The sequence below is a fragment of the Tiliqua scincoides genome, chromosome 4 (assembly GCF_035046505.1).
Source record: "Tiliqua scincoides isolate rTilSci1 chromosome 4, rTilSci1.hap2, whole genome shotgun sequence".
Taxonomy (NCBI): domain Eukaryota; kingdom Metazoa; phylum Chordata; class Lepidosauria; order Squamata; family Scincidae; genus Tiliqua; species Tiliqua scincoides.
This window is the reverse complement of record NC_089824.1, coordinates 108201843-108303592: the sequence shown is the minus strand read 5'-3', so window position 1 is coordinate 108303592 and position 101750 is coordinate 108201843. Positions and strand designations below refer to the sequence as shown.

The window sequence follows — 101750 nt, the reverse complement described above, 5'->3', positions numbered from 1 at the left end:
TGCCTCTGGAGATATACTGGGCCATTGACATGCTTTACATAATGTGTAGTTTGGTCTTAAAGAATTATGTACTGCACAGCCAGTCATTTTGCAAGCAAATGGGTGAGGTTCATTTTGATTGTGTGTGATTATTACAGGAGCATCAGGTGTCCCTATTTTCACCTATGAAAGACTGGAAGGTATGTAAGATATACAAAGATTTTTGTAAAAGAGATGAGCATTTGTTAAAACACAGAACTTATGATCAATTCTAGGCAGGTCTCCCTGGGTATCACAATAGATGCATCATCACTCATTTCATGGGCAAGCTGATGATGTCATAAAGTTAACAGGTAAAAACTCAGATGATACAGAGCTGTCCCAGCAGCAACTGGTTCTCCTTTAATCTTGAAGTTTGGAAGAAAGCAAACATTCTCCCACCCTGGGTAAAGAAGGAAAATACTCAAGATGAGGTATTTTGTCTTGACTGCTTTTCATATTTCTACACCTTTGTGGTTGGCTCTTTTAATTGGACTCAGATGGCCAGAAAAGAGTCTTGGTTGCCCACCAGAGTGCACCTGTGAAAATTGGGAAGTGAACTGCACGGGAAAGAACTTACGAAGCATTCCGACCACAATTCCGCTGCCTACCAAGAAGTTGAATCTGGCTGACAACAATCTCACCTGCTTACCACAGTTAGAAATTAGCTATCTAAATGAACTGATCTACCTGGACTGCAGCCATAACCAGCTAAATATGAACTACCCATTTTCATTTCCTGATATGACCCAATTGACATACCTGGATCTCAGTTACAACAATATCTCCTACATAACCGCCTACACATTCAGACAATTGAACAAGTTGCTCTTCCTCAATCTCTCAGGCAACCGATCCTTGAAAGAGATAAAGGACAAAAGCTTTGGAGGTAATACCATGCTGAGATATCTGGATCTGAGTAACTGTGGCTTGACTTACCTCAGTGGTGACTTGGTCAAACACCTGCACAACCTTCATCAAGTTGGAGTAAATGGTAACCCCTGGCATTGTGACTGTGACTTCTTGGAATTTTGTGCCTGGATGAAGGAGTCTCCTGTTCAGTTTACACGTGAGTCCTTTCTGTGTGATAAATTATGCTTCTTCATAATTCTGTGGAATGGTTTACTCTGTTTGTAGACACTGGATTGCTTTCTCGAGTCACTTCTACAACCCTGGACACAGACAACTTGAATGAATATTTACAGGCTTCATAACACATTCATCAAAGACAAGATCTAGAACAGGGGTGTTCACACTTTTTTGGCTCGAGAGCTACTTTTAAACCCAGCAAGGCCCGGAGACCAGAGTTTTTTACAATGTTCACACCATCATAACATATAACATTTATGTGTACAATGTATGTTGGTGTACCTTGCATAACCACATGAGCCAATATTGCACAACACAACATAATTAACTATAAACATTTTTTGTAATTACTTGAGTTTACTTTGATGACTTGCACTGAAGTGAATCAGCCAAGGACGCATAGTCCGGACAGTAGCTGCTGACAGCCAGCCTCAAGCACACTTCCAAATGTTCATCAGTCATGGTGGATGGTGGAATAAAGTATTATTATTATTATTATTATTATTATTATTATTATTATTATTATTATTATTAAATATGTGGAGCCCTTCCTGCCTCAGGTGCTCTTATATCCCTGAGGGCCCTATTGCCTTCAAGTGGCTGCAGCTGTACAGCACACTCTGCTGGATGCCCAGGCCTTACCCTTAAAGGGGCCACTGCTGACACCACATCTACCTCCTCACCAGATCTTCCATGATTCCAATACAAGTGTGTGGGGGGGGGGGGGGGAACAGATCTCTATACAGACCAGTGCAAAAACAGGGGAAAGGTGTGGGGGAGGGAAGATTGCTATATAGACATCACAGCAAGACCAGTGCAAAACCCCTTGCACACAGAACCAACAGATGGAAGTGGGGGGGGGGGGCAGATCTCCATACATACCAGTGCAAAAGCAGGGGAAAGGTGTGGGGGAGGGAAGATCTCTGTATAGACATCACAGCAAGACCAGTGCAAAACCCCTTGCACACAGAACCAACAGATAGAAGTGGGGGGGGGAGGGCAGATCTCCATACATACCAGTGAAAAGCAGGGGAAAGGTGTGGGGGAGGGAAGATCTCTGTATAGACATCACAGCAAGACCAGTGCAAAACCCCTTGCACACAGAACCAACAGATGGAAGTGGGGGGGGGGGGAAGATCTGCATACATACCAGTGCAAAAACAGGGGAAAGGTAAGTCAGCCCCAGTAGAGTCAATGGGGCTCACTCCCAGGGATGCGTGGATGGGAGAAAAGCCTGCCAGCGCCTCCTCTCCCAGGGAGGAGCCTGCCAGGTGCTCACTCCCTAGGCTCCCTGGACTTGCTCCCTAGGCTCGCTCCCTGGGCTCACAAGCCTGCCAGGGGCTCACTCCTAGGGATGCGTGGACGGGAGAGAAGCCTGCGATCGACTCATTTCACCTCGCGATCGACTGGTAGCTCGCGATCGACATAATGAGCACCCCTGATCTAGAATCTAGCTGGCAGTTCTTGACCCCTGTTACAGATCGAGGTTCAAATTACACACATACGAAAGACTTCAACTGTATGTAGTGAGACATGGCTAATGGAGACATCCTGTTTCTGCAACAAGAGAGGAAGCTTCTTACAGTAATATTACAATACAGTAATATTACTATTACAGTAGTAATATTTATGGGAAGTGTTCTTATTTTATATATCAAAAATGCACACATACAAGTAGGGACCTGCAACATATTATTGCAGCATCTAACTATGGTAGCCTCTTCAAATATTTGCTTGCTTTTATGTATTGGATATATGGTGTCTGCTCTACATTCCTGTATATGTTTTTCTGTTCATTTTATCCTCCAATCTTTTTTCCTCTCTTTGATTCATTTGTGCCTTTTCTCTCTGTCTTTCCATTATTCTTCCCTGCCATCTTCTTTCCAGTTTTCCTTTGCCTCTTGTATCTTTCTGTCTTTTTTTGTTCTCAGTATTTTCCCTATCATTTAACTCTTTGTCTCTTTTTACCCTTCTCCTTTCCCTGTGCCTATCCAATATTTTCAGAGTAAACATGCCCTGCATCAAAGTAATATGCTTTTGGGGCATAATAGGAGCCTATTCTCAATTCCCCACTTTTCTTCCAGCTGCTTTCCATGTTTTTCTGAGCCAACTGGACTCCATATGGTTTATTTCTGGATAAAGCTCTTTTGGGTGCAGGGCCCTGTTTCCCATATACAGGCCCAACTTTTTTTTATACGGATTTTTATACACAGCTTTGTCTCAACACAAATGGCCTCTGCAAATGAGAAGGAATGTGCTGATCCCTGGAGAAGGGGAAAAATGCATCCCTTTAGTTTAAAAATCTGCTTTTCTTACTGTTGTAGAGAGTCATGCAAGTGATCATTCCTTTCTTCAGCTGAGCTAGGCAAAGGCAGGGGATCCTTTGCATTTCTAATTGCTACAACAGTAAGAAAAACTGCTTTTAAACCACAGTTGTAAAGGAACACCTTTGTGTTTTTTTTAAACTGCTTTTATTTAATACATTTTATGGTATCAGCAGGGAGTCCAAGAATCAAACCTCTGTGGATGTCAAGGCAAGACCTTATTCCATTAGGAGGAATAGAGGGGCAAGAAACCTGGAAGTAAGTCTTTAAATCTATGTTTCCACTGTTTTTTAATCCACAGATTTTTTCTTTAAATCAACTAGGGGTTCCAGAATGGAACCCCAGTGGATAATGAGGGACGACCTGTATTGTCCATAATTTCCTGACACTGAGTTCTGCAAGACTCTTTCCAGTTTCTGGAATAATCATGCCCCAATTGTAGTAAAGCAGCAGTCACTCACTGTGTTTCAAACCTTTTTGATTCTACTCTGGTTTCTTTCTTTATCTTTCCCTTTCCCTCCTCCCCACCATTCCTTCTCCTCTCTAGACTTCAAATAAATAATGCTGTTTTCTATTAATCCTTCTCCTGCTTGGCCCTGCCTAACTCTTGACAAGAAATGACTGTGGTAAGTTGTGTTTAACCTCTCTAGGAATTGCTATCTCATTAACATCTTCCTTCTATAGGCGTTTGATTCCATTGATAGAGATCTTCTTTGGTCTAAATTAGCCAGCATGGGGATTGATAAAAGACTATTGATGTTAATTAAGATCTTATACTCCAACACATCATGTAAAGTCAGATATACCTGGAGTGGTAGCCTCACACACCCCATTGCTATAAACAAAGGGGTTAAGCAGGGATGCATTCTGGCTCCCATGCTATTTAACCTGTTCCTGAATGATTTAGCCCCAGCCTTGAAGACAGTGGATGGTCACTGCCCGATACTTGGGTCCTGTCTAGTGCCGCTATTACTGTATGCAGATGATGCAGCTCTTATTTCTCGAACAAGAATTGGCTTAAAACATCTACTTAATAAATCTATAGAGTATTTTACATCCAACAAGTTACAGATTAACTACTCTAAATCTAAAATCATGGTGTTTGCCAGCAATTGGAAACCATTTAAATGGTCATTTATGGGCAACAAAATGGAACAGATAAAGACATTCCGATATTTAGGCATTAATTTCCACTACAAGCATTCATGGGTTTCTCATCGGAATGCAGTCCTAAACATATCAAAAATCTCATCCCATCATTTTTTTTATTGCCCACTGCATGACACCCTTCGTAAGCACTATCTGGCTCCACTGCTGAACAAAATGCAGGGTTGGGAGGATTCATTTAAATTACAAACTCTTCTTTCTATAGAGGAAACTGACTCTCTGGACAAGGTTGCCAACTTTGTTTCTGGGATTCTGGCAGGACGGAATTCTGGGTCTTCTGCTATATTATGGTAAATGGGGGGAGGGGGTATTGGATGTTTATGATTGTTTTATTTTATTGGGGGGTTTGTGTGTGTGTGTGTGTGTGTGTGTGTGTGTGTGTGTGTTCTGGATGTTTGTTTGTTGTTCTGTATTTCCTTTATCTATGCCAATAAAGGTCTTATGTATGCATAGGCAGAATGAAGAGTGGTTGTTCTTCATTCCATTTATGGAGTTCTTGCCCCCTTAAAGTTTTGTTTTGTTTTTAAGGAAAGTTTAGAAATGTTCAGGTAGTTCCTTGCTATATCTGGGTGGCCCCATGTTTGCACCTCTCTCTCCTCTTCATGCACTCCAGTGGAGATAGGATGCTGAACCTAAGCATTACCTTATTCTAATACTATATCCACACACTACATTTTTTTATTCACCTTTTTAATGTAAACATCTAATAGCCTAGTTTGTGAATAAGACAAGTGTGTTTAGAAACATATGATTTGTACAAGTACGCTAATCAGAGAGCCCAGATTGGCTTGCAAAGCTCCTAACAAGTGTAAACCAGTCACAACCTCAGGTTTGCTGTCAAAAAATATGTGATGGCCCTCAGATAGGTTAACAAAAGGAGAACGCAATCGAGGAGGACTCGATTGGCCAGCATAAGTTCCTTGTGCTAGTCCAGGAGTGTCACAAAAGTGCTGGAAAGCACATTTACATCTCCTTGTAAGCCGAAGAGCCTGGCACAAGGACATGCACCAGCTCCCCGCACCAGATCTGGACTGGTGAATGGTAAGTTTCTGCCAGCTAGGGCAGCCATCACATGGGTGGTACAGAGGGTGGTAGGAGGGTGGATTGGGGCATTTTTTGGGGTGGGGGGTGGACTGGTGGGTGGACTGGGCCCAGGAGGGAGTGGGACTGGTCTGGACAATCTAGACCATATCCTGATCCCTCTCCCAGCCATCCTGGCATAACACTGGGCTGCTTCGATCGGAATCAGTCATTTCACTGACAGACCAAGTACTAGTTATAGGTACAGGAGTTCAAGAAACTAGGCTCAGTTGTGATGTGGTTACTGATCAGAGCAGCTTCAAATGAGATTCTTTTCTACACAAAGTTCCCTGAGGGAGGTATCAAACTTGGCAAAGCACCACATGTATGTTTCACTGCGTGCATATCCATGGCACACATGGCTGAAAAGTCCCAAGCAGTTACGATTTTCAGCATATATACATGCAGCAAACTAGGCAGAAGCCTGTAATCTGCACCCTTGGACAAAACTCAAGGGCAGATTATTTCTTTGCAGGCAGAAGGTGCCACGACCGGTCAGATGCCTATCTCATGGCCAGGACTTGGATGCAGTTGCAGCCACATCAACCTAACATATAGAAATCACCTATATGTCAGCAATCCTGTTGCTGTGATGACAGAGCTACACTGCCCCTCCTCCCTCACAAAGACCCGGAGGTCTTGGAAGTCTCACATGGCTGTGTTGCTTGCAGCACAATGATGGCAGCAGAGAGGAAGCTGGCAAAGTGGAAACAGCTCTTAGCCTTTGCTTCATTGCTAGGAATCAGGACAGAGTAGGACGAGACAACAACTTTCAGGCTTTGACCACCTTCCCTTTGCTTTGGAAGCACTAGTCAAAAAGCACCATAACTCCCCCTTTCCCCACTAGCAAGGACAAGATGGCATCTCCAGCTGAATGCAACTTAGGCTCAATCCACAGCCCAATCCTGTGGGCTGTTGTGCCAGCAGTGTGTGTGCACTATTGGCTCTGGGTGTTGTAAATGTACTGTAAAACTTTCTGGGGAGGCATTCTGGGGGAGAGGAGGGACAGAGGAAAGGGGAACAGGGGTCTTACCTGGGAGAGAGATGGGACCTGCACAGGGGCCTTTGCCAGATCCTACGCCCTGCATTGGGCTGCAAAGCACAACACGGTTTTTTGAGTCAGCGCCAGCAAAACTGCTGGCACAGATTCAAGTAGCCCCATTGCTGGGGCCAGGACTTTACATGGGGTAAGGGGACAAAAGTCCCCTTCCCTTGAGGAGACCTCCGGCAGCCTCCCTGGCCTTGTTGGATACAGCGGTAGCCATTTTGGCACCGCTGTACCCAGGGCTGCAAGGGAGGATAGGATTGGGCTGCCCGGAAGTAGATATGGGAAAGATTTTTCCACCTCCCTGACTGTTGGAGAACAAGGTGGATCAACTAGTTGATTGTGTATGGCAACTTCATATAAATCATGCACATGGTTTACAAGTTTTTCTTATATGGTGCTGGGACTAAGGTTATAAATAAATACATTCATAATAAAGCAACTATTATTCAGGATTTGATCTTTGAGGAGGGCACTGATTTGGTTTATGTTGTGGGAAGCCCAGTCCTAAAGGGAGTGCCACCACTGGATGAAGCAACACCAAAGTGGCTATCGCTGCATCCTGCGGCTCCCCTGCAACAACCAAAGGTCTCCTGGAGGAAAACCCCAAGCCCTGCAATGGGGCTTCTCACCAGCATAGAGTTGAAAGACTGTGTCAGGCCCTCCAACCTGACATGGAGTTCAGGATCCAGTGGAACAGAGCTCTGCCAATCCCACCCTCTCCTGCCCCAGTTCCTCCCTCCACCCTGTCTTTCCCCCTGCCCCATTCCACCCACTTTCCACCTCCCCCCACCCCAATACTACTTACCACCAGCCGGCGCTGCTGGAGCTGGCATTAAAGAGCTCAGGATTGGGCTCTAAGATTCTTGGAGAAAGGATGTGTTTTCTCCTCATTGTGTTTAGCAGCACCAATTTAAAGTCATTTGGGGGGCTTGGGAGGACACTGTGATTTATAAGGATTTCACTTCTGAAAGCTTTCCAGGTTTCCCATCTGCTAAAGTCTCAGCGTTGAGTGTAACTGGTGTTGGGCAATTTTGACAGACTAAAGGTTCTGTTTGTGTATTAACTGTCTTACTGCCTAAGAGTGGTGAACCTCCCCTGCCCCATGCCCTGGGGCAAAGGTTCGTGATTGGCGTCCCCTACAGGATGCTATCAACCCCCCCCCCCCGCCCTGGAGCATTTACCTGGAGCACATGGAGACTTGCGCAACTCCAGGACACGTCGAGGAAGTCTCCTGTTAACAGTATAAATACTGTTAATAATAAACTGCTTCCGGCAAACTGGGAGCCACACTGGGAGCCTCAGAGAGGCTTCCACATGGTCCTAGAGGCACATGCTGCTCCACACCTAGGGCATTTGCCCCTTTGATTTAATGGTAGGTCTGCCACTGCTGCCTAACAATCTCCCTACCCTGAGCTAACAGAGTTAATCTTTGACTCAGGGTTGGCCCAAAGCCACCTGGAGCCTGAGGCAGCATGCCAAATGCTGTCTGCCTCAGCTGGTGACGTGCCAGCTTCTGCTCCCCCAATGCACTAGCCCACTGCTCTCCCCTCCTCCACACTTGTGCTCTGTCTCCCCTTTCCTTTTCCAATCCAAGGAATGGAAAGAGAAAGAGGAGGAGGATCAGTGGAGACAAGCAGGCAGACAGAAGTGGGCACCCCTCATCAATCTGCTGTCTATGGCAACCAATTCAGTTGGCCTCATAGATGGGCCGGCCCCAGGATTTGTTCACATAAACAAAAAATGCTTCAAGTACCCAGCAATTAGAGGGCACAAGAGGAGATGAATCAGATCAATGTAGGACAGGGAATCCTCTGTGAGTCCTTTGCACCTCCCCAGAGTTCTTTCATCCATTTGTTTCTTGCCTTCCATCTGTCAACAAGCAATTTGATTACAGGCTTACCAGTCACTGTGTAAAATGCTGAAAGTGAATGCCCTCATCTTGTGTTTTTTCCCCAACAGATGCCAGTGACGTTATCTGCCACAAACCAGAGAGCTTGTATGGACTCACACTCTTTGAAGCAGAAAACACACTTCATTTTGAGTGCCTTACGCACTTAGAAAAAAACGATTTCATCTTCATGACGCTGATTGCCTTCTGTATCTTTTTTGGTGGAACTTTGGTAGCCGGGCTGGTTGGTATAAGCACAGTGATATATTACCACCCTGTAGTGAAGATGCATGATGATTCAGAGGATGAGGAGCAGAAAATGATTTAGAGCTGCTGCATTGAAGCTGTTGGACGTTTCAGATCTAATGTGGAAAGGACCATCATTGTGGCCCTTTTGTTTTATTACAAAATCCTTCAGGAGTAGTTTTGCCTCCTTTCATGGAAGATCTTTTCCTTCATTAACAGAGCACATAAAGATATTGCCTTGGACACTGGATGGGGAGACGGGTTGGTGGGGAGCCCTGGTGAGCTAGTGTGGTATCTGACTGGTCCTTTTGGGTTCCACCTGCCGAGCACATGGTGAGGGCCTTTGCAAGGGACTTGGGAAGGATGCAGTCCTTGAAATTTGGTTAAGAGGAAGTGAGGCGAGAAAAGCTTCCAAAACAAGAAGGTAATGCCAAAAAAGGTAAGGCAAGGGGCAGTACAAGGGGAACAAATCCCACTCTGTTATTGGGAAAAAGTTGGGTCCTGCCTCTAAGATCTGGGCCATGCCAGGGTTGGATTAGACTGCAGTTACCTCCTACAGCTGAAGAGAAAGCTTACTGGCACTGAAAGTCAAAGTCGCTGTCCTCAAACAGCAAAGCTTGCTTCACTGTGGTTGTTGCCATTATCAAGGAGGTTGTTACCACCTCAAGGTAGAAGAAGAAGCAGAACAGCCCTGGGGAAGCAGCTCCTGTTAGGTCCTCCTTCTCTACCTGGGGACGAAAAAAACAGGGTCATCCCTCCAATCCTTTTGGTGTCCACAGCTGGTTCCATGTTACTGTGGTTGCTGGAATCTTAATATATATCAGGGGTCTCCAAAATTTTCAGCACAAGGGCCGCATCATGCATCTGACAAAGTGTTGAGGGCTGGAAAATAAATAATAAATACATAGAGGACCGATGTGCTGAGAGTTTGATTGAATACAATATGTGGGTAGGAGTGGAGGGAGCAGAGGGCAAAATTCATTTGCACAGAACAAGGGGTGAATGGATTTTGAAAAAGCATCAAGCAACCTACAATGCAGATCTCAAACTTTTTTTGGTCTCAGTTTCTGCTCCTTTTTAAGGAACCTTATGTTTATATTTATATTTCAGGTCTCTCAGCATCAGTATATATCTCATTCAGCCACTAGATGTGCTGAATGTCATAGAATGTAATGGAATAATTTGTTCCCATTACATTGCATTACATTTGGCACCTCTAGTGGCAGAAGTGCATCTTTTGAGTTATTTTTAGCCCTGAGAAGCTGGGGAACATCGGGGGCCAGATAAAATCCTCCTGAGGGCCAGATTTGGCCCCTGGGCCAGAGTTTGGAGTCCCCTGATATATAATATCTCCACAAACAGGTTGCTTATTATATTAATGTTGCTATATTTTCCCCACTAGATTGGTTTGGGGTGTGTGTGTGTGAGAGAGAGCAATACAAATCCTCTGAAGATCAAATTATTTTTAATCAAATTCAGAGGATCTACTCAAGGCTCTCTTCTCCTTGGTTGTTATATGGATAAAGTAAAGAACATGTTTCTTGAAAGTTTTTTCCCCAGTATTTGAAAGTCTGGACAGTCTACATTGTTAGGAATGTCTTGTGAATTCTGTTTTGCCACACTATGAGAAATTCATGTGAACATGAACAGAGATGTTGAATTTGAAATGTAGAAGGAGAAATTTGAATACCTTCACTGCCCTGAAAAGGCACACATTCTTCTGCTCCGCAGTAAATTGGGGGGGGGGGGGAATCCATCCAATTCTGCAAGTTTCTGACATGGTGGGGAAAAAAACAGGTATGGTGGGTGCCCCTCCCCCAGAACAGTTTTACAACTGTTTTCAAAGTTGGCATGCATTTGGGGGTGGGTGGGAAGGGAAGAAACATATAAACAAATACATGTAAATGTTCTGTTGTAAAAGGCTGAGGGTGAGAGCTGCTCCAGTATTTGAGCAGCAGCTCAAATGTATATGCATAGCAGCACATTCTTATGCATGTCTACTTAGAAATAAGTTCCAGTGTGTTTAATGGAGCTTACTCCCAGGAAAGTATAAGATTGCAGCCTAAGCCCAATCCTATGCCCCACCATCTTCCACAGGTAGAGCTTGCACTGTATGCAGTGTTGGGGGGGGGGCAACCAGATGGCCTGGGACAGGTAAGTAAACATTTTACTTAGTTACCTCTCAGTAGACTGTATGGTCTCCAGTGGATCTAGCTTGACCTGTACCAGCTATTTTGCTAGTGTAAAGTTGAGGCAGGGGGTCTATCGGGTTGAAAAAAAACAGGGATAGAATCCTGGTGCTTGCTGCTGCCATCAGAATCCACCTCCTCTAGTCCCTGAACCTCTGACTTCCCCACACCACACCTTCCCTGAACTGCCCACAACCTACCTCCACTATCACTTTACCTGTTTCAATGTGGGCTGGGTCAGTGTATGTCAGGCACATAGAACCTCCAACTGTTTCCACCAGTGGCTCAAACATGCACAATAATGGCACAATATTTGTGCTGCCATTAAGAGGACTTATAGCAGAGGATTGGGAGGTCTGCTGCTCTCAGTCTTCTATTGGATTGTGCTATAGGACATTCTGGGAAACTGAGTAAGCACATACAGTACTCTCTCTGGGTGAAAACATTGTGAACATTTTCTTCAACAGTCAGGACAAGAGAGCATGAAGAACAGGACAAGAGTACATGAAGAACTGAACATAACTACTGACAGTAAAGAAATTACCCTCTCAAAACCCCCTCTAGTGCTGAGATATGCAGTTTTTTGGCCATGTGGCCTCCTCCATGTGACGAAGTCAACAGCATGGCAAGATCTACAGTAGGATATCCCAATCAGTCATTTGTATTCCTGGGAAGAAAGAAGGGAAGCAGGAAAAAGGGTGAAGCCAAGGTTATAGCATTGTTGACTGTAAGAGTCACATGGAGCCCATGTTCCTAAAATAATTGCACGCCCTCACTTCCCCTGCCATCCCATTATGTACAGTTCTTCACCCTGCTGGTTTAGGGAAATTTTTCAGTCCTGCTACCTGAGATCATTTTAAGTAGAAATCTTGGGATCTGAACCTTGTATATGCATAACAGGTGCTCTGTCAATGAGCCATTGTGCCTCCCTTACGTCTCCTCTTCTCTTGGTCTACTACATACAAGAGACATTAACTTTGCTCACCTATCCTGGCTTCCAACTGTTAACAATAACATCATACAGAGCAGTGAGAAACTGTATTGGAATCTCTGGCCAGATCTGGCCAGGAGGTAGATGTGGTGTCAGCAGTGGCCCCTTTAAGGATAAGGCCTGGGCATCCAGCAGAGTGTGCTGCACAGCTGCAGCCACTTGAAGGCAATAGGGCCCTCAGGGATATAAGGAGCACCTGAGGAAGGGGGTGTGGGTTGTAGAAGGAGTGCAGGGTGGAGAGGAGACTGACTTACTTGGCTTATTGACTTTGTAATCTGACCTCGGACTGTGACTTGGCTTATTGACTTTGCCCTGGATACTCTGACTGACTTCTTGACTACTGGAACAGACTGCTGGAGACACTGGAGTTTGGTGGGTGGCTGCTGTGCCCAAGACCTGCTGAGGACCAAGGGTCTGCTGTAGTGGTGGGAGGCTGCTGGCAGGAGAGAGGACCTCCGCAGGTTGAACAGGTGAGCTACCCTGGAGGTGGGGTCTAGCAGGACTGCAGGGCAGAACCAGGGTCATTTGTTGGGGGGAAAGAAGGGGAGCTAATTTGCTTAAAGTGCGCATAATTCTCCAGGTAGAGCTTGGATTGGGATTTGTCAGAACAGAAACACATTGCATCTCTCCTATGATTGATGAGGTAATGCATGTTTGATACCAAAGTGTGGTATAAAGAACATAAGAACAGCCCCACTGGATCAGGCCATAGGCCCATCTAGTTCAGCTTCCTGTATCTCACAGCGGCCCACCAAATGCCCAAGGGAGCACACCAGGTGACAAGAGACCTCATCCTGGTGCCCTCCCTTGCATCTGACATAACCCATTTCTAAAATCAGGAGGTTGCGCATACACATCATGGCTTGTACCCCGTAATGGATTTTTCCTCCAGAAACTTGTCTAATCCCCTTTTAAAGGCGTTTAGGCCAGATGCCAACACCACATCCTGCGGCAAGGAGTTCCACAGACCAACCACACACTGAGTAAAGAAATATTTTCTTTTGTCTGTTCTAACTCTCCCAACACTCAATTTTAGTGGATGTCCCCTGGTTCTGGTGTTATGTGAGAGTGTAAAGAGCATCTCCCTGCCCACTCTGTCCATCCCCTGCATAATTTTGTATGTCTCAATCATGCCCCCCCTCAGGCATCTCTTTTCTAGGCTGAAGAGGCCCAAACGCCATAGCCTTTCCTCATAAGGAAGGTGCCCTAGCCCAGTAAACATCTTAGTCGCTCTCTTTTGCACCTTTTCCATTTCCACTATGTCCTTTTTGAGATGCGGCGACCAGAACTGGACACAATACTCCAGGTGTGGCCTTACCATCGATTTGTACAACGGCATTATAATATTAGCCATTTTGTTCTCAATACCCTTCCTAATGATCCCAAGCATAGAATTGGCCTTCTTCACTGCCGCCACACATTGGGTCGACACTTTCATCGACCTGTCCACCACCACCCCAAGATCTCTCTCCTGATCTGTCACAGACAGCTCAGAACCCATCAGCCTATATGTGAAGTTTTGATTTTTTGCCCCATGTGCATGACCTTACACTTACTGACATTGAAGCGCATCTGCCATTTTGCTGCCCGTTCTGCCAGTCTGGAGAGATCCTTCTGGAGCTCCTCACAATCACTTCTGGTCTTCACTCAACTTCCCCTGGCCACAGGGGCTCAACTTGAGTAAAGGCTCAACTACCCCTGGCCACAGCTTTGCCTACAATCCTCCTGACTTCCTTCTGGACTGTTTCTATGCATCCTGACCACCATCAAAGTCCCATCACACTTCAAATTGTGTAGACCATTCAGACTTCAATGGATGATGATGATCATGATGATAGACTAACACTTGGAGACACGAGATATACTAATATCAGACCTTGGTATAGCTGTGCCCAGCAAACATTTTCCAATTGCTCCATAAAGCACAACTTCGACAGCTGATACACTCTCATTACACAAAATCTCTTGCAAAACAAAAACATATTGCTCCTAGGAGCCAGAGATGAAAATTCAATCTCTGACAGATAGGCTCCTCTAGGTGGCAAAGACACGAGAATCCTCAGAGATGTATTTTGAAGAAGCACCCAGTGTTAGCAAAATCTCAAAGTTATGTAGTATCTCCCAAAGTTGCCAGAAAAAACTTTTAGGTTCTGGGCCCACCAAGTGACTACCTTTAGACAGAAAGAATTTGAAAATCACTCTTGTACATTTACATACATTACAGTCCTATGTGCGTTTACTCAAAAATAATTCCCATTATGTAAAATGGTGCTTACTTGCAAGTAAGTGTGCATAAAATTGAAGTGAAAGAGAAAGACTAGTGGCAACTAAATGGGGCTTCCATAAGATGTAGTCTCTTAAATACAATACACTGGCCCTGTTCAATCTCATGTCCATCCAGTCTCCATTTATAAACACCCACATCCCCTGGGGCACTTCTAACAAATAACAGATGGAGAAGGGGGAAGTCTGAGGGCCCAATCCTATCCAACTTTCCAGCACTGATGTGACTGTGCCAGTGAGGTATCTGCTGTGGTGGAGGTATATTCTGTGGTGGGGAGGCAGTCGCAGAGGCCTCCTCAAGGTAAGGGAACAAATGTTCCCTTACCTCAGGGCTGCACTGCAGCTACATCTGCACTGGAAAGTTGGATAAGACTGGGCCCTAAATTAAGTTCCTTCACAAAATTTGTCCAGGTATCCTGGAATCATGCACCAATCACTTAGTACACACACAAACACACACACACCTTGAACTGGCATACAATGTCCAAACCTTGTCTATTCATGATCTTACCTGGGGATGTCACACAAGTGTCAACTAGCAGTGAACCTGACATAGAGATGCTCCCAGTGGCAAGAGACTATTCGGACCTTTCAAGAAGATGAGCTCTCTGTCCCAGGTGCTGAAGCCGGCAATTTGCCAGAGGTCCTGATGAGCAAAGAGCCTTCCAGGAAACAGACAACTCCCCTTGTGAAGAAATGGCCTTTCTCCCAGAATGGCACAGAGGCCACCAGGCTGCAAAGAGAGATATGTGCTGCTGCTCAAGGTACTGCATCCTGCCCCCGACAAACAGGTCCCAGAGCATGTGGATGGTGCTTCTTGTTGCAATCAGCTGGATAGCCAAAGGTGTGAGCTGCCCCAAGGAATGCAATTGCCAGTACCTGGCTGTGAACTGCACAGGCAAGCAGCTGGAAGAGTTCCCAGCCACGATCCCACTGGACACCAGGCAGCTGATTCTGGCTCAGAACAAACTCAGCTATTTGCCGTCAGTGGAGCTGAACTTCCTCAGTGACTTGATCTATTTAGATTGCAGCGGCAACAGTCTAGGTGAGGACCTGGATTTCACTTTTGTCAGCATCACTGAGCTGGTCTACCTGGACCTCAGTTTCAACAACCTCACGCAGGTGACATTCAGCACATTCTCACAGCTCAGTAGTCTGGTGGTGCTCAAGCTGTCCGACAACCCCAGCCTGGTGGAGATAGAGAAAGACTCCTTCGCTAACAACACATGGCTGAGGCACCTGGACGTGAGCCGTTGCAGCCTGACGTTCATCGACACCAGCACCGTCAGGGAACTGCCCAACTTGAGGAGCCTGGGCTTGAGTGGGAATCCCTGGTTCTGCAACTGCTCCTTCATGGAATTGAGCAGCTGGATGAAAGAGAGCGGGCTCACAGTCACTGGTGAGTAAGACAGGCTCAGGAAACATGGGGGCATTTCCCTGGGCATTTTAGTGCTGGACCTATGTGATCCACTGAGATGTAGGGCTCACACTTGCTGGACAGGGTTATTTCTCCAGGGCGACTTGAATGAGACAGTGGGACTAGTCTGGGGAGACTAATTTGAACTTGTTCGGCCCTCTTGGTAAAGAGTACTTCAAATAAAACTATCCATACTCCTATATTTAGAGCAAGGAAATGTAGAATAGCCACCATTTTTCTTCTGTGCGGTGGGGGGGAGGAGAAGCAGTTACCTTATTCCTAAGTCAAGTGGAAGTGTGAAGAGCACCAGAGTGAGTTGAAGTGAGTGAGAAACTAGTAACTGGGGAGTAGTGGGGATAATAAGTTAATAAGTGGAGGGTTAATAAATGGGGAGTATATTTTGAAAAAGTTGGGCAAACAACTCAAATGTTTCTTTTTGGTTCCCATTTGTCTGGCTTAGGGTGCAATCCTAACCAACTTTCCAGCACGGAGGTAAGGGCAATGCAACTTCAAGGTAAGGGAACAAACATTCCCTTACCTTGAGGAGGCCTCCGTGACTGCTCCCCAACTGCAGGATGCAACACATGCCCCACTGGCACAGCTATGCCAGTGCTGGAAAGTGGGTTAGGATTGCGCCCTTAATTCTTCTCAAATGCAGTTCACAAACTATGCAGATGTGAACAGTGTTGTCATGACGATCGTGGCAAACCCCCATGTGATTTCTAAAACACTGCAACTTTTCCAAATCCAAGCTCTTCCACCAATGCTATTGCACCCCTTCTGAATCATCCCACCCACCCCCGTACACAGGCAGAGCCATGCTGCAGGATGGTTTTCGAGGCCAGCTTCATGACTATTGAAACAAGGAAGGGTGAAAAGGTTGACAGAGAGGGTAGGAAGCTTTTGTGCTGGCCAAAGCAGCTCCATTTCTGAGCTTTGCTACCTCTCAGCAACACAGTCTGTGTGAAACAGACACATCATTTTGCATCTCTCCTATGCCTTGTGTGAGAGCAGAGGTTAAACTTTAATGCTGGATGTAAGGCTATCTGACGGCTCCTCTTTCTTTCTGGAAGTGAAATAAGACACGCCCTGTTCTATGTCAGCTGGTGGCACAAGATAGTACTACTGATAACTCAGGGGCTCCATTTGACTGCAGCTGCCTATCATGTGAGAGCAGGCTCAGGCAACCTGGTTTTTTTTCCTTGGTGGCTGATGGCTGCACTTTGCAAGAGGTAAAATTCAATGTAACTAGGCTCCCAATCTGAGTGCTGACCAAAGGCTCCTAACAGTTTGAAACTCATCAAAAGTTTTCCTCCCAAAAGTCAAAGTCGGTTTGACACAATGTGGGTGCTTCCAAACGCAATCCGATGCATATCAGAAGGAAGCCCTACTAAGTTTAATGGGACTTAATCCCAGGTAAGTGTATACTGCATAGCAGTGGTTCTCAGCACCGGTTCTTAGCACCAGGACCCACTTTTTAGAAGGAGAATCTGCCAAGACCCACCAGAAGTGATGTCATGACCGGAAGTGACATCTTCAAGCAGGAACATTTTAAACAATCCTAGGCTGCAATCCTACCCACACTTACCTAGGAATAAATCCCATTTACTGTCATTGTTAAAAGCATATATATAATGGCCTGTTAAAAGTACAGATCTGTAACATTTCCCCAAATGCAGTCACATACCATGGTAGTATCAAGTCTGATATATTAAAAATAAAATATTGAAATCAATGGGACCCACCTGAAATTTACATGACCCACCTAGTTTGAGAAACACTGCTCTATAGGGTTGCAGCCAGGCAGCCCAGTCCTATGCTTCCTGGCACCACAGGCTACAGCTGTGGCCACTACTCTATCCTGTGGGTCCAGGGAAGCCCAACATGGGCATAGGATCTCCTTTGCTGATCCCACCCTCCTCCCAGGCCAGTCCCTCCTCCCATTCCTCCCCCCTCTCCCTCCCCATGCCCCTGCATCACCCAGCACTCACCTTTTTGCTGGTGGCAGTCAGGGCTTCTTCAGCAGGGTGATGGGGCAGCACAGTAGGCCTCCCTGCCAGTGCCACTTACTCTGAGGGTGCCACAAATGTGCTTTATGGTATGTTTGCAACATCCAGCACCACTACTCTAGAAAAAAGCCACATTGCTAATTGTCACTTGTCTCATTGCAAATGGCGGGGACATCTGAAACAGGTTCTCAAGTGATTAGGTGGTCAGGTTTCCAAGGGAGCAAGTTGTCCTTCAGATAATCGCAAACGTATTTTCTTCACTACAGCTTCTCACAGAGCAGCCATTGAGAACCCATTCCGGAGGTAGCTAGCACTGGTGGGATGGGAGCATGCACTGTTGCAAATGTGTCATAAGGCATGTTGTGGTAGTGTGGAGGATTCCAATGCCAGTTGGAGCATGTAGGCGCTCTGTGATCTGGTGGAAGAGAGGGGGAAGGGTCAAAAAGAGGTGGGGAGGAGATGTAACAGAGTGGGTGAGGGTACAGAGGTGTGGGCAGAAATGGCAGCAGTGGCGACTGCCATATCCTACCCACCTTCCTGGGTCTGATTTCCCAACATGGGGCTGCTCAATCATTGCACAGATGATTTTGCTTGTGCAAGCCAGGGTAACCCTATAGTGGCTGCTGAGGCTTCCTCCAGGCAAAGGAGATGAATGTTCCCTCGGGGAGACCTCCAGCAGCCTCTATTGCTGTACTGAATGCAGTGGAGGCTGCACGGGCACCGGTTAGGGTTGGGCTGCCCATCTCTTTAGGAATGCAAACATAAATCTCAAACAGACCAATCAAAAAAACCCAAAAGGGTATCGTGTTGTAGGGTGGGTTTAAAGGTGTGTCTTTGACCTGGAAAGGATGGAGTCACAGGCTCAGACTGTTCCTTAACTTGAAACGAATATTTCAAGCCAAGCCAACCCTTGTCATCCCTGTGTTTTCTCTACAGACCCCGACAATGTCACCTGCTACAGTCCAGCTTTTATGCATGGCTTAAGAATGCTGGAAGAGGCACAGGAACAGCTCAATTATAAGTGCTATATCCATTTCAATGACCACGACTATCTCTTCCTGGGACTCATTGGCTTCTGTATATTCTCAGCTGGCACTGTGCTGGCCTGGCTCTTAGGGGTGGGTGCAGCAATATATGCGTTCTTTACAGGGACAGGAGAGGAGGAGGAGGAGGAGGAGGAAGAGGAAGATGATGAAGAAACAGCCCACTAGAATTCACCTCTGAAATCTGACTTGTTGACAAATTGACAGCCTGATCCTATGGTCGGTCAGTGCTGGTGCTGTGGCCACAGGCTGGTGCTGGGTGTTGTAAAAGCATTTTTCAACACCCCGTGAGTGTTGGCGGGAAGGCCTGCACCATCCTGTGGGTGCTGCATCCTGCCCACAGACTACCAGGGCAGGTAAGTGTTGCACTGGACAGCAGAGGGGTGGGGGATGGTGGTGGCATTCTGGAGGTGGGAAGGGGGTGTTTTGGGGTGCAGGAGGGTGGGGAGGGGGCAGTTCAGGCCTGGGAGGGGACAGGGATGGTGGAGCAGGCCTCCACCTCATCTTAATTCCCATCCCGGGCCTGAATGCCCTACATGGGGTTACTTGGTTCTGAGCCAGCTAAATAGCTGGTGCAGATCCGAGTAGCCCTATTGTGCAGCCTAGGACACTGCACAGGATAAGGGAACAACTATTCCCTTACCCCAGGGAAACCTCCTGCCTGCTCAGCTCCAACGCTAGATACAGTGTTAGCCTGGTGGCCCCACTATGCCAGAGTTGGATAGGATTAGGTTGCCGGGCTGCAATTGTATGCTCACTTCCTACTCAATGAGCCCCATTGGTCACAGAACCACTGAAGTGGGGCTTATTTCTGAGCTATTGTAAGGCTATGATCTTATGCACATTTATTTGGGAATCAGTCCTACTGAAGTCAGTGGGATGATCTTCTAAATAAATGTCCATGGTTTCTTGTAATATCTTGCAAATTAGGGTGGGAGTGTGTAGCAATGAAACCAAACTTCCAGTGTTGGAAATCAACAAACTACCAATGAGACTGTTTGTCAGAAAATATGATAGACAGCAGTGCTTAAAGGTGGGATGAGTAACCTGAGTGCAACTTCTAACCAAGTAGCCTTACTTGCTTTGGATACATATCACATTTTGAAGGCAAAAGAACATCCAAATAACCTTCAGCACAAATCTTCATACACATTCTCTGTCTTCACAGGGAGAAGGGGAGCAAAAACCTGCTAGGTCAGGGCTGTAAAATTCATTTTATATAGAGGGCCAAATAGCATTCATGGCACCTGCTGGGGGTCAGAAGTGATGTCATTAAGCAGGAAGTGACGTCATTAAACTGATGAATCAGCACCTTGTTCTCACTTAGGAGCTCATTAGCTGCCAATTTCAGAAGAGAAAATATGTGAAGGTTGCAAATAGTTTCAAGACATGGGAGAGCCCAATTCCCAAGGAAGCTTCCCTTTAAGCAGTGCTGCTTCTGTCAAGGTGTCACTTCAAAGGTCAACAGCTGAGAGTAGTTGATTGGAAGAGCCCAATTATCATGGGGGGATAAGAAGCTTCCAGGGACTGTAACCCTGTGACTGTTCAGTCAGTCGGTCAGTCAATGATTGTCTCAGTTGACAACTGAAGGATGTAGGAATGCATGAAGTTAAGGAACGCATGGCAGTTAAGGTGTGATGAATGCAATGCACTCATCAGCATGGGGGAGGGGTGTTGCTATTAGCTGGCATGCTCCTGCTCCCCATCTCCCCGCATGCAGTAAATGTGGAGAGAGAACTTCTGAAGTGGGCCATAATCAACCATAACTGAACATAATACAAGAAAACTTAGGCCAACTAAAAGGTAAAAATAAACGTTCCCTCAGCCTCTAGACTTGCACATCATGCACCGCATTCCGCTGAATCCCCAGCACCGGCTCAGCTGAGTTTCAGGCACTATTGTCAGTTTGTAGAAAACATTCTTAGGATGAAGGAAGCAGAGGTCGTTAATACGATCGGGCTAGAATAGCCAAGTTTCTGAAAGAACACTTTTTATTTGTTCATTCTTTATTAAACCTCAGAAACCTTTCCACCCCAAAGCGAAATACACGAAGGCTGCAAAAGCAATAAAAAAATAAGTGAAATGATCCAAATGAAAAACACACACAATAAAAAACAAAGTATGAAATCAAGTTAGGCAGCAGCATGTTCCTTGCTTGGGAACTAGTATAAAGCAGTGCTGCAAAGCCTTGTACCAACCCTGGGCCTGGTTGCTGAGGAAAAGGATCTAGTAGATCTAGTTGCCACAGAAGTGTGTGCAACAGAGGCCTCATCACTGCTCTTTTGTTTCTTTGGGTTGGGGGAGAAAGACAGTAGGGGAAAAATGCAGGAGAAGGACAAGCTGGGGAGTGATTACATTCCTCACATAGAAGAGGGACCTGCAGCATGTCTAGCTTTACTCACACTTGCAAGACAAAGAGAACCTGCCAGAGTTCCCTCTTCTGTACCACAAGGATGAAAGAAAGAGAGTGAAAAAAGCATGTTAAAGGAGGCTTTGGGCATGGAAGTGCTATAGTCTATTGGTCTATGAGAAATGGGACTGGCTGTGACCCATTGCTCAGCTGGCATGGTATACATGAAGCTGCAAATACCGAGCTCTGTCTGTCACAGTTGGCTACTGTGCCTTCTCACTGGGATATGTTCATATTGTTCTTATTACACCAGGAGCACATTGCAGAGGCCATTACAACTCCAACTGCTGAACCTGGCATGAATAAAGGGGCTCACAAAATTATATTTGAAACTCTGCATGAGCAGGCAGTGGATTGCCCTCCTAGTATCTTAGGGGAGCCACTGGATTATTTTAAGGTGCAATGCTATACCGGGTACTTGACTGAAAAGCAGTTTCAGAAAAACTGAAAAGCTGTTTTCCTTTTATACTTTAAAAATGTTCAGAATTGCTCTTCATTTGTAATAAGAGTATTATCAGCAATAGACAGTGCTATTGTCACTACTTCAAAACCAATATATATGCTTATGAGAACATGAGATATAAAATGCACAGAAGAAATAAGATAATTTTTAGCAGGAATACTGTCAGTTGCCAGGGAGTTGCTTTACTTTAAATATACCCAGGGTTGTTATGTGAAAATCCCCTTTTGCCTTTTAGTTGTAACTTTCTCTCTATATCTGATTATGTTACTATGGACTAAAATAGCATGCAGGCTAAACTTCTCCCAGCACACAGGCCACAATCAGGTCAAGTCACAAGCTCATGGTTACACAACCACCACCTCCCCATGGTCACACATTATGGGAGGAAGTCTGGCATCTTAAATCATTGTTTAAGTGTCACCTACATTACTGTATTCATTGTATTGTTTTAACCCAATCACTGTTTAAGAACTGTATGCAAAAATCATTGTGTAAGTGTCTCTTACATTACTGTATTCATTGTATTGTTTTAACCCAATCACTGTTTAAGTACTGCATGCAAACTGGAACTGCCTTCTTGTGTTGCTGAAGCCAGCCATAGACCCCACTGAATTTGGCTGATAACTGACATCCTGATCCTTTCAATGTTTTATACACTCCAAGCACCCTGCTGTGTGGTAGTAATCAAGCTACCATCCAGCTCAGCACTGTCTCCAAACCCTTTTTAAGTGAGGGCTTCCTCTCATGTGCTTTCTCGAGCTCTCTCTCCAAGGACCAACACATCTGTGCTGTGTCAGAGGGTCCTCTTCACAGGACTTTCCCCCACCCCTTCAACTGCTCTACAGGACGTATCTTGCGCCTGGAACTCTTTCCCTTCTTCTCTCCCCCTTTCTCTTCCCTTCTCTCCCCATCTTTAGTTAGCAGCTGAGGTTGGCAGATCAGGGACCCCTAAAATCCTTCCCTACAACCTCTCCTTTTTCTATTTCCTCGGATGCACCAAATACTCTTCACACACAACCACCATGAAAGCTAGATACATTGGATTCAAGTATTAGAACCAAGAGACATACACTTATCATTTCCCCATGTGCATTATGTTTACCTTTGTGCTTTTGTAATAAAACTATAATCTTTTATTAAAAGTCATCTTTCTCTCAGTCTCTTCTTTCAGCAAAAGGGAATTTCTCTGCATTACGCTGTCTTGTTATCCAGCCTACGATCCTAAGGTTCAAATAAGGGCAGTGTAATAATTCCCCTAAACAAAACAGCCCTTTTGGTAACAGGGTTGCCATCTTTTTCCTGGCCCTGCTCCTCTGTCTTTAACAATAGTCAGGTGCATAAAGTTTGTATGAAGATGGAACTTATGAAAGTTTTCCTGGTAGAGATAAGCCTTCCTGCCAGGCTGTTTTTTTTTTTTCTCTTTTTAAAAGGTGGCAACTTTAAATATATTCCATGTCTAAATATGACAACTTCTGGTGGAAAAGGCATCTGATGAAAAAGTCATGGAAAAGAGCATGAACAGAAACTCCGTAGTCTACTGAAGTTATCAACATAACTCACAATGCTGTTCTTCTTCTTCTTCTGCATGACAGCTCTTCAGATACTTGAAGAAGGCTATCATATCTCCCTTTATGTTCGTCTTTCTCCAGGTTAAATACAGCAAGCTCTAACAGTTCCTGACAGGACATGGTTTCCAGTCTTCTTACCATCTTTGTTACCCTTCTTTGAACATTCTCCAGTCTATCAATATCTTTCTTAAAATATGGTGCCCAAAATGGGACACAATATTCCAAACAAGGGGTGACTAATGCAATATAGACTGGCACTATTATTTCTTGTGATCTGGATGTTATGCCTTTCCTAATGCCACATGGCAATGCATTCATTTGTTTGTAGCTGCACCATAATGCTGGCTCATCTTCAGGACGTGGTCCACTGAGACACCTAGATCATGTTTACGCATGCTGCTGCCAAGTCAGGTTTGCCCCATCTTGTATTTGGACTTTATAGTGGTCTCCATTCAACTTCTTGTTGGTATGGTCCCACTGGTCAAGGCTGTCATTTTGAATCCTGATTCACCCTTCTAGGGCAGGGGTCTCCAAACTCTGGTCCGGGGGCCAGATGCGGCCCGCAGCCAGCCTCTTTCCAGCCCATGGCAAACCTTTTGTTCCCTGAAAGCCTCTGGCCCACTCAACTGAACATGACCAGAACCATGCTCTGATTGTGTCTGGAGGGTGTTCTGAGGGCCAGAGAGGTTGAATGAATGAACCCATTCATTCATTTATTCATCATCTAAGTTCCATCTCTAATTTTATATTTAAATTTTTTTTCCAGCCCTTCACACCGTGCCAGATATTTGATGCAGCCCTTTAGCCAAAAAGTTTGGAGACCCCTGTTCTAGGGTTTTAGCTATCGCCTCTAACTTTGAGCCATCTGCAAATTTGATAAGCATCCCCTCTACTCCATCATCCAGATCATTTTTTTAAAAAATACCAAACAGCATAGCACCCAAGACAGAGCCCTGTGGTACTCCACTTGATACCTCCCTCCAGGTTGATGAAGATCTATTTAATAGTTCTGGAAATGGTTGATCAACCAACTTTGAATATACCTAACAGTTGTATCTACCTAACAGTAGCACTACTTACAGCACAATCCTAACTTGTGCTGAAACAGGCAGGCCAGCGGTATGTGACTGCATTAGGGGAATGTTACAGATCTGTACTTTTAACAGGCTACTATGTATATGCTTTTAACAATGATAGTAAATGGGACTTACTCCTGGATAAGTGTGGGTTGGATTGCAGCCTAGGATTGTTAAAAATGTTCCTGCTTGAAGATGTCACTTCCAGTCATGACATCACTTCCAGTGGGTCCTGACAGATTCTCCTTCTAAAAAGTGGGTTCCAGTGCTAAATGTGTGAGAACTGCAGTAGATAGTTAACCCAGAAATTTCCTGTGAACTTGGTGACAACACTTACAGCACAACTCATACATATCTACCCAGAAGTTCCTCTGAATTCAGTGGGACTTACTCCCATGAAACTGTGTACAGGATGGTAGCCTTACAGTACAATCCTATGCACATCCACCAGAAGAAATCCTCATTATAATCAATGGGGCTTAGTCTCAGGTAAGTGTGCATAGGATTGCAGCCTTAGAATTCATAAGAACTGTAGAGTTCATAAGAAGAGGTCATATCCATGTACAGTGCAGGGCCAGGCTGTTCCAATGTCCTTGGCTTGGCAAGGCTAGCACGTGCAGTCCTCTACCCTGCAGTCAGTCAGTGCAAGGAGAGCTACACATATCTAAGAAGCAGGAGATAGTAAAACAGGAGGAAAAATATTCAGGACAAGCAAAGAAAGGACTAGCATCCTGAAAGTGAGCAAAGGCTATGAAAACAATTTTCATGCATAAAAGTGCAATCCTGTGCATTACTCAGAAATAAGTCCCAATGTATCCAATGGGGCTCACTCACAGGGAAGTCAAGTGTGTAAAGGATTGCAGCACAAGAAAAGCCAGTACAGAAGGCTATTAAGGATCCAGGCACAGCAATGTGGGGAGGGAAGGGGGATGTGGCAACACTAGCATTCCAGATTACTTAGGGCCAAATCCTATCCAATTTTCCACCACTGGTGCAGCCATGCTAATGAGGCATGTGCTGTGTCCTGCAGTCACAGAGGCCTCATCCAGGCAAGGGAACATTTGTTCCCTTTCCCCTGGGCTGCATTTCCAGCACTGGAAAGTTGGATAGGATTGTGTCCTACTCAGAAATAAGTCCCATGATAGTCAATGGGGCTTACTCCCAGGAAAGTGTGGATAGGATTTCAGCCTTAGAAGCCAATCCATATCTACTCAGCAGATATCCATATCATAGCCAATCCATATCTACTCAGCAGTAAGTCCCATTATAATCAATGGGGCTTACTCCCAGGAAAGTGTAGGATTGCAGCCTTAGAAGCCAAGCCTATGCATGTCTCCTCAGAAGTCAATCCCATTATAGTCAATGGGGCTTACTCCCAGGAAAGTGTAGGATTGCAGCCTTAGAGACCAGCCTATGCATGTCTCCTCAGAAGTCAATCCCATTATAGTCAATGGGACTTACTCCCAGGAAAGTGTAGGATTGCAGCCTTAGAGACCAAGCCTATGCATGTCTCCTCAGAAGTCAGTCCCTTTATAGTCAATAGGGCTTACTCCCAGGAAAGTGTAGGATTGCAGCCTTAGAGACCAAGCCTATGCATGTCTCCTCAGAAGTCAGTCCCATTATAGTCAATGGGGCTTACTCCCAGGAAGGTGTAGACAGGATTGCAGCCTCACTCAGTACTGGTGGTTTTGCAAAGGGGGGTGATTCACTCAGGTCGCCTTTATCCTTCTTTGCTAGGGCGACAGTCAATCAGAGTCCAAAGTGCGCCTGGAGGGCACCCAAAGGACGCTCCGCGACCTGCCGCGCTGCGTCTTTCCGCCTGGGGCGGGGCTGCTGCGGGCCCGCCCCGAGTGAAACAGCCCGGCCAGTCAGGCAGCGCGTGGCTGGCCCGTACTGGGGTGGGAAGAGGGCGGTGCTGCTGCGAGTGTCGTAGCTGCGGTCTTGGCTGCGATCTAGCTCCGCGGGAAGCAGCGGTGAGTGTGGGCGCCTGCGAGGTGGAGGGAAGGAGCCTGCCTGCTGGTCAGCAGCGTCGGTGGGGCTTTGGGCAGCGGCTCAGCGGAGCGAGCTCCGTGCTGGTCCTCCCGCAGCGCCTCTTCCCGAGGGGGATCGGGGCTGGTGCCCCACCCAGGACCAGGGCTGCGCTTGGGCTGCCCGGCTGAGGTTTAAAGTCTGAAGTCCAGCCGGAGCCCTGGAAGCGATCTGTGCCAGCCTTGCGGATGGGGCTCGCAGAAGGGGCTGAGGCTACGCTTTCTTGGGAGTAAGCCCCATTGAACATAATGGGACTGACTTCTGAGTAGGCATGCATAGGATTTGATTCTGGAGCTCTGTGCCCCACCCCCGGGCAGTTTAAAAGTGACTCTAGTGCTGGATGAAGAAAGGGTCCCTGAGCATGTCTGAGTTTTTTGTTTGCTTGTCAGTAAGCAATACAAACTAGCCCTTTCTCATGCAGTCTAGGTATGGAGGAAAAAAAGGACAAGGAAGGCTTGGTTTCCTGCAGGCTTGTGCTTCTAGGGCCTTATTTGTTAAGAAATTGAGTGCTAGGTCTGTCTCCTTGTGAGGTGTATGCTGCCTGGACACTTTGCACTTGGACATTTTGTCTGCCCCCTTTGGTGATGATGGCAGCTGTGCACATTAATGGGTGGTTTGCCCCACAGTAAGGGCTTTCCCCTGCACCCTCCTTTCCCCAACTGTGGCTCTTTCAAAGGATCAAGCAGCTGTACAGTCGCACTTTGTCCTCCCTATCTTCACTTCCAGTGTAGTAAGGAAAGGTGTGTTGGTGCCATGTGACTTCCATGGCAGTGGAACCAAGAACCACCTGCTATTTTGTGAAGTATCGCTAGTGCAGGGTCCTTCATGCTGTGACTACAGTCACATTTGGCCCACCAATGCATTCTGATCAGTTGAGATGCATTATAATTATATGCCCCATCACACACTTTTTCTTCTACTGGATGGAGCAACTGCTGGGTTGAGTTGCTTTGCCCCCAGCAGTGAGGTTGAGCAAGCAGTCCTGCAACTGCAAATATTTATCTTGCATTGTGAAAATTCTTACAGAATGTAATAAACATTTTGTACATAATTGACCCATTCCTGTGTGCAGTAAGAGCAAGACTGAGTGTTGTGATCCTGGCTGCAGAAGGTTTGGGGGGACCCCTACACTAGTGAAACTGGTGCAGTTGGCCAGAAACAGAATGCATTTATAATCTAGGGCAGGGGTCTCCAAACCCCAGCACGGGGGCCAGATGCGGCCCGCAGCAAGCTTCTTTCCAGCCCGCGGCCAACCTGTTGTCCCCTGAAAGCCTCTGGCCCTCTCAACTGAATATGACCAGAACTGTGCTCTGATTGTGTCTATAGGGTGTTCTGAGGGCCAGGGAGGTTAAATGAATGAGCCCTTTCATTAATTTATTCACTCATCCAAGTTCCATCTCTAATTTATTTATTTAAATTATATATTTAAATTTTTTTTCGGCCCACAACACCACGCCAGATATTTGATGCGGCCCTCTGGCCAAAAAGTTTGGAAACCCCTGATCTAGGGGGTGTTTAATGTGGGCCACTAGTGGTATTTTTACCTGTTTACATAATAAGGTTGAATGTTCAGAATTGCACCTTGGAAATCATGTACACCAAAATAGATTAAACACAATCATCTGTACAAGTGAAATCTTTTTGTTTTGTTTTCACTTGTGTGAATCATTCAGGTGCAGCCTGCAAGATGTTCACATGAGTGAATGGCTACTGTCTGGTGGAAACTTCAGGTGAAAAAAAGCTTCTAAAATTTGCCCAAGTAGCAGATTTTGTCATAGCCAGCAGATGTGATATCCCATCTTGTGTGTAGAGTTTGCCTTGCTCTGGTTATGAACATTGTCTTTGATGAAGCTAAGGCTTGTGTTTACAGACCATTTTGGTATACACAATTGCTCAGGTGCAATTCTGAACATTCAGCCATAAATACAATGTAAAGAGGTGAAACTTGTCTTTGCATTCGTTCACAGAATTGTCAAAAATTGCTTTCATTGTTGAAGAGTGTTGTTTTAACTGGGTTTGCAGAAAGTACATATGACTTTCTAATTGCTGAGCCAACTTGCTCCAACAAAAAGTTGGATCCCTTTCCTCCAGATTGGCAGAGTTAGCAGGAAAGCCCCAAAAACAACTTTACAGACTTCTGAGCAACCTCTCAATCCAGTATTCTGCTCAGTGCATAAGCCTCTGCTACATGAACCGAAGTAAAGCAGTGTTGAAAAGGATCTGAAGAGGAAGCCCAAGCCTGTACTGAGTACTTTTGGGAGGTTTCTGTGAATTATTTGCTGTTTTGGAATTAAGGAGTTAAGATATTGTATTTGGTACTCGTTTGTATTGTTATAGTCCTCTCCTTGTTTGTAGGCTCCATACTGACTTGCATCTGCCTTTGGTAGTACTCACACTTTTGAGGGCATTCTCAGACTGATGCATCCCTTTTATTCTCTCCACAGTGTCAAGATGGTGGTCCTCTCCAAGGAATATGGCTATGTGATTCTTACAGGTGCTGCCAGTTTTATCTTGGTAACACACCTTGCAATAAATGTGGGAAAGGCCCGCAAGAAGTTTAAGGTGGAGGTGAGTATGGAAGTATGAAGGACCTGAGAGTTCCCCTATGTAGGGCATGTTTGGACAATACTACTTTTATTGCCTGGGGCCAGTCCAGGTGAATGATGTACACTGATAATTGTGACCACCACCACCACCACCCCCCACACACACACACAATTAAAGAGTGATGCTCCAGACTTTCCCAGAAGGGAGCAGCTGAGACATTTGTTTTCATGGTGCAAACTCATCTTTTATCTCATGGGGCTGGACCAGTTGAAGAAGTATTATCTAAAGAGCCCTAGTCGCATTTTTTTAGAGGTAAAAGCTGTAGCTTTTCCCAAACTGGAAAGAAAGAGGGGCAATATCATAGCCTTCAAACATGCTTTCTAAGTACAAATCTGAGATGAATGCAATTGCGATATTGGATTCTGTAATGTCACTAGAACTGTATCTCCTTGGGGGCTTCTTGTGTCATTCTGTTTCTGCCTAGAATTAAAGAGGTCCAATATTCCACAGCACTTCTTCCTGTATCAGATTTCTGGAAAGAGAGCAAAGTCTCAGCTTATGTTACACACAATCTGATGACTCCAACAAGGTTCACAATCATAAAATTGTTTATCTTTTTCCAGAAAGCCATATATCTAACCCACTTCACTAGCCAAGTAGGCTTTCTGGTTCTTCATCTGAGACTCTAGTTAATACCTAAGCTTGACAGCCCAAATTATACCCCATCCCTCCCATTGTTAACATGAGGTACAGTGCACCAGGATGTTGTCCTATATCTTTTCCTGATTGTTCCAGTTGGTCAAATCTTTTGCCCACTGTGCATAATTAAATCTGCTACCTGAGATAGCTGTGTTCCTTGCCTCGTAGCAGGAAATGTCTTTTGGGAGCATGGATAACATATCTCTTGGCATGTATCTCAGCTCCTGCTGTGGCTCTCAGAATTATATAAATCCCAGCTCAGTTCCCTATTTGCAGTACAGATCAAGGCTCTTGTATTGATGGCCTGCTCCCTTGAGAGCATAATGGCTGGCAGTTGCTGATAAGGCAGCCTGGCTTGTCTTTGCTAGTTGGTCCTGTCTTGAAGATCCTTCAGATGAGCATTTGGAGAGATAAATGAAATGATGGAGCAACTTCTTGGTGGTTTAGTCCTTTTTCACCCTCTTGACAAGTATTGGTAGACAAAAGGAACTAGATTTAAATAGGCTGCAACTGAAGCATTTATCTGAACTGGGCAGTGGAGCAGGTGACCAGTGCCTTGGAGATCCAGGCTGATGGAGGGGCTGGCCCATAACTTCTTTGCTTCCCATGTGCTGAGAACTGTAATGCTCTCTGTCCTACTCCCAACTGCTCACAGTTGGGCCTAGTTAATATGTTGCCTTAGCAGCATAGTTGCCATCACTGAAACATGGGACTGGTTTCAATGTTGCCCTCTTATGAATGCTTCCAATGGCAGGTCAGGAAGTCTTCCTGCCTTATGTTTGCAATGTGGAGACTTCAAAATGAGCGACTTCATTATTGTTATTAAACCATTTATGTCTACCTGTCACCTTCTTAAAGAAAGGCAGCTAACAAAGTTTTTTTTGTCTGCCAGCTACCACCATGTTGCTATGCCAACAGATGAACAAATAGTTAGTTTTCTAGAAAGAGAGATGTCAGAGCTGGAGCTCATCTCTGAGGCTTGGAGACTTAGTGAAGACTTTCCGTCTTCTCAGGGGCACTTTAGCAGCATTTGTGTCATGCATTCCAGGGTTGAATTCTGGTGTTGAAACCAGATAACAGGGCTATGCCCTGATGATCCTTGGCACACATTACGTTTTGAGCAGCAGGAGGAGAATTGTTGCCTGCTTCTTTGTTACTAAAGCATCCTTTTGAAATGTAGCTGGTATCTGGATTGCTGTAGGTCATCCCTGCCCATTGTGGTTGTGAGGAAAACCACAACCTCTGCCCCCCATGAAACCGGCCAAAACCTAGGTTCCTCTTGCTGTCTGTTCAGCCCACACCTCTTCAGTATAGCATGACTCTCTTATGCACTCAGGTGCTTGCAGAGCAAATGTTAACTGGTGCTGCTTTTTGTCAGTGTCCTAGCAGTGACAGCTAAATGGCACTGCCATTCAGAGGTATACTTCTGAATACCAGTTGCTGGGATAAGCAACAGGAGAAGGCTGTTAGCTTCAGGCTTTGCTTATGGGCTGCCCAGAAGCATTAGTTTGATTGCTGTTGGAAACAGGATCCTGGACTCAATGGACTTTTGCTGTGTTTTCCAGCCATGGCTCTTACTGTGGCCTTATAGATTGTTTAGGTTGAGCTGAAGATGGCTGATCAGTAAGGATGATTAGATGACCTTTTGCATCTTCCAACTTGGTAGTTCTTTATTAAATGTGGGAGAGTTGTGAGACTGAATGTGAGGAATTTGGGTAAGTCAAATCTTGTCAAATTATCCACTGCTCTTGGTCTTCTATAAACATAGTAAAAGCAAATGTGCAGGCTTTCCTGGGGCAGGTTTGCATCTGCCCTTGCCAATTTTTTAGTCCTAAGATGCTAACAGATGTTGAGTCTGCCAGTCTCTGGGAACAGGCAAGCCCTGGAGTAAAACTAGGAGGAGTGGGTGAACAGGCTTCCAGGGATCTTTGACATTGAGGAGTATTGTGTAAATCACAGGAGCTTTTCCCAAGCAAATGCTTTTCTTGACAATCGTTGGAGGCCTCTGGCACTGCAGTTGGGCTGAGGGCCAAAGGGTGTTTCTACTTCACTCTCAGCCTGATGAATCAGAAGTCTGACTAAAGGTCTTAACTAGGAATAGCTTGCAATGGATTTGCAAAACACTACTTTTTCTCTGGGCATGGTTTTTACTGGCTCTGAAAGGGATGAAGTTCCTTTCAACTAGCACAGGGGTGTCCACACTTTTTGGCAGGAGGGCCACATCGTCTCTGACACTGTGTCAGGGGCCAAGGAAAAAAAATTTACATTTCAAATTTGAGCAAATTTACATAAATGAATATATTAGAGATGGAACTTATATATATGAATGAAGGTCTTGCAATAGCTCAAGGCCTATAAAAGTCCTTGCACAAAGCAAGGCTGGCCTTTTCTTCACTGCTACTGTTGCATCACAGACATGAAAAAGCAAGCAATGGAGGAAGCCCGCATCCCACAGCTCACATGAGAGGATGAACTGTTGCCCTCATGTTGAGAGCAGCTGCATCAGGCTTGTGTGGGCTCCAGAGGGCCAGAGGCTCATTGGAGACTTGGAGCTACCTGCGAGCCAGATTGGGAGCCCCCAGGGGCCACAAATGGCTCCCGGGCCAGGGTTTGAGTACCCCTGAACTAGAAGTCCATTTCCTTTTCATTTCTCCTGTTGGTGCTTTTTAGCTTTTGTATTATGGACTGTGTGTTTTCATGTTAAGAGCCTATTGTGGTTTCTGCATACGCTCACAGCTGGAAATTGTTTTCTGGGCAGCTACAAAGTGGGAGAATGCAACTGTGGCATGAATGTCCTTTACTGAAGGAGCAAAAGCCTTGTGTGCTTTGGCTTGCTTGAGCTTTTGAGCAGCTAAACTCTTCCATGAATTGTGCATACGGCTCTCCGCTTTTGTTAGGACCTTACCATAGGGAAGGACAGCCTTGGTGGTTGTACTGCCATTGCCAAATTGCATGGAACAGAAGGTAATGGAAGCATGGCCAGAAAGAGAATAAATCCTCTGGAGAGGTCAATGAGTGAGTTGCTTGAGCCTGACCTGAGCAGTGGGTGCAGGAGTAGTATGAGCAGTAGTAGCAACAGGTTGGGACTTGGGAGTGGTGTGCTGACCAAAGGAGGGGAGGGATCTTGGTTTGCTGCACACACCTTGCTGCCTAGGTGCCACGTTAGTCAAGTTAATGTGTGACATTGTTGTAGTTTGCCCTTGGGCGTTGTAGTCTCCTTGATGGCAGGAGACTGGACATTGTAACTATGCTTCGGTGTGTGTGGGTGACATGAGTGCACACTTTTCTCCAGTTGATCACTGCCTCCATGTCTTCCCCTTTTATTGTATCCCTTGTGTTGGTTTTTTTTACTGTGAGCATGTCTCTTTCTGTATAAAATGCCAAGCATAAAGATGGTGGCCTCATAACACATAACTTCCCTTCCAATCCTGTGATTTGAAGCTGCATTGATGTTTGCTACAGCAGGATTTCAACTGATTCACAGCCACTTCTGAAGTCTGTTTGCCAAACTCCCAAGAGGCAAAACTATTTCATATGTGCCTTATGTAAGATAGTGACTCTTTGTCTGCATACCCAGTGTGTAAAATGCAGCTCATGATGTGGCCTATAAACACAAAGCAGTCTAGCTTAAATACCCTAATTTCTGAGGCAGTTAGACTTTTTATTGAACAACTGAGTTTAACATTCTGTGTGATTGAAGAAATTGCTGGCTAGCTTGGATGATATTTCCCTCCCTGCAAATTGGCCACATGCAATAACAGAGATGTGCATTCATGCTGCATATACATCCTGACCATTACATTTCCTGCCTTGTTACTTTCTTTAATCATGTGTGGGGTAAATAATCCACTGTCCATCTGTGTGTGCTATTGAATCTATTTTAACAGTAGGTTTAGCAGTGCATGTAAAAGGGTGGTTCAAGTGAACCATTCCGCACCTCACACAATTAAGGAAACTGACCCCACCAGAAGGAGCAAAGAGACAAGGAGGTGCACACAACATGAACACATGCATCTGTTGTTGCAATGAGCCAGTTCTGAGGGGAGAGGGTTATTGTGGGAAAATCTTCTACAGTAGGATTTTCAAATGTTGTTTTTAACGCATAAGCTTAAAATTGTAGAGTGAGTATGATGTAAACCTGAAAACAAAGCACATTAAGGCGTCAATGCTGGCCGTAGCTCTCAGCAATGTGTTTACATAGGGGATATTTGCCACATATTCTCCTTCAGTTTTTCTACACTCCCTACCTGGTGAGATATTGACATCTCCTAACTATGACTTTCATCTCCTCCTTCTCTTCCCTGACAGTACCCAAACATGTATAGTACGGACCCTGAAAATGGGCACATTTTCAACTGCATCCAGCGAGCACACCAAAACACGTAAGTAGTCCCTGTTGCCTCATTCTTGGTTTCTTAATCATTTGGATCAAAACTCTAATCATGCATGCTGCTTTGTACATCAGAGAGGAGTTGAGAAAGATTGAGCTGTAGGCTGACGGTAGTAATTACTTTTTGCCCCTGGGCTCAAATAGGGCACATTCAGTAACTATTAATGTTATGAACCGTGCAGTGTGCCTGTAACAACATAAGCATGCATGAAGAAATGAACATTGTAAATGGCTGTGCCTAAACATTTGAGTAGGGCTGGACCTACTCAGTTAGGCCATCAGTCCATGGTGTCCCACTAGGGAGAGTGGTTGGGCCACTCTTTTAATGGAGTCTTGGTGACCTATGGCTGTTACTGACACCTGCTTTGGAGTGTCTCATGGCTCTGTTGGACAGTATGGCCAGTAAGTTGCCTGAGAAATGCTTGCCACTAGCTAGCTGTAATATGAGGTATTGCTGGAGTTGCATTATAGAGTGGGGCTTGTGCAAACATGAGGAATGACCACCAAATTGTGGGAAATTCTTAGCTCTAGGAAAAGAGAAGATGGCACTTTCTGCCAAGAGGACTTGAAAGGAACCGTAGTGTAGCATCTACTCAAGTCTGGGCCTTTGTGTTCTGCACATCTGCTGCTTGCTCCTGCCTCCCATTCTTGTCATTCCTGTTCCCATTCTTTTTTCTCCTGTTAGTCTTTAATACTCTGTCCCAAACTCCCTCTCTTATAGAGGGAAATGTTATAAGGACTGTGTGCAAAATGAATGCATTGCAGAGAAAACCATGGCACAGAGTTGCAACTCCTTTCTCTTACCTGGAGGCTTGTATTTGTTTCCACAACACTGTGCAACAGATAAGCCTGCTTCTGTCAGGGCAGGATGGAATTCTTACAGGCCTGCTATGCTAAAGTTATTGAGGGACAACTTGAAACTCTCCTTTTTATTATTGGCTATTTTGTGATAGTTTAATGATCCTCATGTCTCAGCAGGATGAGTTGATGTGAATGCAGGAGCTCTAGATTTACAAGAGTCAAGTCTCTCTTAAACTCATACTTGTGTTTATATTTATAGGCTGGAAATATACCCGGCTTTCCTGTTCTTTCTTGCTGTAAGTGGAGTCTACCATCCAGTAAGTATCAAACTCCAGACTGGTTTTGATAGCATTGTTCTTGGTATGAGCCAGTGCCTTCTGCTTGGCCCAGTACTGCTTGCTCTGAGCAAAGCCAGGTTGTTGGTTACAGAGCCTGAGGGCCCAATCCTATCCAACTTTCCAACTCTCACGTGGCCACAGTGCAGCCCTGAGGTCAGGAAGCAAATGTAATTACCTTGAGGAGGCCTCCGTCATTGCCCTATCATCACAGCATGCAGTGCATGCTCCATTGGCACAGCTGCATCAGTGCTGGAAAGTTGGATAGGATTGGGCCCTGAGTGAGTTTGTTTCCCTGCTCCTCCCTTTTTACTGTGAGTTAAGTTTGCATGCCCTTTCCCATCATTTCAGTGTGTATTTTATTTTTAGTACATTAGACTTGATTCTACCATGATACGTGACTGCATTTGGGGAAAAGTTACAGATCTGTACTTCTAACAGGCTACTATGTATATGTTTTTAGCAATGATAGTCAGTGGGGCTTACTCCTGGGTAAGTGTGCAATAGGATTGCAGCCTTGGAATGTCTGAGGAATTTTTTTTTAAAACAGATCAGCAACTTTTTGGGAGGGTTAGGAGGGATGGTTCTTTTAAATAAATTTTTAGACTTATTGTAAAATTTTAATTTACTTACTTAATTTGATTTTGTCATTTGGGGGGGGGGGTGTTAAAAATTTTCATGCTTCATGTTGTCACCTCCAGGTTAATTATTTCACTTCTGGTGTGTTGCCTCAGATTGTCATTCTGAAAAGTGGGTTCCAGTGCTAAAAAGTTTAGAACCAATAATGTAGGGAAAATATGTAGGCAGAAGTAGGTGAAAACTCTGCAGCCACAGCAGGGTGATTAGGACTTCTTGTAGTAGAAGGGAGGGCTTCTGTCCCTGCTTGCTTGTTTTGCCCTCCCCTGGAACTACTGTTTTACGGTATGTATCAGGTGGGCAAAGTTCAGTGAGCTGAACTTTGTTCTTTGTTGCCAGAACTTTGTTCTTTGTTGTTCTTTTGGAGTCTTCTAATGGAATTGGAGGTTTGAAGGGGCAAATTTCTACCACACAGCCCCAGGGTGGTGTTATTAACTTATCCTCAATACATTGGATTTGTAGTAACACTGGCATTACACTCCTAAAGCAGCATGAATCTGGAGTCAGGGATGGTTGCAGCATGGAGGAGTAGCAATCAGGACTTCTGCATAGGAAGTGAGTGGTTCCTAACCTTTTGGTTTGCAGTTTTGTGATGTCGAACGATTTACATTTAACTTTAAAAAAGAGCTCAGATACAAAATGTAGGCACCTGCAATAGTAATTGGACATGCTGCTTGATATGAAGACTCTGATCACTAGGCTGCAAGTAATCTCTCTGAACAAGTCTTGGGTTGACACCTAGACAACTGGACTGTTATGGTTCTTTTCTTCTCTGCCCATCTCTGCACAAGTCATTTTCAGAGAGTGCTCACTGCTCCTGTTTCCATTCTAGCTTGTTGCTACAGGACTTGGTGTATCATGGATCATTGGAAGGCTCCTCTATGCCTATGGCTATTACACAGGAAGTGAGTATTTGTCTGACAGCTGCATATTCATTCATTCGTTCCCTTAGATCAAACCTGGGTCTTTCTCTGAACTCTGCTTCCTAGTCCTTCTCCCTCCCATGCAGTATGCATTGAGATGTACAGCAGGCAATTGGAATTGAGGGGAATGACCTTTGTATTAAAAAGGACTCAGTTTCATGTTCCTTGTCCTTAATCAGAGTAGAAAGTTATTTCCAAATCTTAAAAAAAGACAAAAGAGATCTGAGTGGGGCTTTATATCAGTGGTGTCCAAACTTTTCGGCACAAGGGCTACATCACATATCTTGACACAGTGTTGGGGACAGAAAATAATTAATAAATGCATGGAGGACCAATGTGCTGAGAGTTTGATTGAATACAATAAGTGGGTGGGGGTGGAAGGAAGAGGGGAGCAGAGGGCAATATTCATTTACACAGGAAAAGGGAATGAATTTTTGAAAAAGCATCAAGCAACCTATGACACAAATCTCAAACTTAAGTTTAACTAACATTATATTTATATTTACATTTCAAGTCTCTCAGCATTGGTATATATCTTGTTCAGCCACTAGAGGTGCTTAATGTAATGTAATGGAATAATTTCTTTCCATTGCATTGCATTGCATTACATTCCTCACTTCTGGTGGCTGAATGCGGTATATACCCGGAAGTGTGTCTTGAGTTATTTTTAGCCTTGAGATGCAGGCAAACCTTGGGGGCTGGATAAAATCCTCCCGAGGGTTGGATTTGGCCCTTGGGCCACAGTTTGGACCTTTGCTTTATATAATTTGTTCTTAAAAGCACATCCTTTACCTCTGCTGGTCATTTGCCAGTAGCTGGGGACACACCTTGTTTATGTTCTTTGTGGAATGGGAAAGAGTGCTCCTGGGATTGGTGGCTGGTGTAGCAGCTGAATGGTAATGGTTATTCTTGGACTTTGCTAGCAGAACACCTTGGGATGAGGTTTTGTAGCCTAGCTGCTCCAAGCATAGGTTTGCAAAAAACTACTTTCTCCTGAAGCCTGACCACTTGTTTTGTGCCTGAGAAAGGGGGCTGAGAAGCTATTTTGTAAAATATGTAAGAATTGCAAACAAGGGTTTGAGATCGCTATGTGGGGAGAAAAACACCACTGAGAAGCCTGACCCAGGTAGATTGCAGAAATGACTGGGGTCTTGTTGCAGTGAGGGCAGCACTTCTATGGAACTAACTACTATTCAACATGTTTCAAACCTCCTGGAAATTCTTGTTGGGCAGTTAAAAACAGATGTTCCTTGCAACAAGCCATGTTGGAGTGTCAGCTGCTCAGCCTGCTACCTGCACCTGTGACAAGCCTATGTGAACCTTCTACCTTTTCCTTGCAGATCCCAAGAAACGATCCCGAGGGGCAATTGGTTCATTTGCGCTCCTTGGTTTGGCAGGGACCACCCTGTACTCTGCTTTCCAACACCTTGGCTGGGTCGGTGAGCACTAGGCAACCTGTCTGTGGCACTCTATGAAGTCTCTAGGGATTTAAATCTTCCAGTAATGAAAGCAATTTCCAATTTAATTACCTTTTTAAAAAAATAAAAATAAAAATGAATTACTGTCATTTTTTCCTCTGTCATTCTTGATGAATCTGTTTAAAAGCTTTCTTGTTTCTGACAGTAGGCATTTTTTGTGTTGACAGTTCTAGCTCAGTTTCTTATCCCAGGTACTGCCTATCAAGTTTTGTGGCACTCCAGGGTGTATTTTTACCCTAATAAATGCATTAATGTGGCACGTCAATATCTATTTTCAGTTACATTTCTCAGGGCCTGAAGGACGAACATTGGGCTGTCTCTAAGGTATTTAATCTGAGTCTGGGGCCCTTCCTACAGTCCCAGGGAAATTTATTATTATTATTATTATTATTATTATTATTATTATTATTATTATTATTATTATTATTATTATTATTATTATTATTATTAACAGTATTTATATACTGCTTTTCAACTAAAAGTTCACAAAGCAGTTTACAGAGAAAAATCAAATAACTAATGGCTCCCTGTCCCAAAAGGGCTCACAATCTAAAAGATGCAAAAGAACGCCAGCAGACAGCCCCTAGAACAGACAGTGCTGGGGTGAGGTGGGCCAGTTACTCTCCCCCTGCTAAAAAAAGGAGCACCCACTTGAAAAAGTGCCTCAGCCATACATGGGGGTTCTTAGCCATACATGGGGGGAAACTGTAATTTATAACCACTTGCAACAATCACTGCAGGGGTTACATGCAAGTTAGGCTTTTTATTTCAGCTGAATTGTATTTGCTATGTAAGTATTGTTCCAAGTGGAAAGCAACACATGGGGGAGGGGGGGTCAAAGCCAGCTGAGACCGTCAGAACAATTTGTGTATAACCCTCATGCTGTAATAGGCTTCTGTACTAGGCTTCTGTAATAGGCTTCTGTAATAGGCTTCTGAGGAAGCAAGGTAGGTTTCCAATCAGAATCTGGCAGAATCTGTTCTTAAAGCAGCAGTCATTGCAAGCCCACAACTGTATTTTTTTAGGACAGCCAGGGATTCTGGGGGTGTATTTAGAGGAGGGAGCTCAAGTTGAGCAAATGGGATGTGATGAATATTGCCTGTTTCTGCAGGTGCATTCTTATATCTGCTTATTTAATGGACAAAATAATCGCATGCAATGTTGTTAAAATGAGTCATACATACATTTTTTTCCCCAACTGTAATTGTGAGTGTTGGATTCTGTGCTGCAGACAGCGTAACTATCCAGCACTGGCTGAAGTCCAGTGGTGTGGTGGTGGAGCTTGTTGCAACAGTCCCATAGCCATGCCCCTACTATTATAGAATAATAATTTTATGTGTTTGAACTTAAAATGTGTAGATCTTGATTTTGCATCATGTGAAAATTCTGTTTCTTGCCATTCTTTAGAAATAGGGTTGCCAACCTGGAGTCTCTAGGGATTGGCATCAATCTCCCAGGAGATTACTGAAAGCAATTCTGGAAACTTTAACCGGGCCTCTGGGAACATCCAGCATTACATCAAGGAAAACAGGATCCCCAGGGGTCAGAGTTGGTTATGCTCTTTGGAAAAAGAGACACTTTGCATTTTCATTGCCTCTGCTGCTTAGCTTTAGAGAACACTGTGCAATCCAGTTTGCCCAAACATCTGGCCATGCTTACATTGCTTGACTCCTGGTGTGTGCCTTATCAGTGTACAGTGTGACTGGCCTACATCTCACTGACTTAGAGCAGCACTGCAGGAAGCAATGGATTCATTATGCGAGTGTGTTTCTCCTTGAACTACAGGAACACATGCTGATGATGAAGCTTTTTGCCAACACTCATCATTCACACAAACATATATGTCTTCATATTTGTGCACCCACAGTGACTCAAAATTGGGGAAATTAGCAATACGTACAGAGCAAGGTGTCAAATTGAGCAGTGTCTGTCAGTTTGGGGATGGTTGACTAGCATAAGCAGTGCGAACAACCTGGAAGTGCCTCAAATTAGGCTACAAGTAACCATGAGACTTGAGCTTTTCAAGGAAGAGTTTATTAAGAAATATGAAGAAGAAGGCATGATTACTTTCAGTTCCAGTAAGCCATCCCTTAAAGTTAAATTCTTGGAAAGTGTAACGTTAAGCGAAATGACTTACAACAAAACCAGTTTTACCATCCTTTAATAATTGATGTACGTAAACAAGAGTTGCTTTCTACAGTGTTTCTGGTCACAACAACATCACGAAGCCTCCAAAGAAAGACCCAAAACACTTCTAACATTAAACATTGAAATAGGTGGGAGTTTTCTGGGCCAGAGAAAACCCACGCAGACATGGCCGTAGCTGGGAATAGATTTTTTTTTCTCATCTACTTTATAATGAAATGATGAAAAGTGAGGACTTGGGGTGTTTAGCTTAGGAGACCAGTTAGACCAGTTAGTAAATGGTTGCAGTGATGAGACATAATTGTAAATAGCAGCATCTTGGACAAGCAGCAGATAAAGGAAGAAAGAAAGGAGCAAGAGACTGTTGCACTGAGTTTCCCAGCCAGCCAGCCAGCCAGGGGAAAGATGAAGCAGAAGCAGCAAGAGGGAGGAGGGTCATGTGCAGCAGCTGGGAGGCTTACCAGGACAACCTGATCCTTGCAGCTCTACTCAGAAGTAGGTCCTCTGTAGCTGCTCATTCAGTGAGGTTCCCCCTCCCCTGCTCCTCCTCCTGCCCTCCCTCAGCCAATGGAAATATGAGAATGTCCATTGTTTGTCCAATGATCATCTGTTCCTTCCTATCAGAGATGGGAAAAGAGAGTCCAGTCCCACAATCCCTTTCCTGCCTCCCGGCTGGCACTCCCTCCTACTTGCCATCAGAATCCTTGCCCCATGAGGTTTTCCACGCTGCGAAAACAGTAAGCAGGCACCCCCAGACACAGGCAGACTAGAGTCTGCACATGTGGGGATGAGTGCTGCATCAGAGGGGCCCTGAGTCTTTTTCAGAGTCTTGCACGTGTGCGACTCATGCTGAGTCACCCAAAATCACATTTTTTAGTGACTCAAGTTCCCAACATTGGGTAACTCCTTTAAGGGCGACTACAAATCAAGAGATTTCCAGACTGTATGCCAGCCTTGTAAAGCAGATAGTGTGTAGGCTTTCAATGAAGAAGGAAGTACCCCAAAATGGAGGGAACCTATAGGAAGAGCCCATCAAAATGCACAGCAGCATGGACACATCCTCTTTGCAGGAAAGATAGGCTTCTATTGGGGGGGGGGGGACATCTCCAAACACACAGCTTGGACACCTCCAAAGGATTGAGAAGTGATTAAAACAATCAGCACCATAGGCACTTCCACAAGAAAAGTGACAAAATTCTGCTTGTGGGGTGTTACAGGATTTTGCACAAAAGAAACAAAGGGCACAATCCTATCCAATTTTCTGCTGCTGATGAGCTGCATCCTTCAGTTGGGGGATCAGTCAGGGAGGCCTCCTTAAGGGAAGGGAAAGTTTGTTCCTTTGCATTGGGGCTGTATTGACTCTGGAAAGTTAGATAGGATTGGCCTAAAAGCATTTTTGAGTGGACAAAGCAGTTTGAAGCTTTTCTTTAGGTATGCAGCATTGTTTCCTGGACTTGACTGGGCTTGAGTGTGTCCTTCCAGGAGCGCACAAAAGGCTTGATTGTACCCCAATCAGAGAAATTTGTGAAGGTATAGCAAGGTGTCTGCTGCACCGAAGCTCAGATTGTTGATGGGAGAAGCATCCTGGCTGTCCAGGTGACCTGGTCACTGGGTAACTTGAAATCCCAATTTCGTATGCAGCAAGACTTGTTTCTGCAGCAAAATTTGCAAGACCTTTGATGAAGCACAGACGCCCTGCAGTGCAACCACCTTCCTTCCCTTCAATGGCCCTTGATTAGCATGACCTCCTAAGAGATCAGCATGATATCCCTCTCGTCAGAGCAAAGTCTTGCCTTGCTCCTGGTATTGTCAGTCAGAAATCAAAATGGAGTTAGGATAGACAGCATACTTGTTGAGAAAAAGGCTTATCACAGGCTGCCAGATCCATCAGTGCTGCATATTCAAAGTCAGTTGTGATTAAGCACCATTGAAATCAATGAGACCAATTAGTCATGAGTCATTACTCACTTACTCTGGATACAACCTAGTAACTACTCTTTCTTCATCACTCAGAAATCATACTCTCCTAAACTTCTTTTTGCTTTTTGAAAAAGTTATAGTTCAATGATTGCTTTCATTTTAAACTGGTGATGGCATGCGACTCTCAATAAGCATTTTCTTTAAAAAAAAAAAAGCATGTATGAAAAACACAAGTGCTAATCTTTTGCTTTAAAATAGAGCCCCATTGTGTCCAGTATAGGCCAACTCCCAGCTCTGCAACTAACTTAACATGAGCAATATACTGTCTTCCAGGGGCCCAAGCAAAATTAAAGGTTTTACCCTTAACGTATTAGTATGTGGATCCACTGTTGACATAGAAGGGGTCACCTGGATGTGAGCCACTGCAGTCTAAACTGAAAGCATTGAGGGAAAACTAGCTCCAGCACATGCATGGAGTGTAAACCACAAAATTACAGGAAATAAAGAAAAATTTCTTGCAATTTGTTTGGAGTGAAATCTGTTTTGTCACACTCTAGCTAGAATATCTTCTAGAATTCTTATAAGTAATGAGGATTATGCAGGCTGAAAGTGACTTTTTTAAAAAAAATGTCATGGTTAATTATCTACAGTTACACTATGAAATTCTAATCTACCTCTGATATTTATATATTTACCAAAATTGGAATCCCATTTTGAAAGGTTTTCTAAACACTTGATTGCTGTGGCAACTGAGGAGGGTCCACACAGCATATATGTTAAATAAGTTACTCTTGCAGAGGGGGTGTGTGTGAAATACCCTAACAGAGATATTGGGTCTGACTAATTGGTGAAAGGGTATGCTGGAGCCCTCCTTTAAGTAGCACCTTTAAGGGCATTTGTTTTTTCCAGAATCAGCATGTTGTCCTCCCACAGCAAGAAGAGGGGAGAACTAGGCCTGAGTTTCCTGTTGGGAGCTGGTTGCATCTCTCATCCTATATAATAAACCTCACATGGGGGGGGGGGGTCTAGCTATAGGTTCTCCTCTCCTTTCCTCCAGCTCTATATTTACACAGGGTGACCAGGTACAATGTAGCACAGTGTGCCTATACCTTTAACCATTGTATAAAAAAGGGAATTTTGGCAGGTTCAGTTTTTCAAACCCTTCCAGGATGAGCTGCACCTGCCAAAATTCCCTTTTCTATACACTAGTTAAAGACAAAGAGCACTCTGTCCCTCTTTGTATCAGATCACCCTGTAAGAAAGCAGTGTGTGTTCATGTTCCCACATCCATGACACCCACATACATACACTCTTGCTGCCCTCCTTAAGAGTTCTCTCTTGCTCAGAAGATTCCTTTATTGCTGCAGCCAAGCTTTGGCCAAGAATTTCAACTCAACTGTTCTGCTTGCCCAACCAAAGGCACCAGCACCAGTGTTTACCTTCAAACAAGCATACAATATTTCAAACAACCTTCTATTTTGAAATGGCTAGCAGTGGGCTGGACAGTGGGGACAGGGCAGATGCCTTCTCCCTCCCCGTTATCAATTGATAGAGGCGGGTGAAAACTGTTTTGCTTCTTCTGGGGTCCATGATGGCCACCCTAATGGATTCTTGTTCCCACCATATTAACTTTTTATACCATTCCTGTTAAAGATCAGATCAGTGCCTTGATCTGATTAGAGAATAATACTGAAATGGGTCTGCACTAGCACCCCAGTTTGGGGAGCCCCATCATGTGCAATTCTACTTTACAACAGTCCTCTGCAAAACTGGCTATCAAAACAGGGACTTGCTGCCTTGACCTCTTTTAACCCATTTCCATCCAGCCCACAGGTGTACACATATGATCCCTGTTGCGTATATGCAACGTTGGGCAGAAATGGCATTTATTAAGCTGAGCCATTCATTGCTCTTTTTTGGCGGCAGGCAGCCCAATCCTCTGCATGTCTACTCACAAGTAAGTCCCGTGTCAATGGGGCTTACTCCCAGGAAAGTATGGATAGGATTGGGCTGTGTATCAGGCAGGCTTCTCATCTATCTAGGGTTGCCACGCTGGGGCTGGTCCCAATCCTCTCCACACTTTCCTGGGAGGAAGCCCCATTGACTCTAATGGGACTTGCTTCTGAGTAGACAGGCACAGGATGGGGCTCTGAGACTGCAGTCCTGGTCACACTTTCCTGAGAGGAAGCCCCACTGACTCTAATGGGACTTGCTTCTGGGCAGACATGCAGAGGATGGGGCTGTCAGAGCAGAATGCTATGCTTGTCTACTCAGAAGTAGGTCCCATTGTGTTCAATGGAGCTTTCTCAAAGGAAAGCGTGCATAGGACTGCAGCCTGAGCCCAACCCTATGCGTGTCTCCTCAGCAGTCAGTCCCATTAGAGTTAACGGGCTTCCTCCCAGGAAAGTGTGGACAGGACTGGGCTGTGAGACTGCGATGCTGAGCGCGGTTGCTGGAAGGGAAGCCTGCGCAGCCCAGGAGCAGGTCTCACCGGGGCTGCGCACTGCTTCGTGTCTGCGGCTGAGAACGTCACGTGTGAAGGGAAGAGGGAGAGCACGTGAGCGAGTTCCACTTTGCAGCACCTTCCGATCCGTGGCTCGATTCGGCGCGCCCTGCGGAGCCGGCAGAGCGTTCCATTGCAGCCACTGCGCGCGCGCGCGCTCCTGGGGGGGGGGTGAGGGCGCAGGCAGAAGAGCAGCCTCAGGACGGCTACTACGCGTGCGCGCCACGCTTCCACTTCCTGACATGCGCAGTAACTCCGCGCCGCTATTCGACTGAGAGGCGCGAGGGAGAGAGTGGCCGTGGCCATCGGAGATGGACCGTCGGCAGTCGGCGGCGCGTCTTCCGGGGGCTGTCGAGGCGCTGCGTCTGAGCCTGCCTCCGCCTGGGTCTCTTGTCTCTCCGGAAACCTTCCGCCTCGCCAAATTCGACCGGCCTGAAGTGGTGGGTGGGAGGGGAAAGGGAGGGCTGTCGCGGATGAAACCCACTTTGTACATGCTCAGGAGCGCCCTAGTCTTTACTACACTTTGTACATGCTCAGGGGCACTCTCGTCCTTACTACAGTGTACATGCTCAGGACCACTCTCATCCTTGTTGCGCTTTGTACATGCTTAGGAGTGCCCTACACTTTGCACATGCTCAGAAGCGCCCTAGACCTTACTACCCTTTGTACATGCTCAGGAGCGCCTACACTTTGTACATGTTCTGGGGCACGCTCGTCCTTACTACACTTTGCACATGCTCAGGAGCGCCCTACACTTTGTACATGCTCCGGAGCACCCTCATCCTTGTTACACTTTGTACATGCTCAGGAGCGCCCTCATCCTTACTACAGCTTTGCATTGAGAGTGGGCTGCAAACTTGAACCTGGCTTTTACTTGCACCCCAGGTGTGTGGGGGGCAGGGCTGTAGCTAAGGGGGGCCCCCGGGAGGTTTTTGCCCCCCCTGAGCCAGCAGTTTGCCCCCCCTAGAATTTTTTCCAAACCTGTCCTCTTTTTGTCTAGTCTGGCATCAGTTGGGGATGATGGAGAGCAGGGCTGATCTAGAGTAGCTACAAGGAAGGTAGGGAGAGGTTTCTACTTGTATTGGCAGGGGGTGGGGAGGGTACTATTTCTTCTAGTGTGGAACATGCTAGTTACTACAAAGCATTGCTGTGGCGGGGCAGGGAGAAACGTTTCTGTTTGGAGATATTATGGTGGGATTTTTGCCTTTCATATATGTTTTTAAAATTAATGGCTGCTGCTTGGGGACTGGGGAGACCCTTTTTCTGGTGGAGAAAGCATGGAAAGCATTTGCGCTAAAGAGAACCAAGAACTTAAGTGTGGAAAAGGTTCTAAGCAGGGGTGGATCCAGGGGAGGCCATGGGTGCATACTCCCACCCCAACTGTCTTGCCAGCATGGAAGGGCACCCACTGGGATGGAGAGCAAAATCGGGTGTCAGGGAAACATCCACTGGGCAGGTGCCAAGGAGTTTGGTTGGAATGGGAGCCCAGGTCTTCCCACCCAGCAAATAGCCACAGAGCTTATAAACTAAATCTGGAGCCCAGGTCTACCCAAGCAGGTAGACCTGGGCTCCAAGTCCAGCAAATAGCCACAGAGGCCTGAGGGAGGACATGATTGAGACATATAAAATTATGCAGGGCATGGATGGAGTGGATAGAGAGAGATACTCTTTTCCCTGTCACATAACACCAGAACCAGGGGACATCCACTAAAATTGAGTGTTGAGAGAGTTAGGACAGATAAAATATTTATTTACTCAGTGTGTAATTAGTCTGTGGAACTTTGTGCCATAGGAAGTGATGATGGCATCTTACCTAGATGCCTTTAAGAGGGAATTGGATGAATTTCTGGAGGAAAAGTCCATCATGGGTTACGAGTCATGATAGGCAAGTGCAAGCTCCTGATTTTTGAAGTAGGCTACCTCGGAATGCCAGATGCAGGGGGGGGGGGCACCAGGATGAAGGTTTTGTTTTGCTGTCCTTTGTGCTCCCTGAAGCATTTTATGGGCCACTGTGAGATACAGGAAACTGGACTAGATGGGCCTTTGGCCTGATCCACCATGGCTCTTCATATGTTCTTATGTAGGCTATAAGCTCAATTGGGAGCCCATGTCTACCCATGCAGGTAGACCTGGACTCCAAGTCCAAGTGGGAGTCAGTTCTACCTGCCCAGCAAATAGCCACAGAGGTTATAAGCTCAATCAGGAACCCAGGTAGCCCCAGCAGGTAGACCTGGGCTTCAAGTCCAGGTGGAAGCCCAGGTCAACCCACCCAGCAAATGTCCACAGAGGCGATAAGCACAATTGGGACCACAAGTCTACACAGCAGGTACACCTGGGTTCAGAGTTCAGGTGGGAGCCCAGGTATACCCAGGGCTGGTAGACCAGGACTCCCAAGTCCAGGCAGGAGCCCAGATCTACCTGCCGGTTGATCTGGGCTCTGAAGATAATGCTCATGGTCTCCCCCCTACACAGACACTGGATCCACCCCTGATTCTAAGGAGATTCAACTCTCAGAAAAATAGAAGAATTCAGCTCTACTAGGTAGATTCAATAATTAAAATCTTCTGTACTTTGGTTTTTAAAAGTAATGAATATTGTGAAAAAACTAGTGTTCCAGTGGCATTACTTTATTTGACTTGCATATCTTTCCTCTTGCTTTTATGTAAAGTAAATAAATTTTATTTTAGTATGTATCAATGCTATAGCAATGTGTCATCGGCTAATGAAAGGCTTTCAATACAAGCAAACATTACTTGCTTTGCAGTGATATGTTTTACTTTTGCAGGGATGCAAGCCTATGTATTATGCTGGTATGTAAAATGAAAGGATATGTTGCATGTTATTTCTATGTGGACAAATACATTTTATATGGCATATAGAGATACATTTATTCTATGCAAATTATTGTTACATTGCTAATGAATATGATCATCATTCATTGATATCATTCATAATATCATTCATTAATGAATGCATGTTTCAATAAACCCCAAAAATATTTTCTCTTCATGAAATTTGGGGGAGTTACGGGTCTTTGATGTTTCTCCGTACTTATCCCTTCATTTTGCACACCAGTATAGATACCCAACATGATTGCCCCTGCCCCCCTGAAAAAATGGTCGCCCCCCTCTAGAATCCTGGCTACGGGCCTGGTGTGGGGGCGGGGAGAAATATCCTCATTTTGCCCAAGGAATAACCCCAGCAACAAACCCTAGTGCAGTTGTTTTCAGCCACTGTGCTCTGGCACACTGGTGTCCACAGGTGGTCTGTGGGTGTGCCAGAGTTTGGCGCCAGAGTTTGGCGAGGGTCACTTGTTAGTAGGGCCACTATGGGATGCGAGCCCCTGCAGTCAGTGTGGCGTTCCTTGTCAGTTGTCAAAAAGCTGATGATGTGTCTTGGCAATTTTAGTGCCTTGTCAGTGAGCCATGAGATGAAAAAGGTTGAAATTCACTGCCCTAGTGTCTAAAAATGAGAGCTGCTGTGGCCTGTATTGCACGGAAGTTACTCCCACTGACTCCTTGTTGCTTGAACTCCACCCATACTATAGATGTATATGTACTTATGCATGTGCCATAGTATACACATACTATAGATGGCTGGAGTTCACTGCAAAGATAAATACAGTGGTGCCTCGCACAACGAATGCCCTGCGCAGCGAAAAACTCGCATAATGAAAGAGTTTTTCGATTGAGTTTGGTAACTCGCATAACGAAAATTTCTGGCTGTGCTTTGCATAACGAAAAATTTTTAGGTCCGTGCTTTGCGTAACGAAAACTTTTTAGGTCCGTGCTTCGCATAACGAATTTTTTTAAAAATTAAAAATTTCGTGTATGCTTCAAATTTTAGAAATCCTCTGTACAGTATGTATGCCTTTAAAGAGCACGTAATAAACACTTTGTAAACCAAATTTGACTTCGTTTTGACCTTTTTTGCCCATAGGAACGCATTAATTAGATTTCAATGCATTCCTATGGGAAAACGTGATTCGCGCAAGAAAAAATTTTGCATAACGAAAGGATTCTCGGAACTGATTAATTTCGTTATGTGAGGCACCACTGTACATGCATTCTGCAACGTCAGTGTGTAACTTCTAATTAGGTGTTAAAATTTAAAATCCGAGCTTTCTACAGAGAAACTACGTGGTATTGAGCCAAGCATTGTGGGGGGGGGGGTGTTGGTGTGTGTTGCTAACTGGTCGTTTTGAATAAGCTGTATGCAAATGGTCAGTGAGAGAAGTGAATATAGCAGAAGTCCAGTTTTTTAAAAAAATGAATATTTGGGGTGATGGCTCAAATTTTTAGTGGGGCCTATAAAATGAGGCAACATGGGCTCTTAGAAGGTATGCCATGCTTGTGCAATAGCACCATTTCTGCTGCTTCATTGCCTTTCCTGTGATGCATAACACTAGTTTTCAGTGAAAATCTCTTTTTAAATTTAAAAGAATTCTTTGAAGTATATGCTAATTTCCATCCAAGTCAGCATTCCATAAAATAAGGGAAGGGGCAATGAGTGGTGTAACTGCTGACCTGGGCTTGCCATAAGAAACTGCCCTGCTGGATATTCATCTAGTTCAGCATTCTAACTGTGACCAGCCAGCAGCTGCAGCAACTGTTACCCTGCACATGCCCGATCTCATCTGATCTTGGAAGCTAAGCAGGGTCAGGCCTGGTTAGGACTTGGATGGGAGACTGCCTGGGAATACTGGGTGCTGTAGGCTTACACCATAGTCTTTCGAGACTGAAGGTTGCCAACCAACCAGCAGCTGCCCCCACCATCTCCTATTTATAAGAATTCTGCCTCCTATAATGGAGGTTCTGTTTAAGCTACTGTGAATAATAGTGGTTAATAGTCTTCTCCTCTGTGTATCTCTATAATCCCTTTTGAAAGCCATTGACTGGCACCACATCTTGTGCCATAGAACTGTATGAATTATGTGTGAAGAAGAATTTTAATTTTGTCTTTTCTGAACCTGCCAGCAGTCACCTGCATTGGGTGAGCTGCATATTTGAAAACCACAGGTTTGTTTACACCTCTTTCTTCTTACTACTTCATGTCCTGGTGTAGGGTCAAAGAGGGCAGGTGTGACAGTTGTGTATTTCTTTTTTTATTGGTGCCTCAGTTGTTCAAATGATATGAATTGCACTTAAGGCATTTCTGTCCAACGTTGCATATACGCAACTGGGACCAAATGTGTACACCTGTGGACTGGGCAAAAATGGGTTAATAGGGGAGATTTTTTTGTATTGTTGACTCATGAGATAAAAAAAAAAGTGGCCATACTGTTCTGAATGCTGCTGTCTTTCTCATACATAGAGTATAACATTCTGGAAACTGCTGTACTCTCTGCTGAAACAAATCCAAGACGGAGAATGGATAGCGCCTGCTGACACAGGTAGTAAATTACTATGTGGACTTCAGCTGTAATCCTGTGTAGAGTTGGACACACCTAAACTCTTTCATCCAAAAGCTTAGATGTGCCTAGAGCTGTAGAGAATTGGCTGTGAGTAGTATTTGTGCTGGTAGTATTGTTTCTTTCTATAAACAGAAAGCATGAAAATGAAGCCTTGGATGAATGCCAAGAATGGCAATGACTCCGTTTATGATCCTCCAAACTGTGGTGTACAAAACTAGAAAATGTTGCTGGCTCCCTCACCCATACATACAGTTTTCCTTTTGGCGTGGAGTTCTGCACTGTACTCCTGTATGGTGCTAACCTTTAGTCTGCAGTGACATCAAAACTGGCAGAACATAGTTAGCTGTCCAAAATAGAATCATAAACCATGGTTTGAAGCAAAGAGCAGTTACTAAGCCAGAAACTGAAAGGGAACCTGTAGCTTGTTCCCAGTCCTCACACAGTACTGTGGTTTGGTTCAATTCAGACATTCCTCCAAAGTGTACATAGACACTGGAAATATTGGGCTAACATCTACATACAGTATAGCTGCTAATGGACGAAAACTAGCAAAACTTCTAAACAAATATGTTGACTAATATAAGATTGCATGGTCATGCTTACAAAAGGTTGCTATACTTTGTAGTAACAAAAATATTGGATCATACATAATACCAGATATAGTCACTGATACAGAAGTACTCAAGCATCTTGGCAGAATCACCCTGGCCTTATCCATTCTGTGCCTACTGACTAGCTGCAGGCTGATTGGCTCCTGGGAATATTAAGCAAGCCTCTTGGGAAATCTAAGTAGGTTTTGCATCAGATATGCAAGTTCTTCAGGAGGTAGGGCTGCTAGTTGAAACCTCCAAGCCAGCCGTATTTGCCAACTCTCAATTCCTGCTTGACCCACCTGGTTGCTTACTCCTGGATTATTTCCATCAGGCCAATGGAAGTTCTGAAGTTCTATTCCTGGCTTGGATGTCTGCTAATAATAATGATAATAAGAATATTTATATACAGCTTTTCATGAACACCACCACCAGAAATTTCAGTAAGCTGTTTATGTAGCAAAATGAGCTTCCAAGAAAGTTGGTGTTCGCAAAGGGCTTGCAATCTTAAAAAAAAAAGTCACAAGGGAGACACCAGTAAACAGCCATTGAAAAAGATATCATGCTGAGTTGAATACAGGCAGTTGCTCCCCCTTGCTAAATAGAAGATAATCTTAAAAGATGGCTGTTTATCCGGTTAGCAGTTTCCTGAAATATGCAAAAACTGTTGCAATTGCTTTGGAACTCTGGAGATTTTTGCTTTGGATGCCTAAAAATTCTCCCCCCGCATCACTCGTCTTTCAGAAACTGATCAGCCTTCCAGTAAACTATAGAGCTTTAGCACTTTGATTGCAGTATTTTAGCTGGCATCCAAATCAGCCTGAGATAGGAAATCAGAAGGAAAGTTACCTTCCTCTTCTCCATCTGCACTTTTCTGTAACCTACTCATGGTGTGAATTTGTTATATAGGTTCATTTTTTGAAGAATCAGGTCACTTGGAAACTGTGTAAAGTGACAACTTCTACCTTATTTGATTCTTAGGCACCCAAGTCAGATTTGTCAAAAGTATAGTCTTGAGCCATGGCTACAGAAGACTGGAATTTTTTCAACTTCCTTCTGATGGTACAGAGGGGAGCAGGGAGCTGCTGTTGGTATTTTCCTGGCTTCTGTGCAGAATTGGCCTGGTGGAAAAGCTGCTCACACTGAATAGAGTGAAACCTTGGGATGAAACAATCATATGCATGGTGAGTACATTTTTGGTGTTTCTTTTAACTAGCATTGGGTGGACTTGCTACTGTTTTTCTTTCTGCTAAGGGTGACACTGCTTGGAATGTTTAAATCATGCTGTGAGTTTGAGGACCTTTTATCAAATATTTTTGGGCCATTGTTGTAGGGATAGAGAGCTGACCAGTATGTGTTTGTGCTGTACCCTTTTTCTGTACTTTTTAATTAACAATGATGATTTGGATTAGAATAGATTTGCCAATTAATATATAAGAACATAACTTTTATGTTCTATATCAGAAGACTAACAGCTATTAGGATACTAACAGGATAGAGTGAGACTTGTGCTAATTACAAAATCCCAGGCTGGCTCACTGTAGTTAAGTGACAAAGACTATTATTTTCTAACAAAAGCCTGTTAATTACAAAATGGAAGGACAAGGATGGCAGCAATTAAGGGGTGCACGTACATGGCACGGACTTCTAGGGGTGCAGTGTGGTGTTGGCTAACTAAAAGGCAGTTTGACAGGGCTGGGTTGATGGAGAGCTCCTGTATATTCTACCCATCTTTTGCACCTGGACAACTCCACGCTAGCATTTTTAGCTTTGAGGTGGAGAATTTTCTTCCTTCTTCTTATTTCTGTTCACTGATACACCTGCAATGGTCAAGCTTGCTTTTCTTTACCTAGTTCGGTTCCCCCATGTAGTGACAGTGATCTACAGCTCCTGGGAAGGATGAGAAATCCTTTGCTTTCTACCCTTGGAGATGCCTTTGTAAGGAGGAGACAATTCTTTTGTCTCCTTTATTCCCACTCCAAAGTCAGTTCTAAGATCGGTGGCCAAACAGGCCTGGTGCTGCTTCCGCTAATCCCTTGTGGTATGCAAAGCATACTGCCAATTTTTCACCCTGCCGTCTCAGATCATGGGCAGGGGGGTGATTTCCCCTCTCTCGACTTTTCTGCCCCAACTGTTACCAAACGAGCTTGGTTTAGTTGCTTAGGGGAATTAGTATACCTGCTCTATTGGAACTCTGGAACCTTAAACTGGATGTGAACTAGCATTCTGCAGAAATTCCTTTTAAAGAAGAGACTGAGAGAAATATTCTAATAAATGATTACAGCTTCATTAAAAGGGACACAACATAGATATCTAAAAGAAATCAGTAAAGGACTGTTGTAGTGCCCTAACCAGAGTGTCCTATAGTGGTGAGTGCAGTGTTGTGCGAGTGTATTTGGTGCATCCGAAGAAATCAGAAAGAGAATGGTAGGGAGGGATTTCAGCGATCCCTGCTCTGCCAACCCTAGCTGCTAGCAAAAGATGGGGAGAGAAGGGAACAAGGGGAGTGAGGGAAGAGAAAGAGTGCAAAGCACAAGACATAGCTACCTGTCTGGACGTCTAGTCTGTGAGCAGCAGTTTCTGTGAGCAGTGTGTGTGGGCACCCCGGAGAGCGACCCTGTGTTATGGCACTCAGAAGAGTGAACATTTGCTAGTCAAACCTCCTTAGTATTTAAGGATATTGAAAAGTTGCTTATGTGTAAGCAGAATGTTTAGGGGATAAATGTGTAACTTTGGGTGTTTGCTTTTAATGTATCAACAGGTAACTGGGGTATGAATGAAGGGAATTCCTTTTAATCAACCAGGATGCAGGTAAACAGGGCTAGCAGGGTCAGCTAAAATGCAGATTAGTTTTTTGGTGCCAGAGGATGTCTGGCAACTTTAAGTAAGGTTTACCTAAATTAATGCAAAATACAGGTATAATCCAATGTTTTGGTACAAAATACAGAAGTTACTGAAATTGCATTCAGGAAAGCAAACACAAACTGTAGATACAATGGAAGACTGTCTGACAGGATTACTGAGTTTCATTCAGCTAGAGGTACTATGTAGGATTATCAGTCTCCTTCCAGGATGTGTGATTGTGAGGGGAGAAGAGGGAATACAAACAAACAACCAAGAGTCTGAGCTTGACCAAAGTGGGAATGAGGCCTGTAGGCCAGTGTTTTCTGGGATAATAGTTCATTTTGCCTGCTAGCATCCATATATGAAGGCCTATTCTTGATATCAAAGTAGCCTAACCAGAAATACAATAAATGGGGGGGATTTTGCTGTAACACAACTCAAATTTCCCCTTCTTGCTATATCCTGGGATTTCCTTCCTCCTGTAGCATGCAGAGCACTCTAGCCTTCAGTCTTGCTCCCAGATTGATCTCCACATCCTTGTATCTCCTGGCCCCCTTGAGTTGCTGCTGGGTCTCTCTTCTTTCTGCTCTCTCCTGTTTTTGAAAAGAAAGTGCATCTGCTGTAGCCCAGTACAACACTACTTTCCCTGTGTTCTCCCTGTCCCTATGCCTTATCAAAGGCAGGAGGTGGCAATACTACTGCAGGTAAGGACCCTCCTGTCTCTCCTATAAGGGCATTCTTGGCAGGTCTGTTAACTATTGTTTCACTTGTCTGATCAATAACCAAGACTGCAGTCATTGTTTTGCAGTCTTTGTCACTTGCACAGACACCCAAAAGTTTAGATTTACATTCGATGCTCGTTTGGAACCCAGTTGCTTAGCTTAGAGAAAATGTGTCTTGTATGTTTTCAGTGGAGCCAACAGGGATGTTCAGCTTGTGACAGGCTAAAATAAACAGAAGGTTACTGTTGCTAAGAAACAGCAAATGAACACGAGAAGCTGTGATATAATTAAGGAGAACTAATGTTGGCTCTAGTAGCAGTGTCCAGACCTTGTTATTCCTTTTATTTTCAGGCAGCATAAAATTTGTTCTTAAATAGTCCTAATGTTGAAAACCTACATGTCCAGGAGACTGCCTTAAGCATTAAGAGTCAGGACAGAAGTGAAGGTTGTTTGTGTACCCGATTTAAAAAATCAAATGATCTTGTATACTTTCCAACTCCATTAAAACTAATGGGAGTTTCTTTGTCAGCGTGGGTTGCATCATATATTCGTGGTTAGAACAGCAACATACATTTTTAGATTCAATTATTTCTGTTCTATAAATGTCACTTTAGCTTCTGTTTGGCTGATCTGTTGCTTCAAGGGCTAATATTTGAAGGAGAAAAATATTGTTTTATCATATTTTTATTACAAAGAGTTGTGACATCAAGAATTGTGGCTAATTGACTAAAACTTTTCAGCTAAAATCCATCAATCAGGATTTGCACAGCTGAGTGATTTCCTAAGACAATCCAGAAGTCTAGGACAGTGTTTCTCTAAGTGTACTCGCAGGAGCCATGGGGCTGCATGAAACCCTTAAGGAGCTCCATGAGCACACAATCAGTGGCCACCATCTGCTCAGTACTGTATCACTCTGCACATGTGCTGATGCTCTTGGGCTCTCCAAAGCTCCCCGAGATTCCATTTAGGATTGTAAAGGGCTCCAGAGATTGTAATGTTTAAGAACTGCTGGTCTAAGGCATCATTAAAATAATGAATCTTGTAAAATTAAACTTGACCTGTGGAATTAGGCATGCTAAAAATTGAGCTTGTTCAACAGAAATGCCTTGTTTAAAACGGAATAGTCTCTTAGTAGCCTCTGAATGGTCTAATCACTGTATCTTTTGATTATGTCTTCAGGGAGAGTTTATGATCATTGGACATTGCACCTTGTCCCATAAGTCCTTCTCTTGTGTTACTTCATTTGTCAGCAGGTAGAAAGTTCAACAGCTAAGGAACCTCTTCTCAGAGAACTTATTCCTTTGGGTATTGGCTTTATAGCTGGGCAAAGGCACCTTGGGATTCCTTTTTCATGCAGAGAATCAAACTGAAGAAGGCACACTTGGCCAGTTCATAAGCATAAATATTTGATACCTTTAAATTAGAAGATTTTAAAAAATTGCCTTACGTGCATGTGATTCTGTCACAAGAGTAGTTCTATTGAGACTCCCTGCTGCATTGCAAAGCATATAGGCAACATTTTCTGCTACATTAAATCAGAGTTTGCAAGTGTTTGACATCAAAGAGAATGAGGCAGCTCCTTCCTTAGTTTTCACTGGTTCATGGCATCCCCATGGGCTTAAGATAGTTTTTAAAAGATTTGGTTTCTGTACTTGTGTCAGCTGTCTTTGTGTCAGAAAAATCTTTGTTCTGTTACTTATTCTGAAGATGCATTTCTCAAAAATAAAAAATTGAAAGATGATGTTGTCTCCTAATCTTAGTGTGATGCCCCTCTGAAAAGCCTGATGGATAGGAGAAATCTGGTTCCAACAACACACAGGAAAGGCCAGAGAGATGTCCGATACTTGCAGTGGTTGAATGGCCGCCTGCAGTTCCGGTGGAGGAGTTGCCACACTGAACAGCAAGAGCATTGCAAGCTTCTCCATAAAGTAATTATTCTCAGAATGGCATACTTCTAAATTTGATTATTTTCTCCAGACTGGTTTCTAGAAATGTAAATGAAAACTGTTGTTTTTTTTAGTTCTGATGTGATCTGGATTACACATTTTGCCTTACAGAGAGAATGAGAGAGGTTACTTTCTCTCAGGAGAATAGATGATAGAATTATACATTTGGAAGGGATCTTCAAGGCCATCAAGTCCAGCCCCCTGCTTAACGTATCTGCACACTGGATGTTTTGTCCAGTGTGCAGATACTTATTAGAATCTTCAAGATGTTTTTTCATTTCTTATCTTGAAGGCTACAAAGATCAAAATATAAATAAAAAGCTAAAACTCGTTCTTTTTCTGATATAGACATTTGTAACACCCTTTCCCCTCTGATCTTAAAATATCCTCCTCTTTGTAATTCATTATTCAAAGGCACCTGACTGATTATAGATAAGACCTTTTGTACTTTAAATGAAACTTCAAAATCTGTAGGTTTAAACTGCCTTTGCTTGATTTTAGTATTTACTTGCTTCCTAAGCAGTAAATATTGGAACCACTGAGATGGTTCATCATTCAGTTTCTGCCTCAGCTCCTTCCAAATGATGGATTTGTCTTGTTCAACCACATGTAAAAATCTTACAACCTAATTCCTACTCCATACTGAATTTCTGTTGACAATAAAAAAGGTCTCACCATCCCTGCACTGTTGAGGGCTTCCTTGCTGCACTACCCTATGACCATAGTTTCCCCAATAGAAAGTTGACTCTGAGACAGACTCTCACAGGTTCAATCTCTGTGAAACACCCTAGTAAGGGATGCTTTTGTTTCTGGTAACCTCTGCCTATGTCATGTGGGTGTGAGTGTGCAGGGTTCTTTCTGTAAAAACGGATTTTTACATTCCTCTTGGTGATGGAATAATTATGTGGATTCTTTGCCTTCTGTGAAGCCTTTCTTTGTTGTGCATCAGAATCGGAAGCTAGGCAGGACTATCATCTGTTGGTGCCATTGCATCCCAAAGAGGAGAAACATTGACTGGATGCCATTTGGCTCTCTGGGCTTATATTAAGTGGTCCCAGGAGTTCAAGGGCTCTGACACCTGTTTGTCTCCTATTAGCCTGGGGCACCAGGGTTTCAAGTCTCATTGTCCACCTTATCAAATGTGTTGTGGAGGACATTTCCCTGGCATCCAAGTCTAAAGGGAAAACTGTCCTAGAAGGCATCAGTGCACAAGTCCGCACCTCTAAGCCTCAGCACTTCTGTAACACTCTACCTTTAACATGTCACTGGAGGTTGCATTTGGCAGGCTGTCAAATGAGCCTCAGCCTGTACTTGTAAGGCACTGTTGGACTAATTCCTTTGCAATTGCAGAGACCTCCTTCAGCAGGCCCTAGAAGGGAAGCAATTGTGGTTTTTCTTGCCCACAGCATTTGGCCATCCCTTTGCTCACTGCTCTTCTACAGGCTGAACACGAATGAAAAGCTGGCCTTACTGTGAAGCTTTTTTTTCTGTTCAGCATGTTAAAGAGCAAGCGGACCCCCCACCTAGCTGTAGACTGTAGGGGAGAGGTGCTATTCCTTGTGTGTGTCAGGTGGGTGGCATGAAGTTCTCATGTGTTATCCAACTGGCATCAAGTCTTGAAACTGGGAAAGGTCTCTTTTCTGGATGAGTCAGCAAGCTTTCTTCTTTTTGCTGGCCATGCCTTCTGACCAAATTAGAGTTAACAGTTTGCTGCTGCTTCTCTTGATTGCCAAACAGAAATTACCTTTTCTGGAAGACCAACTTTCCATTCTTTTACAAAAGGCTAAATTCTGAAACTGATTTTTGTTTGAGTGAACATATAAACATTGTATCTCATCTTAGATTCAGAAGCTTCATTTCTGTTTAAGGTAGCCAAACAGAATGAGGCATTGGTTTGGGCTGGATTTGAGGCTATTTTTTAAAATTCTCTTTTCTTTGTACTGCAATGGACTTTATTAGCAGAACATTCTGAGAACAGTGCTGGACACTTCTGAGTTTCATTCTTGTGTGTTTATTTTTACTAGCTTTCTATAAAGAAAAAAAAGTATTTGTCCTTCTGTTGTCCAAAACTAACTTTCCTTTGGAAATTGCCAAGCCTACCAGAAATAGACAAACCTCAAGTATCTACATAACAACAGTGATGAGCTTCTGTGTATCCTTATTTCTCATACTTTTTATTTCAGGTACATGCTTGCACAATTGGCTCTCAAACTAACCCTACTATTGGCCATTTCTCAGTCATAGAAGCAGATGTCGTGAGACAACCTGATAACTACAAAGAGGTAACCCTCTTTTTGTGATATGATGCTATGTTAGAAATTTAAAAGGGGAATTCCATTGACCTATACACCTCAATTTAGCTACTAGAGTTCCCTGAAATATGCAGACTTTTAATTTGACTACCTTTTACCCATAGGTCCCAAAACAACTCACAGAAAGATAAAAGCAATATAAAAACAATGAAACCATAATCAACCTAATCAGGCTGTAAAATCAAAGGGTTGGCTGTAATTTCACTCAGTCCTCACCAAAAGCCAGGTGGAAGAATGTTTTTTAAAAAGATAAAGTTCAGAGATTTAGTGGCATCACAATCTCCCAGGAGGGAGTTCTGAAACCAGGGGGCCACCACAGAGAAGTTCTGCATACTCATAATCATGCCTAATCGATGAAGCCCATGAAGCAGAACCACTCCAGAATTTATTAATGAATGTTAATGGTAGATTTGTATGGCAGAAGGCTGACCTTAGGATACTATGGTCCCAAAACTGCATAGGAATTTAAATGACCTACATCTTGACCTACACCTTGAATTCAACCTAGAAGTAGATGAAGTCTATCCATAAGTAGATGAAGTCTATCCAGTTTGCACAGGATTGATGCGCTCCAACTACAAAGTCCCTATAGTAATCTGGCTGCTCTATTTGCAATTTCTGAATGCTTTTTAAAGGGTAGCTGCACACTGAATGCATTCCATGAATCATAATCCACCTGAAATGAGGGACCTCTTAGCTTTGTGGTTTCAACAGTTTTCAGGAAAGAGAATCCCAAGAAGACAGATGACCCAGAGAAATAGTTCCTAGTGGTTAGTGCATGCACACCCATTTTTGCTTCTCACTTCTCCTTTGTTGAACTAGCAGCTGACTAGGGGAAAAATCTTGTTAAATTGTATCCACTGACACCATCCCAGGTTACAGAAACCAGGCAGAAGAGAGCTGTCTGGGGTGAAAAAAGTCCTCCCACGAGAGACTGAACACTTGGGGTTCTTATTAATCAATAGCCCACATGAAAATTTGTTGAATTATCTTAAAATAACGGGACAAATCACTATTATGGTTCTGGCTAGACAGTTCCAAGCTTAATCTATTTACATTTCACAAGGAAGACCTAGTCCTTTCAATCACAGTTTGGCAAGTGGTGCTTCTCTCTAAGTTCCCAACAAATGGGCAGTCAGGCGACTGGTTAGAGAATAATCCTTCCTGTGGGTTTGGAAATTTATAACTTGGCTATATCAAGTTATATGATCAGGTTACCTGATCTGGAGGAGTGGACACTACCTAGTCACTCTATCCCACCCATTGGAATAAGAGAGGCAGGTTTGCTACCCAATTGCTAAATGTATATCAATCTCAGCAGGATGCTAGCCATCTCAGGGCCCAATCCTATCCAATTTTCCAGGGCCAGTGCCGTCATGCCAATGGGGCATGTGCTGCATCTTGCAGTTGGGGAGCAGTCACAGAGGCCTCCTCAAGGTATGGGGACATGCTCCTTTACTTTGGGGCTGCACCAGTGCTGGAAAATTGGATAGGATTTGAGCCTCAGATGGGAAAGAAAGCACATTGCTGTCTCCAAATGCCATTTGTCATACAAAAGATAAAGTCAACCCCAAAAGTATGCCCCAGCACTCCAAGGCTGCCAAATGGCACAGAAGCCTCTGGGGAGCTAAAGGTAGCAAAAAACACAGGCAAGTATAGGCAAAAGGGAGAGAAAATTCATCACAACAGAGTTTGAGCCTATTGCTTGAATGTGCTTTCCCTTGAAGAGGCCTCTAGGTGCAAGCTGATGTCATCAGCTTATCCATCACCTGAGAACTTTACATTGGTTTACACCAGGGGTGCCCAAACTTTTTGGCAGGAGGTTCACATCATCTCTCTGATTCTGTGTAGGGGGCCAGGAAAAAAAAAAAAGAATTAATTTACATTTCAAATTTGAATAAATTTACATAAATGAATATATTAGAGATGAAACTTATATGAATGAATGAAGGCCTTGCAATAGGTCAAGGCCTATAAAAGGCTTTGCACAAAGCAAGGCCAACTTTTCCTTCACTGCCGCTGCTGCTTCACAGACGTGAAACAGTGAAGCTGTGGAGGGAGCCTTCATCCCACAGCTCATGCAAGAGGTTGAACGGTCACTCTTACTCTGAGAGCAGTTATGTTGGGCCAGCGTGGGCTCCAGCAAGGCTCCGGAGGGTCAGAAGCTCATTGGAGACTGGGAGCTCCCCGTGGGCCAGATTGGGAGTCCCTGAGGGCCGCAAGTGGCCCCCGGGCTGGGGTTTGGGCATCTCTGGTCTACACAATGCAAAGTGGACCTTCCCCGCCACCCTCAAGGTATCATTTAGTGTGAAGGGCCTGATATGTGTTATACTGGCTATAAGTATCCATGGGTTCTGGTGCTTTGCAGTAATTGTATACACACTCACTCAAGTACTGGTCAAAGTCCAAAGTCTGAAATCTTGAGATACTGGAAATGGAGCTTTGAGCTTCTGTTTTCATATGTATGTAACTTTGGTTTTTTTCTTTCCATCAAATTCTTACAGGCTGCTTGTTTTCCGTTGAGAACTGTAGCTCTCTTGGTTCTCACTGGTGGTCATCCGTGCTTGCTGGCTTTATCTTTCCTTTATCTTTGTTTCCTTACCTGCCATCTCCACATCTTATTTTAGTTGTGTACCTTCTTTGTTTATTACTTTAGTCTACCCTGGCCTTGGTGTTGAGGATTTGTTAACATTTGGGGCTTCAGAGCTTATTTATAGCCTTTGGCCATGCACCAAACAAGCAATTCACATTAAGCAAAAGCTCCAGCAAATGCCGTCTATTCCATGAGGATATCCCCATGTTAATTTGCCAAGAGAGAAGCATGAGTTGTTTTAGACAGTGGGAACAAAAGAACATGTAAAACTCATCCAAGTCAAAAATTCCCCTGTGTGTGTGTGTGTGTGTGTGAGTGGCAAAGTTAGCATGTACAGAGCTAAAGAGCTTTGGTTTTAAGAGCAGAAAAATGTATTTTGCTCTAAATGCAATGCAACACTTCTCTTAAGGTTGCTTTGATTAATATTTTTAAAATTTATTTATTTTAAAGAATTATATGCCACTTTTCTGGTGCTCAAAGCAGTGGGACAGTGGGTGAATTTTTAGAAACCAGCATATCAGTATGTATATAAATAAATATGCCTACTGGGGGGTGAAATTATACATTCCTTTGTGTGGTAGGTATTCCTAAAGGATTGGGTGTTGAAATTTGCCAGCAGAAAGGTGTTAGCCTGGTTTCAGTGAAGTCAGGAATACCTTTTCACTGCAGAATTCCTGTGAGAGAACTTGCTTTGAGGTGAGCAAGATTGTTCTGACAGACAAGGTATGATTGGCAGATAGTGAGATTGCTGTATTTGATCTGAAGTGGAAAAGTCACGCCATTTCTTTTCTTTAAAAGTCCAGTACCCGCTTAACATTAAGGCAGTCAGCTCTTAAGGCTCCCCTTTAACTTAATATGTGGATTAGCTAGTCAGCATTAATTTAAAATAGTTGTCCCATTGATACTTGAGTCATGGTGTCAGCCCACATGGGGTTTCTCATTTTTAGAAAGATACGGAGTGGGGTATGTGGACACCCGGTGCCTCTTGAACCAAGGTAGGCAGCCTGCTAATCTCGGAAAGCAAAGCCTGATGCATTTTGAGCTGATTGTCTTCATCAGCCAATTATTTCACAGACCTGCTGAGTTCTTGACAGCATTACCATCAGACTTAATTAATAAGTGTCATCAACACAGTGAACCCTAAGCATCCTCTCTCTTCTCCTTGCCAGCTAAATTCATATTGATAGAGAGACTAAAGTTGCTACAGGGTAGAATGATGATTAGGAGTTGAAATGAAGAGATTCAGCATGTTCTCTGCTGAGCGTTCTGCATATTTCATTTGAAGATTGGTGGTGGCTAAGGAGACTTTCTTCTCCGTCAGTCTATCTGCTGTGCTTCCAAGGCCAGATCGCATACTAGCAAAATTTACTTCCAGCCCCCAGAGGACTCAGAATTTTTGCTTGGCAGGTGTCTGTCAAGAGCAGAAAAGGCTTGCAATAGCCATGGACAGCCGGAAGAGTAATCCTTGAACACAAGAGTATATCAGCAGGCCCAGGGTTTCAGTACTGAACTTCCTTGTGACATCCTCAAGCCATCAGTTATATAGCCCTGGAGCAAGAAATTAAGAACGCAGCAGCTGGTGGGATCCATAAGGCACCCCTTTGGATTTACATTTTCCCCATTTCTGGTCACTGTAAGCTCTTCTACTCAGGGAATAGTCTGGAAATATTGTAATGGATGGCCTGCAGTTGTGCAGGACGAAGAAAAAAAACCACCATAATTTACAAAACAAACAGCTTTATTGAACTTCTTAGATGATGCCTGTGTATGTACTGTATGTACAAGAAAAATGACTCCAAAAAAGAGTGTTAGCAGCCAAACCACACTACTTTACTATTTGGTGAGCAAACAAAACCTACTACATTGTTGACTAGGGAGCTCCTGCTTGCTCTGATCTTACGTTTACTCTTCCCTCAGTCTTAAGACTCAAGCCCTTTTATATAGGGCTTAGGTTCTTCCTCTGCCCAACTGCTGCTTCATGAATAGTAGGGCTGCACGTACTTTCTGAATCCCATATAACTGGGACTCAGCAGCCAGCCTGCCTTTAACAATCTCCAGCTAAGTATTAAGGCTTGCTTTGTTCAGCCACAAACATCTTAAACACTTTGAGGTGCCCTCAGTTTTGTGACCTGATTGTCCCATCTCTTTGGGAGTCTAGGGTACTCCTAAATATTCAGATGATCATCTTCTAAATTGTCTTCTGCACCCCAAGTCTCAGATATTCTGCCTGATTTCCTGGAGCTTGAAAGGATCAAACAACTAGGTCTTGTGTAACAACTGAGTAGTGTGAACCTCATGCTTGATGGTATCTACTAGCAAGGTATATAACAACACCTGAAATAACTTTCTTTTTTGTTAAAAGTGAGCAAATATTCTAGTGAGGGTCCTGGATATGGGTCCTTTTCCTTGAAGGAAGATCTAAACACACTGTGAGTTGTTGACACCCTCTCCCCACATAGTTTTTTGTCCACTCAGTGTTAAATTAGTTCTTCAGTGAAGTAACTTTCAGCATTCTACCATAATTGACCTTTGCAGACCCACCAATATAATGTGTGTATATAATGAATTGCATTCATAGATGCATAATTTCAGTAAGGTCATTTGCAACAGTTCATTAGAATTTACATAACTTAACTGAACAGTTTTTAGGAAATGGTGGCTGTTTGCCCTTTTTTATTTCGTTGGGGAGAGGCTGTTGCTCAGTGGAAAAACGTGGAAAAGGTCCAAAATTCAGTCCTTGGCATCTCCAGGTAGGATAGAGAAAAATTTCTGTTTGAAACATTGGAGAACAGCTGCTAATGTCTGTGTTGACAATACGTGACATAAGGGAGCTTCCTGTGTTCCTGTGAGGAGGATGGATTGCGCATGTGTAGGTGCATGAAGGGGAGGAGTGGCAGCACAGAGCATTTATTCTCCAAGAAAGCCAGTCAAGCAAAAATTGTGCTCTCTTTAGAGCAGTGGAAATCTGCATTGCCCACTCAAGTCTGCTGCCAGGGAGCTTCCTTCCTAACAGGCAATGTGTGTCCATGGCAAATATGTTCAGGGGAACAGGAAAGAAAGCGAATCTGATTGGAGTAGCATGGCAGAAATATGGGCAAATCAAGGGAATTACATTTGCTGTTCCATTCTTGCTGCTGTAACCACTCGCCCAGAGCAAGTCAAGATTTCCTGCGAGCAGCAGGTTTGCCAGGTCACTCTTTGATACATTGTTGTATGCTGCCACTCTTATCGACAAGGGGCTTCTCTTGCTATGGAAGCTTTCCCAGGCGACTTCCCTGCCATGGAAATAGTGTCCTAACTGCCTCCTGGAGTGCAAGTCTCAATTTGTCTTGTTCGCCTCCCTTCAAGATGCTTAATGGCAAGCTCCTGCCGTCTCTCCCATTGTATGTCTGCTCTTCAGTGCCATTGCCTATCCCTAGTTCACTTCAGCACTCTTATTTGCTTCCGACTTGCTAGTAGTGCCCCTTGCAGAAATGCAGTGCAAAAAAAAAAAAAATTGTGTAGCAGGGCAGTCCACAACTTAGCAATATATCCAGTGCATGACCAGTGTGCAGTGACCTCAGAAGGAATGAACTATCAACAATCTGGGTTACTGATAAACAAATGGCAGCTTTGCGATGCAGTCAGCTGTAAAGCACATCACCCATAGGTAGCTTTGCACACATAGTCCCATTTTGGTAGTGAGATTCAGCCTTTCATGGTAGCTCTACCGTGATATTTAAGATCCAAGGTAAAATATTTAGAGAACTAGTTGTGAAATGCTTCCAATCTCTCTTGTGCGCTGTCTTGGAAGGATGCTTTTCGTTGTGGCAACTTTGATCTTAAAAGTATTTCTTTAGGTTTTTTATAAAGAAGCTAGACAGCTTCTGCTTGCAATTAGTGCCCCAATGGGAAGTCTTGGCAGTGTTCTAATAATGTTCAAGCTGGCCATTCTACTTTGCAATGTTATTACCTTGAGCTAAAAATTTCCCTCGGCTCTCATCTGTCACCTAGATGGGCCCACAGTGGAAATTTTCCATACCAGAAAGAGAATTAATAGAGCTGCAGTTCCATAGTTGCTGTCATCATCTTTAAGTAAGGCTTCAGAGAAGAGTGATTGCTTGGCACGTTTTATTGGCCAAGCATGTAGAGTTCTTGGTCCTTGAAAAATGATTCCAAGGTTCATTTTGGGCTTCATAAATTGCTGGAGTGTGTAGCAATTGTATTGTTCCTTGTTCATTATGGTATGTGAAATCCCCTCTCATGTGGAAGTTGCCTTTAAAATAGACTTCCCACCCCCCCAGTCACCACCCTTTCCATACATCTCTACTCTGATAAGCTCTGCCTTTCTAGATGTTGTAGTGCCTTAGGAGTACATCCTGTCATTTAATTTAATGCTACTATATTTGTAAGACATGCAGACTGACGCAAGATGATTTAACTGACCTTAAAGACTGTGTCAAATGATATGCCGTGATTCAAATGGCAAAATATTATTCTTTTTGCTTTTCGCATAAAATACTCAAGCACTTTTGCACTGGCTTCCTGAAGCATTCTGGGTCATATGTGTGGGTTGGTTTTAACTAGGAATGATTAGAACAGATTGCTTCCACTCTAGAAATGTTTTGATGGATGTGGAAGGTTCCCCCCCTCCCCCTCCCCCAAATAACCCCAAAGTTGTTCTGATAATTCCAGATTAGATTCTGGAATTCAGCCTTGGGTTCAGTACATCACCAAGCAAAGAGCATCATTAACTTATTAATGGATCTGCTAGATGTGGTTTGAGGATATCCCCTGGCTGCACAATGCCTTGTCAAGTGTGTGCCGAGGCCTCTGGAGCATGTAATTATCAGCCACACAATCCTACACTCTGTGTACCGGTGACTGGACTTGCTGTTGCAAGGCTACAGTAGCCCTTTCCAGGCTGTGTTTCTGCAAAGGCCCAATGCTATCATTACATCAGTGTAAAGAAGTAGTGCATCCTGGGTACCTCTAAAGTGATACCAGAACTCTGCAAAACATACAAAGTCCTGCTCTGGTCCTGAAACAATTCTTAAGCAATGGGAGCCCCAGAATTGGATCTAGGTTTGGATTAGAGCTGAATTGGGCAGCAGTCTCTACTTTTAACTGATCTACGCTGCCCCTACTTTCAAAGTCTCTGCCTTCTCTTTGTCTTGGTGGAATCTATATGGACAACCAAAAGTAGGCCATCTTAGAAGGCCTTGTGTCCAGCAGTGGTGAAAATGTAAGATCAGCACATTCAAAGGATTAGACTAAATAACATGGGTTAGTTAGTTGATGCATCAGGCATGGATTTAAAATGTGGATTGTTGATGGGAACATCCTCATAATGTTGTTGTTGCAAAGAGTATTGATTTCTAGTTTGAATTGCAACACTTGGGAGTGCTGCTTAAACACATGCTATTGCCAGACAGGAGTGACAACTTGAGCAAATTAAATAGGAAGGTCTTCCTACCGAAAGTAAAATAAAATAAACCCTCCTGGTTTTATACATCTGTATGTGACCCAACTCTGGGGCAGGTAAAATTATATTTTTTAAAAAGAAGCAGCAGCATAAAAGTAAACTCTAAAAACCAAACGAGCACCAAGTAATCTAAAATCCCAATTACTCCTATTTCTTGAGATTTGTTTCAAACGCTGGGACAAGTTTTGACTCTTGCTGCAGGATTCATTTCTTAATAGATTCAGCACCATCTCCTAATTAAGGTATTAGAGCTAAAAATATTCAGATTCTGAATAATCTGGGAGGTATCTAACAAAACCAGATGAGGGCTGACGTTTGTCAGGGGGGAAATGCAGAGGGAGAAAAGATCTGTCTAACTTGTCTGAGGGACTTATTGAGAAGCCAACCTCAACATTTTTCCTTGGTGAGATGTGTTACTATGGATGCTCTGATAACACATGCCTGCACTTATACATGTGCACTCAAAGCATACATGCTTTTAGGGATGGTTTACTGCTGGTCATAGTCCACATGCCTTTGGACTGGTATTGAAAACAGAGGGAAAGGATAGTGACTCCAAATCCAAACAATTTTTGAAAATAACTTTTTTATAAGGAATTGAATATACACATGAAAATTTCATAGGAATGTAAAACTGCTAATGATGATAGAAGGCTAGGCAGGTTGACCACACTTACAGTCCAATCCCGGAGGAGCCATATACCGCCAGAATAAGCATTCTAGCAGCATGTGGTATTTTCTGGCAGTTGCAATATATGACACGCTGGAGTGCATGGACTTGCCACCAAGGCCAGCTCTGCACACTGGCGACCTCCAGATACCTGCCAGTCCTGGTAAATAAGCCTAGGGATGGGAGGACAGAACGGGGCCGCAACAGGTTCCACCTTGTGTTTGGGTGATGTGTTGTTGTCTGCCCCCTGTGCCTCTGTAGTGGTGCTTTGGTTGTCCTCTTCCAATTAGACGTATTGCTCTTATTATGATTTTACTTACCATTTTATATACTGTGTGTTTTAGTCTGGAATTGTAAGCCAGCTTGGGCATTTGATCCAGCATAGGAAAGGCAGGATGTAAATCTTTTAAAATAAATAAACAGAAAGTGATACATTGGGCTATGATGGGCTGTATTTGCATGCCTGGTGCTTTCTGTTGATCTTTCATATAGTATTTTGGAATGCTCAAGCACTTGACATACATTATTACAGTGATCTTTATAACATCTTTTGGGGGGGTAGATTAGTATTGCCATTTTACTGTTGGAAGTGAGACGAGGATTGAGACTGAAAGATACTGGCTCACACCTAGTGCATTTGTCTGAGGTGAGAATGTATGCTTGTAGCCACTTTACAGAAATGGTCTGCAGCTTGTTAGGAGCGGGAACCTACCTAAAACCCCATCCTTCAACTTTGGGCCCACCTTCAAGAGCCTGTGCACCCATTTGTGAAATTTGCCTGTAAAGGGGTGTGGAGCCCGTGAATGAAACCTAGGACTATATAGGTCCTTAGCAGTGATAGGGCAGAGCACACTAAAGAACGTTTCAAGTCTACTCTGTAGACTCTACGCCTGTGAAGGAGAATGCTTAAAGTCCACAACTGTAAATGACAAATAATCAGAACATATGTATAAAACACAATTTATATCTAATTTGCATTTTGATACAGACCTGCTTGACAGACACAGCTCTAAGGCTTTGTAGATTACCTTGCAGATAATTGTAAATACCAAAAGTGCATGGTTTGCTAGAAGACTTGGAACAGGCTCCTGGTATTAATCCCATTTTGACAGGAGATGGTTTCTCAGGCTATCTCTTCTTCACTATAATCACAATAAACTATATATAATCCAAATCTCATTTACATTTCCTCAGGTATGTATCAATACCTATCAATTGTCTGTGTGAATAAGCATTGGTTGTGAGCTACTCTCAGTGCATAAATGTGCTTTAGAATTTTGTTCTGTATTAAATTCAGATTTGATATAGGATGTGCCTTATACATAATGTTATGTCATTTATAGTTACGTGCTTTTGAGCATGCTTTTAAATTTGGATTCAGAACTGGTGCAGTTATGAGACACTAAAGTTATTTCAGGTGTTTCCCGGTCTTGATCCGCATAGCAATGCATTCATATACAATACCACATTTTTCCTTCATTTTTCTGCCTGTGGATGTCCAATCACTGTGTCATTCGGCCGCTGATTTCATTCCAGACCAAATGGAAGGAGAGAGAGGACAGAGGGATGCAAGTTAATGCTATGTAAGCATTTTATTTGTTTCTTCTCTGGACTCTCTCTAATTGGATTATGTCCAGATTTGCCATGCTATTAATAAATATATCATAGTGACTGAGTAGGGATTCTCACTGCCAGCTCCATTTATTAGCATTTATACTAGAACAGAAAGAGTCAATTTAAGAGAAGAGTGAAGTTGTTTACAAATTACATGGCCTTGCATGTAAAGAGCATGGCAGTTGCTTACATGGCACTCCCTTTGCCTAACTTTGCTTCTTTTTTCTCCCTTCCCTTTTCAAAATTGAGAAAAAGGAGGCAAGGTTAGGCAGAGCTGGTTAGACAAGGAAAAGCAGGTGGATGAACAGACTACTGCGGAATTCATTGAGAATGGCTTTGGCCAGTTACTTTGACCAAGCCCTCCAATGTCTTCAGGGTTTATCTAGTTTAGGATTCCTAATCCTGGCTGTTGTGCAACCTGCAGGAATGAGCCTCAAAACAACAATGGTGACAGCAGCCCTACTGTGAGCCACCTGATGTTGGGTTGCACCTGATGTTCTGGGTCTTGACACACCTGTTGAAGACCTACCCATGGGAGTGTGGAAGCTCTCCATGACGGTGGGCACCTTAGCTTACAATGTTCACGTCCACATGAGTGAATTTGTAAGCAACTTCACTCTAAATGAACTGTTTCTGTTCCAGCATAATTGCTAATAAATGGAGCTGGAAGTGGGAATCCCTGCTTAGCCACTATGGTATATTTATTAATAGCATGACAAATCTGGACATAATCCAGTTAGAGAGACAGTTCAGAGAAGAAGGAAAAAAGAAAGAAAGGAGTCATTCCCATCAGGAGATTTTTCAGAAGGTGGTGCTCGCTTCTCAAGAACTCACATCTGTTGGATTTCAGAAAGTGTTTACAAGACCGAGATTTCGGACAAGGCCCATTTATGGATGCAAAAATGCTCTTATGCTTCCTGTTGACTGTTACTTTGGTTTCCACTGTCAAAAAATTGATGACATGGTTCATTATATTGCATTTCATATGATATCTTTGGAGGTAGATTTCTGAAATAAATTTTGCATGGTTGGATCTGAATGTGTGATACTGAAAATCCTCTCATTATTACAGGCAACACAGTTTGCTTTGGTGGCTTATGCAATACGAAATAAATATGTACATGTAATGGTTAACTCTCTTGTTATGGGACACATTCAATTTAACCTAACTGCTAATTCAGACTTGTGCTAGGAAGTATATTCATGAACATCGTGTACATTAGCCTTCTCTTTTTGATTTATTATTATTAAGAATATTTATATACAGTTTTTCAATAAAAGGTCATTCACAAAGCCATTTACATGACAAAATAAATCAATACATGCTTTATGCTCTGTCATGTTTATATATACCTGTGATGCTGTCTGTTCCTCATAATCGTTTTGGTCATAAATAAAATTGACTGTCATTACAGTCCATTAGGTTTTCACACCAGCTGATTAAGCCATAGAGATCTCATAGAGGACGTAAACCTGTATCTGTTCTGTATCATTTCAGATTGCAATTGGGAGCTTACATGAGGGAATGCTCCACTATACAAAAGATAAAATTCCCTGCACCTGGAAAAGTAGCACACCAGGAACAAAGATTATAGCTTAGCTTCTTCCTAATATGCTACTTTTCTGTGCACCTTGGTAATCACACTATGGCCAAGTTCTCATGAAGTATGAACTGTGAGCCAGTGTTTTCCAATTCATATCTGACTTTTGGCAACCCACTCTCTCTCAGCCTCACCCACTCTGCCCCAGCAGATAGTGGCTATTCTATATCTAAGCCTATTCCCAAGGGCTTGCAGTCAGAATTTTTGTGGTGATGTATATGGAGCACTCGAAAGTGCTGTATACAGACAAAATATTAGAAGTGGGCCGATATGACTTGTGATGTAACACTATTCTGGCTTCGGAACCCTGGGGTTTTGAGTGCAGACTTTGACCTGCTTTTGTGCCAAGTCCTTTCAGCCCTGTCGTGAGAGTGCCGTATCATTTTTGGTTGCACAGCAATAATAAGGCAGGATGTTTCTTTTTATCTAGTTGTTGCAGTTGATGGAATCTGAAAGCTCTCAACTGGAAGCCTTTCTCAGATGGAAGTGTCTGGAATCAGTTTATTGGTGTTGGATGGTAAGCCCTAATTAAATACTTGAAGTGTAGTTCTTTGTCTTGAAATATCAAGTGTTATCTTGAATAAACAAATATTACATGAGTGCATGTTGCTTCCTCCTCTTTCCACACAAGCAGAGCTCACTGTAAAGGAATGGAGGAAATTATATTTATTTTCCTAAAATATTGATATCCTGCCTTTCCCATCCCCATTGGGAAGTGCCCAAGTGTGCTTCATTTTTCCTGAATATTAGTGGTAGTCCAATCTCCAAGGGACACAAAATCGGAAAGAAAAAATGTTATTGGGAGGAATAAAAGGGGAAATAAATTAAAGCATGGTGTTAAAAACAATTCTGTTCATCACAAGGCTGTTGGTGTTTCTATGGCTACTAAGTGGGAAGGGGCACAAGTTACATACACGGCACAATTCTATGCATGTCTACTCAGAAGTAAGTCCCACTAAGTTCAGTGAGACTTCATTCCAGTAAGGGTGTATAGCAGTGGTTCTCAAAGGGGGGGTTGCAACACCCCAGCCTGGGGGCCCTGGACTCTGCCCCCATAAGGGGTGGGCACAGGGGGGAAGGCAGCGACACGATCCCCAGGATTGTGTCGCTAACGGGGGTGCAGGGGCTGGCATGTATATACCAGTCCCTACAGCAGCCTTCCAGGGGTGTGGGGAGCCCTACACGATCCTCCGCAGGGCTCCCTGAGCTTTCGAAATTGAAAGTGGAGCGATTGCGACCTACGTCCAATTTGCTATTGCAAACCTGGGGGTTGCATTGCTGCCTTCCCACCCCCACTGTCTTCCCCTCTCCCCCACTCGTGCTTGCAGCAGTTCTCAAGCTCCCTCCCTTAAATGGGCAGCATCAGCTGAAGGTGGCAGTGGTGGGTCTTCACTCTGCTGTCTTTTTCTTCACAGGTCCTGGATATGAATGAATGATCTCTTTTATTAAGTGCTTAACCAAAGCTAGTGAATGTACAATGTCTCCTCTGGATTTTAAGATGCCATTTGAGGTTGAGGGCCCTACTGAGGTTTCTCTCACTTGGTTAGCTGATGGCTGTGAGTGGGGAAGGAGCCTGCAGTGAATCCTGCATTCTCTCATCATGTCCCCTAAGCATGCTCTGTTTGGTTCTGGGCAGTGCAGTTAATGCCTGCTTGTATGGTACAAAGTCCACTCTTCTCTTTTCGCCTCTTATGAACAAGAACCTGTTCTCCTTATTTTATGCTTTTAAAAATATGACTGTACATAGTTTGCTATAAATAAATGGCTTTTCCTAAGAGGGCTTCTAAAACTTCATTACAGACCATGGGGCACTAAATTTTATGAGGTGTCAAAACTGCAGTCAGACTGTATGTTTGGAATTGCAGATTTCCTTCAACAGCATTGAACAATTTAGGAATCAATAAAAAGCTCTTTGCATCTGATGATGGCTTCAGGAATAAGTGCATTCATTTTGCTTAGATATGTAGCTTTAACGTTTCTACAGCTGCAGAAAATGTTTCTTAAAGACAGTGAGTTGAAGAATGAGCATTTAAAATATACCCATCAAGGTTCTTGTAGTAAATTGTAAACCTTTTTGTAAGATGCTTTAAAGCCCACAAATACAGTTCATGTATTTCCGCGACTTGCATAGGAGCCTTGCTAGTGAGAGTGAAAGTAAACCAAGAAGCTGTTTCTTGTTCCAGCTTTATTACTCATGAAATTGTTGAAGGTTTTGAATTGCACAGAAGCAAAATTGAAAAGTGGCTCTTTTTTAGACTAATAAAATTTAATGTTAGGGTTTAGAAAATGTTCCAAAATGTAAGGGGTCTTCTAGGAATTATTCCTGCATAGGGACTGGTAGCAGTTAGTACTGGATTTCTGGGGATTTCAGAGACCTCTTCCTGCTCTGATTTTATCTAATGTAAATGTTTGCAGTGAATCCAGGTAAGTATGTGATACACCAAAGAACTGCCTTTATAATACGTATGTCAGTCAGCAAACCATCAGTTGTTGTGATGAATTAAACTGAAGAGAAATCTTACTTCCTTATCTGAATGTTTCAGGGTTAAAAGTTTTAATTGGGCAAAGGGGCACTTGGGCAGAGAGGCACTTTTTAACCTGATACTCCTCTTAGAGTTAGCAGGGAAAGTGACTATTCATCCCAGGATAGCATCTTTTCCAGAAGTTGTTTGCTGATGTTCTTCTGCATCTTTTTGGATTGTGAGCCCTTTAGGGGCAGAGCCATTTAATTATTTGATTCTCTCTGTAAACTGTTTTGTGACCTTTTTTATTGAAGAATGGTATAAAAATATTCTTAATGATTAACTATCATTTCAGGCACACCTTTTAATGGCAGATATGTATGGTGTTCCCCACATAGCCCTATTAAGAGGATCCAGGAGCCAAACGAGAAATGGTCATATTGAGAGGAATCATCATTTTATCAGTGACGGTTTCTCTCAACGTGATCATTTCTGATTTGGAACTGGCGTTTCCCTTTGCAAATATTTCCTTGATTTCACAGAAAATTTGGTTTAGATAGCTATGCTTGGGACATTGTGAGGATGACTTACATTAGGAGTACAGCAGGCGGTGTTTACCTTCTATAATCTACATTTATTTTAGATTATTTGTGGTTTGTATGGAGTGGATCATTATTCCAGAGATGTACTAGCACGTGTTTTGCATTTGCTGTTCTGAAAGTGCCTTCCTTACTCCAACAGACAGATAACTCTTACTCCACTGGGAAGCTGAAACTCTTGTCATTTGCAAGTACCTCTCAAGGCCTTTTTTTGGGAATGAGCAGCCTTCCAGTATTCTCTAAAAACAGAATCCACGTCACTCGAGAGCTGCATATCTTTTCACAAACAGAAATTGGATGCGATGGTGTAGCTGGAGTGGGGGTGGAGCACTCAGGCTGGCAGCGAGGCTGGCAAGTACCCCCCCCTTTGGAGCCATTCCCAGCAGGGGGAGCAAAATGGAGCTGTATAGCTCCGTTTTCTCCCCCCCCCCGTGGGGAATGGCTCCAAAGGGGGAGGCCACTTACCCATCTCACTGCCAGCCTGAGTGCTTCGCTCCCCTCCAGCTACGCCACTGATTGGATATAATGCTATCTCATCTATTTATCCAAAGTTATCTGGGATTAAGCTGGTAACAACTCACTGGGGGCACAATCCTAACCAGGTCTACTTAGAAATAAATCCTGTTTTGTTCAGTGGGGCTTACTCTCAGGAAAGTGTGGTTAGGATTGCAGCCTGGGTTATGTAAAATGATTTAATTGTCTTCTGGAATTTTCCCCCTCCCCCACCTTGCAGGAGACTGTTCTGGATCCTAAAATGGAAGGTGTAAAACCGCACAATGTGTGTAACAAGGACAGTATTTTGCCAAGTACTGACCTGGGTTGCTGTGGTATTGGCAAAATGGTTGAGGAAATTGACAGATGCAGAAAAGATCTGGTGACTCTTTGCAATGGGCTGCTTGAGCTTGCAAAGAGCAGAAAATTGGGCTGCTGTGAAAAGGTAAGAGCTATTTGGAGGGCTTTTTGAAATTCCATTTGATTTGATTCAATTCAGAATTCTGTTTTATTGTTTCAGTTTGTTCTCAGCCAGCTTCTTTGTAGGAAGCCTAACGTCCAATTCACACAGTCTCATCAACATCAGTAATTTTCAGCCACTGTGCCGTGGCACGTTGGTGTGCCGTGAATGTGTGCCACGGGAGTTTGGGTCATATTCATAGGCAGATTGGGGAATGTGAGCCCGTGTTGGCAGCACAGTGTTGCCTTTTCAGTTATCAAAAAACTGATGGTGTGCCTTGACAATTCTAGTGTCTTGTTAGCATGCTTTGAGATGAAAAAGGTTGAAAATTGCTGGTCTATATAAGATACTGTGTGTATTCAAATTGCTTCCACCCCCCCCCCCCCCCAGCATGTTTTAGTGTAGACCTCCATTATGCTGAGTCAGCTCATTGGTCTGTCTGGCTTAGTGTTGTCTGACTGGCAGAGACTTTCCAGAGTTTCAGACAGGAGTCTTTTCTAGCTTTACCTGTAGATGCTGCAGGTGTTGAACCTGGAGCCTGCCAATACTCTGCCACTGTGCTCCAGCCCCTTCCTGTAGGGCTGCAGTAGTAGTTTGAGAGCCTGCCTCCAGTGCATAATTTAATTTGCTAACAAGTTGAGGAGTTTCTTGTTTACTTTTTGGAGTATCTCTCTACCTTCTCTCATAGGGCAGGTTGTACTCTGCTATATTTTAGTGTCTGAATGTTAAACCCTTTCTCAAAACTGGCTTCAGCCCTCCTTTTTTGCCCCCTGGCTGCTGACAGGCTGAAGCATTTTTTGTCTTCTGAAGCTTTACCAAGTCTCAAAGGATCATGTGATGCATAATGTAAAAGGCAACCCTTTTGTCACCAGTTGGTCTTTGTGACTGCAGTGCTTCTTCTTACTACTTCTGAGTGTATATTTGAATGCAGGTCTCTCTCTTGAGCGCCTGGCTTCAAAACTTGCTTCAGTCCCTGTTCAAAGGATTCTACTTTTGAGTTGGCTACCTTCCATTTCTGGATGAAATCGGCAAAGTTTGCCACCTTTCAACTTTCTCGGAATAACAGTAGCACACCTGGGATGGCTTTGAGCAGGAGTGATTTGCTTTTAAAATGCATGAGGCGAAGGTGCACATTTTTTCCTCTGTAGGAAATTGCCAATCCTGACAGAGTTTAGTGCTCACAGAGAGTGATCATATGTTGTCAGTACAAGTGTTCCAGGGCACATGTACTAAGCAGTTCACATGTTACCCAGGACACACACGTCAAGGGGTTTTTCACTGTTGGCCTAGCTGTGCACCCACTTTCTCTGGTACCAGAGAAAATAAGTTGGAGGCTGAATATAATGTATTGAAGGCATTATTTATGTATAATACAGAGAAGAGAAAAAGCATGTGAAGCAACACAGTAGCAGTAGTTGAAATTTCACTAGCATGCTGGTGCCAGTGCCACCCTGCAGACTAGAAGAGACAGCTCTGTTCTGTCCTGTATGGGGGTTTTTGTTGGTAAGATTTATTTACAATTTGAAAGAGAATAAAATAGAAAATATCCTACAGATTTACATTTACATATCCTACAAAGGTGTATTTTGATCCTAAAATTCTTTAGTGTGTTTTTTTTAAAAGGATATTCACTGAAATAGACATGGGTGGGGCAACAGTAGATTTTATGGGTTGAAAGTAGTTTGCATGTATTATCTTGGTAATTGTCACACCAAGTCTGCAAAGCAGTCTATTTGATTATTGTCCCAGTTTTTATTATGCTCCCAGTTGGTTCACTTCTTTTTCCCTTTTTCTGCCTTTATGTGCAACCCCATCTCACTAAGTCACAAGCAGTACTTAAATTACAGGCTGCCTTAAGGTTTTGGCTGTCTGGCTGCCTCTTCCCCACCACACACACCCAAGAGCCTGATTTGGTCATATACTCCCTCCTGCCAGTGAGTCTCCTACCACACCCCAAAGCCAACTGCCTCAGAGTCCTATCTACGCTGGCTAAGGGAGGTTTCCAACCATGTACAAAGCCTTAGCCGCTGCTTGTCATATCTGGAGCAGTATCAGGATCTAGAAGAACTTTGGCCCCAAAGTAAGCAAACGCCTGAACTCCAGCAGCTGAAGGAGCAAGGCAGGGATGGGTGAGGCCAACGACTGGATTCTGTCTCAACTTCCACGTTAACTATAGGGCTGTTCCTCTCAGCTGTATAATATATGGATATAGAGAAAGGGGAAAAATTTGTGAGGCCAAATGGCCATGAAATTCAAGAGGTGCACTCTCTGACAGTTCTATGTAATGATGAAATATATACAAGATGACAATTAGCAACAGCAGTCATGGGTGTTAATACTCTCTTTCTAGCTTAACTATCTTAATTAACACCTGTTAGGGGGAAAGAAACCTATTGTCATTCTATAGGCCTAAACAGATGGAATCAAGCTTCTTGATAAGTAACTTCCGCAGTTTCATGCTGTTTTGAAGATCCTTTTGATGAAGAATGAGGATGGCTTTCCTATCAGCCAAAAACGTTTTGGAGGTTGGCATTGTCTCACAAGTTTCTGGGTGTTGTCATTTTTTAATGTCGGATTTGCATTCATTTATTCCTTTGCAGCATTCAAAAGAAAAATAATTGATTACACTTGGAAACCCGTGAGAACATAAGCCTACCATGGAGCTTTATTTTTTGTGTAGTCACATATGAGTTTGACCACTAATTCTTCTATGTTAGTATTGCTAGGTCTTTTAAATGATGGTGAACCTTCACCTCCCCCATGATCTCTTTACGTGTCTTCTGTGTGGCAATAAATCTTAGTATTTATTGGTTGGTTTTCAATTGGAGATTTTTCAAAAATGTAAATAGGGGGGAATGGGGCATGCAGTTGGTGAGAAATCACAACTAACAGCTAAATCCTACCCCATAACATTTCGCAATGCTGTGTGTGTGCATGCAGGCATGCGTAACAAACAAAACCAAAACTTGTGTGTGTATGTGTAGTTTTGTGCCAAGAGTGAGAAAGAGCTTGGCATTTCTCCTTCCAGGCCCCAAAAAGAATTCCATTGTACTGTGTAAATTAGTGAAGACTCTTGCAATGAGGTTCCATTCCATCCTTGCTATTTTTTAAAGAATATATTATTGGCCTAATTGTTTCTTCCTCTTCCTAGATCCAAGCAAAAAAGCAAGAACAGCTAGGAGAAAGAGAGCTCTACAGGGCTGTCAGGAAAGCCCAAGAGGTTGTGGAACTGAAACTCTCTGATCTGAAATGCCACAGCAGTGCCTTTAGAATAAATCAAATGCATGGTCCGTACAGACTTGTATTTAAAGCCAAGTGTTTAAAGGGCAGCAAAATGGATCATGGCAGGTCAGCACCCAATAAAGCCATTCTTGAAGGAATCACCGCAGCAGACGTGATCCATGATCTGAGGAAGAAAGAAGCAAGGCTAAAGGCTGAGTTGAAGCAACGGCAGGAAGAAAGCAGGCAGAAGGTTCACGAGGCTGCAGAGGGGCTTGGTCAAGTATTTTTCATCCCACCAATGAAAAGACGAGAGGCAGAGTAATTATAGAATTTGGCAGGATTCATTCACTTTAAAAGGACTACTTTGAACCATGCATTAAGGCTAGCATTGGTGTCCCCCCCCCCCACACTGTCTTTGGGGGGGGCAAGTTCCTTCTTTAATATTTTATTGTGATTTTTGTTTTGCATCTTCTTATGGAATGTATTTTAAAATGTTTTGTACACTTTCTCAGGTGTTGAGGTAATTAGTTAATGTTATAAATAAATATTAGCACTACGTAGTTGTGAGCTGCAAGTTTTCCCTCTTTCATTTACAGTGATTAGGTGAAACTTTGGCTGGAGCAGTTCTCCATAAGAGGAAGTACAGTCAATTTTTGTGCATGAGCTAGGGCTAGCCTGAAATCAGAGTTTTGCCTCAAATTGGGAACTGAGGGGCAATTTGGGGAGGTCTGAGCATTACCAACATTTGGGGCTAAAGAGAGTTGAAGTGGCAGCAGCATGGGGTTTAAAAAAATGGACATAGACAGCAGAAGCAGCAAAAGGTCTTCTCAGTGGCTGCCAGGAGGACTTGCCACTGCCTGGGAGCACAACAAAACATAAATACAAACTTGGTAAGTCCCCTGTTTATTTTTGGACAACTGGTGCCTCTCCCCCTTTCATTTCCCCAGTTCCCCTTTGCTGAAATGCCAAGCTCAGGGCCAGCCGCAGACCTCCTGGTCCCTGAGGTTGTATGCCAAATTCTGCCACCCAATACCTGGTATGTACCAGCCTCTGTCCTCCCACTCTGGATTGGGGAAGGAAGAGGAAGGACAGATTGAAGGAGAGGATAGTGCTGGGGCTTGAGTTGGCTGGGTCTCTGATATTCCAGCTCAACGCTCTTCTCCACAGTTCCTCTTCCGTTCCACCACCACTTTGTTCCCAAATGGGTGCAGTATTCGTTGGATGGCGGAGAGGCAAACCACAGACAGGTGAATTCAGAGGGCTTCGGAAAAAGCTTTTACTACGTTCTGCAAAACGAGTCTATCATGCCTGTGTGGTGGACCCGTTTTGCAGAACGTAGTAAAAGCTTTTTCTAAAGCCCTCTGAATTCACCTGTCTGTGGTTTGCCTCTCCGCCATCCAACGAATACTGTACCCATTTGGGAACAAAGTGGTGTTGGAACGGAAGAGGAACTGTGGAGAAGAGTGTTGAGCTGGAATATCAGAGACCCAGCCAACTCAAGCCCCAGCACTATCCTCTCCTTCAATCTGTCCTTCCTATTCCTTCCCCAATCCAGAGTGGGAGGACAAATTTACTTAATCCCATTTCCTTTACAGGAACTAAGCAATGACTCTACTTCTGTATTCATTTTATTTTGTTTTAATACTAATGAAGTATTTCTTTTTATAATGAAAAGATTGTCATGACAAATTTATTGTGTTTTACTTATATTCTGTTTAGCTACTATAATGCTCTATATGTTGTATGTGTGTGTAGTATGAAAGAAGCGCTATGTCTTTGTCTCTTTGTTCTTGTTTGTTTTGACTTATAGTGAAGTCTATACCAGGCTAAATGAAGCCCGCATGGTTGTAGACTTTCTTTTTGTGACAGGCCTGACATTTGTTGCAACATTCTTTTACTATTTTTGTATATTGAGCTCATTATCTTTTTTGGTACCATAGTCCTTTTCTATCTGCTTTTAAACATCTAAAAGTACTCTAGTCCAATGTGTTTTCTTTTCACACGCACCCCCATCACCAAAGATGGAGGGAACATGAAGAATAACCCTAAGGTAACTGGATAAAACTTTTTGTTCCATCAATGATGGATATTTCCAAAGGGTACAGTCCCTCCGCAAATAATCTTTTAATGTTGGGGCTTCACCCCATTGTAATAACTATTGTGGTGCAATTAATATTTTGCATTCTTTTAATTCTACTTATATGTTAGCAAAAGAAAAAAATATATAACCAGCTCTCAGAGCTGGCACAACAAATCCAAATGCTCCATAGGAACCAATATTGTGGAGCGTAGCAGCAGTTTCCCTGTTGAAACATCACCCTCAACAGACACTTTTAACGGATGGATAGTGCGAGAATCAGGATGTTGAGCTGCCCTCCTGATTTTCATCAAGTCCAATAAATAAATAAATAAATAATCATTTCCAATTGGCTACTCAATGCTAATCTGGCACTCCATCCTAAATTGGGTGATAAGAAATTCTAAAATCTAGATTACACAAACACCCAAATTAAATTGCCTTTATATATGTATAAGTACAAACCCAACAGATCTGTCTCAAATGTGTACAGAAGATGTATCCTGAAATGCACCGCTCAAGAAGAAAATGATTTGCATGAAGATAATAGAGTTTAAAGTATTGGTTTCCTTAGTATAAGCTATACTAATGTGTGTACTCTTGTCTAACCTTCAGACATCATAAAATGTTCTTATCTCATACACTGGGTGACCTAGACCCAAGGAGGAGAAGAACCAACTAGATCTTTCACTATTTACCACATTGACCTCTTGAGTGTGTTTTGCTTTGTTATGTTTTCTTTTCTACTTTATACGCAGAGATCATGAATGCCTCAGCATTATCACCTGCAGTGAGCTCCAAGGCAGGGTCAGTATCGCTAACTCCAACCAACGTATCTACGGGACAAGCGCACTAGCAAGCCTTGCAAGTCCAGCCCTACATGGACCTAACTTCCAACCAACACTGGTTCAGACCTGAAGACAGTTCCTGCTTGTGCTCCTCTGAACTGAAACAAATGGTGGAGGCAACTTGGCTGTGAAGGAGACCAGACCTCTTTTCCTCAACCTGTGTACACCCACTAAAGGAAGAGACGGCAAGGTAGAGGATACACCGGTCCCTTGCCTCACGCCCCCAGATGGACAGATGGAGATTCAACACTGGAGGTACAAGCTTCTCAGGTTCCTGACTATACACAACGTTGCCTAGAAGACAGCTGCTGGAAGATGAAGAAAACTTTGCTCGCCTGATGTTGAAGGATATGTTGGAGTTGGACCTGCTGAGGGGACTCACAGCAGATGAATAATGAGCTGTTATGGGCAATAAACAAATAGATCAAGGATGTGAGACCCGGGAAGGACTAGGGTCAAGTGGCGTGATTGATAACCAAACCTTCAGTAATGGATGTAAATAACCTGTCAAGTAAACATTGTACTGTGCTTCCTAACAGTGCCTAATAGAGCGTTCCAAACTGATAAGAATGCTGATCTTGTTCTCTGCCCGATTACTTGGTAATTTTCCAAGGATGTTTACCCCTCTTTCTTTGTGTTCTTTTGTGCCCCTCCTCTATTCAGAAAACCCTATAAAAACTGTATCATGGTAACCCATTCTTGGTCCATCATGCCTGTGTGGTGGACCCGTTTTGCAAAACATAGTAAAAGCTTTTTCCAAAGCCCTCTGAATTCTGTCTGTGGTTTGCCTCTCTGCCATCCAACGAATACTGCGCTCATTCAGGAACAACTTCCAATCCAGGAATGCTCTAGAGAGGATTTTCCTGCATCCCCCTGATTTTCCAGGGAGTTGGACTGGATGGCCTTTTTGAAGTCACTTCCTTTTCGGGGAAGAGAACAGCAAAGGCACATTGGTGGACCGCCTTTCATCAATCTTCTGTGTAGCCCACCTAACTTTGTCACAGGGTCCAAATTTTTGTTCAGCCCCAACATGGAAGAGCAATACCGATTGTAGTAATCCATGTTGTGTGCAGGCATATTTGTAGGCAGTATAATTGAAACGGATGTAAAACACCATGAATGAAACCTATTTAACCCATCTGTGTCCGGCCCACATGTGTACACATTTGGTCCCTATTGCATATATGCAACTTTGGGCAAAAATGGCTTAAAACTCATAGAAGGAGCCACCTTCTTGCTTCTGCCACAGAAAAAAGCTAGAACGTTCTTATTTAGTGACTGGTCATAAATGAAGCATCTCTCTTGCCCATACACTCTCAAATGAGAATTAAAACTTGTGTATAAATTGTAGCAATCAGTAGCAGAAGAATGGGTGGATCTGTAGGAAAATGCTCCTGAAATACGTATATAGACTTGAGTTGATCATTTTTAAAAGTTCTGGAATTTGCTTCTGAGATATTTCTCCTCTAGCACAGAGGATTCACAAGGCACTTGTGTTTTCCTCCTATTAGGTTTTTTTTTTCCTTATAAGAGAAATTATTTTATTACATACCAGTATTAGTTACTTTTTAAAAGGAAGTAAAAAGTCTTTTATAAAATGTTTTTCTTTTCTGCCTTGCAGAAATGAAATACCTAGATTTTTCTTTTCTGCTGCCCTGATGTACAGAAGAGTGCCATCAAATTGTCCAGACAAAGAATCTTTCAGAACTAACAAAAAGGAAAAAAAATTGTGCTGTCTCACAGGCAACCTGTAATATATGCGCTAATTGGACCTTGCTTATTAAACGCTGGTGTAAAAATCTCTTTTAAAATAGAGATCTTTCAGAGTTCCTGTCTCTGTAGTAGGAAACTGTGCCCTTTGCAAAAACCAGACAAAGCCTTCTGCTGAAATCTATTTGTAGCAAACTTAACCATTTTTCTTCGTATGTTTTGTATGTGTTGTAGATTAGATCATGCAATCATATAAAACATTTGAGGTTTTTGTTCCAAGACTTTTAATTGGCTACCTGCAAAAGCTAGCCATGCCTTTGTCAAGTGGGTAACTGAGCCAGGACCACTGCTTTCAAGCCTGGCAGTTTAAGAGACTTTTGTCAACTTGTCACAATGTCGGAAGCAACTTTGGTGTGGTTCTGATGCTTTGTTATGTATATTTTTATTATGCTATAATTAATGCATATTGGTTATTGATTGCTAGAAAACGATTCCTTGTTACTCTCCCCTCCCCTTTCACGGAATGTTACTAGGAATTGGAAAAATAAAGGAAGTGAATGTAGATGTGAGAGACTAGCCAGACTCAGTGTTAAATTTTAACAAGAAACTGAAGAAGACTGGGGAGATAAGGAAGGGGAATCAGGTCAGCTTTCAGGTATAGGCTGTATCTGTAACAAGCCCTTCTTTGAGGAGAACAAAGAGGCCTCTCGAAACCAGAGCAATAATTCATCTCAAGGCTATGTGGAGTAGTGGAAATGTGGCACAGAGTTCTGCATACCTCCCTTAAGAGAGGCCAGATAAAATGAAATTTTCCAGCCTAGGAGAGCAAGAACAGAGGAGCCATCTCAGAAGATGACCCCCCTTCAGGAGGAATCACCCCAGGAGGATAAAGGGATAAACCAGGGGTGTCAAACATAAGACCCAGAGGCCGGATGTGGCCCACGGAAGCTTTTTATCTGGCCCTCAGGCTCTTATCTGCTAAACAGTGCTATTACTTCTGAAAGGGCAGCCCACATGAAATTGGGCTCTCCCATATCTTGAAATATGATCAAGATTTGCATATTTTCTCTTCTGTCATTTGCAGCTAATGAGGTCCTAAGTGAGACAAAGTGCTTATTTTTGGTTATGACCCGTTTAATGACATCATTTCCTGCCTAATGACATCACTTCCAGCTCTCAGCAGGTATCATAAATGCTATTCGGTCCCTGGTTTGAAAGACGTTTGACACCCCTGGGATAGACCAAAGAGAGCAGAAGCAGAAAACTCACCACAATTCTTCTCCCCAGTGTGGATTGGGTGAACATTATCAATGAATTTTTGCCTTGGGGGGGGGGAGGGGAGGAGAACTGCCATCATGTATTCTTTCAACGTAGGTGTGATCATTTCAATACTGTAATGTATCATTTTCTGGCTAGGTCTGAGTGGATTTTCTGGCAATGGGTGTGTGTTTTAGGGAACTTTGCTATTCCATAGTGTCAGCTATGTCTTGCTGCAAAACCTTTACATTAGCTTTCTTTATCAACACTGACTGGACCTGGCCTCCATCTAACAGAAGAAATAAGATCCACTGCCTCTCTTAAGAGGCCCATATTTGACATTCAGCTAGGTAAGAAATTCCAACAGACAATGCAGCCATCTTCCTTTTCAGAGCCTGAGCAGTGCTGCTCTCCAGAGAACCCATGATGCGGTATCTCAAAGCAGGCAGGTGATGGCAGTGCCCCTCTATTGCACGGGCTGCATTTGGCATGTTGGGGAGCAGCCAACCACATCTGTGGGGCACATAAACAACACAGTCAATAAACCTGGTTGAGTTATAGGTGTGTTCATTCATCTTATAAACACTTTCTGCTTTCATTCTGCTCTCAGAATAGGTTTCCTTTCATTCCTTATGGGATACATGATAATGGAGAAGAAAACAGAACATGAAGAAGGCTGAAGGAAGTGCAACATGGGAGAAGTGCTAACATGTACAGCAGTTAAAGAAATGTTGGGAAGAGGCTGGCACATAAGTGCAACTGTGGAACTACTGGGTGGGGGAGAAGAATGCATGTGTGTAGATCGGGCAGAAAGGCTTAGTTTGGTTGGGACAATGAAATGGGTTACTGTTCACAGGGCATATGATGGGATTTATCTGAATATCAGAATGTTGCTTTTGGAAGGGAGTTCATGAGTACTCGTTTTAGCAAATAAAATAAGAATGTATGTGATCCCGAATGAACACACACACGGTTCTTTGGATTTTTGGAGTGGCAACCAACAGATGACAAGAGAATTCAAAGGACTTCTAACGTTTACTCGTTTGCAAACGGGACCCCCACACACACACGTGGAGGAACCCGAAAAGCTACAATGATGCAGGTTTTATAGGACATTCTAAATAGGGGAGGGGGGACAAAAGCACACAAAGAGAGGATAGCATCCATGGGAAGAATAACAGACCAACAGGCACACAAACAACATTTGGCATTGTTATCAGATCAACATCTTGAGGAGGGCAATTCGATACCATCGGCAATTTGTTTACAGAGATTTTCATTACAGGGGGTCTGGTACTCTAACTCATCCCTTTTTACCCTAACCCTTTCATCCTCATTTGTTGATTGCCCTTTATTTATGACTTTTCTGTTCACCCTTGTGAACCCATACCTACAGCTAGCTTGTTCTCTGAGAGGGATAGCTTTTGGTCAGAGGAGAGCCTTATGGGTGAACTGGGCATCTTGGAATATTTCCATATTGTGAGCTGGGCATATTGATATCATATGTGTCAGTTGAAAGACAAATCAAGTGAAAATGGCAGAGAAACAAATAGAAGGGAAACCTTGAGGATGAAATCAGCAGGAAGCTGAAGTTCTTTGTCACTGTTCTACACTGTCTGATTTACCATGGAAGGCAATCTCTAATCAGGTTCTCATTCTTTAGGTTTTGTTACATTATTGGTTTGATTCTCTGGCCTATTGCATCATTGCGCTTTTTCTCTGGAGTGGTTAATTTTCAATTTCTTTAGGCCTTTGCCAATATTTTTAAAAGGGCCTGTTGGTCCTATGTTGGGAACATTTTGGCAGCAACAACAGATTGTCCAGGCAGATAATGATCTCAGGTTACATTAGATGGTCTAATTTTTCCTTTTGCATAAATATGCAAGCCCTGTTTTCAACTATCTGTTGTAACTCTGCTGGGTGATAATAAAAAGGCCCTTTATTGTCCACTGTGTACCAGTTATATGATGGCAGTGACAACCCTGTCACTCATGTTTGTCTTTTAAGTGGCTTTCTTGAGAGTTCCTGCACTATGTAGCAGAATAAATTGCATTGTTGAGCTGCTGGCTTGTAGCAGAGACTCTTAACATGGCAGCAGCTGTCAGTCACTGTGCAGAACAAAATATTTAGCTCTAATAACACCAACTAAAGAGCTTTGCAGTGAAAGCAGGAAACATAATTCAAGTCAAAGCACATGACAGAAATATGCTCATATTGCGGGATGAGTAATTCTAACAGCAGCATCTGAGCTGCTAGAACATAGAAAACATTTCAGGCTTAACTGCTACAAATCTCTGCACAGAACTAGACAAAACTCCACTGCTAGAGTGAAAAGTCAAACGAAAGCAGTTTTGCAGCAAATATTTACTAGTTTTGAAGGAATATGCCCAAGTGCAAACTGAACAGCAACTAGATAGCCTGTTCTGGACAAGTCTCCTAGGTAAGAAAAGAAGGACCTGCATCTTTACTGAGTTTCATCTTCTATTCTAGCAAATTCCAAAGCTTCCGACAGCAGAGAGGAAGGATGGCAAAGGTAATGGTGGAAGGACAGGCTGGTGATTCGGAGGGGCAGGACAGCTCCAAATGCCACACTTCCAAACCAGCTGAAATAATAGCATTGAAAATACTTCATGCTGCATAAAATCGCTAGGAGCCAATACTTGATCTAGGAAGGTGGGGAAGGAAAATGGGAAAACATCAGGAAAAACAAATGCAGCCCTTTGGGATTAATATTACCTGAATGCGCTAGACTAGGGTAAATGAGCATCCTTGCACTGTAGTGTAAAACAGTCTTGCTCTGTGGGGAAGCACAAATTTTCTCCTTGTATGTGTTGGATTTCATTGTAATTCTTGCAGGACTGCACAAAGCATCATAATGCAACAGGCGGTGATACTAATTTTGTGTCTTGCTGGAAGAAGGTTGTTATCCAGTCACACTGTCAGCAGTGAAGGAGGAAATAAGTACTAATTAGCTGGGATTTGTTTTTTTGCTGGAATATTGCTGCTGTGCTAAACCTAGTGACAGAGAAAAAACCTTTTAGTTGGAAAACAGCTTGGTTAATTATGAGCCCAATTCAGACTCTATGGTGCCCCCACTGATGTCATCAAGAACTTCTCACTTGACTTGATCCGGTCCCTCGACCAACTATGTAGTGGCCTGTCCAACCCATCTGTCTGTCTAACCTGCCTGCTAACTCCTTCCCTGCCAATCCTCTGGTGCTATTTGGGACAGGGATGCAATAATCTCTTATTTCTGACTCACTACAAGCTGGGTTATGGGTGCACTGGGAAATATGGATTCCCCAATGTTCCATGCATCTAGTGCACAGCTGTAACAGCATGTCAGCTACCAGAGAGGTGAGGGGGAGGGAGGGACCTCACTTGCTCCATTCTACTGCTGCTGAATAGTAAGAAAAGTAGATGGGGCAATTAGGAGGAGCCTTGGATGCAACTGAGCACCTGAGGCAGGGAAGAGGGCTTATGTTAAAATGAGCCCTCCATTAAAAACTAAGCTGGAGAAGAATTTTTGAGGTCATATACCTGTGTAATGAGATAGGAGCCAATGAATTTTTGGTTCATTGCCAGCTAAAACTAGTTTTGCATGTAGACACATTTTGGGGGCCTTATTTGGAATTCAAGGAATGGATGTTGTGCTGGTGCCAGGAGAGAGAAGATGAATTTCTTCTTCTGCCCTTGGAAAAAGGCAGGTCTAGCCAGATGGAGCTTATTGGGAACACTTTTCCAGAGATCAGTTCCCCCCAGGGTCCCTGCTGTGATGGCTTATGGACATCCATGGTCCTTCTCAGGTGGGTTCCAATGGTATCAGGAGTACGGGGATATTTAAAATTGGTGCACTAGGTAAGATGAGGGACTGTTGCCCTGTGTAGCCATGCTGTAGAAATGTCTGTGGGGCAGGCATCCTCTCTACATCTCCCAAGATAATGCATCTGGTGTCTGGAAAGGCATTTTGCAGAGATGCTGTGGGTTAAAATGGGCAGTTTCAAGATGCCCTAGGATGGAGTTCCATTCTACTCACAAATAGTCAACTGATTATTTTCTTCTTGGTTATCAATGTAAGTTGAATTGGACCATCTCCTGGCCTTGTCTTGTTCCAGCTCTTCAAGGTTAAGCCATTTCTGCCCAAAGTTGCATACACGCAACAGGGACCAAATGTGTACCGGGCAAAAATGTGGGTCGGGCAAAAATGGGTTAAGGGAGAATATTTCCTTTCTGTAGGAAGATGTCCTCTACTGCTGCTGCACACTTATAAATGGCAATATTTGACTCATTCATCCTTCCCCTCACATCTCAAAGTGATGAACGGGTGCAATGCAGTGCCTCAGGGACAGAGCTGTGGATGAAAAGGAAGTCCCCGATTTGAATGTCACCTCCACAGTGGTGCTCTTAGACGAGCCACTGAACCTTAGAAAGGAGAGCTGGGGGGTGGGGCTTCAATAAATTGGCTTCTGAAATCCAAATCAGTCACTCAATTTTAAATCTGAATATGTTTTGAGTCTTTCCCCTTGCCTTCTTAATAGACTCAAAAAGGGGGAATCCTTGGGCTTTGTGTGGCAGCTGTGATGCCAGCTTTGTGTGGCAGATGTCTTCTTTCAGTGGTACGAAGGCCCAATGTTCAATGTCACCCCCTTTTGGCAATTGGACTGTGCTTGAGCAAGATGGAGGCCAGATTGGTTCCAGCTCCTTTCCCCTTCACTCAACAGTGGGGAACGGATAGAGGTTGCTCACTCCAAGACATTGTTTATGGCTGAGAGAAGGCCAGCTCCTCAGCCATTATAGGCAAATGTGTGGCAATTTTTGATATTGCCTTAGGTGAAGCCGTGATTGCTAAGTGTTCCTTTGACACTGAAGGAATGACTGAAGCACACAGATGGCAGGATGTTTCAATATTCCCTCCTCACCTTAGGGGTCACGTGGAAGCTACACTACTGTTCACTGACTGAAGAAAACGGTGCTTAATGAGACCCACTGGACTCTGTGCAGGACCTTGCACAGGTCTAGCTCTCAGGCTGCCCCAAGAATTAGAAGCAGAAGGGAGACAAGAGCAGGTCCTTTCGTGTCTCTCACATTCAAGAGCAAGGTTATGATGTGGGAGTCAGGCAACCCTATCCCATCTAAATCCCCATGCAGCGGCACTAGTGCTGGCTACACTGCATCCATTGGGGAATTTCTGGCTACTGGAGGTTTCCTCAGGGTAAGGAGACGTTTATCCCCTTTGTCATGAATATGTGCAGTTCAGGCCTAGTAGCATTGCAAAGCGTGAACCAAAGTAACCCAGTAACACAGAAGGGGCTTGCAAGGGGCTTGCAGTTCCTAGCTGCTAGGAATTTACAACTCAATGGAAGGTGATAAAGTAGCACCTAGGCAGCCAGAAAGACGCCCATCAAGGATGGAATGCAGCTGTAGATCTCCAAGGGGGAGGGAAGAGCTGAGAAGGCGAGCATCCAGCCCCACTTCCATAGGACAGGTTCTTTTGGTTTTTGTCTCTTGGTGAGTGGGTGCACATCCTGCCCCGCCAGGACCATGTGGCCTCTTAGGTAACTGACCTGAGGATCTACAAAAGAAGCTGACCCAGGTGAGAGTTAGAGAATAATAGTTAGCCAGTTAGCTTTGTTGTTTTATGCTAATATGTTTCCTAGAAGTTTTTATGCCTCTAGCATTTGCTGCCTTTTGTAACTTTTTGTAACCCTATGTACTTAATAAAGTAAAAATCCCTTTACTAATTGGTTCATTGTCTGTTGGGGAAAAGATTTAGAATCCTGCCTAGCTGTTCAGCAAGCTACCAAAAATCCTCATTGTGGACTAGTAACTTGAGGACTGAGACTTTAAGTAAAGAAAGTGCTCAGTGCCTACAAGGGATATAGTTAAGCCTAGAGGGTCTCAGTATCCCTGGACTGAGACACTGGCTCTTACAGGGTGGTGGCAGTACTACCGAACAGGGATCTTTGAGGGCTCTAGGATTCAGAACCAACAACTCTGAGCACCCCAAAACCCCGGGAGTGTGACAAAGTATACGACACTCTTGCCCTGTGGTAGGCCCCGGCAGCCGCAACATATCAATTCAATCATGCGCCAGCAATATTGCAAGTCTGCATTGATCCATGCAAGCAGCTCAGGCCCAGGAAGGGTGTCAGGATTCTGCCTGTGCCACTCTGCTCATGCCTGTGCCATCTCCTCCACACCCTTCCCCTGTCCTGTTCTACCATCTGTGCTGGGCTTACCTGCTCCAGGAGGCCTCTGTTGCTCTGCCAGTGTTTATGGGAAAGCTCTGGCCTTCCCATCAGTGTGCCAGCACTTTACAGAGCTTTTGCGGCAGCTGGTACTGACGGGACACTTGTTCCACCAACCTTTCCTTTGAATAGGATTGGGCCAACGCTCATCCTCAAGAAGGGTATCAGAAGGGAACGATCTGCTTCTCGTCATTTGGGCCAACTCATAAAAGGAAACGTTATTTGTTTGTAATACGGGGTGGAGAGAAAAAGTTCCTGGCAAACGCCCTCCCTCCTGAAGTTGAGCAATGAATTCAGTAATTGTTGGGAATGAAGAGGAGGAAAGCCCTATTTGATTCCATTCTCCAACATGTTTTGTGGACTCAGAGGTGTCTTTTATCAAGAAGGAGGCAAGGAAATGCGCACACAGGGCCAGGTCAGGGCAAACCATTCATAGCATCATAGAGTTGGAAGGGACTTTGGAGGTCATCAAGCCCAATCACCAACTCAGTATTACTACTACTTGTGAGTATGTTTCTGTTTTGTCGGCTAAGACTTAAGGTAGGCTCAAGCTGAATATTCTGAAGCTGGGAAGAGTAGCTTGTCCAAAGGGGCACACAGTGTTCTTTCCTCAGGTGTCTTCTCAAGTCTCCTTGAGTTCTTTTTCAAGAATTACGTGACAAGAAATGGAGTAAACTGATAAACAGATGTTAAACTTTTCTTTGTGAGCTCACGTAGCGGTGCAAAGTGTAAGGTGCCACTAGTGGGCGCTCCTGTGCCTTCATTGCTCTCTAATTTGGTGTCGCCAGCAGAGGGCACTGGTTTACCTTCTGACCCTAGTGACGAGACACATTGTAGCCACAATACACAGGGCTTTTGAGACTAGCATTGTTAAGGCTTCAGCCACCCATTCTTGCTTGTGCCAGCAGCGCTTATTCAGTGTGTGTCTCCGCAGCTTTTACCAATGCTGAAGGATGATGTCTGTCAAATCTCTGTGTCTACAGCTCCTTTAGATCTTAAGATTCATTTTATTCAGTGCTGTGACCTTCGTGACAATGATTGTCACAAACCAAAGTCTCTGAGTCAGAGCTTGGGAAATTGACCCAAGTTCCTGCTCCCATTTTGCAGGGCAAGCCTTTTTCTCCTGTAATACTGTTTGGGGGAGCAGCTGGACGAGAAGCAGCAGGACTGACGCCGGTATTCGTGCATATGAAGTAATGTATGTCGTAAAGCATCAGGGCAACATGTGTCCTATGCACTATGCAACCCCCCACCCCCTCCACAAAAGCTGGATGAAGGGGGAGGGGAGTGGCAAAGGGGCAGGTGTTCTCTTTGCCTCCCCCTTTCCCTTATGATGAACAGCACATGCAGCTTCATTTATGTGTGCCAGTTCTGTAGATAATGAATGGAATCAGTGCAGTCTGGGTTCCAGGCTGCATTGCGTCTGATTGCAAACAGAAGTGTGGAGGGAGCAGGGAGGGATGCGTGCTGCACTCCTGGTAAGTAAAATAAAGGGAAGGGAGTGAGCTCCACATTGTTTCTCCCCACCTACTTGGTGCTTTGTAAGTACTGAGTAGGTAGAGGAAATTGATATGGAGCTGCTGCAGCTTCCCCCGCCCCGCCCTGTACCTTCTTGATGTGTTGAAGGAAGGAGGAAATAAAATGCTGCCACAGCCCTAGATTGCTTCTCCCTACCTCCTTGTTGCTTCATGAGCACCAGGTGGAGGGAGAAGTGATCTGGAGACATGGCAGCTTTTACCCTTCCCTGGGGCCTGCCACTGCTGGTATTGACTTCAGGCTTCTAAAACGGGTTGGAGCACCCAACACAGCAGCAGGCTGCAGAAGACAGGTGGCCTGGGAGCCCCCTTCAAGGATACCTCTGAAGTTCATGTGACCATTGCAGGTCACTTCATGGTGAAGCTGTCCCTGTACAGTAGCGTTTCTGAAACTGTGGGTTGCGAGCCAATTTCAGATGGGTCCCCATTCATTTCATTATTTTATTTTTAATATATTAGACTTGATGCTACCATGGTATATGACTTCATCTGGGGACATGTTACAGGCCTGTATTTTTAAAAAGCTACTATGTATATTCTTTTAACAATGTTAGTAAATGGGACTTACTCCTGGGTAAGTGTGGGTAGGATTGCAGCCTAGGATTGTTACAAATTTTCCTGCTTGATGATGTCACTTGGTGATGATCATGACATCACTACCGGTGGGTTCTGACAGATTCTCATTCTAAAAAGTGGGTCCCAGTGCTAAATGTGTGAGCTACTGCTGTACAGCATTGTGCTCACAGTTCCCAAATTAGAAATTTATAGACAATCAGTCAAAACATTGTCCCAGCTATGCTGCTGCTCTGTGAGATGAGCCAGCCAGGTTCAACGGCATTAGAGTAAGACTGCTTTCATGCCCGGGGGTGGGGGATAGGGGAGCACCTTCATAGCTGTAAGGAAACACGGACAAGTGAGTGGCAGCACTGGGAAGGGGGAAGTGCACATCTTTCCAATAAACAAGAGATGAGCAACCCATACATGCCCTGTTGGATTTCACAGGGTGCTTGCTTGCTAGCTAGGCACGTAGATGCTTTTCTTTGACCTTACTGCATTTCAGCTCGTGGTACTATCCTGCATATCGGTCATTGGTGTCTTTGAAAACAGGTGTGAATGTTTCTCCCTCCTTTCTGAAAACAAGGAATTCCAGCAGGCCTGCTTAAAATGCAGGTCATGCCAAGAAGCTCCATCACTGTCCAATTAGATTCCTATCCTCCACACTTAACCTGTGATGGGTAGAAACCCATACTGATCATGCAGGAGAGTTTGTTCTTTTAGGCCAAATTGGTTGAGACATTAAGCATGTTATATGTCATCATTTTCTACATGTGTACTTCCCTGTTTAAAACAGCTGTGGGGGAGGGAGATTCAAAATAAGACTATAATGTGGGTGGACCATTTCTGTTCATTGCAAACAGAAGTGGCCCAAATCAGCTTTCCAAATGGCAATTTGCCCACTTTGGAAAATAGCCACAGGGGTCGTGGCTTATTAAACAGCAGGGGTACATAGGGTTAAAGTCCCCTACATTTGGGTTGCATTTCCAATCTAGATTGTATTCTTCCCCCACAGGTCCTATTTTTAAAGGCACAAAACCCACATACAGAAAGTTGATATGTGTAATATCTTGTCTAGCTTGGACCGTAACCTTACTTACTTTTATGCTTTATTTTCTCTCTCTCACACAGACAGACAGACTGCTATCACCTCCAGGTTGACTTCTTCTACCTTTTCTTTTAGTTATCTCTTAACCAAGAAGTGCTGAGTGGCCTAATACTTTTTCTTAGCCTGTCTGATTTGTGACATTCACTACATTCATGTTTTTTGGTTTTTTTTATACTGAGCTTTTGTATTTTTATCTTGGTTCTCTGTCTTTTAATATTGGTCTTAAACATTTATAACATCTGCTTTGCAATCTCAAAAAGACATCTGTATTGATATTTTGGTAATGTATGCAAATGTATTTACATTTAATTGATTAATTATGATATATCATTGATCCATAGTATCCCTCCTAAAGCTTCAGCACTAAGGAAAGGATTTTCTGAGAAGTATGTTTATAAGTTAATGGCTTCAACTGCAATCTTGCACACTTAAAAGTAACTCCCAAGTAATTTTGTGGAACTTACTGCTGAGTAAATAGGCATAGAATTGAGCTGTTAGTTATTTTAAGAGTCTGCATTAATCTAGACGAGAACCTGTTAAATTTCATTTAAGACTTCATTCCCCTCAAATGCATTTAATAAGGACATAGTAAAGATTACTCAAATTTCCCATAAGCTTAAGTTCAGCCAAATCTCACAAAGTCTGTTTTATATGCATAGTTTGAATATATGGTGATAATTTGGGATGTGTTTCTTAAACCTTTTATTGGAGGAAAGATCTATGACAGACCTGCTGCTGTCCACAGAAATGGCCATCAGCCATCTGTTGATGATGGGGTCATTGTTGGGGCCTTTGTTGAATATGCCATTTTTTTTTACTTTCTCCCCACAATTTCCTGCCAAAAGGGTACCAAGAAACTTAAGGAATATCGCAGCTAATTAGAGCTCTAACCCCACTTAACTCAGACGATATATTCTCATTGAATTATGTGAACGCATCATGATGACATCAAAATTGATAAGAACATAAGAACAGCCTCTCTGGATCAGGCCATAGGCCCATCTAGTCCAGCTTCCTGTATCTCACAGCGGCCCACCAAATGGCCAGGGAGCACACCAGATAACAGGCTGATTGGACTAGGTGTGAACGAAACCCAGCAAAGATTCAGGAAGATTTTGGTCAAGGCAATTGTTTCCCCAGCATTACCAGACTGGCATTACACATCTTTGCTCAAGTGCCTCTTACCCAATTAGCAGGGGTTTGATTTCATTGCATCCAGAAGGGCTGTCATTTAAGGGGGGAAAAGGAGCTTCCACAACAGAGGAATAGTATTCATGACAGAATAATATGGTCACCCCTAGCTGTTCTTCCAGGATAATTAGGATTAGGAATGTAATTTGGGTGAGCCAAGCTCCCATGGGCTTTCTCATCTGAGGATGCATTCCTTTCAGCCCTCAGTCTTCTGCAGCAGATGATCAAAAGTTAGACTTTCTCCTCAACTATCAAACTAAAGTGAGTCTGAAATATGGGTTTGCCAAGCTTGTGTAATTAAGGAACACTGATATAGAAAAATGTAGCATCAAAAGGGTTACTGTATCCAGTTCTCTGTGCTCCACAAAAAACCATCACTATCACCCTGGTAACAATCCAGACCAGGGATGACCCAAGACTGCTGATGCCTGAGGCAGCATGTCAAATGCTGCCCTCCCTACACAATGATGTGCCAGCTTCTGCTCCTGCCACTCTTCAGTGTTCTAGCCCAATATTTCCACACTTTCCCTGCTTCACTATTGCCATGGAAAGATTCCAGCATTGGTACCCTTTTCTCTTCTGTATTCTGGGCTTCAAACTAAGAAAAGGGTGGGACTCAAATGCTGTTTCTCTTCTTTCTCAAATCTTTCAAGAATACATTTTCAATATGCTGTATGACCAAATAGCTTTGATCCCAAGAGTGCATTAACAAGGATTAATTCCTTGCTGTACTTGAACAGGGGGAAAATATATATTCTACAAATGCTCCACAAATGAGTTCATTCTGGGAGAACTTCTCATGGGCAGGAATGAGCTGCACCCTCCCTTTGGGGTGAGATCCAGACACTGAATCTACTGGACACACAATTTCTGTGGAATCTTCCCCAGAAATTAATGCTTTTGCCCTGCTCTGTTTCTCTTGAGATTGATGCACCTTTTTAGGACAGTGGACCATGAAGAAGAATGTCAGCTTTCAGCACAGCAGACAGTGTGGGCTGTGAAAGATATCCCAGGAGGCCCACTTGATTTTATCCAGCCCTAAATTAAGAAAGATTGCTCAAGTTTCCTTGTTCTGGTGTCTTCTGTCTGTCAATGTAACACAGAGAAGAGGACGAGACAGATTTTTATTTTTAGTTTAAAATTTTATCCGCCTAATTTTTATTTTTAGAAAATATACAGAGCTGCTTTAAATCTGTGTTTTAAAGAAAGTGTTTAAAATCCAGTTAAAACAGTTGAAGGAATAGCATCAAACAAAATAACTACTTCTAAAAGTAAGCAGTGCAACAGAGTGTCACTGTATTTTATGTTGCAGCAGGAAATCAGAGAGAAAACTAAAGTGTAACATCTAAATGCTACTCTTCTAGGTATTTTTCCCCTGGGGGCTGGGGATAAGAATAGGCCCTCAGTTTGGCTGTACTTGTAAGAGGCGACTAAACAGCCACCGGGTAGATGGGATTCGTCAGCCTGGGAAGGCAGCTCATCTGAGAGAAGGAAAACTCTGATCCCAAACCTCCACTGCCTTGTGGCTACGTCCAGTTATGGAAAAGGCTTCAGGAGTCAACCTCGAGGTAATAAAATCCGGAGCCGGAGTCCCTGAGGCAGTTCATGGCTGAACACAGTCACGTTCTGGCAACTCCTGCGACGCCGCTGGAACCAACCGTATTGGCCTCTGCCTTTCCATTGGCCCATTTCAGCGACATGGAGAGGGGGGATTTGCTGCATGGAAAACACTCTATCCTCCATATCTACTTTACCCAGGCTTTGTGCACTGGAGAGGACACTCTGTTCCAGAACCACCATTCAGAGTACGATACCATAGTCTTCTGAGACTGAAGGGTGCCAACATGGATGTAGGAATTTAAAGCAAGGCTCCTGGAAGTCTAGTATGAAACATAACCTCAAATTCTTGCACAGATGTTTATCCATTGAGGACCTCTTTTATTCGAGACCACTTTCCTACATCACTATCCCTTCAGTGTAGCATCATCACCATTGTTTATGCTCCAGTGACATTGATTACTGTAATGCGCTTAACTCTGAAGGCAGTTTGGAAGCTACAGCTGGTGCCAGATGCTGTTGCTCATCTTTCCGTTAGTGCGGGATTAAGAGGGCCTGCAAACACTGGTTTTAGCTCAGCAGTACTGGCTGCCAGTGAACTTCTGAGCACAATGCTAGGTGTTGCTGGGTTTGACCGTTAAACCTGTACATGGCCTGGGTCCAGTTCATCTTGAAGAGCACCTCCTCCCTTACAAGCACCCCTGGACAATATTTGCTGCTTCAAATTGTGTAAAACGATGGCATATAGGAGATTAAAGTGTGAAATGAACTAAGTTTTACTTAGCACTGTGCAATCTGATTTCGACAGCTATCTCATACCCTACTAACTGGGCAAAGAAGTGCTTTTTCAAGGGGGGCTCCTTTTATATTTAACAGAGGGAGACTAACTGTCCCTTTTCATCCCAGCACACTGTCTTTTCTAGTGGCTGTTTGCTGGGGTTCTTCTGCATCTTTTTGGAGTGTGAGCCCCTTGGGGACAGGGAGCCATTTAGTCGTTTGGTTTTGTCTGTAAACCACTTGGTGAACTTTTTTGTTGAAAAGCAGTACATAAAATTCTTTAATACTCACAAGAAGCTGCTGCCCAGGTTTTCAGTTCTCTGCTGTGATTCCTAAAACTGCTTCTCTCCACATACCCACTCATGGAACACTGTTGTTTCCACTGCAATTGCCTTCGTATCTGTGGGACATGAAGATTGCAGCTGTCCCGCTGAGCTTTTAAGAGTCCAGCCCTATGCGTTTCTACTCAGAAGTAAGCCCCATTGTAGCCAATGGGGCTTACTCCAGGAAAGTGTGGAGAGGATTGTAGGCTATATCTCATGCTTTGCTTGGTGGGAAGGCTTGCTTGTGTCCCTGATAGCTTGCACCATGGGGTGGGGGGTTGCTTGTGTGGGTGATTGCCTGCACCATCTCAATGGGGGGGGGGGAATTTGGCAAACACTCCCTGGGTTTTTTAAAGCAATCCCCTCTTTTGCTACCACACCTGCCCATGTGTGTGTATGAGAGAGCGAGAGAGAGAGAGTGTGTGCGTGCGCGCTCCACCTTGCTGCATGTGTTCCAGCTACAGAGATTTTTGGCCCCCCCTTTTGCTCTTCAGCCTCTTTGCTGGCTCAGGGGCTCCAGGGGTGTTACTGTTCCTTTGCAAGGGGAACCTCTTCTAGGGCTCCAGGGCTATTTCCCTGCCTGGGCAAGGCAGAACCTTTTTGCAGTGTTTTGGGCAGCCTGGGAATGGAGGGAGATGCCAGCAAAGGAGGCAAAGGTGTGTATGACTTTCGGTTCCCCCACCCCATTCACATTGAGACAAATCTGCAGAGAATAAATCTGTGGATAAATAGGCTGCACCTGTAACAGAAATCTTTTTTAAAAAATCATTTGGAAAGTCCATAAGAGCAAGAAGACATTTACAAAACAAGCCACCTCAATCAGATGGTTGCTTCCTGACTGATGAGTATACAAAAGAGGATGCTAAATTGCAGATATTACACAGCCAGAAAGCTCCAGCCTCTTGGGAAGAAACTTCTAGACTTTGACAACATTTCATAGATTAAGTAAGGATTGTCCAGACAGATGCTCAAATCATACTTGCCACATTTCTTTGTGATAAGCATCAAACATTTAGTTCCATATTATCCATCTTATTCCCAAAAAGAATGAGGGAAAACAATGCTTGCATCTGGACCCAGCAAACTTTCTCAGACAGAAACAAAGGCAGAATGTCATCAAAACAGGCTCTTGTCATCAGCATTCCTGCTTTACCTTATGTGCTGAAATCTTGCACATGCCTGAGTAATCACTGAATCTCAAGTTTCTCGGCAATTAAATTTCCAGCCTCAGTTCCCCATCTGCAAAAATGGGGACAACCTATTTAAGCAGGGAAGTTGTGAAGATAAACCTAAAAGATTGCAAGGTCCTTTGGAGCTTTAACATGCCGAATCAACATACTGGGCTGGCTCTGAAGAAGTGTCGGCCTCTCTGGATGAACTAAACCATTCTGAGAATTCCTGAAGAAGCCAGATCCCTCGTTTTTGGGATAAAAGTTCTCTCTACACTTCCTCTCCTCAGCTTCAGTGCGCACAGAGAGGCAGGCTGTTGCCATGGGGATGGCTGTAACATCACCAATGTGGTACAGCCATTTATAAATGACTAATTGTTCTACACTTTAAAACAGTAGGCAAAATGCCCAAGAAGCCCAAAATAGACCATTGTACCCGACAACTAAAAAGCAGCTGGATTTCTTTTAAATTCATTTCACAGTCTTTGGTGTTTATTGTTTAGGATGGATTTATTCTGCCTCTACTGGGTGGCAAGAAGGGTGTCAATACTGTCTCTAAGAGAAGGTGCTCCTTTCCTTTCTATCCACCCCCCTCACCACCAATAGGGGATGTCATCAACAGGGTCTAGGAGAGGGCGGTAAAGAGGGTAATTTGTACCCAGGCCCAGGGTCAAAAGGGGGACCCAGGAGCCAAAGTAGGGGGCACAGAAATTTCCTGGGGTCTGACATTTTCGTATCTACTCAGGCATGTTGTCTGTATGGGATGCTGGGGACACTACCATGACTGGGGATACTAATGTCACATGGGTGGGTAGACCTGGGCTCCAAAGACTTTTCCAGCTGTCTCTACCCTCTCCTCACCCTGCTTCGCCCCTCCCTGCCCCTGTTCTGCTCACCCATCACCACCCTCCCCTGCTCTGTTTTATCCCTCCCCCTTTGCAAAGAGGTCCAAAAGAAACTTTGTACCTCCTGATACAGCAACTGTTACCCTGTGCATGCCAGATCTCATCTGATCTCAGAAGCTAAGCAGGCTCAGGCCTGGTTAGTACTTGGATGGGAGACCACCTGGGAATCCTGGGTGCTGTAGGCTTATACCATAGTCTTTCCAGACTGAAGGTTGCCAACCAACCTCCTGATAAAATTCCTCTCAGAGGCCCTGGTCACCAATAGGGGATGTCACCTATTTCCTGCTCCTGTGCTGTGTTTGAAGGAAACAAGAAGACCAAGAGCAGGTAAAGGGGAAGGAGGGGGTCTGAGAACGTCAGAAGAAGACTTTCAGGGTTATTTTAAGAGAAACAAGATAATGAAACATTTGCTCTCCCTAGTAGTGAAGCATGCAAAACACATGGGCTACTTATGGTTCTGAGGGCAGATCTGCATTCTACACATACATGAACCAGTTGCAATAGAGGCAGGAGAGAATCTCCCACAAAGACCAATGCTCTTTGGGGAATGGGAGGAGACATGAGGAAAAACACAAATGTTGGGGAGAGAGAGAGAGAGAATGTACAGATGACTCTTTTCTATTGCAACACTATTGTTAAGTGCTTGTGAGAAGTTCTAGGGGCACAGCACTACTATACCAGGATTCTGGCTTCCTTGGGCAGAGAGAGCCCTGGAGAATTACGATGTCTTTGCATAATAGTCTGCTTTATTTACAAATACTGCTCATAATCACTTGTTGCAAGGAAACTATGGAACCTATGGTGGGTCAGGTGAGGTGGAAGTCCCACTTTCCCAGATGCTGTTTAAGATCTGCATGCCCAGGAAAGAAGTGTCCAGGCCAGAGAGATCAGCTTCTATAGCGACCCGAACTAGCCTGAGAGCTTTATTACTGTATTTTACTTTTTTTAAAAGTTGTAAGCCACCTTACAAGGTGACCTTTTCAGAGGTAGAAAGGTGGATATAAATACTTTGCCAAATAAATAATGCTGGTGCACCTCAACTTGTGTGTGGCACTTCCACTCACCAGCATTTATATTTCTGAACAAGGCACTGGGGAATCAATAGACAAATGGAAACTGGCTTGATTATCCATCCCCAATCCTGATGTTCTCTTTCACAATTCTTATCCCTCTCCTTTCCTCACATAAAGCCAAAAGAACAGAATGTAATCTTGCAAAAGCAATAAGTATGGTGAAATTCAGAGGAACAATATACAGAGACAAGTAAGACTACAAACTAGAGGATAATGTGTTTATTAGAGCAACGGTTGGACTCGTCTTTTCTCTGAGGTGAGAGTAAGCTGGCAGTCACATTTAGGACAAAATCTTGGGGTGAGACTCAGTGTGAAAGTTCATTGATTAGCACTCCCAACCATTTTTTTTTCTCCAAAAGTAGCCACAGCAGGGTACAGGGAGGTAGATATTTTGGATCAAGGTTAAGCTGCAAAGGGGCGACGGTTCATCTTTTACACTTGTGCCAATTCCCTCAGTTTAAATGCCACCCCACTCTCCAAAACCCACTGTTAGCTGTGGCCAGAGAATAACATTTTGCCTGTTTAATGAAAACAAAAATACTATGATGGCAAGAAAGAATTAATGTTACAAGTATATGACTTACAATCAACAGTGGGAGCTGCCTGGCTGCAGGAAGGAGCTATGGTCCCGTATGCTTCAAGAGCACTCAGCAGAACTTTGCCAGTTAGAGAAGGAACTGCCTTCCATTGTGGCAGGGTGTCAGAAATTATCACCAGCATGTGTATAGCCTTCTGGTTGCAATGGGACCAGGAAGCCAAAAACAATTTTTAGTCGTTCATTCAGAGTGTGTTTCAAAACAAAACATTTTGAGGAGTGCTTCCAGCTGCCTACAGTGGAAACAGACCACAAACTGCTAGATTTTACAGTGGTTCCCAAACCTTTTAGCATCAGGACCCACCTGAAAAAGAAGTTTCACTTTACCAGCTGTTCAAGCTTCTGTGGCTATAATGGTGATTGGGCAGCGTGCTCCCTTCAAGTAGAAGGTTGTTTCTTCTTCAACCCTTCATGTTGTTGTTCAGTCGTTAAGCTGTGTCTGACTGTTTGTGACCCCATGGACCACAGCATACCAGGTCTCCCTGTCTACCAATAACTTCCAGATTTTGTCCAAATTCATGTTCATTGCTTCAGTTACACTATCTAACCATCTCATCCTCTGCCTTCCCCTTCTCCTTTTGCCTTCAATTTTTCCTATCGACAGGGTATTTTCTAAAGAGTCCTCCCTTCTCGTGAGATGACCAAAATATTTAAGCTTCAGCATCTATTTTTCCAATGAACAGTCAGGGTTGATTTCCTGTAGGATTGACTGATTTGATCTTCTTGCAGCCCAGGGGACTCTCAAAAGTCTTTTCCAACACCATTAACCCTTCTCCAACACAATTAACCCTTCATACACATAGCCTAATCTGCATTGTCAGTTTTGCAACCCACCAAACACTGGGTCACAATTCACTCATGGGACACAGACCCACGGTTTGAGAACTGCTATGTTAGAATATACCAAGAAAACCTCTCACCTCATGTCTGATTCTGAAACTGCAAAGATACAACACACACAAACTCAGAAAAAAGATTCCAGTTCAAGAGACTTCCTGTCTTGATCTTTTACAAAAGGACAAGAAGGAGGCCTGGAAGATCCATTACACATGGTCTGTGATAACCACTCACCACTGTAGAAGATGGATCAAAGGATGGGAAAAA

General features: G+C 43.8%; 4 protein-coding genes and 1 pseudogene across 4 annotated transcripts; all 5 read left to right on the top strand.

The window, feature by feature from the left end:
* The first annotated feature begins 447 nt into the window (after positions 1-447).
* Positions 448-8942, top strand: LOC136648417 (leucine-rich repeat-containing protein 52-like). Its single transcript, XM_066624526.1, has 4 exons — positions 448-1067; positions 2027-2042; positions 4116-4221; positions 8686-8942. Exons 1-4 carry the CDS (start codon positions 448-450, stop codon positions 8940-8942), a joined length of 999 nt encoding a protein of 332 aa, XP_066480623.1.
* A 6182-nt stretch (positions 8943-15124) lies between these two features.
* LOC136648416 (leucine-rich repeat-containing protein 52-like) lies at positions 15125-18960 on the top strand. Its single transcript, XM_066624525.1, has 2 exons — positions 15125-15722; positions 18686-18960. The coding sequence occupies exons 1-2, from the start codon at positions 15125-15127 to the stop codon at positions 18958-18960; spliced, it is 873 nt and encodes a 290-aa protein (XP_066480622.1).
* Positions 18961-26173: 7213 nt separating this feature from the next.
* On the top strand, positions 26174-38235 carry MGST3 (microsomal glutathione S-transferase 3). Its single transcript, XM_066625428.1, has 6 exons — positions 26174-26282; positions 28782-28905; positions 33892-33965; positions 35034-35091; positions 36578-36650; positions 38009-38235. Exons 2-6 carry the CDS (start codon positions 28789-28791, stop codon positions 38116-38118), a joined length of 432 nt encoding a protein of 143 aa, XP_066481525.1. The 5' UTR covers positions 26174-26282; positions 28782-28788; the 3' UTR covers positions 38119-38235.
* Positions 38236-45025: 6790 nt separating this feature from the next.
* Positions 45026-78139, top strand: TEDC1 (tubulin epsilon and delta complex 1). Its single transcript, XM_066624524.1, has 8 exons — positions 45026-45154; positions 50028-50106; positions 51699-51901; positions 56044-56211; positions 58413-58511; positions 70914-71000; positions 74278-74481; positions 77648-78139. The coding sequence occupies exons 1-8, from the start codon at positions 45026-45028 to the stop codon at positions 78038-78040; spliced, it is 1362 nt and encodes a 453-aa protein (XP_066480621.1). The 3' UTR covers positions 78041-78139.
* A 20905-nt stretch (positions 78140-99044) lies between these two features.
* Positions 99045-99162, top strand: LOC136650290 (5S ribosomal RNA; annotated as a pseudogene).
* The last annotated feature ends 2588 nt before the right edge of the window (positions 99163-101750 follow it).

Bases quoted from the DNA above. Each gene is read 5' to 3' on its own strand.
- LOC136648417 (XM_066624526.1), top strand. From the start codon at position 448: ATGAGGTATTTTGTCTTGACTGCTTTTCATATTTCTACACCTTTGTGG. The intron at 4,222-8,685 runs GTAAAGTCAGAT...TTTCCCCAACAG, and splicing joins CTTATACTCCAACACATCAT to ATGCCAGTGACGTTATCTGC.
- LOC136648416 (XM_066624525.1), top strand. From the start codon at position 15,125: ATGTGGATGGTGCTTCTTGTTGCAATCAGCTGGATAGCCAAAGGTGTG. The intron at 15,723-18,685 runs GTGAGTAAGACA...TTTTCTCTACAG, and splicing joins GAGCGGGCTCACAGTCACTG to ACCCCGACAATGTCACCTGC.
- MGST3 (XM_066625428.1), top strand. From the start codon at position 28,789: ATGGTGGTCCTCTCCAAGGAATATGGCTATGTGATTCTTACAGGTGCT. The intron at 28,906-33,891 runs GTGAGTATGGAA...CTTCCCTGACAG, and splicing joins GCAAGAAGTTTAAGGTGGAG to TACCCAAACATGTATAGTAC. The intron at 36,651-38,008 runs GTGAGTATTTGT...TTTTCCTTGCAG, and splicing joins CTATGGCTATTACACAGGAA to ATCCCAAGAAACGATCCCGA.
- TEDC1 (XM_066624524.1), top strand. From the start codon at position 45,026: ATGGACCGTCGGCAGTCGGCGGCGCGTCTTCCGGGGGCTGTCGAGGCG. The intron at 58,512-70,913 runs GTAACCCTCTTT...CTTTTTATCTAG, and splicing joins AACCTGATAACTACAAAGAG to TTGTTGCAGTTGATGGAATC. The intron at 71,001-74,277 runs GTAAGCCCTAAT...CCCACCTTGCAG, and splicing joins CAGTTTATTGGTGTTGGATG to GAGACTGTTCTGGATCCTAA.